The 142,722-nt window shown below is 45.6% G+C and overlaps 3 protein-coding genes across 14 annotated transcripts in view; all 3 read left to right on the forward strand.

The window, feature by feature from the left end:
• Positions 1 to 2,088: 2,088 nt before the first annotated feature.
• Positions 2,089 to 15,590, forward strand: ETV3 (ETS variant transcription factor 3). 2 transcript variants are annotated; one of them, XM_046681714.1, is made up of 5 exons: positions 2,089 to 2,275; positions 4,191 to 4,246; positions 4,838 to 5,075; positions 6,312 to 6,427; positions 11,787 to 15,590. In XM_046681714.1, the coding sequence occupies exons 2-5, from the start codon at positions 4,201 to 4,203 to the stop codon at positions 12,920 to 12,922; spliced, it is 1,536 nt and encodes a 511-aa protein (XP_046537670.1). In that variant the 5' UTR covers positions 2,089 to 2,275; positions 4,191 to 4,200; the 3' UTR covers positions 12,923 to 15,590. The 2 variants fall into 2 exon arrangements, with proteins under 2 accessions (XP_046537670.1, XP_046537669.1); XM_046681713.1 differs by having other exon boundaries at positions 2,090 to 2,275; positions 4,188 to 4,246.
• A 14,283-nt stretch (positions 15,591 to 29,873) lies between these two features.
• ETV3L (ETS variant transcription factor 3 like) lies at positions 29,874 to 42,688 on the forward strand. Of its 3 annotated transcripts, none has more exons than XM_046680646.1 (7): positions 29,874 to 29,959; positions 36,162 to 36,279; positions 36,428 to 36,665; positions 36,922 to 37,111; positions 37,511 to 37,631; positions 39,381 to 39,524; positions 40,819 to 42,688. In XM_046680646.1, exons 2-7 carry the CDS (start codon positions 36,219 to 36,221, stop codon positions 41,286 to 41,288), a joined length of 1,224 nt encoding a protein of 407 aa, XP_046536602.1. In that variant the 5' UTR covers positions 29,874 to 29,959; positions 36,162 to 36,218; the 3' UTR covers positions 41,289 to 42,688. The 3 variants fall into 3 exon arrangements, with proteins under 3 accessions (XP_046536602.1, XP_046536603.1, XP_046536604.1); XM_046680647.1 differs by having other exon boundaries at positions 39,417 to 39,524; XM_046680648.1 differs by lacking the exon at positions 39,381 to 39,524.
• A 35,215-nt stretch (positions 42,689 to 77,903) lies between these two features.
• The window catches only part of ARHGEF11 (Rho guanine nucleotide exchange factor 11), a 99,550-nt gene continuing 34,731 nt past the window's right edge, over positions 77,904 to 142,722 (forward strand). For 5 of the 9 annotated variants that reach the window (XM_046681911.1, XM_046681918.1, XM_046681914.1 and 2 more), the window contains exons 1-10: positions 77,904 to 79,389; positions 129,210 to 129,242; positions 130,444 to 130,458; positions 130,789 to 130,877; positions 131,782 to 131,880; positions 134,718 to 134,767; positions 135,601 to 135,658; positions 136,278 to 136,456; positions 137,296 to 137,367; positions 142,409 to 142,528. In XM_046681911.1, the coding sequence (XP_046537867.1) occupies positions 79,358 to 79,389; positions 129,210 to 129,242; positions 130,444 to 130,458; positions 130,789 to 130,877; positions 131,782 to 131,880; positions 134,718 to 134,767; positions 135,601 to 135,658; positions 136,278 to 136,456; positions 137,296 to 137,367; positions 142,409 to 142,528 (747 nt within the window). In that variant the 5' untranslated portion in view covers positions 77,904 to 79,357. The remainder of the gene's footprint in view (positions 79,390 to 129,209; positions 129,243 to 130,443; positions 130,459 to 130,788; positions 130,878 to 131,781; positions 131,881 to 134,717; positions 134,768 to 135,600; positions 135,659 to 136,277; positions 136,457 to 137,295; positions 137,368 to 142,408; positions 142,529 to 142,722) is intronic. The other 4 variants (XM_046681919.1, XM_046681920.1, XM_046681913.1 and 1 more) reach the window with 3 other exon arrangements.

A 142,722-nucleotide genomic window follows, 5' to 3' on the forward strand; every position in this document is an offset into this window, starting at 1 on the left:
ATTTATCCGGACCCACTAATTGCTAGGGAATTTCCAGTTTGCTTATCAAACCTGAATTCACCTGTTGAGTTTCAGGCCAGTGAACAGATTCTTAGTGTAAAAACTCAATTGAGCTCTGCCGGCATAAAAACATTACTCAAAATATCAATTCAGATTCCAGCCAGGTAGAGAGACCTGTTTCTCTCTGTTAATTGTGTTTACTCAAGTCATCCTTTGTGACCCTAATTAGTCAGAGAAGCAGCAGCAGAGAACCACTAAGAGACTGGGGTGAACAAGAATATGGAGAGTCCCTATACTCTGGTTTCTGGCCCTCTGTACAACACAGGGTCCATGGAGGTGAAGTGCTGCCTCTGACCACAGTTTGAGCGATGAGCTAAAGGTTAGCAATTTCAGACTTTCAGAGGAAGCTGCTCATTCCTCATCACCCTAGTTTCCGAGTTGACACAATTACTAAGATTTGCATGAGTGGTATGAGAATTTGATTTTTATGATAGTGACTTTTATGACTATTTTTGCCAACATTTGTTCATCTGCCATGTTTACAATGTGTCATTCTGTTCTAACCACTCTACATATGTTAACACACTTAATACAACCACATGAATAGATACTATAGGGTATGTTCCTACAGATGAGAAACTGACAGAGAATAACTTAACGAGGTCACACGGCTAGTAAATGAATGCACCAGGACCTGACTACAATTTACATCATTTAGCTAAATCCCAATATTTTAGAGTGTTTAACCAAACACCTTATATTTACATATAAGACTGTTCTAGGTACTATGCAGAAGATACAAAGGATACTTAACCGTTCCTACAAGCAAAGAGTTCACGGTATAATTGCAGATATTGGTAGCCTTCTCTATGGCACAAAAGTTTTGGTCATTTTATTCACCTACATAGTATGATTTTCTATCTAGAAAAGACCTCACATCACCAATGCTATTACCCTTTCTTCTTTAAACAGGAAAGGCAACTTTAGGCCCAGAGGGGACCAATTTACTAGTTAATTTATCGACAGCTAGAGAATGGCTAGTAGCAGACCCAAAACTTTTCTAACTACTAGTGACATTTCCATGTTTTTTGTGGCATTCAGGATGTAAAACTGTTATCAGAACAATGGTAAAAAACGAATTTTACTCCTTTACACCAAATTGTTCTTCAGTTTTCCTTCAATTGTATCTCTCTTCTTCACTTCTGTCTAAACACTTCTAAACACTCGCATTGTTTATTCTAATTTATCTTCCGTTTACTGATCCCTACTCCTCCCTTTGTTCTGTCTCTCGAGTGAAACTAGGCGTGGACACCACTCAGACAGACCGGGCTGGGGATGGAGATAAAGTTGAACTGCTTGAGACCCTTTACCATAAACGACTCCTAAAGATCAAAAACAATACGTGAAACTGCTTGAGCAGGAACAAAAGGTAGAAGAAAACAAAAGGAAAACCTATTTGAATGATTTCGGGAGAAGTCCTGCGAGCTGCTTCGATCCGGACAAATTAAAACTAAACGCAGAGGCATGGGGATCAGCGGGAACGGGTCAAACTCCCTTACACGGAATAAAAGCCCAAGCCATGCGCTCCGGAGAAAGCTTGGCGCTTCTTTTCTAAGCACACGAAAGGGCCCTTTCTTGGAGGGTAGAGAACTCCCTCTGGAGCCTGCGGGTCCTCTCTTCCCATCGAGAGAGCTCGGCTCTCTGGGAGGTCGCAGGGCCATTTGCTGGAGAAACGGGGGCCTCCTCTCGGCGGTCCGGAGGCGGCTTTATCCCGGGGCCTGGCCCCACCCTGCGGGGTCTGCGAGGTCCCCTCCCGCAACAGTTGGGGCTCCCGGGGCCGCGCCCAGCCAGCACCGGGCTGGGGTGGACGTGCGCGACGATGGGACACCCCCTCGCGCCGCGTCACTTTCGGCTTCCAGCCGACCCCCGTGCCGCGGCCGCACCGCCCACCGCGAGCGTGCGTAACGTGTCCCCGCAGCGTGACGCACGCGCCGCGCCAGGGCGGATGCGCGGGATGCGCGGCGGGAGGAGCGCGCGCCGGGGGCGGGGTGCGGGCGGAAGTCGGCGTCTGCGGAAAGGAGAAAGGAAAGGGAGACGCGGCTGGGTGCGGCGCGGCCGGGAGCGGCGGGAGGGCGCCGCCTCCTCCCCCGCCCTCGCGGCTGAGGATGGAAGTGACGAAAGCAGCCGAGGAGGTCACTTCCTGCTGGGGTGGATGAGGAGGAGCCGGAGACGCCGCGGAGGAGACCGGACCGAAGACGGACCGTGCCGGGGAGAGGTGAGTCCCGGCTTCGCCGCCGGGCCGACCCCACGGGCCTCGGCGGGCACGTCGTCCCTGGGGTCCGGGCAGTTCAGCCGGCCGCGTCCCAACCCGGCCGGGCCTCAGCCAGCGCGGGGGGCGGGGAGGGAGGGGACCCCCATGTCTGAGGGGCGACGGGAATCAGGCAGCGTTCGTGCGGTGGCTGCGCGGAGCCCCGAAGCCGTGGGACGAGGGAGGCCCGGCCGGGTGGCAAGTGGGAAGGAGGGTCCGGGGTCTGCGGAGGCCGGGACCGGGAGCTGCAGCCGGGGATCCTCAGCGCGAGACTCTGCGTGCCTCATTCTGGGGGGAATGGTCGCGATCCAAGGGAGGGCGAGGGGTCTGGGGGCGGGGGTTGCAGAGCTGAGATGAGTGGCTCTACTTGGACAGTGTCCTCGGAGTGAATTTGTGAAGGGCTTGCAGAGGCGTCTCGGGGCTCCCGAGAGGGGGCCGTTTCTGGGGGAAATCATTGAGCTGGGGTGTCAGGAGAGAGCTTCCTGGTCAAGTCATTGGTGCAGCGGGCTTTGGAGCCCAGCATCGTCGTGGTTGAAGGGCATTCCTGTGGCAGGATAAAGGCCCCGCGATCCGACCGAGCAATCTAGGAGTTAGAGTCCAGGGCAGCTTCCTGGAGCGGTGGGGAAACTAGTGTCTTTCCTCCCTCATTGTCACGGAGTTGGGAGCCGCCGGGAAAGGAAGCTCCTGCCTCAGCTCGGAGGCCTTGTTATTGTGTATCTTGTGTATGTGACTGTGTATCTGCGTGTGTGTTTGTTTTCTCCTTCCTTTGGGGTATTTATCTCATTCTCATTCCCTGGTAGTTTTATAAATTGAAACTTGCTGATCTTAATGTGTATGGTGAGAAAAAAATCTAAAGGATCTGGAGGCATCCCAGGTTAGATGAAATTTCCAAGATTAGGAATTTGTCCCCACCCCACCCTGAGGCCGCTGAGGAACCCACATTCCCTCCAGACCACTGCTAATGTGGGTGCTGAGGACTCTGGGGAGCAGTGAGGGGAGATCTGCCCTCTCGGGCCACGTCTTTCTGGCAGTTTCCCCCTTCCCTCCTTTTTGCTGAAGGATTGACCGATACCAAGCTGCTTGCTGCTAGGAACAGGAAATTTATTGAGGAACTGTAAATCTGGATGGAATGAATTCAAATCACAGCAAGACTCCCTCCACATATTGAACAGAAGTTTCTCAGAGATACCTGTTTTTCTTTTTCCCCTGTTAAAGGGAGAAAATGTGAAAATTTTTCTCAAAAAAATTTGGGGAATGTGTTTGTGTTTCTTCTATAGAGTAACTGTACATATGGTGTGTTTACTTCCTGTATCCCAGGGTGTTTTTCAAAGAGGAGGGAGTAGTTTCTGACTCGGACAAGTTTTCCTTCTCCCATCTCACATAATTCGGTAAAATAAATCAAAATCAGATGTTCTTTTCTTGAGTGGCAATCAGATGGATTTGGATTTTTTTTTTCCACTCTCCTTTAATCTGGTACATCTGGGTGAACTCAGGCGTGTGTATCTTGGCATCTGGGTCTGTCTAGTAATAGAAGACAAACTGTTTGACTTGTTTGGGCTGCCTTTTTGGACCCGTTTCACTGCACCCTTCTTTACATTTGAAGGGCTGGTCAGGAGAAAGAAAGCAAATATTAAAGACAGTGTTTACACTTTGTGGTTTAAAGTCAGGTGAGAGATAATTATGGCCTTTGAAGCTGATGACCTGAGGACCATCATTTGATGACTTGGGGATTAGCAGTTTGGAGGTGACATGTTAGAAAGAGGGTTACATAAGGAGGGAAAGACAAGGAAAAGGAAGTTTGGGAAAAGGCTGTGCCAGAAAGTCTTGGGAAGGTAATAAATAGCACCTTAAAGTAATTGTTGTGGCTTGTATCTCTCAGCAGGAGGGTGAAAATGAAAGCGGGCTGTAGCATCGTGGAAAAGCCAGAAGGAGGTGGAGGTGAGCAGAAGTTAATTATCTCTGATGGACTTCAGTGGTTCCTTTTCTGTCCACTTGGGCCCTGTTCACAAATGGCAGACCATGGCTGACAGCCTCTTGACTGGGTGGATACTGCCAGGACGGTTGTAGGCTTGTTTCCTCTGGATGTATATTAACGTGTCAGGTCACCACACCTTTATCCCAAGCTTTAGAGTCTCTTTCCTGTTAGAGAGACAATTCCATCCTTGGGGCTAAGGGGTTTTCACTTGTATTTTCCTAGAACATTAGTTTATCTTTCCAGTTTGTTCCCTTGGACCTTTCGTGCCCTCATAGAAAGTAGGCGTGAGATTTAGCAATGTATGAAAGGGCGAGAGATTAGGACACTTGGGTGCTGCCACCCAACTCTGTGAGCTTTAATAATTGCCGCAAGGAAAGGTAACTTCTCTGTGCTTTCCTCACCTTGATGGGGTTAGCCCAGCTCAGTGAAAGGGTGTTTATGGCATGTTTGCACAGCACTCTAGAGATTCTGAGCGATGGAATGTGAAGTCGAGGATACCGGTATGTATGTACCTAGCTCCTGACTACCTTGATCTTGCCCTTTTCACGTCAAAGGGTATCAGTTTCCTGATTGGGCCTATAAAACAGAGTCGTCCCCCGGCTCCCGGCAGATCCAGCTGTGGCACTTCATCCTGGAGCTGCTGCAGAAGGAAGAGTTCCGCCATGTCATCGCCTGGCAGCAGGGAGAGTACGGGGAATTTGTCATCAAGGATCCAGATGAGGTGGCCCGCCTCTGGGGCCGCAGGAAATGCAAACCACAGATGAATTATGACAAGCTGAGCCGGGCCCTCAGGTAAGGGAAAGGATTCCCAAATCCATGGTGTTAACAGATTGGAAGGAGTCTGAGCAGTTTGGTGAATGTTAGCTAAAAAGGTATCAGGTGATAAGAGACTACACTAAGTGAATAATGTGTGGCTTTAAGTGGGAGTAGAAGAGCTGTTGAATCTGAGTAGCACAGGCACAGGAGGAGAAAAGGCGTATCTTTGGTTGTATGTAGGAGGGAATTCCAGCGTGGTTAGCACTGGATCCTGCCAGCCGATTCTGCTCTGTAGTGGGCGAGAGTTATGGTGAAACGTAGATTGGAGCTCATTTATAATCTCAAAGATTAGTTTAGACCTAGCTGTTGGAAATATATTAGAATTTCTCTTCTTTAGGCTCTCCTGGAAGAAACTAGAAAAAGAATGAAGCAAGCACACAGGAGGGCTCACTGAATGGTTGACCTAGCTGTCTCAGGAGCCATTTCTGTGAGCACAGTTATCAGTCCATAGATTGCTCCAACGTGTCTAAAGATTGATCACTATAAGTTTTCCCAGCTTCTCTTTTCCCCTTGTCAGTCTTTACATTTCATAACCCGTCAGCCCTCAAGGGGCCAGAAGGCAGCTTATAACCTGGGCTGCTGAACAGCTGCAAGGCTAAAGCTTCCAGGTATGTTGAAGTTCCCCGGCCTTGCTTCATTCTTAGTGACTGTGAATGTAAAATCTGTGTGGCAGCTTTGCTGCAGCCTCTCACATCCCTTTGAAAGTGAAGCTGACTGCTGTTTTCCAGGTCAGTATAGCATTGTTTGACCTGCCGCCATAAAACAGTTCTACATTCCTCTGTCTCTGCCTTGAGCTTAGGCCTCCAGACTAACCACATCAGGGCTCCCAAGAAACTTGCCTGCCCCCACCTGGGCATGGCAGAAAAGAGAAACTAGGCAGTGACATGTAGTGGAACAGGAAGGAAATGGACTGTAGAATTGAAACTGGAGAGAGAGAGAGAAGAAAGGTTGGGGCTAGGATAGGTGTTCAGAATCTTCAAGTGAGATTGTCTTTGTAAAGGTCTAGCCAAGGTCTAGAACTTAGTTGCAAATTGAATGGGAAAAGTGAGCTGTTAGGTCTCCCAGCCCTAACCTGAGGGCAAGGCTGCAAAAGAATGATAGTGATGTTTGCAAGGAATACTTAGAGCAAGAATTGTTGTCTTAGTGCCATTAAGTGTATCAAAAACTGTCAGTAGCTAGAAGGTAAATTGACATGCAGTCCTCTTTTTACAGATACTATTACAACAAGAGGATCCTTCATAAAACAAAAGGGAAAAGGTTTACTTATAAATTTAACTTCAACAAACTGGTGATGCCCAACTACCCGTTCATCAACATTCGGTCAAGTGGTAAGATGCAAACTTTCTTGGTAGGGAATGAATTTTGAGTTGAGAAAGAATTTTAAAAACCCAAGTTTACGACCTGGCTTGTTTAAGGGGTATTTAGAAACACTAAAGTCATGAGATGCCTCGGAGTACCTCCCTGTTCTTCTCAGTTTCCCATACGTCTCACTCACGGAGTGACAGGCTCTGCAGCCTCAAGATAGGTTTGTTTGGTTTGTTTATTTGCTTCCCTTTTCTGCATATTGTTTGTAACCTCCTAGGTATTGTAACACTATCCTCTTTAGGATTGACGCTCCGTAGGTTTTTGTTGATCTTTAAGTTCACGACTCAGAGTTTTAACACCCTGCCTGGTGGCTCTCTCATAGACGAGAACCTGTTTCTACAAACACTTCCGATTTTCTATGAAACTACCAAGCTCTCCCTTATCAAGTGAATATCATCAAAACCACAGCATCCTTGATCACAGAAGGGGAGGTTCAGATGTTTGCAGTGAAAAGCAGTGTCTTTGATCTGCGCCAACAGCTCCTCAGAGAACAAGACTCTGGGGTTACTTGACCTTCTCTTCTCTTAAGTGCAGCAAGGCTTCCCCTCTAGGCTCTCCGGGTTGCCAGCTTTTCTATCACAGCTCCTCTCAGAGGTTTTAGGTCTGCCTCTCAATGCAAAAGACAAGTCTCTTATAAGGGTTTTTGGTTTTGTGGGTTTTTTTAAGGTGCAGATCGTAACTCCTGCCCAAGAAAATAGATTGTATTTAACTAGTTTCTGACTAGCCATCAATACTGTATCTTTGTGGCATTGTATGTTAAAGCGAAGAAACCTGAAAAATTAGAGCAGGGGTGTGGCTGAGAATGTAATGCTGAGATCCATTGCAGATAGGTAATTACTACACACGACAAGTTAGGGCAGTTTTAGTTTGATGCTGCTATCATTACAGTTTCATCTCTCCTGTAGCCACTCCCTCTTGTCCCTCGGGCATGCATTTAAAAAAAAGAACTGGTATTGGAATGCATCTCTCTAATTACAACCTGTTTTCTTTCCTTGTGCCTGAGGGAGAGGCGTTAGGAAATCAAACCTGTTCTAGCCACTGGAATCTCATTTCCTCTTATTTTTCACTCTTGACCCCTCCCTGTATACATGAAGGAACTGGTACTCCAGATATGCCAGCAATTTTGAAGAATGTGTTGATGTTCCATACCTTCCCCTCAAAAAAGATTTCATTGATCTTGTTCTTCTGTCTTTGACCCATTTTTGTCTGTTGAGAACCCAACAGTCCAGCCACTCAGACAACCTGGAATGGGGCTTCCATCAGCCCTTGGGACTAATACACTTTTCCAGGGCAAGGAAGTCTGGTCCCTCACTCTGAAGATTCTGGTCTAGAGACATAACAGTAGTGGCCTAGTACAACCTATTCTACCTAAAGGCATTTGAACCAACATTGATCCTTAGCTAAGCTCAGAATCCTAACCAAAAGTCACAGAGCAAGCAAAACACTGTGCATTTCTTTTAGGCATCCTGTTTGGTTGCTTACATCCTGGATGGACAACTCCAAACAACTGGAGTCGTTAGTTCATAGAGAACTTTTACCAAGAGAGACTAAGTTGTTTCAGGTTAACTTTTATGATGACAAAGGAAATCTGGTGTTTACTGAACATCTACTTAATGGAGGTACTTTTGCTTAGTGTTTTTGTGAATTATCTCATTCAACTCTCCCAGCCCTGTGAACTATATGTCTCAGTATCCACATTTTACAAATGATAAAATTAAGGATGAGAGAAAAGTCAAAGATTGATCAGGGTGGGTTGAATAACAGTTATCTGTTGACCAGTTTCTCAGAAAACAATTCCTAAGAGATTGAGCTATTGTACATTGCTCGCCTGGATTGGGATTCATTCATTTGTTCAACAGATAATGTGTTAAGCCCTAAAGACAAAAAGAAAAGATGAGGCAGTTCTTCCCCTCCAGGAACTCACAATTTAACAGGAGAGAGAAGATATATGACATTTAATACAATGTGGAATGTGATAACACTAAGAAGTGGAGCTATGTGGATTTAGATCCTGGAGGCCAGAGAGAGCATGTGTAGATAGATGGTGGGTTGATACACTTGGGCTGTTTTGATCTGCGTGTTTTTAAACTTAGAGACAATACATGCTGATTGTAACACATCCAAATAACGCAGAAGTTTATGAAGCGAAAAGTGGATGTTCCCTTCCCTTCGCCACGGTCCTGCTCACTGTCAGCAGTTCAGGGTAGAGTACTTAACATCTGAATAGTGTTGAGAATACTTCTACCTGCAGTATCTCATTTGTATCATTAAAAGCATCTTATAAAATACATTATTAAATATATTTTTTAATATTTACTTGTACTCGCATAAGAAACATTGGAAAGATACAGGAGATACTAGTAAAAGTGGTTATCTGCCACGGGGTGGGGCAGGACAGACCAGTTCAGGGATGGTTTTGAGAGCGCTCACACTATCCCTCCCCGCCCCCCCCCTGGTTTTTTCTATTTATCTTTCTTTTGGAAAGCTTTAAACCAACAGAAAAATTGGAAAAAATAGAACAGTGAACGCCCATATATCCTCTGTCTAGATTATACTAATCATTAACATTGTTGCCACATTTGCTTTCTTTCTATTTATATATACTTTTTAAATCTTTTGAGATTAAGTTGCAGGCATCGTGACACTTCACCCCCGTGTACTTCAGCACGTATCTCCCACGTACAAGGACATTCATCCATAACCACAATAACATCACCACACCCAGGAAGCTTAACGTTGCTCGAATACTATGATCTAATATATGGTTCATATTCAAATGATAGATGTCTTTTCAAGTTTTGATTTTTGAACCATGATATCTAATAAAAAATTATTTTCACAAATGCCTTCCATTTGCTGTCTACCAGTACCATTCCAAGAATTTTTCAAATATTAACTGTTTTAGTTTTCATAACATGAGGAGTAGTCCCGTTATTACCCATTTTACAGGTGAGGAAGCTGAGGCACAGGGAGGTAAATTATCCAAAGTCACACAACTAGTAAGTGGTAGGGCCGGGGTTTGAACCTAAGCAAAGACCTTATTATTTCCATTTTACCAGACAGAGTCAAAGATTAGATGGTTACTTAAACTAGACTACAAGGTGGAAGGTGCCAGAACTGAGATTCAAACCCAGATTCTCCAACCTTAATAAGATGTCATGGTCACTCCATGAAGGTGATCTTCTTCTGAAGCAGTATTATTCAAGCTTTTTTAAGCAGCAAACTTATTTTTTCAAACAAAAATCTTAGACTTGCTGTCTCAACATGTAACATATAAAAGTAGGGCTGCTGCAGTTAATCAGAGGTGAGGGGTCCAGATGCTCCCTCCAACATTGCTCCTAGGTTCTGCTTGCTTCGCTCCCTCCAGATGCATTTGGAAAATAATATGTATTCTCTTTCCTTTTGCAGAATTACAGTGTACCTTAGCCTGTGTAAAGACTGAGAAATCCTTCAATTTAAAAAAATAAATTGTTTAGGAGTCAGGACCTCCTCTTCCCACATTGTGTTTATCTTATTCAGTCCTTTGGAACACACAGAAGTGTTTTGGGTTTTGTTTTTCTTTTGCACATATGTGCTCTTAATACAAAGTCAAAATCCAAAAAAATCAAACAGAGTGGGATTTTACCCTTTGTAGTAGGCTAAAAGAAGAGATACTTCTGGCCTGGGACTCTCTTGACTTTACTCCAGTTATATGCAGGGTCATCCATCTGTTTTCCCTAATTGTGATATTAAATCAGCGGCTTTAGAAAAAAAGTCCTGCAGGACAGTTCTCTGTGGAACATCAGTTTGGGAAATGTTGCTCTGACAGTGTTCCTCAGTCACACGTGCCTAGAAAGCTACAGTCTTGTACATACCGGCCAACGCCGGAGTCATATCTAAGAACAACTCTGTTATACCAAGAATAGAAGAAAGCAACTGATTGGGAGCAATTCCTAACCACACCATGTCTTGTGCACCTCTTTTGTTTCTTCTCCTAGATCACCATACTTTCACTTATTTGGGTTTTTCTTATTTTTTCTTCTCCCTTTTTTCTTTCTTACTTATCTCTGCCTCAGAGTACAAAGAGCCCTTCTGACATCATCAATGATAGAAGCCATTGCTACCTTCCAGGAACCCAAAGGGTCCCTGAGGCCTCAGATGGCATACCTTTCTTAGGCCCTGTTTATCAGAAAGACCCTCTTGGGAAGTTGAGAACTTAGGAGCCTTTGACATTGGCATGTTCAGTATGGTGTTAGTTTCTGCTTAGAGCTTCAAATTTTAGCAGGCAACCTTGGGAGAGGGAGTGGTAGGTCCTGGATTTTCTCCCAGCCTTGAAAAGCATTGAAAGCAGGATGGGAATGGAGATCATCATGTAAAATTTGTTAGAGAAATATAGATTTGGAGAAATTAAAGAACATTTGAATCTCTGTAAAGTAGTGATGGTATATATATCAGAGATTATAAAAAAATACATCATAAGGGGCTGACCCAGTGGCCTAGTGGTTAAGTTAGCATGCTTCACTTCGGTGGCCCATGGTTCACATGTTCAGACCCCAGGCATGGACCTTTACACCACTCATCAGGCCGTGCTGTGGCAGTGTCCCACATACAAATTAGAGGAAGATTGGCAACCGATGTTAGCTCAGGGCCAATCTTCCTCACCAAAACAAACAAACAAAATCATAAAAACTTAGCTTAATGAACATATGACCTTTTTTTTTTTATCGGTTTTTGTTCTTAAAATATGGTCTTGTTCATGTCCATATTTGCGAGGTGCAGAGTCTTTGGGCTTTTAATGCATTGTTTTACATACGTGTCATTTCCAGTTTTGTTTGGTTTTTGCTGTGGTTAGTTTGCTTTCTTTATAGATATGGCCAAAATTATGGAAATACGAAAAGACTAGTTGCAAGCCTGAGAATTAAAACAGGTGATATATTCACAGTATTCAGAGTTGCAAAAGAAAAGGCTCTTGTACCCATTCATTCATTCATTCATTCATCTAAGTTGCTGAGCACCTACTAATTGTTGAACCCTGAACTGCTGGAAGTCTAGTTGTGACCAACAGGAGTTTATGTTTGAGAATACAGATAAATAAGTAAATGATGTTTCAGATAGTACCAAGTGCTGTGAAGACAGAGTAAGAAGCTAGAGAAAGATGGCAACTGAATGGAGTAGAGGAAGCTGAGCAGCAGCCCGAGGAAGACAGGGAGCTGAGGAATTCAGTCCAGCTCGTGGTGTTTCCTGTGGCTCCTAAACATCTTGTACTTATTTAGCATAAGCAAACGTGCTCATCACGACTGGCCAGACCTCTAAAGTGGCCTTTTGTCTTTTCCACCATCACAGGTGTGGTTCCCCAGAGCGCGCCACCAGTGCCAACAGCTTCTTCCCGGTTCCATTTCCCACCTCTGGACACCCATTCTCCAACTAGTGATGTGCAGCCAGGGCGGTTCTCTGCTAGCTCGCTAACCACTTCTGGCCAGGAGTCGAGTAATGGCCCTGATAGAAAGGTGGAGCTTTCGGAGCTGGAGGATGGCTCAGCCGCTGACTGGCGCCGGGGCGTGGATCTCATGTCCTCCCGGAATGCTGTTGTTGGAGGGGGGATTGGCCATCAGAAACGCAAGCCTGACATAATGCTTCCTCTGTTCACTAGGCCAGGGATGTATCCTGACCCGCACAGTCCCTTCGCTGTCTCTCCAATCCCTAGCCGTGGAGGTGTCCTTAATGTTCCCATTTCACCAGCCCTCTCCCTGACGCCCACCATCTTCTCCTATAGCCCGTCACCAGGCCTGAGCCCCTTCACCAGCAGCAGTTGCTTTTCCTTCAACCCTGAGGAAATGAAACACTACCTGCATTCTCAAGCGTGTTCTGTGTTCAACTACCATCTGAGTCCCCGGACATTTCCCCGTTACCCAGGGCTCATGGTTCCGCCACTGCAGTGCCAAATGCATCCTGAGGAGTCAACCCAGTTTTCTATCAAGCTGCAGCCCCCGCCAGTTGGGCGGAAGAACCGGGAGAGGGTAGAGAGCAGCGAGGAGTCGGCACCTGTCACTGCTCCCACCATGGCTCCTGTCCCCCCAAGAATTAAGGTGGAGCCAGCCTCTGAAAAGGATCCTGAGAGTCTCAGGCAGTCGGCACGAGAGAAGCAGCAACGCCCTCAAGAAGAGGGCACTGTGCCAAGCAGGACCATAGAAGAGGAAAAAAGCCCCATCTTTGCCCGCCCAGCTGCACGGTCCTCTTGGCCCTCTGTACCCAGCACCCCAAGTGAAGAATCCCTCGAGATGACTGAAGACAGTGAGGACAGGCCTGGCAAAGAGCCCAGTGCCCCTGAGAAGAAAGAAGATGCCCTGATGCCCCCCAAGCTTCGGTTGAAGCGGCGCTGGAATGATGACCCTGAAGCCCGAGAGCTGAGTAAGAATGGCAAGTTCCTCTGGAATGGGTCAGGACCCCGGGGCTTGGCAACGGCAGCTGCTGATGCTTAGAACTGGAAGTGGATTGGGAGCTGTTTATACTATAATCAAATACATGTATTTATGTAGCAAGATTTCAGGGTCGGGGGGAGGGGGGAGGGAATTAGACTGGTTTGATCATTCTAGGGGCATAGACTTGTATTTTTATGTTTTGGGGATGGGATGGGGTATCTTCTGTTGTAAATTAGGTGGGATGTGAACACACTTTTTTTTCCTGGTGAGTAGGACATGGGAAGGGTATTGAACTGAAAGGAGAAAGAGCCTGTGTTTCCTGTTGAGGCTCACACTTTCTGACAAACCCCTAAAGGGCCAACCTGCCGTTGGTCCCGTGATAGTTCAGGTTCCAGACTTCTTTCCTTTCTATTGTATTTATATATGGAAAGCCATTGATGAATTTATTTTGCTCTCAGAGATAACATAAAAGGGAAAAAGGCGTGGTTGGGAGGTTGAGCAATGAGAGACCATTTCTATTAAGTATTTTGCCTGAAAAGTTTCTAATTATTTCAGGGGAGGAATAAGATAATCTTGGTCTTACTGGGGCAGAGGGATGTTCAGATGTTGCTCTTTTTCTTTTTTCCTTTGTTGTTGTTGTTTGGCATTGTTTCTTTTCCTTTTTGAAAAAATGTTTTCAGGAAACGTGAAACATACTGCCAGTTAGAGTGGGGCTGGGAAGGCCCAGGCCCGGAGCCTCCACTGCGTGGTTGAGACAGGAAGCCCTGCTGTGAATTTCTTGGACTTTTCACCTACTTCACCTATTAAGAAGCCATGAGGAGTTGTAACCTCCTGCTCAGGGAAGAAAGAAGAGGGCAGGAGGAAGTAACCCAATGCCTTTAAAAACAAAAACACGAAAATGATCTTCATTTTTTTCTTTTCCATCATGGGTTTGGGGAACCAAACCAAAGTGTGACTGTGGGCAAGTTCCCTGAGAGGCATGACAACGTTGAAGATGTCTTTCCGTTGTGTCTGGTTCTCTTATCATTTTCTTAAGTCAAGCCTTAACAATGAACGTACATAGTGATACGGGTCTGTCAACATAAACCTGTAAAAGGACATGGACGACTTTTCAGATAATCTGGGAATGTCAAAATATGGTTAAATTTCAAGTTGGTCTTTAGTTGTCTCCTCTTGTTATTGGGATGGGTAGCAAAAAGGATTATGGGAATTGATGAGAGCAGATGATGCCTGGAAACACAGAAGGTAGCTGGGGGTACTGGTGGATGTTGCTGAGACTGAGGAAGAGGTGGGCAGGAGACGAGGGCTGGATGCCCAAGGCCTGGTGTGAGTGAAGGGGCTGCTGTCCCTCCTGTTGTCGTGTTGCCCTTCTTGCCATGCCCATCTCCCTAGATTGTTCTCATTCTCATGATCAAGTGACTATCCCACACGAGACCCCAGTTTACAGATGGTGAGGAATTGTTTCTTTGTGGGAAATTCCCTTCCGTCACTTTCAGAGGAACAGGAAAGTATTGATCTTACATGAAGCAAAAGGGGCCTGGACGCGGGGCAGAGAGGAAGAATCCACAGCCAACTGTCTGTGTTGTGCGCACAGGTCACTACCTAGTGTACAGAAATACCCAACTGTGGCTCACACCCACCGGGCAGCAGAGAGAACTCCACCTCTGATAGGGGCAAGAAGTGGGCACAGGGATGCTGCCTAGGAATTGGAGGAATTCCTAACTCCACCTTAGCCTAAGCGAGCTCTTTGTACTAAGAAGCATTTGAGGGTTGACTTTTAATGGTGGGGTGGGAATTCTTTTTTAACTGGAGTCCGTGCATGAGGGGCCCGGGAAAGGTTAGAGCAGGTGAGTGACTTAGTAGGTGGCTTGGTATGACTGGAGTCCGTCCTGCTGTTTTTGGCAAACGTCCTCCTCCTTGTTTGATTCATATTCCATGAGTGATTTGTCTTCCCCTGGGAAAGGGATTGGGAGAGTGGTCCCTGACGACTCAAGCTTTGGTCAGGCTGCCTTTGGTTGGTTGTGTTTTCATCAGTTTCTTTCTCTGCACCTCGACTTACCTCGACTCAGAAAGCAAGCCCGGGCAGGTGGAGGAGGGATCTCTGCTTGGCATTGCCCGATCTAACCAGGGAAGCTGGCGGGCCGCCCTCTCTGTCCATGGGAGGGGAGGGCCGGCAGGTGTCAGTATGAACTCAGGAATAGAAACACGAGGCCTTTAAAATAAGAGGGAGAGAAATCCATGATGCATACCTGTAACCCCTAGAACCCAAGTGCCAGAATTAATTCCTAGATGCTGCTTCTGTTTGAACAAAAAGTCACTGCTTTTACACTTGAAATAACACACTCAAGAAAATGTTCAACTCCATGAAAAATTTTTTGGCTTTAAGAAATTGTTTGGTGTTTAACTGTTTCCTTTGATTGCCATTCCACCAGTAAATTGTTGGTTGATTTGCACTGCACACTGGGGTTGGGGGTGGGGGAGGGTCCTTAAACAGAGCGAACTTGGGCTTGCTCAGGAAGTGGGCTGGGAACGTGGAGGTCATTGCCATTTCCTGGGGTAATGGGTGGGAGGTAGTTTTTCTCCCCCCAGTCCACTCCTGGCAGTGCCTGCCACCAACCTGGCACAAAGCCAGGCCCTTCTCAGAGCATCTCATCACTGTCCAACAGCAGGTGGAAAAGGGGGACAAAACCAGACGTATTTTCTCTCCCCCATTTTTTCCAAATTTTGGTGTGCCAAATGTTTAAACTTTGCAAATGTAAATCTTGAAATTTCATGAATTAATCAAGAACTTATTTGTGCAGTTTGCTTTTTTGACCGTAGCAAAGAAAGTAGTAGAGATCTCTTAAGGGCATCCAGCCTTGCGGAGCTCTTTTTCTTTAAGAACGGATAGGAATGAAATAAGATTCACCAAGTCCCTTCACCCCTAGTTTTCAGGCTGCACTGCGTTAAACCCAACTCTCTAACAAATATAGGCAATTATTGCACCCTAGTCCTCCATGGGCCAAGAAACTTCCAGAAGCATTAAAAAACAAAAGTTGAAGTATATCACTTCTCACCAAGCGGGTAGAGTCAGTTAGCTGTTTGTCCCTTGTTTTTTATTTATTCCATAATTATGTTCGTGCTTTTTGTTTTGTAAACAGTAATGGAACACATTTTGATTTTGTTTAAAAGACAAAGAACTTTAATCGAATCTTTCAAGAACTGTTCATTTTTGATTTCTTTTTGGGGGGGAAAAAGTTGCCAGTTAATTTGTTTTGAAATATTCAGGCATTCTTCAAGTTACAAAATTGTGATGCAGGGATTTGTGAGTGAGACATTCACGTGTGAAAGATGACTTCACTTGTTAGCCGCTTAAGCAGAATAAAGTGTGTATATGTACATAAAATGTAAGTAATCTTAACTCCATTGTGCAGTGCCTTTTAGATGTTCCGCTTTCTATAAAGTCTTCAAATTTTTGCATATATATTATATATATATGATGTAATGTTATAGAAATATATGTATAATATACATATTTTTTCCAGGGGTATCTGATAGCTCTGTATTTTGTTATGGAAGTTGAAAGAAAAAAGTATTTTACCTCAGAAATTAAATAAAAAAAATACTTTTAAGTAAGTCTACAGAGTGTTGGTTTTATTGTTGATACACTGAGCGAGGATGGTCATGCCAGAGAATTTGCAGAGTCCGTGCTGGCTCACCCCGCCCCGCTTTTTGTTCCTCTTGCACAGGTACCAACAAGTGAGGAGGTGAGTCTCTTAATGGTTTTGGAGAGTGTCAGTTTCCTTGACTCAATGGCTGTGGCTAGGTGAGGACAACTGAAGCCAGGGACGCAAGTTAGAGGGGAAATTTCTTCCTCAGGATTATTCTGAGGATTCATTAAGAGTACATGGCAAAGCCAGACATAATAGGCCACACTTTGTGTGATTCTGTGTGTATGAAGTGTCCAGTTTAGGCAAATCCATAAAGACAGAACATCGATTAGTGGTTGCCCTGGAGAGTGACTGCTAATGAGTTGCATTTTTTTGGGGGAGTGATAAAAATGTCCTGGAATTAGGTAGTGGTGATAGTTGTACAACAATTTGAATATGATAACCACTGAATTACAATCACTCTAAAAGGATGAAAGGTATGTAAATCATATCTCCACAAAGGTGGTTTTGGTGGTGGTGGTGGTTTTTTAAGTACATGGCAAACCAGTATTAGGGAAACAGTGTTACCCATTGGAGGACAAGAATCCAGAGGGACCAGAGGGAAATCTTGGCATGTGGAGCATCATCACATAACACCCCCGAGGAAAAATGGTGACAGACTAAGTAATTTCATTTTGCCCTTGAGAGAGAGGCAAAGCGATCTTCTCAAGGTCCCAGCATCTGTAGAGTCACAGCCAGGTGTTAATTGACTTGTGTTGAGAGTCCGGTGCGTTCTGGAAGGCTGGAGTTGCTGAGGAGTGAGGCTGGAGAGGCAGACGAGGGTGGATTGTGGAGGGTCTCGGGGGGATGCCTAGGAGTTTATGTTTTCATTCTGCTAGCATTGGCCATCCCCAATGTTTTACAAGCGTTTGGACTAGGCCGATGAGGAACCTGGAGGCCATGGCGCTGAGAAGCTGTAAGCACCCTGTCAAATTACTCTCTCTGCTCAAGAAGACTATTAACTCTATTGTTGAGGTGGGAGAAAGTGAAGTGACAACCTGACTGGTTGACTCCCTGAAGCAGCCCCAGTCAAGCTGGGAGTGGGCTTGGCTGCAGAGCCGCCTGCTGGGAGAGCCTCCCGTTTCTCTCCCTCATGCTGCTGGAAGCAGAGCGAGGCTTGTCTCAGGGAGGAAACTGGATATGGTTTTAAGATCAGGATCCCAGGCATCTGGTTCTACCAGCCTGTGTGGACCATTCAGTGCATGGGATTGGGTGGTGGTGATTCAAATTCTGAGCAAAGAAGTGTGAGTGATGGAGAACAGGGAGAAAGAAGTGAGGGAAGAGGTGAAGCCTGGGGGATGAGAACACGGGTGGGGCGGGGGAGGGGGGTTGGTGATGAGGCGAAAGGGTCAGTCTCAGAGGCCCTCCAGGTGAATGAGTAGGGGCCCTGCTTACCCTTCCAGCCTCATCTTTAACCACACACGCATTCCACACGCCCTCCCACCCTACGCAAAGCCACCATAACAGCCAGTGCATAGAGAGCAGTTACTGTGTGCCAGGTGTGTTTAAGGGCTTCCTTGTTAACTTGTTCGATCTGCAATGACAACACCTTGAGAAAGATGCCCATTTTATTGAGGTGAACGCTGAGTCGCAGAGATGTTAACTGATACGACCAGGGTGCAAGGCCCAGAAGCTGTGCTCTTAGCCACTCTGCAGTGAGGCCTCTGGGCCCGGCTGAACTGCGGTCTGTCTCACTGCCTGCAACACCCTCCTTTCCTCCGCTGCTCCTGGCCATTTACATCACATCCTTCAGAGTTGAGATGTCATCACCTCGGGGGGCCGTTCCAGGCCACCTTCTGTGTTCTGCAGCCCACGTTTACCTCTGCACAGCCGCCCTTACACACTTGTCAATGCTCTGCTGGGTCGGCTTCTCGCAGGATGGCCAAGAAGCCAAGGGCTGACACCGGGTTTGGTTCATCTTCCTCCAGTGCCCAGCACATTGCCTGGAGCCTAAGGATGCTTGATAAATGTTTGCTGGGTAAACGAATAACAAGAAATACAGGAAGGAGGTTTGATTGTTGGCACGAAGGATGCAGGTTTGGAGGATGAGGACAGGCAAAGGGATGAGGGGAGGGTGGCAGCCCTGTGTTCACAGTGTCTGTGGTCAAACTTGCAGGCCCCAGAGCAGGGCCGCCTGCAGCAGTTGCTGAGCCATGTGGCCCCCTGTTCTGGCCCCAGCCTCTCTCGCTGTCCAGGACACCGCCCCTGCAATGACCCCTCCATCTCCTCTATCTCCAGGCTCTCCTTCCCTTCCTTCCTTCCAACCTGCCTCCCCTCAGGGTACACACTGGATGTATTTGCTTGGTCCTTATTCACTCACCGAATGTGGGTGAGAGAAAAATGAACCAAGACCCCTCCCTCTAACTGTGCTCCCTGGCCTCACAGTTTCCAAGACACCTCAAGTTCTAAACAGCCCCAGCCGGGCTTTTCCCTTCCTGCTCCTCTCCTAGGATTCAGACTATTCCTTCCGGCTTCACTCACCTGCCCCTGGTCCTGCAAAAAAAAAAAAAACTCGAAAAAGCAGCTAAAAACCCACAAGAAGGCCTGCTGTCTCAGACATCCTCCCACTCCCACTGCCCCCGCTCTTGTCGTGGCTTCTTCCCTCCTCTGGCAGGAGCTGGGTGTGTTGACTCCCTGAGGAAGGGAGATAAACTGGCACTGGCTCTAATCCCATTGTCCCACCCCTGCCATTTTACTGGCTATGAGACTCGAGGTCGATTATGGAACCTCTCTCCGCCTCAATTTCTGTTTTCTAGGACACATACAGCACTTAGCACTCAGAATCATTTTTTTAATGAAGTGACCAAGTTGTCTGTGTGAGGTCCCACTCGCCCATCACGGCCCCTGGACTCTGGGGGGCTCTGTGCCTTCCCGTCACTCTTTCATTGGCCCCTCTCAAGAGAAGTAGACCCCTGATCCCTGGTTTACAGATGAGACACGTGAGTCCTGCAGTGGGTGACTTGTCCTAGTGATTTAGAAACCAGTCTCCAGACTCTGAATCCCATGCTTTCCCATTCACTGCCTCGGCTCTCCTAGGCGAGGGTGAAGACCCTTCTTCCTCTCAGCCTCTAAGAATCAGACACGCAGAATCCGGGGTGGTGCTGGGGACCCCAGTCTTAGGGTTTCTTCAGGTTTCAGGCCTTGTGTCCCAATCGAGTGCAGGAGAGGGAGCCAGCACCTGCAGCAGGCCCAGGGGAGGGGGCACTGAGCTCTGGTCAAACAGGCTCCAGGGGCCGGGCTGCGGGGACTGACCAAGGAGGGATAAAGATCAAAGAGCAAACCCTTCCCAGAAGGCAGATGAGCCAACACTGACTCACAGGGCCCAGGCTGGGGGACGGGAGAGCCCCACAGTTCCTGACCCCTGACTCCGAGATCTCGGGATCTGGTCTAGGCAGACAATGGGGAGTGTACAGCACAAACAATTTGCCAAGACTGGGAAGCGATGGTCTACAGCCAAGAGACAGCAGGCCTCTGCCCGCATCACTGCCCCTCACCTTAGTCTTCAGGTGCGGGTTCCAACCCAACCTCAGCCCAAAGACTGGTCTAGTATAGCCAGAGCCTTACAACCACGGTCCAACAAGAGAACAAAGGACCAACGAGGAGGGCAGTGTCTGGCCTCTCCCCTGGAGCCCTGCACAGACCTCACCAGGTAGGGGAGGGAAAGACGGAGGAGGATGGGAGGCTGCCCCTCTCCAGGAGGCAGAGGTCAGCCTTAAAATCAGAATCCTGGCTGTAGGGGCAGGAGGCGTTGTTCCAGTATGTCAGGAAGACCTTCTTTTGTTTTTTTCCCCAGATTCCTCAGAGAGTAACTTAAACGCAAGAAGGTGGGGAACCAGGCATAATCTGGTGTTTTGAGACGTGTCTTCTTTGTATGACTTTTGTCCTCCTGGCAACTAATTGGAAGGAAAAGGGAAGGGAAACTGAGGTATGTGGTATCGGTCTCTCTTCAGAATATCACAGGTACAGGAAGTTGGTTTTTATTCTCCCACTCCTGGCCCAGCTGGAAAAAATCTTTATCTGCATGTGTTGAAATTTTGATCTTCTGTTAACCACCTCCTCCTTCCCCCACGTTGAAAATAACAACTAGCGTTTATACATTCTTGTCACTTAACTTGTGTTAACTTACTAAATCCACAGGTTGACTCACAAAATTGCCTTCCGAGGAAGGTACTGTGATTATCCCCATTTTGCAGATGAAGGAAACAAAGGTCAACAAAGTTAAGTGCCCAAGGTCAACACAGCTAGCGAGTAACCAAACAAGGACTCATCCAGAGTTTCTGACTCCAAAGTCCATGTTTTTTTCAAACACCTCCCTGCCTGTCAGTGATGACACAGAGAAGCTGGAAGGAAAGGGGCGGAGGACTGAGTTGCTTTAAATGGCTCCTGATTGCTCTAAAGGAACTTTGTGGAATCATTGCCGTGTGAGCTCCCCTGGAACGACCTCCAGGCCAGAGAGGGAGAAACACACATACATTCAGTCAGTCAGTGACTTGTGAAACAAACATGGCGGCCATGTGCTGGGAGACACAGCAGGTCCCTGCTCTCTAGGGATTCACAGTTTAGTGGGGGAAACAAGTCAGCATCATGAACTGATATACAAGGCAGACTGTGACAAGGTGACAATGGTCATTCATTTATTCAACTATCATTTCCTGAGTGCCTCCTGGATGCCAGGCTCTGTCCTGGGATTTCAAAGTCAAATAAAGACACTCCTTACCTGCCAGGAGCTTCCAGGCCAGCAGCGAGGAAGATGGGTAATTAGGAGGCTCCTGCTCAAGTGCTCTTCCCACAATGCACAGCCTTTCTCTTCATCCCCTAGTAAGCTGTAACTTTCCTAGTCGCCAGAGAATTTTGAATACTGACTTTGACAGCCAGGGACTCAGGTGTTCCCCCAATACTGGAGGAGTTCTCACTCTCCCCCCATCCCACTTCTGAAAAAAACCAGAGCCCCAAGACCCCCTTCTAAATACAGGCAGTCCTCAGATGGACTGGTGCCCTTCACTGGCAGCACCCACAGGGCCCCCTTTGGAACGACAGGAACCAGGGTCCTCCTCCCGGCTCCCTACCCCCAGAGCCCAGCTCAGCCAGCACCCAGAGTATGAGGAGTGCTCCATAAATGGAGTAGTTAGCTTGTGTTGCCTATAGCAGTGAAACAAGCCACAGCTCCCTCCCCAGTCAGGTCTGGCCTAGGAGGGAAGGCTTGGTCCCTGAAAACTTAGTTCTTGTCCTTAGAGAGCTCCTATCCGATGTGGGTACGGGGAGAGGCGGGCCACCTCCCTATGCTTGCACCAAGGACACAGATGTAGGCAGCTGGCTATCCAACTGGCTTGGGCTGTACCCCCCCGTGAAGGGGAAAGGAGGTGTGTGGAGGAAGATGGAGAAAGAGAGGGAGGCATCACCCTAGAAGGGCTGTTGAGAGTGGGATCAGTTTGGGAAAGGAAGAGAAGGAATGGGTGAGGGGAGATGAGGTGGAGGGTCCTGGGTGGAGGTGGCAGCCTGAGCACAGGTTGAGGACTGGGAGGGGCAGGCGGTGATACCATGGGGGACCAGAGCGCAGAGGCTGAGGTGGAAGGTAGACAGAGATAAATTCCCAAGGAGGTGGGGTGGGTGGGGACTGAAGCAAGTATGGGGGGGGTCTGCCGCAGGAGGGCAGAGGAGCGGGGCTGAGCGCAGGGATCGCCGCCCCCTCCCTAGCCTCTTGCCCATGGTATTGATCTGCTAGATTACTCAATTTCACCCGTATTGATCAGGTAATTGCTTTATCTCGGGTCTCATTTGAGCTCTGTATTCTCCTGGCTTCCCCTTCTCTCTCCCGCTTGTTTTTTCCCATCAGCCTGACACAGGGCTCCTTAACACAGAATATACAGATATAGAAAAGTTTGGTTAGCCTGCCCTAGGTCAGTGTTTGGGGTGTGGGACAGGGGTGGAGGGAGGGAGGAGAGAACAGCCTCCCCTCCAAGCCTCTGAGTTCTCTTTCAAGAAATCCTTCATGGCTCCAAAGAGTGGAAATGTCTGCCCATCCCAGGTTCTGAGGTCCAGAAAAGAGCTGGGGGCGATAGAATCCATGGGCCCCAGCCTCATCTGCCTCTTCTCACCACCGCACCCATCCTGCTCCCCCGACTTCATGACCTGGAACCCTCTAACTCCTCAACCAGGCTATGGACATCCCTTCACTGAGTCCTCAGGGTCTTGTCTCAGTCCCTCTTGCTGCCCTTTCAGGGCCTCTTAACCTATGTGTAAGGCCAGTTCCTCTGCTGTCCACTCTATGTGTGTTCTTCCTGCCTACCTGCCTCCCACTCTCACACCCTCCCCTTCCTTGCCCCTGGCCCAACTGTCCCCCACCCCCACCCTCCCACCCTGCCACACACACACACACACACACACAAACACACACACACACATGGTTCAGGCAGCCCATCCAGCCTCCAGCTGGAGGAAGGGGAGCTGGGGAAGGAGACTCAGCCCCTCCCCAGGGAGTCACACACTGAGGGAGGAGGTGCTGTTCCCCCGGGGAGCCCTAATCTGAGAAGCAACAGCTCCTGGTTTCCTGAAACCCCCATCTGAGGGAAGACCCATCTGAGGACCAGACAAGAAGACCTACCCGAAAGACAGAAAGACAAGGCCCAAAGGGGAGTGAATACTGAAGACCTGGACCAGGCTCAGCTCTCTTGCCATCCTCCAGAGCACACCCAGGACCAGCTCAGGGATGAGCAGCGCAGAGGGGCGGTGGATACTGAAATTGTAATTTGCAAACAGTACCGCCCTCAGCCCAGGTCTGTGGGGTCAACAGGACATGACCACCTGCAGCATGCTCCCCTTCTAGCCCATGCTCTGGGTTCCTGGCGCCCTGGAAGTCCCTGCCCAAATGACCAGAGCGGCACCATGGCGTTCGTGGGCCTCCACCCTGGGCGCACTTTGCTGAGCAGGCTGCAGGGAGACTCTGTCATCTGGATATGCTGTTGCACAGACACCTGCAAATGTCAGGAGCAGCCGGAGTGCGAAGGTTCTGAGCATTGGAGCTCTATTTTCAAAACCTGTAGTGAGAACTTGGTTGGTAAAACAGATAAAAGCCTTGTATGACCTCCAAAGGTAGTTTGAATCTTCGTGGTTTTTGGCATCACCCCGTCAAACAGCTCGAAGGTGCCAAAGGGCCAATGTCAATTTGAAAAGCATGCATCGAGACTAAAGAGTAGGGGACAGCTTTAGGCAGAGACCAGAGGCCCCTCAGCTGGAGCCTGGTCCTATCTAACCTTCAGAGACTCTGCAGGAATGAGATTTACTGGACGGTGCTCCCCTATGAGGCCCAGTTCACGAGACCCCCCCCTAGAGAAGACAGGGGTGAGAAGGAGGGGAAGGATGGGGCGGGGAGAAGGAACAGCCAGCGAACTGAAGGGGCCCCTTTCTCATCCACGCCCTGAGAGGAGGACAGCTGACATGCTCAGGAGGAGGGGCAAAGCTATGGATTCGGTCAAAAAGTTTCCTGTGAGACCACTATGTGCCAGGCACTAAGGCAAGGATTCCACAGTGAACACAGTGGGTAAGGCTCAGACCCTCCCTCGGAGCTTAGACACTCCAGGACATCATAAACCAGCTCTCCCTCCCGCAGCCTCCTGACCCCACACCCCACTGTGCCCATCACCCAGGGCCAGCCAGGCCTGCTCTGTTCCCTTTGAGGAAGGGAGCCCACCGGGCAGAGAGAGGGAAAGACTCAAAGCAGGGCATCCACACAGACTCTGCACTTCCGGGGTCCCACCTCTGAGTCACACACACTCATCCCCACCCAGCAAGGAATCAGAGAGAGCCGTGGGGGGTGTGCAGGAGGGTGGGAACCCCCACAAGGTCCATCTGGGTACCTCCTACCTGCCACCAGTAGGCAAGCACCATCACTCTCTGCCAGCATCCCCCACAAAGCCCAACACAACTCTTCACCAGAGTTTTCCAGAACAGAGGACAACCCATCCTTTTTCCCTTCTAACAGAGTTTCCAGAGTCCCACCTCTGTGCCCTGGGGAAATTCCTCTTTTAGTCTAACCATCATTCCTCCTACGGCTGCCACAGCCTTCTTTTTTTGTTCCTCTTCCATTCAAATGCCTCCACTCTCCCCACCCGACCTTTCTCTCATCCTTCTTTCCCTGGTACCTGCACTGCCCTTTATTTGGCCTGCTTATGTCCAGGCCTTGAAGAAAGGTGACCAACGGTCCCAGTTTGTCTGGGACTGTCCCAGTTTTAGTACTGAAAGGTCCATGTCTCGGGATACTTCTCAGTCCCAGGGATAGTGGGGCACCCTACCCAGAGGTTAGGATACTGCCTGAGGCCCAGCTCAAGGAGCCAGATGGGAGCAGGGTTTGGGTAGAAATAGTAAAAGGCCAGCAGCATTTTCCCATATGTGTACAGGGAGAAAAGACAGCACAACCACACACACACACTCACACACACATATACACGGAGACACCCATAAACAGTCTCCAAAACAAAGCACAGCCCATACACCCAGAAGCCGACACCCACAGAAACACAGACACACACTCAGATTCACGCACAGAAAAACCCAGGCTCACACACCCACGTCCCCAGAGACAGGTGTGTGTGAACACAGACAGGCACACACAGTACACCAACAACACATGCTGGAAACACAAAAATGGACACAAACCCCTATGCACAACAGCACACGGTCATAGAGACAGACATTCCCAGAGAGACGTGAATCCTCAGAGACACACAGACGCACACCTACTAACAGAGACAGACAGACACACATTCAGACACCCACACGGAGGCACGAATGAGAGACCCAGGAGCACAAAGACGCCTTCACCTGCGCCCACGGGTGAGCTGATCAACAAATTCCAGAGCTTTCCCCTTTCTGCCTTAGAAATACCCACAGGGTTCGGGATGTGGGCCCAGGCTGAGGGGCTCAGTGGACACTGGGCCTGAGCCTTACAGATCCAGAAAGCGTGCAGCCCACCCCCACCCTGCTGAAGACTCCTCCGAGGCTTGGGGGGCCCCTACCCCTGTCCTGGTGCAGGGCTGGGGACAGTTCTGGGCACAGCCTCTCTGGAGAGAGGGTCAGGCGTGGGAAGCCCTCGCTCCCTCTCTTGGGGTCGGCCGGCGGGGGTGGAGAAGTGTGAGTGAAATGGGTTTATTACTGGGAGTCTGTTGCCTCGATTGGTATCGATCCCCGCATGTCACCTTCCATTGCCGCTAATGGGACATGAAGAGTCTCCAGCGACACCACAGCCACCGGCTGCACACACAGCTCCCCTCCCCCAGCGCTGCATTCCAGGGCTGCCTCAGCCTCTCCTCCTGCAGCACCTCCTCCCCATCCCCAACCTCTCCTCTTCCCTCTGCCTCCTCAGCTCCTCGCCTCCTCTTCCTCTCCTTCTCCCTCTTGTCTCCTTGATCTGATTTCCTCCTCCTTCCAAAAGCCTATCTGACACTCTTTTCCTTTTCCCCTTCCTGGCCACCTGGGGACCTTATTCCTCTCTTCAGGGGTGTCCCTTTTCTCTCCACCCCCTTCCCCTCTTCTCCCACCCTCTGAGACCAGTCTCAGTTGCTGCCACTCCCCTGTCCCTCTGAGGGGTGCACCTTGGGGGGTAGCCCATCTTGGGAAGCCGATGGGAGATTTGACTGAGTGAGCCAGTGGGAATGACCCCTCCTTCTCCAACAGCTGGCATGGAGTTCTTATCAAGGGATATCCTCCTCCTGTCGCAAGTGGACTGGCCAGACAGACCCTCCTGGACCGGCCAAGTGGCCTCCTTCACCCCACTGGCCGCCATGAGCCCAGGCCAGAACCCCGGCAGAAGAGCGAGGGGGAGAGTGAGGAAGAGGAGCCCTTTTCTTCTTCTGCCTATTCCTCAGGGAAGAGATGGCACCGCCTCCCCATCTCCACCCTGCCTGGCAGCCCCTGCATCCTGTGCGGCCCCTGGAGAAGCCCTCCCCAGAGTCTCATCCCTTCCCCGTGTCTTCGGCCCATTTTAACATCAGATGGTGAACGGCACAGGTGAGGGCTGAGAGGACCCAATCCGAGTAGTGAAGTCTGGATGCGAAGTCTGCAGGACAGAGTCAATAGGCTCAGAATTTAGCCTGTTGTGCTGGTTACTCAAGTATGAAAAAAAGTCACTAACTAGAACCAGACAATTCTACTTGAGGCTCAAATAGAGCATCCTTTAGTATACTGCGGTGAGTCTGTGCCATTCAGCTCCGGGACCTGGGAGGGGAACTGAGGAAGAGGATTCGTCCCAGCCCCTCCCTGGCCTCCCCCAGTCCTGAGAGACTCCTCGCCAAGGGGACTTGGGAGACATCCAAGCCGGCTCCAGCCCCAAAGTGGAAAGGACCACCTGCCGGGGATGGGGTCTCCACCCCACCTCCCTTGACCCTCGTTATTGCATCACTGTGTCAGGGGAGTTTGAGGGACGGGATCAGGCCAGGTACAGTTAATGAAAATGAAGTTGGGGTTTCAAAGGCAGTTTGAAATGTGCTGAGGCTGTTGAGAACCAGGGTAGCTGGATTAGCTGGAGTGTGGGGAGCTGGTTGGGGGGTACCTTTTGGTTCATTCACTTGGCAATCATTGGCGGAGCAGCCCCCACAGCCTGGCACTGTGCCAGACACTGGAAGGCACACCGAGATGCTCACAAGAGCAAAGGAAAGGGCTGGATTTGGTCAGGGGACCCTCCCCCACCCAACCCCTCACCCCCACTCCCCGGCAAGGGCACTAGGCCATCTGCCTATGTCATGGGGAAGAAACAGCAGGCCCAGTGTGCCACCCCAGAAGCCAATGTCTGTGCCAAGCGCCTGCCTTCCTAACCCCACACCCAGCCTCCTCGAAAAGTGCAAATCAGCCAGAGAGGGCAGGGCGGGGGTGGGGGGGCTGCTTTGATCAGATTTACGGGAATATGAGAGGAAGTGGGTAGGGACAGTGTGTGGAGCAGCAGAAGAGAAAGGGTGAAAACCCTAATTGTCTCAGAAGCAGCTGTTCTAGTTCTCGCAAGGACTCAAAGTTGGTGACATGAGGGACTTTCCTGGGAGCTGGGATGGTGGCAGGAAGTGGGAAAGCAGAAGAGCCATGTGCCTCCTTCTCTGGAGGCCTTTCCAATGTTGCCCTGCTGGGAGAGCTGTGAAGGCAGGAGGTGGTCAGAAGGACCCCGTGGAGTCCAGGCCCGCGGTCCAGGTCCCAGTTCTCCCACTTCAGATTCTGCTCCCCCCACTCTTTAAACAGGGCCTTCATGGAGAGGAGGGGAGCAGTTCTTCCTCCCCAGACTCCTCTTTGGCCTTGGCATCTTCTTGTTCCTAGCTCTCATGGGCCTGAATCCTTAAGGGAAAGAGATGGGACGGGGTGAAGGTGAGCAAGGGGCAGGACTAGCTCTCCAGGGGAGGAAACACCAACGACACCTAAGAGAAATACCCCGGGGTACCCCGTCTCGGCGCTGACCTCAGTCCTCCTCCTGCAGCTCTCTGTGCTCTATGCAGATCCATTTTGCCGAGTCCTTGCTAATATTCTTCCCTTCTCCCTGCATCCGACCCTCTGGTGCAGTATTCTGGACCACCCCTCCCTCTGTGGCCCCTTCCCTCTTTGCCCTCGGTGGGCTCAGAGCCCTGTCCTCCTGCCTCCCCCCAGTAAGGACCCTCTCTTCATGGCCCCCAGTTCCTGTCTCTTCCATCAATCAGCCTCTCTCTCTCACCTTTCCATCATGTTAGCTTCGGTTGATTTAACCAGAAAACAACCCCCAGAATTTAATTCCATGGCCCTCCATTCCCATCTCCATCAGCTCAGGGCTGGGAGGGGCTGTGTAATGAGGGGGGTGGGGAGACAGAGGGAAACTCGGCCTCCCAGAGTCAGGGAGGGGGAAAAAAAAGAAAATCATATTGATTCCCCAATGACAGCCATCAATCTTTTCCTCCCTGCTAGGGAACGGGGAGATTGGACACAGGCCTGACTGGCTCCGGGGTCACTTGGTCCCCAGGACTTTAAAGACAGAGGCTCTGGTCTTTGACATCCACCCTCCTCCAGTTTCCCCGGGAAGTCACCTAAATCCTCCACCTCCCTCCCCAGTGCATTCTGGAATCCTACCCCTTATCTTGTTCCTACCATCTCCTTCACAGGGTATCTGCTGCCCTTGTAGTTACTTTCTCCTGTCTGGTTTTTGCCTTGGTGGAAGTTCTTCTCACTGTCTAACTTTAAGCCATATTAATAAAGAAAAGGAAAAATCATTTTCTAGAACTCTCAGAGGAAAGAGACATGATAAGTGCTTAAAAATCCTTATAGAAAAGGTGATTGAGTTAACTGTTAGTATCATCTTAACACCTGAGACTAAGAGGAAAAGTTATGTATTGTGAAGATTTGGCATCTGTTATGTGAGCAGAGGTGGGGCCTGGGACTCAGAGGGAAAAACAGGGCGTGAGGTGGTATTAAGATTTAGAGGTTGTGAGGGAGGATTCTTCTCCAGGTCTGGACTCTATCTCCATAGAAAGTTCCATGAGAGGAGGGCTGACTTATAGTGGGAAGGGTAGACAGCTGGAAGGACTTCCGAGAAGTTCACTGTCCCTTTTCCTAGAACTGAAGAAGCGGCAGCCCTCTCACAGTCTCTCAGACGTTTTAGGAGCCGTCTGCCCCAGAGGTGGGCTCTGGATGCAAAGGACCCGGTGAGAGACACTCCCTCCCACCCCACCCCGCACAGAGGTGGAGGGGGCACAGGGCTGTGGTGCCACTGGTCCCCGAAGGGTTAATGCTATTGTCTGAAAACCACATCGGCTCCCCTGGGAGCTTGGAGATCCCGCTCTCATTTTAAGTAACCCTAACTCAGCGTGTGATGAGCGAGGGGTCGCTGGGCGAGGAGTGCACCAGAAGGAGCCGCTGGACAGAGCCCGGACCGGCTGCTGCACCTGCACAGAGGGGAGCACCAAGGTAAGGGACTCTGGAGGCAGGTCTGCAGCTCAGGCTGGCCGGAGGGATGACCCTTCTCCGCCCCCACCCCAACCCCAGCTGTGGAGCCGGTTGTGGGGTAATTGGGAGGGGAGAAGTAAGGTGACACAGGCACTGGGTGGAGATGAGAGCCCGAGGGCCACACTGAAGCCACCTGAGAGGCAGCAGGGCTCTTCCATTCAGGTGTGGGACAGCCACAGAGCCAGGTGTTGGGCAGTCAGGGCAAAGAGAGGTGGGGACCTCATAAAGACATCAGGGCCAGCATGACAGCAGGCTCTTCTCCCTAGATGCGGCACGGCTGGGGTCAGATGTCGGCTCGTTGGGGCAGAGAGGACTCCTGGGATCAATGGGGTTGAGTGGGGCTCTGGGGGCTGAACGGATGCAGGGCTCAGCCATCCCCATGCCCTGTTGTCTGTACACCTAGGGAGTCCTGTGTCCCAGCGAGCTCACTGCTGCCATCGCTGTGGCCAAGGTTGAAGGGCAGTAGGTGAGGACTGACACTGAGGGTGTGGGCATCACAGCACGGGGATGGGAAGGAACAGGGGATGGGCAGGGGGGTCTCAGGAGGGGAGAGGTAGGATGGGATGAATTGAACTGAAACCTCTGATGGGGTAAGGGGATTCTGCTCCGTCCCTTCCTCAGACTCCCAGCAGCCTTCCCAAAGAACTAGGTCCAAGAAGCCTGAAGTCTGAGAGCTTGGGTGCCCCTTACCAGGAGAGCCCCGGGCTGTTGGGGGCGGATGCAGGCTATGCCAGGCTGCAGAGGCACAGAGAGGTGATGCTCCTCTCCCCAGCCCCTTCCCAATGGACAAGAGGAGAGGGCTAAGGAAGAGAGTGGGGCCACTGCCACTCCACCTCCAAGCCCCCTCCTAGTCCCACTCAAGGGCAAGGGGGTCGGGTGGGGAGAGGGATCAGGGCAGGTGGAAGGAGTCTCGGGCTGGGCTTCGGGCTCAGTGGAAGTTGAAGTCAGGGTTCATGTTAAGAGTGGTGTTGAAGGCAAGGGTTGAGGTTGAGGCTGGAAGTAGACACGGGATTGAGGGTTGGGGATTGAGTCAGAAGGCGTCAGAGGCCCCCAGCTGGTGAGAGCGCCCCAGAGGCTTGCTTCCCGCTGCATTCCTGGCCCCTGTTACTCAGGCCCGCTCTGGCTGCCAGCTCACCCCGGCTCACCCCAGCTCAGCATTTGGCCGAGAGCTTTCACTTCCTCTGGCTGGCCTGGCTCCTCAGCCACCTCAGCGCCTGCTCTTCTCGAGGGGATTTCTAGTCCCTGGGTGGGGGGACCAAGGGAAGGAGTGGGGGTGTCCAGGCAGGGGGATCCCCTGGGGCACAGCTGATGGGAATGAGATAAAAGGAAACAACGTTGAGGTTGCCACTGGGGGAGGGGCAAGGGGTGAGGAGAGAGGGCTTTGGGAAGGAAGGAGGGGCGTGAGGAGGTGGGCTGTGAAGGCCAGGGCCGGGAAGCTGGGGGCCTGGGTTCAGTTTCCAGCTCTGAAGCACGGGTGAGAGACTGGAAAGGGAGAAAGGCAGAAAGAGAGGCAAGAAAACAGAAAGTGAAATGAGACAGTGATAGAGACAGTGCGACAGAAGGCAGGCTGGGTGAGAAGTGGTGAGGCAGGGACAACACTCCAGAGGAGGGACAGGGGCATGAGGGAGGCAAGACAGAGAGAGACCAAGACGTAAAGATGGGAATGGAGAGAACGAGACACCCTGAGACAGAAAAGGACGGAGAACAGAGAGAAAGAAAGTAAACGGTGGTGGGGAAGTAAGACAAGAGAAGGCTGGCGGATGGGAAATGGAAAGAAGGAAGGAGAATTAGACTGCCAGGGAAGAGGAGAGACACTGTCTCGAAGGAGGAAATGAGCTGAAGACTAAAAGGTCAAACAAAGTGAAACAGGGACCTGAAGGAGACAGAGAAAGGGGCGGGTGCAGCCTGGAAGCGCTCTCCTGACACCTCGTGTCAGGTTCCCCTAACCCCTGGGTCCCTGAGGAGGGATGTGACTTTCCCCATGACTTTCGACTGCCCTTCGTGACAGATTGGGGGTGGGGCATGGGGAGGGTGTCTGGGTTTGGATTTCTACTCCACAGAGTTACACAAACCCTTTAAATCCCACGGCCCCCAAGGACCACAGAGACAAGAGTCGGAGGCACATCTGCAGGGGGTGGGGGTGGGAGGAAGGGTGGGCAGAGATCTGAGACCCAACAGGCTGAGAGCACTGAGCAGTGGAAGCAGGTGAGAGGGAGCCTGGAGAGGGGCTCAGGGCTGGGGAGGAGGAAGGTGGGGTATGAGAGAAGTCAGGCAGTGCTGCTGGACCCTGCTGGGGGAGCTGCAGGCGGGGAGCAGCCTCTGGTTGTTGTCCAGGGGTGGGCCGACAGAAGGGCTGAGGCTGCAGGAGGCAGATGGAGCACAGCTGACCGGATTCTCTACCTGGAGCATCAAGGAGGGATCCTCTCTGCCGTAGGCACAGGCTCTCTGGTTTGGCAGCTGTGGCAGGAGGGACAAGATGCCCTGGGGTCTGGGGTCTCAGTGTCTGTGTCTCGGTGTCTCACTGAAGAAAGGACCCACGCCCTGACCCTCCCCCAGTTCCCCAAGGGAAAAAGGTGGTTGGCTTTGCCCTTCCCAAGCCCCCCGCCTGTCTTGCTCTCCTACCTAAGCAGCTTTAGCTAATAGCATTAAGGGAGGTCTCAGGACTAACCGCTCTCCACTTGGGGCTGAGATCAAGGGGAGAGACCAGAGGCTTCTAATCAGATTGGGGATTTGGCAAGGGGGCTGCACAGTTTGCTCAGTGCTACAAGCGTAAAGTATCCCCCTGGAGACTGTCATCCCCGTGTTTCCACCATCGCCCCTCTGGGCTTTCTCCCCAGGGCCCTTCCTGGACCTCACCTGTGTCCACAACGCCGGATTTCCGAATTCCGTATGGCTATTTCTCTGTCTCACTCTCTCTGATCCACTCTCTAGCTGTCTCTTCTGGCCACCTTTGTATTTATAAACAATCCCGTCTTCCCACTGAATCAATCAGTCATTGAGAAGACTGGATTGTGTCCAAGCAGTCAGATTATGCCATCAATCCACTTCAGCCGCTCAGAAGGCCCAACAACAAAGTGACTTTTGATGCAAGGTTCCCCTTTGCAGAGATGCAGCACTGGTCTTAAACTCTCCGACTGTTTTTTTTTTTTTCTGGATTCCTGCCTTTCTCATTCTCTCTGTGCTCCTCTCAGCCTATATCTGACTGTCTGTCCTCTGGCTTCCTGGGGCCTCCGCGGATCATTTTTCTAGCAAAGAGCCTGCATCATAGGTTTAGACCGGAGTGCCACCTTCAGGGCCCACGGCCTGCGCCAGCCTGGCCTCTGCACCAAGGTTTCATCTGCAACTCTTCGGCCCTGATTGACTGATTACAGCTCAGAGCCTGGAGTCAAACAGACCTGTTCCCATCCGGCTCCACCACTTGCCCAGGGATCTTATGCAAGTCTCTTAACCTTTTGAGCCTCAATTTCCTTGGCTTGCAAAACGGAGAGAATAATCCCACCTCGAAGGGTTGTTGTGAAGACTCAATGAAGTAATAGATTAAAAAAAAAAAGTGAAGCCCAATGCTGGATACATGATAGGGACCTGATTCACATTCACCAACCTCGTACAAAGGTAAATCTGCTTTGGACGTATTTCCATTGGCTCCAAGCCCTGGTTTTATGGCTGACTCTCTATTGTGATCATCGTTATCTATATTGTTTTTGTTAAATAGCGACCTAAAACCTGTATGTGTTGTAATGAGCACTTATGTTGGCCAAGGGGATTAATCACATTATTAGTAATCAGAACGATGGTGATGATGATGATGATAATTGCTCATGCTATAACCCTTCAAGGAACACAAAGCACTGAAGCACAGCCACTCTGATCATTCAAGATTCGGTTATGATCCTTTTTGATTTATGGTTCTCACTACTCGTTCTCTTAGGCCATTGCACTCCCCGGAGGGAGCCGGGGCCTGGGGGCCGGCGGGGGGCGGGGCAGGGGAGGTGGTACAGAGTGGGGCCACCTCCTCCAGCCTCGGGAGCATCACCACCAGAGTGTGGGTTAAAATGAAACCCAAGGAATTAAGGTTAACAGCAAGAGCAATTCTCGGACGTGCAGGTAGAGCTAAAACCTGCTCCTCTCTGAGCGTTCCCCACATCAGCGCGGGGCTCCAGCAGAAGAGGAAGGACTTGCGGGGAGATGTCTGGCAGGACTTACCAGCAGTGAGGGTTTCCACATCCAGAACTGGCAAGCCCTTCAGAGACCTGAGGATCTGGGAGGGCCTCTCACAAACACGGGAGAGGCCAGGGAGCGGGCCACGGCTTTCAGGGAACCCAGAAGTCTTGACTCATTTTGGCTTTGTATTTTGAGGTTTTTTTCTTTTGGGGGCAGGAGAGAGGGTGTTGGTAGCCTACCTAGGTGGCTAAATATTATAAATCTTGAAGTGAGGTCTTGATTTCCACTCTTTCGCTTTAGAGCTGTACGATCTTAGAGAAGTTACTCAACCCCTCTGAGCCTCATCTCCTCTGATACTTCATGTGAGGTTCAGGGTATGTCAGTTCCTCAGCACAGTGCAGGGCGCACTGAGCATCTGCTCCGTGGTGGGTCTATCATTCTCTTCTTGCCAGATCCTGAGTCTACTCCAAGGTCTCAAACACTCCAGACTGGGAAACATCATCAGATCCAGCAGGCACAAGAGCCAGCTATAGGAATTCTATCAGCTTCCCTGGGAACCTGTCACTCCCTACCCCCATTTTCCCACCAATTTTCCTAAGGTCAGGTAGGAGAGATCCCAGCCTGAGGTCAGACAAAGGGGGAACCTCCCAATGAACAGGGCAGGAAAGGCAGGTAGGAGAGGAGTGGGGGCATCTGCTTCAGGAGAAGAAAGGAAGGAGAGAAGAGGATTCTAGAATGTCAGCTGTCAGGGTAGACACAGGGATGGTTGGGAAAACCTGGTGATCCAGACACAGAGCAGGCATGGACCTACTCACCACCTGTGTACCTGAATTCCCAGAGATGCTCTCTGGTCAGGCCAGACTGGGTACCGCCAGAAGCACCTGTCCCCGACAGGCTGTGGGTTCCTCAGTTGACCCCCCTGGAGCCCCCGTTCCCCTGCAAAAGGAGAACAAGAGACCCAATGTCCTCTCGGGGTGGAGGTGGGGAGGGCAGGGAGGGTCTCACATCCTGTGGTGTCTGGGATTCTTTGACTGTCTAACACCCAGAGCTTTTTTGCTGGATCCCTACTCAAAGTACGGTCCACGGACCAGCAGCGGTGGCATCACCTAGAGGCTGCTAGACATACAGAACCTCAGGTTCCACCAAGTCCCACTGAACCAAAATCTGCATTTTAAAGAGATCCTCAGGCAATTCTTACACACATTAGAGTATGAGAGGCACCGCTACAGATGATGTTTTGCGTCTTAAGGCAACATAGTCTGTGAGAAGGTGCTATGGATTAGGAGTGGGGGGTATGGCGGCTGAACGCCATGTGTTAAGTCGATTTCCCTCTCTGCGCCTCATCTGGAAAGCGAGGAGGCTACTCCAGACAAACCCTCACGGGCCCTCCAGACCTGACAGCCTAATAAGTTCTAGCTGCCTCATGCCAACCACATCAGATGGAAACCCAGAGTCCTGGTTGTGTAAGCCGGCCCCCTGTTTACGTGTGGTCCTGGACACCCAGGTAACTCCCCTGTGCCCGGCCCACCCCCCGGGAGTTGGCCCGCATCCTGCAGTCCAGTCCCTCTCCCATCCCTCTTCAGTCCTCTTGCCTACTGTTTCATCTTCCACTGGTGACAAGGGAAGCCAGCCTTTTGCATCAACCTCAGTTGCATCCCCAAGGCTGTGGGACTTAGTTCTCTCCTTGCTCTGCCTGCAGCAGGCAAGTTTACCTCACTGGGGCTCACTCCCCAGCTTTCTGCCCATCTCGCCACCCCTCCCCAAAGCCAAATTAGGAACCAGCAAGATTCCATCTTCCTTGCCCATGATTCGTTAAATCTCCAAATGTTTGCAGAGCACCTGTGAGGACAAGGCCCTGTAAGGAAGGGATCTGGGAAGGCAGCAGTGAAGCCAGCCTGGGTTCCTGACCCTGTGGGGCTGACACTGAGCAGAAGACAGATATTAAGCATGTAACGACACCTTCGATACATTCTTTACCATTCATTGATTCCGTCCACAGTCATTTCTTGAACACCCATGATGTACCAGGCACTCTGCTAGGCACTTGGGACTCATCATCGGTGAAAAAATACACAAAATTCCTGCTCTTCTCAGTTGTAAGATTGCTCTAAGTGCTATAGAGGTATGGGTTTGTGCATCTGCCACTCCTCCCCATGAAGGTTTAGAAAGCGCCAACGATTAATTACATTTTCTCTTGTCTTCTCTTGGGAAAAACTCCAATCCTGTTAAGCTCTGAGAAGAGATCTCATTCTCTGTCTAAATCCCCCAGCAGGGGCAGGATGTGGGACCCTTTGCATTCCTCCCCATCTATTTAAGTGGCTCAGCCCAGAGCCCAGAGTCAGGTCAGCCCCTGGCCAGTGGGGAGCTCCCCTCCCAGGAGGCTGGGCCCTGCCTGGGCGTGGGGGAGATTCCTGCCTCGGACCCCACTCCCCTGCCTCAGTCTTCCTCTTCTCTCCTGGTCTCTTCCCTCCCTCTCCCCTGCCTTCTTCTTTCCCCTTCCTCCTAAGCGGTGACCATCCTCCCCGCAAGGCGCAGACACGGCCATCGCTCCCCCAGAGTGGACCATGCACTGCAGCTGTTTGGCCGAGGGCGTCCCAGCCATCGCTGGCAACTCCTGGATCTCAGGTGAGCCTCTGCCAGGTCTCCCACCCAGGCTTCAGCAGTGGCCTCCGCGGCAGCGGAGGGGAGGGGGGGGCGGGAGGTTGGGAGGGGGGTGCTCAGGAGCGCGGCACTGCGCACTTGGCACTCACACTTCCCTCTCTGCCCGCCCCAGGCTTGGCTTTCCCTGACTGGGCCTACAAAGCTGAGTCATCCCCGGGCTCCCGGCAGATCCAGCTGTGGCACTTCATCCTGGAGCTGCTGCAGAAGGAAGAGTTCCGCCATGTCATCGCCTGGCAGCAGGGAGAGTATGGGGAATTTGTTATCAAGGATCCAGACGAGGTGGCCCGCCTCTGGGGCCGCAGAAAATGCAAGCCACAGATGAATTATGACAAGCTGAGCCGGGCCCTCAGGTGAGAGGAGGCAGCTAACATGGTCAGAGAGGGCAGAGGTCAAAGAAAAGGGCTGTGGTTTCTGACACTCCGGTCTGATGTCCAATTCCTACCACTTCAAGGCTTGGGAAATGATGAGCGTGTAACATGCCACCGAGTCATTCTCCAGAACAGGGTGGGTCAGCCTTGCTGGCCTGGGGAAGGGGCATGGCTGGGTCTCTGATGGCTTTCCCTGTCCACTGGGCCAACTCTCTATTCTCAACCTCGGAATCTCCAGGTATTACTACAATAAGAGGATCCTGCACAAGACCAAAGGCAAAAGGTTCACTTACAAGTTCAACTTCAGCAAGCTCATCGTAGTCAACTATCCTCTGTGGGAGGTGTGGGCTCCGCCATCCCCCCACTTGCTGCTGGGGACCCCTGCCCTGTTTCGGCCAGCCCTGGTGCCCATGGGCGTGCAGAGTGAGGTAGGCATGAAGGCAGCCCCTGTCCCCAGGGCTCCACTAAGCCCTGCCCCTCTGCCCAGGAGGCCCCCGGCCCTCCTCCCTGCCTTGGGGCCTGTCAGCCTCCACTGTTCTCCTCTCCCTGCATCCTAGTCACTGAGTGCCCCCCACCCCCTGGCACTAAAGCACCCACACGTTTAACAGACCACGTGGGACAGCACTGGCCGTGAGAGAGGGTGATTCCTGTGCTGGGCATCCCTCCTTTAGTGGTGGGTCACAGGGCAGGGGCTGGGGGTCTCAGGGGAGGGGCGATGGCATTTCATTGTTTTAGCAAGTGGTTGTTAAAACAGCATGTACTGGGAAATATATGCCAAGGAGAGCCCGTTCGCCCCACACACACACCTCCTTCTCCTCACTCCCCAGCTCTTGCACAGCATGCTCTTCACCCATCGGGCCATGGTGGAGCAGCTGGCTGGACAGCGGACCCCTGGAGGGCTACCAGAGGCGTCTGGGGACAAGAAGGGGAGCAGCAGCCTTGTCCACCGTGAGTACTTGGGACCGGGGAGGGCCCAGAGAATCTTAAGCTGAGCACACGCGTAGGGAGCCACAAGACAAGAGATAATGCAAGTCATTCATTCATTTAACACACATTTATTAAGCACCAGCTATTTACTAGGTGTGGAGGTTCAGAGATGAAAGATGGCCCTCAGGATGCTGAGAGAATAGTGGGGGGCAGAGATGCGAGGATGGCCGGTGACGGGCGCTGAGATGCAGGGAGGCACCAGGTGCTCTGGGAAAGCAGAGGAGTTGGAGCTTCCCGGAGGAGGCTGCACCTGAGCAGGTGAAGCAGGTGGAGAGAGGCGCCTGGGCAGAGGGAACAGCGTTTGTAAAGCAAAAGGCTGTGGGCGAGTGTAGCAAATCTGAAGATCTGGTGCTTGCCGTGGTCAGAGAGGCAGTTATGGGATGGGAGTGGGGACAAGGTGGGGGTGAGAGATGAGGCTGGCAGGGCAAACAGGCGCCCAGTCAGGGAGGGCTGTGGAAGCCATGAGGAGGGGGCTGGACTTTACCGTGGGCAGGAGGGCCCCAGGAGGGAGAGGCACGCTCCAATGTCCATTTTATAAAGATGGCCTGGGTGGTATGCAGAGGTTGTGTTGGAGGAGGCGTAGGACTGCGTTGGGAGGCTTTAGAAGATAATCCAGGTGGCAGATGATGGGGCCAGAACCAGGGCAAGGACCATGGGGTGGATGAGGCCCAACGGAAGAGGGGTTGGGGAGACACAGTTCAGTCACTCACTCATTCCTTCTTCCAACAGATAGTTAATGACCTCCTGTTTAATGTGCCAGGCACCATCCTAGGGCTGGGGACGCCCACGTGAGCAAGACTGCCTTTATGGAGCTTATAGGCAAGAGGGGGTCTGTAGACATTCAGTTAATAATGAGATATGCAATTGTAACTGTGCTAACTGCGACAGAGTTCAGCATGCAGACAGCACCCAGGAAGGATCCCTTAACAAAGTGACATTTAAGCTAAGACCTAAAATAGGTATCAGCTTAGCTCAGAGGGAGAGAGGAGAGCAAGGAAAGCAGAGAGAACAGCATGTACAAAGGTCCTGGGACAGGAAACAGGAACTGGGAAAAGGCCAGTGTGGCAGTACATGGTGATTGAGAGGGAGAAGGTGGAAACGTAGGCAGAAGCCAGCTCTTCCTGGGCTGTGAGCTGTGAAGTGACAACATCAGAGTTTCTGTGAAAAAGATCACAGAGACACTACACCAACACAAGGCTCTTATGCAGAGGCCCAAGACCTACTCTCCCCTCCAGGCAATTCCAGAGAATAAGGACCCTCCGTTTTAGCCCCACCCCCAGTGTAGTTGGGGGCCCAGCGGTCCCACCTCCCAGAGAACACAAGGTGCCTGGCACTGGGCCCCGTGAGTGCAGCCGAGGCTGTGGGTGTGGGGCGGCCCAGGGCCAGCTGGGACTCGCACAGCCACCAGTCGGGCAGCCTGGGTCCAAACAGCACCTGAACAGCCATCCCTGTTCTTCCACCCCACCCACCCCTTCCCAGCTCTGGGAATGCCTTGGGCACATAGCTTCTCTCTTTGGGAAACCACGAGGGAAAAAAAGTGTCCCTGGCGAGCTCCAACTTGGAGTGGGCTATTTTGCACCTCCCTGCCCTCTTGGGTACACACACATGCCCTGCCTGTGCTTGGGCCCTGAGGCACAGCATGCTAAGCAGGTTTAGGTCACCAGAAGGCTAGTAGCAGCCACATGCCCCACTTCTGGATTGGGATTCCAGAAGGCGGTGCCAGGCCCTCACTCCACCTTCATTCAGAGCATTGGTGTCAAGAAAAGAAGCTGCTTCGGAGCAGAAGAGTGGTCAGGACTATCGAACCAGAGGCTGCGAGCTGCAGGGCTGGTGCTGAGAAGGGGTGGGAGAGAGGTAGGAGGATTCTAGAACTATCTCCTCATGTCTACTCAGCTGTGTGTCTCCAAGAGGAGACACTGCCCCGACCTCAGGAGCTCCCCCACCCCTCCCGGGACACAACCTTCCTGGCACAGCAATCTCCACCTCATCTGAGGACCCAAGGAAAGGGACAGTGACCCAGGAAAGGGTACCTCCCAGCAGGAGTCTCACGCTCTTCCTGATGGAGCATCATTCTTACTATTTTCCCCTTCATAGAGCTGACTTCAGAAATACTGTTTCTATCAAATAAATCGGATGTATTAAAGTAAAAACCCATTTGTTTTTCCAGTTTTTATTAATTACAGGCCCGCCGATGTGATCATGTTGGGTTGACAGCTGCTCTTTTAGTTGAATGATGTGGCCTTGCTAAGAAAAATGCGGAGCTGGAATCAGGCTTTTAGAAATACAGAACGTGGTGTGAAGTGCTGTGTGATCACCCCCAGAGACCCCAGGCTGGGAGCCCCTATTGTAGGATCCTGGCAGGGTGGGTGGAGGAAAGAGGGCAGATTTGGAAAACATGGAAGGAGGGAAGGCTTCTCGAAGGAGGAGGGCTATTGGCCAGAACCAGCTGAAGGACAAAGCAGGGGCTCACCCCACGTGCATGGGGCCTCAGGGCTCTGCAGCCTCCTTCTTACAGAAGATGTCGCTTGATCTTAGCTCTGTGAGGGGATTTTATGGATGAAGAAGCTGAGGTCTGCGAATTTAAGTGACAAACCCAGAGCCACACAACCAGTTCTTTGCCCAGCTAGAGCTAGAGCCCTTTGCTGCAGGCACAGAGAGCGAAGAAGCCATGGTTGGGTTAGGGCAAAAAATATCTTCATTCACTCATTCACTCCGCCCATTTTTACTGAGCTCTTACAATGTGCCAAGCTGAGCTGGATCCAGGGGAGAATAAAACAGACACAGCTTCAGGCCCCACAGAGTTGGGAACACAGAGAGTAAGCAGTCACACAAATGACTACCTGATTCTAACTGAGGGAATGGCCCTGCAGGAGAGGTACAGGAGCCATGACGGGGCAGCCCGGGCTCCCACCTAGGCTGGACGTGGGCAGGTAGTGTTGGTTCTCGGGAGGTTCCCCCCCCCCCCCCCCCCCCCGCCCCGGGAAATGATATTTACATGACAAAAAAGGGAAGTGCACAGGGCAGGTGGCAACGGGAAAAAGCAGTGGAAAAATGGGCGGAGAAAGGGGGCGTGTCCGAGCTGTGGCACTCGCCTAACTCTCCCTCTCTTTCTCTCCCTCTCTCTGTCTCTCCCTCTCTCTCCCTCTAGGCCTTGGCCCTGCCCCAGCCCCCTGCCGGCTGAGCCCTTGCTGCCATTTGGGGAGCCTCCGAGACGAGCTGCCCAGTTACGCCTCCTTCCCCCCTCCCGCCCCATCCCTTCTCCCCTCCGACTGGCCACGCCTCCCAGGGCCCTTCCTGCCCCGTCTCCCCGCAGAGCAGCAGTTCCCAGGGTCCTCCAAGCCAGAACCTCTGCTCCCAGGACCCGCGTGCCCCTCAGCGGCCCGCCACTTTCCGGGGATTCCCCTGTTGACCGAGCTGGGACAGGAGGCTGGTGAGGGGCTCCGGCTCTTGTCCCTGAGGCCGGAGGTAAAGTCCGATCCCACGATGGGGTCAAAGGGGCACCTGGATCCCAGGGAGGGCTTCTCCTCGGAGATGCACGGACCCAAAACTGGGGAGGAAAGCCCTGTGTCCCCCAATCTGGAGAACTTCAAAGCAGTGTGGCCCTTGGATCCTCCTTAACTGGGGAGGAAGATGTCAGGTGGGGGGCTCCCCCCAAACTCTCTCCCTCCTCTTGTCTACCTCCTTTCTGGCTTTGCACCTTCCCTGGCTGGAGACAGGTTTAAACTGCAGGAGGATCTGAAGGGCTGGTGTTGGACCCAAGGGGATTGGAGGCCATTGCAGGGAAGGAGCATAAATGGGGATGAGTAAAACTGAGATGGATGCCCCGTCCCCTCCCACCAAATTGCTAATCAGATTAAGGAGACAATCTTAATCTAGACTTTTTTTGAGAGAATAAGGTTTCCATCATGTGAAGGCCCGCAGACCGGCCTACTGAGGGGTGTTAAGAGTCTAGGAGGGGGCAGGTCAGGAGTTGTTTGTTCCTGAGTCTCAGGGCAAGTCCTTTCTTCTCTGGGGCCCATGTCCCTTATCCAAGTTAAGCTCTCAGTCCCTCTGCTGCCCCTCCATGCTCTTCTCTCCCATCCTGATTTCTGTGACCCTGGGAGCTCCATCCCGAGCAGGCGCTCCCTTCTGCCTCCATTTCCCCCAGACGCAAGCAGGTGGGGGAGGAAGGGCGTGGCCTCCTCAGCTCTGGAGTACTCCACTGCAGACCAGGAATAAAATGCCCTTGGCAAACTGCCCTCTTGACTGACCACCCCCTGCGGCATTCCTGCTGCCCTCTGATGTGGTGTGAAGCTAGACAACCACCCAAGATTCCCGACGGGGAAGGGGCAAGGGGGGCTTGGGAGGAGGGCCTGAGGCCTGGACAGAAGAGGAAATCAAGCCGCCAGCATCCTCCCTCCTGCTGCCATCGTCTCCCAGAGAGAAAGGCTGAAAGAAGCTGTGGCCCATGAAGCCACCTGGGCCATTGGGAATCCAGCTTCAAGGAAAGAACTTAGGAACAGAGCAGGGGTCTTTACAGATGGCCCTCAGACCCCTGCCATGGACTGCTGAGCAGAGCTCTAAGGGGCTGGGGTGAAAGAAGGCCTTGACAGAGATCCCTCCTCCTCTGAAGCATCGTGGCTGGGGGTGGGAGGATGAGAGACAGACAGAGAGAGAGACCAAGGAAATGCTAACAGAGAAGAATGTTCCAGGAGCCAAGGCGATTGAACCATGTTGCTCTCCTATCTCTTGGCGGTCAATTACAGGCTTAGGATTTGTCTCCACCTCCTTTCTATGAGGGGGAGCAGGAACTAAGGAGGCACAGAGGGTCCCTTTGTCCCTGTCCCTCATCCAAGGAGTAGGTGTGCGTCCATCTCCCGGGGCTTCCCCTGCATTTTGCTTTCTGCTGCCCCTCAGTCATCTTTGTGGCTGATGCATCATTCCCACAAATGGAATAGGGAAGGAGAAACCCAGAGCAGGGCAGGGTTAGACCCTCACCCACAGAAAGGGTGAGATGAGCAAGGAGCCCAGCCCCTGGATTTCCAAGCTGGATGTAGGCCAGGAGAAAGGATCTATGAGTTCTTCATCTCAGTCTCCTTCCCTCACCCCGGATGCCAAAAAAAGGGGACCTCAGAGTCTCTCTCCCAGGAGATCCCAGGGGCTACAGAGAAAACTGCTTCTCACCTGCTCCCAAAGCTGCAGGCCCATCCCCAGCCCTGTGGGAAGGACAAACCCCCAGGCCGGGGCTTTCCCGTCACCCTGCCCAGTTTGCGACAACAAAGACCTAGTGTTGTCTGCTCCAGCACAAAGAGCTAGATCCCACTGTGCTGGGGCCTGGGGCCCTGTTCAGAGAGACCAACCCCAGGGACAGGGGCCCATACTGGGGACCACCCATGCACCCCCAGCCCGACCCCTCCTCCTCGTCAGTTGCTCCTGGTTGCCTGCCCCCGGCATTTCAGGCAGGGAACAGTGCTATGCGGTGACTATTCTAAAATTTCCCTTGGGAGTGGGTGAAGCCAGGAGACTGGAAGCTCAGCTCCGGAGGACATAAACTTCCGGGAGGTGCGCTCTGCTTTAGACAACAGAACCGAGTAGAGCAGTTTCTCAACTTGGGCACTATTGACATTTTGGGCTGTAGAAATTTTGTTGTCAGGAGCTGTCCTGTGCACTTCAGGACGTTTAGTACATCGCTGGCCTCTAGATACCAGTAACATCCTCCCCCACCAGACATTGTCCCTGGTTGGGAATCACTTAAAGTGGAGAATGGCTTCAGCAAGTCCAGATGTTCTGGCAAAGATGGGACTCAGGCTCCAGCAGCATGAACTGTCGGTTTTCCACATTGCAAGAGTGCCCTCTGGTGGCCAGAGTCCATACCAGCGATCAGAAGAGCTCAGAGCCCTGACTAGGCTCCAGGGGCAGAACCCATAGTGGGCTTGGTTTGAGGCATCTTGGAGTCTTCTGAGGGGAGGAAGGGGGTTGCAGGATAAAAAGATTTTAGGAGAGGGGGCAGCCCGTGGCCGAGTGATTAAGTTCGCGCGCTCCGCTTCCGCAGCCCCGGAGTTTTGCCGGTTGGGATCCTTGGTGCAGACGTGGCACCGCTCATCAGGCCATGCTGAGGCGGTGCCCCACATAGCTCAACCAGAAAGACGTACAACTGGAATATACAGCTATGTGCTGGGGGGCTTTGGGGAGAAGAAGAAGAAGAAGGAAAAAAGACTGGCAACAGATGTTAGCTCAGGTGCCAATCTTTAAAAAAAAAACATTTTAAGAGAACGCTCCCATTTCAAACCCCCTTTGCAAATCATGGAGTGTTCAGCAGAGGATCAACAGGTCTCAGGTGACACCAGACTGCAGGATGTCAGTTCCTCTGCTACAATCAGGTGCAGCCATCAACTCTAGACGGCACACCCTTTGGCCACCTGTGGCTGTCACCCTCACTTGGGAGGAGCATGGAGTGGACACTCAGCCATCTTCTAGGAGCAGTGGGACCCACAACAAAACACAGCGAAGTCAGCTCACCAGCCACCCCTGCCCCTGGGCCCTCGGCTCTCTCACACAAGGTGGGGCAGACGCACTCACGGGTTGAAGCAGAGTTTTAGGGGTCAGACCCCTAGGCTTCGTGAGTTGTAGACTGGTAGGAGCTGGGAGGGACCTTTGAGATCATCCAGTTCAACCCCCTAATTTTACAGGCCAACAGAGAGAGAGGGACTTGTTCAAAACCATACATGTAGAAAACCCAAATTTAGAATATAAATTTGCTAATTATCAGTTAATGTTCTTTCCATCTCACCATAATCATTTGGATTGAGAGTTTAAGAGGCCCTTAAAATTCCTTAGAAATAAGAGTATATTATATGTTGAGAAGGAATACATATTTCTCTGTGGTTTTTAATATGACCATATAGCAAATATTTTTCTTTTTGTCTGCAATTTGGCACTTGATTACGTATTGTCTGGTGCTGTCCCTTAATTGTCTGATGTACATTAAAAATTTGTCCCCATACTGCTTCGGCAGCCCAGGGTTAGCCAGTTCGGATCCCGGGTGTGGACATGGCACCACTTGGCAAGCCATGCTGTGGCAGGCGTCCCACATATAAAGTAGAGGAAGATGGAGACAGATGTTAGCTCAGGACCAGTCTTCCTCAAAAAAAAAAAAAAAAAAAAAAGAGGAGGATCGGTAGCAGATGTTAGCTCAGGGCTAATCTTCCTAAAAAAAAAATGTGTCCCCATAAAGCCAGTATTCTCAGGGTGCCAGCATACACTTATTAAATGGAAGAGGTTTTGTCCTTAAAACACTTGATTAGCATGTGGAAGAGCCTTGGAGACTTAAAAACAAAAACCAAAGCAAAGTATTTGCTGCCCTGAATTGTTGATGGCAGTGAGGGTAATCTCTACCCGCTCCCATTTTGTCTCTACTGAGGACCCTGACAAGAGGGGAGAAAAAAATTCAAGTACCATATATGTTATGCACACAATATATGCATTTATATGTACACACACACATATATATATTTCAACCAACATTTCTTAAATACCTACCATGTGCCAAACACGGTGCCACCGGGTACTGAGGTGCAGGGTACCTGTCCCTTTTTTTTTTTTTTTTTTTTGTGAGGAAGATTGGCCCTGAGCTAACATCTGTTGCCAATCTTCCTCTTTTTGCTTGAGGAAGATGGTCACTGAGCTAACATCTGTGCCAATCTTCCTCTGTTTTATGTGGGATGCCTCCACAGTGTGGCTTGACGAGCAGTGCTAGGTCTGTGCCTGGGATCTGAACCTGCAAACACTGGGCTGTCGAGTGGAGCGCACAAACTTAACCACTACATCACTGGGCTGGCCGCAGGGTACCTGTCCTTAAGAAGCTGCAGTATCACAGACAGTGTGTTGGAAGTCAGTGCATTGCATAGAAAGTAGGCAAGTTTGCATGCGAGATGGGGGCGGGGTGGCGGGGTGGGGCCTTGGCAGTCACACAGGGGACTGAGGACAGAGCCCTTGAGAGGGAAGATGGCTTCATAAATGTTCAACGCCTAATTTAAATATAAATTTTGTTTAGTATTCAAGCTCCTTTAAAATACCTAGAAGTAAATCTTAAGAAGTCATGTCATCCCCAAACACAGAAAGCCAGGCCATTTATGTGCCAGTTGCTTATAAAGTTATCCAAACACATATACAATTCTGTGCTCACTGTTTTCATCGCCTATACTCCCTAAACACTTCACCGTGCATTTATAGCTGGCGTTGATCATCTTAACCACAGCAGAACCCTCTGTCGTATTGGTACGGCTCATATTTAACCATCACCTGTCGGTGGTCTTTTAGGTTGTTTCTTGTTATTTGCTGTGTAAATAAAATGTTTCAAAACCTTTGTACATTGTTAAAATTCTTTTCTCTTCTTAAATTAATTCCTTGAGATAAATTTTCAGGGGTGAAATAACTGGGTCAAAAATTATGACATTTTAATGGCTTTAGATACATATTGCCCAACTGTCCTCCGAAAGGGTTAGATTTTAAAAAGCCACATTTACGCTCCACTTACTATGAGCCAGCCTCGTCGTCAGTGCTCATCCCATTCCCACAGCGGCTTGAGGAACTAGGCGCTATCATCATCCCATTTTCCAGATGAGGAGATTGAGGTGTGGGGAGGGAAAACAACCTGCTTGGGGCCATATTCCCTCCAAGCGCTGGAGCCCCACCCGGTTCAGATAAGCAACTGGCTTCATCATTTGTGCCTTGCGCGCGCCTGCGATGCCACCTGCAAAGGCGGTGTCCTCCTGGAGCCTCAGCAGCTGCCACCTTTCCCCACCTTCTCCCACTTTCATGAACAAGAGTAACTGTTACATCAGCACTGTCTTCTTCGGGACGTCTTTAGCAAACGGTCAGGAAAACTGAACAGTTTTTTGGTTTGTTTTTAAGATTGGCACCTGAGCTAACATCCGTTGCCAATCTTTCTTTTTCCCTTCTTGCCCCCCAACCCCAGTACATAGTTGTATGTTTTAGTTGTAGGTCCTTCTAGTTCTGCTATGTGGGACGCCGCCTCAGCATGGCCTGATGAACGGTTCTAGGTCTGTGCCCAGGATCCGAACCAGCAAAATCCTGGGCCTTGGAAGTGGAGCACGAGAACTTAACCAGTAGGCCACAGGGCCTGCCCCCCAAACTGAGCATTTTTATGCTCATTTATTACTTATCATTTGGACTTTCCTGCTGTAAAATTGAGAACTAGGACTACCTCACTCATAAAAGATATTTTAAATTCATATTATGGCCAGCTAAGGATGGAGGGAGGAAATAGGGATAGGCGAAGAAGGAGGAAGGAAAAAGAGAGCTTTTCAGAAAGTTCTGAGGAAACAGGGGAAGAAAAGGCTCTAGGCACCAGGCCAGGCATTACTTACCTCGTTTAGTGTTAAAAAGGTAAATTATTTTTATAAGGACCCCCCCCCCCCAGTCACTTGGGTTGAGAGCTGTTATTTCCATTTGAAATGTTAATACTATAGCTAGTTAATACTGTCTGTAATTTTTTCAATGCTTTGTCCTTAGCCTTTCAGAGGATCAGACCAGTCAGGGCAAGTCACCAGGGGAAAACCGAGCGAGCACAGCAGCAATTACCTGGAGGGTTCAACCAGAGGAAAGCAAGCAATGAGTGAGACTTGGTGTTTGGGCCAGAGGTTTTGCCTCTAAATGGAATGAGACCCAAACAGCACAGTTACCAGGGCCTATTGCCAGGAACTGAGAAATGAAGCCAGAGATAACATCAGTCCAACCCATCTATTTTCCAGTTGAGGGTTCAAAGCTCCCTGAGAATAAATTGTCCCAGGTCGCTAGGAACAGCGAAACCTATGTATCAATCCCATTCACTTTGTCTGCCCCCATCTTGCTGTGGACTGATGGAGAAAATCCCACAACTGCAGGCTTTGGTACTACAACAAAGCCACCCCTCCAGCCTCATCAGGGCCCTCACGAGTCTTCTGCTAGTCCTGGGTCAGCTCTTAGCATCTATTCTAAACCTTCTCTCTTACCTAAATCCCACTCTCTTCCTCTCGGCCGTCTACTGACTTTTCACTGGGGCTTCCCTCCTCTGCTCTGGCCCTTTCTTCCAGTCCCAGGAATGGACTATCTCCCCACTGATGTAACCCCGCCCACCTGTACCAAACAAGGAAGGCCAGGCAGGTGTCAACTCTTGTGCCAAGTCCAGTTGATTGACTGGGACCGCAACTAGGAAGCTCACAGTTGGGAAGGATCCCAAGGTTGTCGGAAGCTTAGGAAGGGGAGCGGTCCACGTTGTTTCCATGACTTCCATATTGCTAAATCCAATGACCGCGTGCCGGTCCTTATCTTATCCAACCTCTCCTCTGCATGCGACATTACTGACAACCCTTTTGCTCCATTAGTTGCTAAGATCCATCCCGTCCCAGCTCTCCCATTCTTAAGACCGTTCCTTTTCAAACTCCTTTCCGGGCTGCCCTCTGCATGCTCACCTCCGGTGTTCTCCGGAATACTGGCCACAGCTCTGCTTATCCTGCACATGCTTCCTAGATGGTTTCAGCTTTGTCTTCTCTCCTTGCCTTAACCACCGCCTGAACATGTCTGTTCCCACGTCTGACGGCCAGCCCTGACCTCTGACTCGAGCTTCAGGCTCATTAGTCCAACTGCCCACTGAGCATCTCTGCCTGGATGTCCCGTAGGCATCTCCAGCAGGGCATGTCCCAAATGGAATTCTTTATCTCAACATTCAGTGCTGCCCCTCACTCTTCTTTTCTTTCAGTTCTTTCTTTAGTTAATGACATCACAATTTATCCAATTACACCCAAGTAGAAACTAGGGTGTCAGGCCATGCTTTCTTCTCCTACACCCCATCAGTCACCAAACCCTACCAGTTTCACCTCCTAAACATTTCTCGAATCTATCCTTTTCTGGGCAACTCTACACTGACCTAGTTTGGTCCTCACCAGCCTCTTAGAGAATCTAACCTTGTCCTTTTCCAATCCATATTCCATACTGCCAGGATGCTCTGCTTAAAAGGTCAATCTCATCACATGACAAAACTCTTCAGTGGCTCCACTGAAAGGAAAAAAAGCTCTCTGGACCCCCCGGTGGTGGTAATTTATTTGTACTATAACATCAGTTAAATATAGACATAAAACTAGGTATAAATATATATTTACGGCACAGAAAACTATCAAAGCAATGGCAATTTACCAATTAAGTAGAAACAAAACTATAAAGCCAATACATTTTTAAATAATAACATTAATTTGTTGCAACAGATGATGTTTGCTGAAACTCGTTACTGCACACAATGCAGTGGGAGAGCTCATCCCTCCAGCGCAGGGCCTCTGGAGTCTGGCAGGCGAGTGATGACTCGCTTCTCCCGCCACTTTTCTCTATTAGAACTTCTGCTCACCCTTTGTTCCCTCAGCCCGCTGCGAGGACATTTGGCCTCCTCCAGGCAGAAATGCATCATTTACATACGAAGTCCTCCTCTGTTCACTGCTCATTAGCGAAAACAATTAAAGCAGCACGACTTGGTGCCAAGTCATCCCAAACACAAAGGCAAATGCAGGCAGTGGAATCATTTGCAGTATAGATTATAAAGTGCCACCCAGATGATCCAAAACAGAATTATCTCATTTGGTTTTAGATTATTAAAAGTAAGGCACAAGGAGCTGACCGGGTGGCGTAGTGGTTAAGTTCACACGCTCAGCTTCGCTGGCCCGGGGTTCACAGGTTCGGATCCCGGGTACAGACTTACACACCACCCATCAAGCCATGCTGTGGTCATGTCCCACATACAAAAATAGAGGAAGCTTGGCACAGATGTTAGCTCAGTGACAATCTTCCTCAAGCAAAAAAAAAAAAAAAAAGAGGAAGACTGGCAGTAGATGTTTGCTTAGGACCAATCTTCCTCACCAAAAAAAAAGTAAGACACAAAAGTTAACCTTCCCACAGAAATTTCATGGACTTTGGGTTGAGACCTAAAGAACCAAGTCCAAGTTCCTTATAGCATGGGATCCAGGAGCTCACCACTGAACCCACACAAATACTCAGAGACAATTTGGCAGCCCTTCCCACTACCCTCTCGGCATCCTGGTGGCATCACTGCTTGTGCCTCTGGGCTTTGGGTGTGTGCTCATTCCAGTGGTTAAATGGCCCTGTCTTGCCCTCTTCTTAAGCTAACTCCTCCTCACCCTTTAGGATTTTGCTCAGAAGCTCATCTTGACCCCCTAGGCAGAGTCAAACAGGACCCCAATATCTCTACGGTGCTGGCACCCAGGCAGGGCCTGGCTAAGAGAGTACAGAACAACGGCTGCTGAACGGAAATCCAGCCTCCGTGTTGTAGTGGAGGGAGACTCTCACTGTGGCTGGGCTGCAGAACTTGCTTTGATGATCACTGGTGACCTTGGGCATGCCATTTCATTACCTTGAGCCTCAGCTGCCCCATCTATGAAACAGGGACAATATAGATAAACTGGCACAGGTGCAAAGTTACAAGGAAATTCGGTGCGGCATGGTTTCAAAAGCAAACTATTGGAAGCAGTCCAAATGTCCACCTGCAGTGTGCTGGTTAAACAAATTATGGTACGTCCATACAATGGAACATTGTGCACGGGCAAAAAGCAAGAGGGAGCACTCTGTGTACCGATGTGGAAATAGCTGTGAGGTTTGTTTTAAGAGAAAAAAGTAGGGACAAAGTAGTGTGCATGGGATGTTACCATTTGTCTAAAAAGGTGGGAATATATATTCGTATTTACTTGATTTTGCATTAAAATGTCTGGAAAGTTAAACAAGAACTTATAACATAGGTTATCTACTGAGGAGAAGGAACTGAGTGGACAGAGGACAGATGTGAAAGCAGATTTTTCACTGCACACATTTTATACTAATGATTTTTAAACCAGAACATTGTATTGCTTATATAAAAATAAAATAAATTTAAAAATAAATGATAATATTACCTGCCATAACTACATCACAGGGTTAAGTAGGAAGATCAAATGAAAACTGGAAAAGCACGTGCTGTTGTTGTCAAGCGTAAAGCAATAGTGGCATTTTTATGGTGAATTACTCCTAATAATTATAATGACAAATACATCATGTATCTTCCCTTCTCCAGCCCCAGATCCCTCCAACACATGGCCACTAGGAGAGGATCAAGCTTTACTTTCATTTTACACAAGAAAGGAAATGACGACTGGACTAACACATGACCTCACACCTGTTTATGATATGCAGGGCTCCACATCTGAACCCTTCCCCAAAAAGCCTTGTATCAGCATCCTCTTCAGAAGAGCCTGCCTCCTTCCTACCCTCCCTTTCCTCGTCCCAGTCCCACCCCATCCCTTCTCATAGGCTCTCACACAATCAGGGGCTCTTCCACAGATGGTCTCAAACATCTCCCATCAATTCCATACATCATTTTCTCACTAGCCTATTACACCCAGGTCTCATGACCTTCCCTCCCTCTGATGTTCTCACAGAAAACTCAAGGCTGCAGAACCGAAATAGCAGCCTTACAGCAGGCTCCACACACAGATACTGGATGCTGACTCCTAAGACTCTGAGACCGGTGCAGCTTATCAGGATGAGTCACTTCTGATGGCCTTCTTGCTTCTTGTCTCTCTTCCCCTTTGTCAAACGTTTCAAAGAAACCAGAACTGGAAGGGAAGAATGCCAAGATTTTCTTTTGGAGAGCAGCCAGGTACCATGCAAATAATACCCCAAGGATGCCCACAGCAAGGGTGTCCAATGATAAGAAATTCTGCACTGAGCCCTACTCATTTGAAGGTATGGCAGAAAACACCCTAATGAAATGATTAAACACGTGGACAAATATTTACTGAGTGCCTTCATTCAACAAATATTTACTGAGGGACTACTAAGTGCCAGGCACTGGGCTAGACAATGGCATACTGGTAAACCAGCTCTCCAAAAACAAGAATTTAAAAAGCCCTAATTTAAAGCATTTTCCAATTACCATGGTGTCAAACTCCCGCCATAGTCAATATCAAGTTATATGACATCACTGAGTGTAGAATTGGGAAGAGATATGCGCAACTGATTCTCATGAGCCAGTACAAGCTGGCTCCAGCACACCATTGGACAATCGACAAAATACACATAGATCCTACATTCAGGAGATGATAGTATAATAATAACCAACACTTCTTGAGTGCTTACTCTATGCCAGATAATATTCTAAGAATTTTATACAGTGATGCATCCCTCAATGACGAGGATACATTCTGAGAAATGCATCATTAGGAGATTTTGCTGTTGTATGAACATCATAGAATGTACCTACATACACCTAGATGGTGTAGCCTACTACACACCTAGGCCACCTGGTACTAATCTTGTGGGACCACCATTGTGTATGTGGGTCATTATTGACCAAAATGTCATTGTGTGGTGCATGGCTGTAGTTATAAATCACTAAACTATCGCTAAAAACTCTATAACATGTTATCATCTGATAACAAGAAACTAAGCACATGATCTCAAAGTGTCGCACGTGCTGTGAAGCAAACAGGGTACTGTAATAGATAAACTATGGGGCAGGGTTGGGAAAGACAATGGTACACTGGTAAATGCTTAGCAACTAGTTCTGGGTGGGGATGGGGAGCACAGATTTGCAGTGTTTGCCAATTTTCATAGTGTAAATACTTCCACCATGGCTGATTTCAAGCTACCAATGGGACTTCAGTTGATTTGCAAAATTCCTGAAAATTTAACAAATGACTCTCATGAGCCAATATGAGCCAGTATGAGCCAGCTCAAACATATCACTTGGACAGGGGAGGAAGAGGAAGGCAGACCAAATTTAGAAGGAATGATCACAGGTCTCTCAGCGAGATGGCATTTAAGCAGAGAAGTGAAAGACGAGAAGGAAGTAACCTTGTACAGAATCAGAGGAGACCCAGGAAGAGAGGCATGAAACGAGGTTGGAGAGAAAGGCTAGAGCCAGATCATACAGAGTCTCCCAGACTGTGGGCAAGAGTTTGAAATTTATTCTAATGCACCAGGGAGATCTAGATTTAAATCTCGGTTCCTCACTTACTATGTGTGTGATTATGGGAAAGTTCTTTAACTTCTCTAAGCCTCAGTTTCCTTGTCTGTGAAATGGGTATGATTTCCGAAACCATCTTCTCACAATATTACCATAACGATTTCACGAGATGTGTGTATAGTGCTTTCAATACCTGCCCAATAAGTGAAACTATTGTTATTATTGATCCAATATGTAGTGCCCATTCATACGAGAAGAGAAGTGTTAGGTGAAGAGACCTCTGAGATCCCTAGAAAATGTGCTCCTTATGAAGTTGCTCTAGGGTTTCAAATTGAAAGGCCTATCGGGTCAGGCAGATAATACACAATAGAGCATGGTAGAGATTCTGGAAAACAGAACATGCCACGTTCCAAAGTGAGCAGTCATTGCAAAGTCCAACAGATTAGAGTCATTTGTAATATATGCCCCATGTAGACGAGTCTTCCAATTGTTTAGAAAAGCTGGACATACATATTTTTATGTGAAATGTGCCCATTTATTTATTTATTTAAAGATTGGCACCTGAGCTAACATCTGTTGCCAATCTCTTTTGTCTTCTTCTTCTCCCCAAAGCCCCCCTGGATGTAGTTGTATATCCCAGCTGCAGGTCCTTCTGGTTCTTCTATGTGGGACACTGCCTCAGCATGGCTCAATGAGCGGTGCTAGGTCGAGTGCTCAGGATCTGGACCGGTGAAACCTGGGGCGGCTGAAGCTGAGCACGTGAACTTAACCACTTGGCCATGGGGCTGGCCCCTGTCCACTTAAAACATGGGGAGATTTCACTTAAAAATTCCAGTTTAATTCCAATTTAAAACAGCCAAACCAAAGAAGCCTGAAGACCACTCCATGTGTTACACCTGCTCTAGACCTGTGACTGGGCACTCTCCTGGCCCGAGAGGAATTAGACTAGCCAAGGGGTACCTGTGGTTGGCTTGTATTGGGCACATGCAAGTGAAGGGAGGCTGTAAGAGTGACTTTGAGGCTGAAAAGTGCAACTTACCTTCCACGGCAGTGGCCAAGACAAAGACATTCTTCCCTACGGCCTACAATTTCCAGATGATCAGAAATTCAGAAATTACTTCCCCATAGATCTGAGTGTAAGTCTACCATTTTGGGGTTTTCTTCTTCCCCTTTTGTCTTCTTTCGGATTTTTAAAAATTGTTTCATTTTTTTGCCCTCTGCTAGTTTGGAAATTATACACAGTTTCTAGTCTCACAATAATTAACCCAAAAATTACAACCTGCATCCTTACCTTGTCCAATGTTATTGTCTAATGTTAAATACATTTACTACCCACTCCCAGACAACATAAGAACCCAAGATATCTTGACCACACTGCCACCACCCCTGCCAAACCTCATTCATGCAGCTGGCTGGAAAGAGGACCCTTAGGGCAACCCTGGAAGCAATAGGCAGAGGCTTTGCCTGCCCAGGTACCTGAATGAACAAGCAGAGTAGGACTGTAAGCTGCTCTGTCCACTCATCCACTGGTTAAGCCACTGAAATTTTGGGATTTGTTTGTTACAAAAGCTAGAATTATCCTCATGCAAATATTCTCAGTGGTGGGCAAATATTTTCATTTATCACATGGAAGACATCATTCCACTGTTTTTCTGGTTTTCACTGTTGATGTTGAGAAGTCAGCTGTCAATATAAATGTTGCCCCATTAAAAGTAATATCTGCTTTTTTCTCTAAACATCTAAAAAAATTTTCTCTGTAATTATTTCAACATGTGTCTCTAAAAATAAGGAATAACTATAATTTTAATATAACCATAATATCATCATATAAAAATATTGACATTAATTCCTCATATTACCTTATATCAGTAATTCCTAATATCTAGCATTTAAATTTCTAATTGCCTCACAAATGTCATATGCTTTTTAAAGTTCTGGCAATTTGTTTGTTTGAATCAGTATCCGTAACTTCTTTAATATCTTTCATCAGAGTTCTGTAGTTTTCCTCATGGATTTTGTATGTATTTTATTAGATTTATACCTAAGTATTTCAATTTAGGAAGTGCTAATATAAATGGTAATGTGTTTTTTATTTCAATTTCACTTGTTCATTGCTGGTATAAAGGAAAGCAATTGACTTTTGTATGTTAACTTTATATCCTGCAACTTTGCTATAATCCCTTATTAGTTATAGGAATTTTTTTGTTGATTCTTTCCGATTTTCTATGTAGACAAGCACGTCATCTGCAAATAAAGCCAGTTTTATTTCCTCCTTCCCAATCTGTATAGGTTTTATTTCCTTTTCTTATTTTATTGCATTAGCTAAGATTTCCAGTATAATGTTGGAAAGGAGTGGTAAGAGAGGACATCCTTGTCTTGTTCCTGATTTTAGTGGAAAAGCTTTGAGTTTCTCACCATAAGGATATTAGCTGTTGGTTTTTGTAGATTTTTTTTAACATTTCTATTCTTTTTGTTGGTGAGGAAGATTGTCTCTGAGCTAACATCTGTGCCAATCTTCCTTTATTTTATATGTGGGCTGCCAACACAGCATGGCTTGATGAGCAGCCTGTAGGTCCATGCCCAGGATCCAAGCCTGGAAACCCCAGGCAGCTGAAGCAGAGCACTCAAACTTAACCAGTATACCACTGGCCTGGCCCTAGATGTTTTTAAGCAAGCTGAGGAAGTTCTCCTCTATTCCTAGTTTGCTAAGAGTTTTTATCATGAATGGGTGTTGAATTTTGTAAAATGCTTTTTCAGCATCTATTAACATGATCATATGATTTTTCTTCTTTAGCCTTTTGATGTGATGGATTACATTAATTGATTTTCTAATGTCGAACCAGACTGGCATACCTGATATAAATCCCATTTGACTATGGTGTATGCAATCCTTTTTATACCTTGTTGGATTTGATTTGCTAATATTTTGTTGAGGATTTTTGCATCTATATTTATGAAAGACATTGGTCTGTAGTTTTCTCATGATGTGTCTGTCTGATTTTGGTATTAGGGTAATGTTGGCCTCATAGAATGAGTTAGAAAGTATTCTCTCTCCTTCTATCTTCTGGAAGAGATTGAAGAGGATTGGTGTAATTTCTTCCTTAGATGTTTGGTAGACTTCACCAGTGAACCAATCTGTGCCTGGTGCTTTCTGTATTGGAAGGTTATTAATTATTGGTTCAATTTTTTAAAAAGATACAGGCCTATTCAGATTGTCTATTTCTTCTTGTGTGAGTTTTGGCAGACTGTGCCTTTCATGGAATGTGTCCATTTCATCTAGGTTATCAAATTTGTGGGCATAGAGCTGTTCATAATATTCTTTTATTATGCTTTTGATGTCCATGAGTTCTGTAGTGATGTTCCCTCTTTCGTTTCTAATATTAGTAATTTGTATCATCTTGCTTTTTTTCTTAGTTAGCCTGGCAAGAGTCTTATCAATTTTATTGATCATTTCAGAGAACTAGATTTTGATTTTGTTGATTCTCTCTATTGATTTTCTATTTTCAATTTGATTGATTTCTGCTATAATTTTTATTATTTCTTTTCTTCTCACTTTGGATTTAATTTGCTCTTCTTTTTCTAGTTTCCTAAGGTGGAAGCTTAGATTACTGACTTTAGATCATTCTTCTTTTCTAATAAATGTATTCAATGCTATGAGTTTCTCTTTAAGCACTGCTTTTGCTGCATCCCACAAATTTTGATAAATTGTATTTTTATTTATCTCAGGATATTTTTAAATTTATCTTGAGATTTTTTTTCTTTGACCTTTGTGTTATTCAGAAGTATGTTGTTAAATTTCCAAGTATTTCAGGATTTTCCAGCTATGTTTCTGTTATTGATTTTTAGTTTAATTCCATTGAAGTCTGAGAGCAGACATTGTATGATTTCTATTCTTTTAAACTTGTTAAGGTGTGTTTTATGGCCCAGAATGTGGTCCATCTTGCTGAATGTTCAATGTGAGCTTGAGAAGAATGTGCAATCTGCTGTGGGTGGATGAACTAGTCTATAGGTGTCAGTTTACCTCCAGTTGATTGATGGTGCTATTGAGTTCAACTATGTCCATTCTGATTTTCTGCCTGCTGGATCTATCTATTTCTGACAGAGAGGTACTAAAGTCTTCAACTTTAATAGTGGATTCATCTGTTTCTCTTTGCATTTCTATCAGTTTTTGCCTTACATATTTTGATGCTCTGTTGTTAGATGTATACACAAAGGATTGTTATGGCTTCTTAAAATATTGACCTTTTATCATTATGTAATGCCCCTCTTTCTCCGTGATAACTTTCTTTGCTCTGAAGTCTGCTTTGTCTGAAGTTAGTGTAGTGACTCCTATTTTCTTTTGATTAGTATTAGCATGGTATATCTTTTCCCATTCATTAATTTTTTAGTAAAAAAATAATTTATTGTCTACAAAGGAGATACATACAGCAGGGAAGTAGGTGAGTTTTTTTTTTCATTTACTGTTAACTTACATGTGTCTTTATATTTCAGGTAGCTTTCTTGTAGACAACATATAGTTGGGTCTTGTTTTTTGATCCATTCTGGCAATCTCTGTCTTTTAATTGGTGCATTTAGGCCATTGACATTTAAAGTGATTATTGATATAGTTGGATTAATATCTACCATATTTATTCCTGTTTTTTATTTGTTGCCTTTTTTTTGTTCCTATTTTTATCTTCTACACTTTTTCTGCCTTTCATGGTTTTAATTAAGCATTTTATATAGTTCCATTTTCTCTCCTCTCTTAACATATCAGTTGTGCTTCTGTTTTACTTTTTTTAGTGGTTGCCCTAGAGTTTGCAACATACATTTACAACCAATCCAAGTCCACTTCAAAATAACACTTTAATAACACTTCATGGATAGTGCAACTACTTTATAATAACAAGATATTCCTAACTGTTCTCTCCCATCCCTGTATCATTGCTATCACCCATTTCACTTATATATAAGCATATATATATATGTATATGTCTGTGTATATATACATATATACATGCATACATAATCAAATACATTGTATAATATACAATATAAAATATTATTATTGTGAACAAAATGTTATCTGTTAGATGAATTAAGAACAAGAAAAATAAAAGCTTTTATTTTACCTTCGTTTATTCATTCTCCAGTGCTCTGCGTTTCTTTATGTAAATCAAGATTTCTGACCTATATCATTTTCCTTCTCTCTGAAAAACATCTTTTAACATTTCTTGTATGGCAGGTCTACTGGCAAAAAAATCTCCTCAATTTTTGTTTGTCTGAGAAAGTCTTTATTTCTCCTGCATTTCTGAAGGATGTTGCACAGGATACAGAATTCTAGGTTTTAAAATATTTAAAAGGTTAAAAATATTTAAAATTATAAAAATACCTTTTAAATATTTTACTCCATTCTCTTCTTGCCGGCAATGTTTCTGAGGAGAAGTTGGATGTCATTCTTTTTTTAAATTTTTTTTAATGATTTTATTTTTTTCCTTTTTCTCCTGAAAGCCCCCCGGTACGTAGTTGTATATTTTTAGTTGTGGATCCTTCTAGTTGTGACATATGGGACACTGCCTCAGCATGGCTTGATGAGCGGTGCCATGTCCATGCCAGGATCTGAACTGGCAAAACCCTGGGCCGCTGCACTGGAGCACGCGAACTTAACCACTTGGCCACAGGGCCAGCCCCTGGATATCATCCTTATCTTTGCTCCTCTATGGGAAAAGTGTTCTCCACCCCCGACCCCAGCGTCTTTCAAGATTTTTTCTCTCTCTTTGATTTTCTGAAGTTTGAATATGATATGCCTAGGTGTAGCCTTTTGCGGCATCTTTCCTGTTTGGTGTTCTCTGAGCTTCCTGGATCTGTGATTTAGTGTCCAACATTAATTTGGAGAAATTCTCGGTCATTATTACTTCAAATATTGCTTCTGTTTTTTTCTTCTCCTTCTAATATTCCCATTACATGTTTGTTACATCTTTTGTATTTTTCCCACAGTTCTCAGACATTCTGTTCTGTTTTTTTCAGTCTTTTTTTCTCCTTGCTTTTCTATTATATCCTCAAGCTCAGAGATTCTTTCCCCAGCTGCATGCAGTCTACTAATGGGCCCATCAAACACATCCTTCATTTCTGTTACAGTGTTTCAGATTTCTAGCATTTCCTTTTGATTCTTTCTTAGAATCTCCATCTTTCTGCTATGTTATCCATCTGTTCTCGTATGTTGTCTCCTTTTTCCAGCAAAGCCCTTAGTATATTAATCATAGTGTTTTTTTAAATTCCTGGTCTGATAATCTGAAACTTTTTGCCATATCTGACTCTCATTCTGATGCTTATTCAGTCTCTTCAGACTGTGTTTTTGCCTTCTCGTATACCTTTCAATTTTTTGTTGAAAGGTAGTCATGATGTACTGGGTAAAGTGAACTGAAGAAAATAAGCCTTTGGTAACACAGTGGTGAGGTGTGGTGAGAAGGGAGTTCTTCTTTAGATCTACGATCGGGTCTCAGTCTTTTATTGAGCCCGTGTCCCTGGACTGTGAACTTCACTGGTGTTTCTCAGGTTTTCCCTCCCCTAAACTCACAAAAATGGGCACCACTCCACCCGTGACTGGATCCCCTGGAGTTTTTATCTCTCAGATTTGTCCACCCTGAGACTCCAGCCATTTGTCAATTACAGGTCAGGTTTTCCTACCCCAGCACTGGTTCCCCTGGAAGTTTCTGCTCGTGGGTTTCTGTTCTGGTAAGAGGCGGTTCTCTGTATCCACCCATCTGTCTCTCCAATTTTGGGGATGGTAGGCAACAGTTTGCCCTGTGACCTTATTTCTTTAGTGGATCTAAGAATTGTTGATTTTGCATTTTGTTCAGATTCTACTTTTTGTTAGGATGAAGAGTGGTGACTTCTAAGTTCCTTACACGCCAGACTGGAAACCAGAAATAGCCTATCTTTTTTATTTTCATAAAACAAGAGTGAGAACGGATATGGTGGGCAACACCCGAGACAAGTGAGGAGGTTTACAATAGTTGCTATAGAGAAGGGGGGAGGAGTTGATACCTCTCAGAAGTATAGAGGATCAGGGGAATTCATGGCAAGAGACCATGAATTTGTACTGGCATTAAATTCTGTGGTTGAGTGACTCTTCAGCAGTCCTCAGTAGCATAGATGTGGGGTCAGAAAAGGAGGACAGATGTATTGCTCTTTGGCTGAAGTTTGCAAGACAGCAATGGATTTGGGAGTATTGATAAGTGAGTTATTGAAGTGATAGATCACAGATCTAGGCTGAAAGACCGGAGAAGTTGGAGGAGTGGTAAGGCAGGAAGTTGTAGCCAGGGATATGGGACTTAAAGTGAAGAATCAGGCATAAGGGTAAGCGGATGATGTAGGGTAAAAGTAAAAGGAACCAGACATAAGAAAGTCAAAGAACAAAAGGCTTGAACATGGGACAGTCATTGATTTTGACCCTGAAGTGTCCAAGATGATAGCACCATCTGCAAGATATAGGAAGACTGTGAGCCAGATGCCAGAATCTTAGATGTGACCAAGTCCTTGTATGTCAATTCCCTATATAGCAAATAGGAGTAGATGGTCATGTAGCTAGGTGGTAAGAGTCTCAAAGAAGATGGAAGAGTTGTGATCATCTCTCTGGGCTTCCATTTTCTCTTTTGGAAAAAAAAGGAGGGGTTAAATTGGGTCATCTCTGAGCAATCTTATAGCTGTAAAGGTCTATGAGCCCCTGTCTAGAAGATGACAGCCAAGAGGTTGCTCCCGATCTCCCTGTGTGGTACTCCCTATGTTTGCTGCCCACACTCTGCTAGGATTCCCACATATCAGTGCTCACTTTTCTGCATTCCTCAGTCATGCCCCAGTGTTTCCTTGAGTCATGGGTTCAGCTCTACCCCCTAAACTCCATGGACTCGACCTAGGTAATGCTTGCTGTCTATGCTAACCCAGCCTACCTAGCTTGCTCTGTCTACTTAGCAGATAAGAGGCTCTCTTTATTAATTGTCCATCTTTGTACCCACAGCCGCACTATTCCTCATTCATTCAGCTCTGCTGATACCTGGTTCTTGGCCACTTCCTTCCTGTTGCCACCACCACCATGAAGACTTGTAGCTAATACCCATAAGGAAAACTCTCTGCTGCCAAGAGCCTCTCCCTCTCCCACCTATGAATCCCAGGACTGCTTCTAGATTGATTAGAGGTGCCCCTTTCATCCAAATGCCCATTTGCCTCTAGCTCACCCCATTTAATTTCTACTCCTTCATCTTCATTCATTTTAGAATTGAACTTTTGCTCACCTCACACATTCATTCTAGGACTCCCAATTCCATCCTCACCCTTCAGCCTATGTCACAACACTCCCCTCCCGCCTCTCACTTCCATCCTTAATGCTAACCCGCTTTAGAAGAGGAGAGGTCTTTCCCCGTCTTGGGGTCATTATGATCTTGGTGGAGAATCTCTCCAGTCTGACTGCTGCGTGCTCGCCAGCCATGAGGATTAGTGAGGCATCAAAACAGGCTGGCAGCCATGCCGGGCTCTCCCTGCAGCTGCCACACTTCTCAGAAATCATCAAGCAAAAAGCTGCCAGCAAAAAGCTGTAGGCTGCAGCAGCTCCTTGTGACTTCCCTCTCAAAATGCAGGTGGGAAAGGTCATTCTGTGTACAAGTCCTTGTGCAGGACTCCCCAAAAGCCTCCGATGAAACTCACTCAAGTATAGAAAGAAGTGGTCATCAGAATATCCGGGCCTTTAACCCATCCCACTTTACATGTTGCTGCTAGAATTAAATACTGTATTTACCCTTTTCTTTTCTTTTCTTTTCTTTTTTGAGGAAAATTAGCCCTGAGCTAACTACTGCCAGTCCTCCTCTTTTTGCTGAGGAAGCCTGGCCCTGAGCTAACATTCGTGCCCATCTTCCTCTACTTTATACATGGGACGCCTACCCCAGCATGGCTTGCCAAGCGCTACCATGTCCGCACCCGGGATCCAAACCAGCGAACCCCGGGCCACCGAGATGCAGAGCGTGCGAACTTAACCGCTGTGCCACCGGGCCAGCCAGTGTAATTACCCTTTTCCTTCTCCACTAGATAATCTTGTTGGCTCCCTGCTGTTCTATCTTAAAATTAAAATAGTTTAAAAAATGTTAGATGTTTTTATTATTAAATTAATACAGGTTATTGCAGAAAACTCAGAAAAAAACAAAGAAGTATAAAGAAGAAGATATAAATCACCTGTGTGATATTGTGATTCATGATAACAAATATATATTTTGTCTTCGTCCCCATTTCTGACACTGAGCTCCTAAACCCTTGGAATTTCCTAAGCGATGAGAGCAATAAAGGTGTCTTTTACTTTATTAATGAGGTGACTTTGGGACAGCACCTAAGGATGGGGACTGGTTGCTAGAGGAGCCAACCACGTGATTAGAGGGATGGAACTTTCAGTGTCACCCCCCTCTCCTTCTCTCCCCTCCTCCAGGGGGAGGACAGTGACTGCAGATTGAGTTCAATCACCAATGGCCAATGATGTAAGCAATCATGCCTATGTAATGAAGCCTCCATAAAAACCCAAAAGGACTGGGTTTGGAGAGCTTCCAGGTTGGTGAACATATGGAGATTTGGGGAGCAGAGCACGCTCAAAGCATGGAAGCTCCGTGCTCCTTCTCACATACCTTGCTTACGCATCTCTTCCATCTGGCTGTTATCTAATAAGTAAACTGTTTTCCTGAGTTCTGTGAGCCATGCTTACAAATTAATCAAACCCTAGGAGCGGGTTGTGGGAACCTCCGATTTATAGCTAGTTGGTCAGAAGCACAGGTAACAACCTGGACTTGCAACTGGCATCTGCAGTGGAGGGCAGTTTTGTGGGACCTGTGGAATCTAATGTTATCTCTCAGCAGATAGTGTCGGAACTGAGTTGAATTGTAGGACACTCACCTGGTGTCAGAGAATTGCTTGGTGTGGGAAACACGCCCCACCATCGAAACTGGGTGAAAGATAACTTGTCATTCCATCACCCAGAAATATTAACATTTTGGAGTGTCACCTAACAGTCTTGTGCAAGTGTGTGCATGCACGCATATGCATGTATACGTGTACATAGAAATATTTTTGTATTTCTTTTTTTGTTTTGTTTTACAAAACTGGGATACTTAATAATATTCAAGAATATAGTTGGGCTGTAGTTCAATTAATTGTTTCCCATTGTTAAGCATTTTTCCAGTTGTTCATTCATATAAACAATGCTGCTGCAACAAATATCCTTGAGTAATTACTGGATTAAAAGATACGTGTAATACAATGGATTACTATTCAGCCATAAAAATGGGAAATCCTGCCATTTGCAACAACATGGATGAAACTTGAGGGCATTAGGCTAAGTGAAATAAGTCTGAGAGAGAAAGACAAATACTATATGATTTCATTTATATATAGCATCTAAAAACATTGAACTCATAGAAACAGAGAGTAGAATGGTGGTTATCAGGGGCTAAGGGGTGGGGGAAATGGGGAGATGTTGGTCAAAGTATATAAACTTTCAGTTATAAGATGAATAATTTCCCGAGATGTAATGTAAAGCATGGTGACTACAGTTAAAAATAGCGTATTGTATACTTGAAAGTTGCTATGCGAGTAGAGCTTTCATATCCTCACCAGAATAATACTAACAAAATGTAATTATGTGAGGCAAAGGATATGTTAGCTAGCCTTATTGTGGTAAACATTTTGCCATATATATGTGTGTCAAATCATCAAATTGTACACCTTGAACTTACACAGTGTTATTGGTAAACTATATCTCAATAAAGCTGGAGGAAAGTTATGTCCAGTTTAAGGCTCTTTATTCATACTGCCAAATTATCCCCCCAAAAGTAAAAATCAATTTTTACTTCATTCACTCAATGAGAGCTTCTATTTCATGGGACCCTTCTTGCCCACAATAGATAATCTCCTTTTTCTAATGCTTTGCCAGTTTGATATTTACAGGTAAACAGCGTCTTATTTTAATTTGTACCCCTTATTAGAGAGGAGGTACATTTTTTCATATGTTTCTTGGCTCATCCTATCTCAACTAAACTCACTCTCCCAGTCTTACGGCCTTATTCCACTGCACTCATCCCCCTTACCAACCTCATTTCTCACGACTTCCCACCAATCTATAATCCAGGCAAGCTCAGCTGATTGCACACAGCTTGCACTCTTCATACATATGAATAGCTAATATTTAATAATCACCTGCTACATGTTATAAAAGCACAAGTGCTTTATAAGTATTAACTTATTTAATCCTCACAACAACCCTATAAGGAAGGTTCTATTATTATACTCATTTAAAAATGTGGATGCAAGTATAGATAAATTAATTAACTTTCCCAAGGTCACACAGCTTGAGTCTTGCATCCTGAAGGAACCAAAATTCAAACCCAGAGAGTTGGCTCAAGATCCCACAACAGGCTGAAAAGCCTCCCTTCTGAAATGGTAACAGGACAAACCTTCCTTTAAAATGCAATTCCACCAATGGGGACATTTTTCATATTTTAAGTACATAGTTGGGGTTTAAATTTGAAAATAAATCGCAAATCAGAATTTCCACTTCTGGCCAAGATGGGGTAACAGGGACTGAATTCAACAGTTTTAACTGAAACCACTGAAAAACAGAAAAAATACATGAAACAACAGTTCTCAAGACATTGGAGACCAGGCAACGCAGGACAGCCATTCCTAGGAGATGGGAAGCAAATGAGGTGAGTCCACAGTTGCTCTGGCTTACTTTCTGGACAAAGTTTCCAGGTCAAGGCATAGGGAAGGGGGAACCCACATGGAGTCCAGTGGTTTCCCAGAGTTGAGGAGACAAAGCTGGGAGTCGTGGAGAGCAAAGTGGCTAGACTCCATGCACCAGAGTATTGGGAAGAAGAAAGCTGCCCAGAGAGAGGACCCTAGGGATCTGCACTGGCCCCTCTCAAGTATTCAGCTGAGTTTAGATCAGTGCATTTATGTGAGGAAGCTATCCTAGATTGAAGAAAGAACCACCTGAGAGGATTCGAAAGAAGAATCCTGACACTCACACAGGGCCAGAAATGGTGCCTGTTCCCACAAGCCACAGTGAAAGAGCTCGTAATTCACAAGATGTCAGCTAGTGCACACAGACGATCTAGCCTCAGTAACGTGTGTGTGTGTGTGTGTGTGTGTGTGTGTGTGTATGTTGGGGGGTTCAACTTTAGACTAAAGATTGTTCTGGTTCCACCTAACAAAGTTTAAATGCAAGACATGAAAGGGTCAAACTTTTTCCAAAAAACTTAACTGTGTTCTATGGCAAAATTCAAGAATATATGTAGGAATAGAAAAATATCTAGCACCCAACAAAGTAAACCTCACAATGTCTGTTATCCAACTAAAAATTTGCCAGGCATGCAAAGAAGCAGGATATTATGGTCCATAATGAGGAGAAATATCAATCGACTGAAAATGACCCAAAAATCTCACATATAACAAAATTAGTACACAAGAAGAGTTATTATAACTGCATTCTACACGTTCAAGAAGCTAGAAGAAAGACTGGGCATATTAAGTTTAGATATACTAGAGATTTTTAAAAGAACCTAATTGAACTTTTTGGAATGAAAACTACAATGTTTGAGATGAAAAATACACTTAATACTATTAACAGAAAACTAAACATAGAAGAAGGAAAGATTAATGGATTTGTAGAATAGCAATAGAAACTATCCAAACTGAAATGTGAAGAGAAAAATGACTGAAAAAAGAGAGTATTGGTGAGCTGTGAGACTCCTTAAGCGGCTTAACATCGATGAAGTGGTCTCCAAAGGAGAAGAAGGAGATGGGGAACAGAAAACAACATCTGCAGAAATAATTAACCAAGAAATTTCCAAATTTCACAGAAACAACAACTCTCAGAGCCAAGGAGCTCAATGAACCTCAAGCACAAGAAACTAGAAAAAAAATTACCCCGAGCACATCACCTGCACAAGCAGAGCTGCACAGCAAGAAAAGTTAAAGGAAGTGTTTCAGGCAGAAAGAACGACAGCAGATGAAAATTTCAATCTACACAAAGGAATGAAGAGCATCAGAAATACTTACCATGTAGGTAAACACAAAGACTTCTGTTTTTATTATTTGAATGTCTTTAAAAGACAATGGACTGTTTAAAGCAAAAATAATAACAATGTATTACAGGATTGACAACATACGTAGAAGTGAAATGTATGCATGTTAACAATAGCACAAAGGCTGGGACTTTATCACGTGATATTACTTGAAATTCGTCAGTGATAAAAATAAAGATGTCTACTGTAGCCGCACAACAGAAAGTTATAGCCAATAAGCCAATAAAAGAGATAAAAAGAAATCTTAAAAATACACCTGTACATCTTCAGGAACTAGGAAAAAAGGAGCAAACTAAACCCAAGCTAGCAAAAGGAAAGAAAAAAAAAGATTAGAGTGAAGAGAAATAAAATAGAGAATTTAAAAAAATAGACTAAGTCAATGAAACTGTCTTGATCAATGTGGTCCGCTATAAAAATTACCATACACTACGGGCTGGCCCGGTGATGCAGTGGTTAAGTTCGCACATTCCGCTTCGATAGCCCAGGGTTCTCGGGTTCAGATCCCGGGTGCAGACATGGCACTGCTTGGAGAGCCATGCTGTGGTAGGCGTCCCACGTATAAAGTAGAGGAAGATGGGCACGGATGTTAGCTCAGAGCCAGTCTTCCTCAGCAAAAAGAGGAGGATTGGCAGCAGATGTTAGCTCAGGGCTAATCTTCCTCAAAAAAAAAAAAGATAACATTATAGTACCTCATTGCAGCACAGTGATGATTAAATGAGATAATGTAAAGCTGTCAACCAAGTGCCTAGTACATTGTAAGTGCTCTATAAAGATGAACTAACTATTAAAAAAACAAGAATTTTTTTTTAAATTACCATAGACTAGACAGCTTAATAAAAATTATTTCTCACAGTTCTGAAGGCTAGAAGTCCGAGATCAGGGTGCCAGCATGGTCGGGTTCTGGTGAGGGCCCTCTTCCAGGTTGCAGATGGCCTTGTATCCTCACACGGTGGAAAGAGAGAGCCGGCTACCTCTCTGGCCTTATCTTATAAGAGCACTAACCCCATTCATGAGGGCTCTACTCTCACGACCTAATTACCTCTCAAAGGCCCGACCTCCAAATACCATCACATTGGGATTACATTTCAACATATGAATTTGGGAAGACACAAGATTCAGTCCATAATAGAAACCAAAAGTTGGGTCTTTGAAAAGATCAACAAAATCGACCAACCTTCAGCTAGATAGACTAAGAAAAAAAGAGAGAAGACTCAAATAACTAAAGTCAGAAAGTGGGGACATTACCACCAATTTTACAAAAATAAAAAGGATTATAGGAGAATACTATGAACAATTGTACGCCAACAAATTGGACAACCTAGATGAAATGTACAAATTCCTAGAAACACACAAACTACCAAAACTGACTCAAAAAGCAATAGAAAATCTGAATAGACTTGTAACTAGTATGGAGATGGAATCAGTGATCAAAAACTTCCTGCTATGGACTGAAGAGTGCCCCTTCCCCATTCATTGCAGCTCTAACCCCAGTGTGATGGTGTTTGGAGATGGAGCCTTTGGGAGGTAATTAGGTTTGGATGAGGTCATGTGGTGGGGCTCCCATGGGGTTAGTCCCCTTATAAGAAGAGATGCCAGAGAGCTCTCTCTTACTGTCTCTCTACCATATAAGGCCTCAGTGAGAAGGCAGCCACCTGCAAGCCAGGAAGAGAGCTGTCACCAGAACACAACTATGCTGGCATCCCGATCTTGGACTTCCTGCCTCCAGAACAGAGAAATAAATTTCTGTTGTTTAAGCAACTCAGTCTATGGTATTTTGTTATAGCAGCTTGAGCTGACTAATACATTTCCCAACAAAGAAAATCCCAGGACCAGACGGTTTCAGTGGTGAATTCTAAAAAAACTTAAAGAGGAATTAATACCAATCCTTCTCAAATTCTTCATAAAAATTGAAGAGGAAGGAATACTTCCAACTCGTTCTACAAAGCCAGTATTACCCTAATACCAAAGCCAGATAAGGAAATCACAAGAAATTACAGGCCAATAAATCTTACGAATATAGATCCAAAAATCCTCAACAAAATACCAGCAAATTAAATTCAGCAGCATATTAAAAGGATTACACACCATGACCAAGTGGGACTTATCTCCAGAGTGAAAGGATGGTTCAACATATGAAACTCAATCAATGTAATATACCACATTAATAGAATTAAGGAAAACCACATGATCATCTCAATTGACACAGAAAAAGCATTTGACAAAGTCTCACACATTTCATGATAAAAAATACTCAATACACTAGGAATAGAAGAGAATTTTCTTAACACGATAAAAGCCATATATGAAAAACCCACAGCTAACATCATACTCAACAGTGAAAGACTGGAAAGCTTTCCTCTAAGATCTGGAGTAAGAAAAGGATGTGCATCTTCACCACTTCTATTCAACATAGTTCTGGAAGTTCTAGCCAGAGGAATTACACAAGAAAAAGAAACAAAATGCATCCAAAATGGAAAGGAAGAAGTAAAATTATCTTTATTAGCAGAGGACATGACCTTATATGTGGAAAACCCTAAAGAATCCACGCAGAAAAAAACTGTTAGAGCTAATAAACAAATTCAGAGAAGTTGTTGAATATAAAGTCAACACACCAAAATCAATTGCATTTCTATACAGTAGCAATGAACAAACTGAAAAGGAAATTAAGAAAACTGTTCCATTTACAATAGCACCAGAAAGAATAAAATACTTAGGAGTAAATTTAACTAATGAGGTGAGAGACTTATACACGGAAAACTACAAAACACTCCCGAGAAAAATTAAAGAAAACCCAGACAAATAGAAAGACATCCCATATTCATGGGTTGGAAGACTTAATATTGTTAAGATGGCAATATATCAAAAGCAATCTACAAATACAATGCAATCACTATCAAAATCCTAAAGACTTTTTTTGCAGAAATAGAAAAACTTATCCTAAAATTGACGTGGAATTTTAAGAGACTTTGGATAGCCAAAACAATCTTGAAAAAGAAGAGCAAAGTTGGAGGGCTCATACTTCTTCATTTTACTTCAAGGCAACAGTAATCAAAACAGTGTGGTACTGGCATTAGGATAGACATACAGATCAATGGAATAGAATAGAGAGCCCAGAAATAAACCCTCATATATATATATGGTCAAGTGATTTCTGACAAGGTTGCCAAGACCACTCAAAGGGAAAAGGACAATCTTTCTAATAAATGGTACTGGGAAAACTGGATATCCACATGCAAAAGAATGAAGCTGAACCTTTACCTTACAACATCATCAAAAATTAATTCTAAATGGATCAAAGAACTAAATGTAAGATCTGAAACTGAAAAACTCTTAGAAGAATACATGGGAGAAAATCTTCATGACATTGGATTTGGCAATAATTTCTTAAGTATGACACTAAAAGTGCAGGCAACAAAAGAAAAAATAGATAAATTGGACTTAAAAACACTTTTGTGCATCAAAGGACACTATCATAAAAGTGAAAAGACAACACACAGAATGTGAGAAATTATTTGCAAATTATATATCTCACAAGAGACTTGCATCCACAATAAATAAAGAACTTCTACAACTCAACAACAAAAAACCCAAACCACCCAGTTCAAAAATGGGCAAAGGACTTGCATAAACATTTATCCAAAGAGGATATACAAATGGCCAGTGAGCATATGAAAAAATGTTCAACACCATTAGTCATTAGGGAAATGCAAATCAAAATCACAATGAGTTACCACTTCATACCCACTAGAATGGATTCTACCAAAACAATGGAAAACAACAAGTGTTAGCAAAGATATGGAGAAATTGGAACTCTTGTGCACTGATGGTGGGACTGTAAAATGGTGCAGCCATTATGGAAAACAGTTTGGCAATTTCTCAAAAAGTTAAACATAGGTCTACCATCTGATTCTTCTCCTAGGTACATACCCAAAAGAATCGAAAACAGGGACTCAAACATACTTATACATCAATGTCAATAGCAGCATTATTCATAGCAGCCAAAATGTGGAAACAATCTAAGTGTTCACCAGATAAAAGAACAAACAATGGAATATTATTCAACCATTAAAAGGAATAAAATTCTAATACATGCTATAATGTGGATGAAACTTGAAAATATTACACTAAATCAAATAAGCTAGCTAGATAACAATAAGCTAGATACCAAAAGACAAATATTGTATGATTCCACTTATATAAGGTGTCCAGATTAGACAAATTCATAGAGGCAGAAAATAAGTTAGAGGTACCAGGAACTGGGGGGAGGGGGAAATGAGGAGATATTGCTTAATGAGTACAGGTTTTCTGTTTGGGATGACAAAAAAAGTTCTGGAAATAGTGTCGCTGGTCACACAACATTGTGATTGTACTTAATGTCACTGAATTGCACATTTAAAAATGGTTAAAATTGTAAATGTTATATTAAGTATATTTTATCACAATAAAAAATACTCAGTTAGTCCCAAAGAAGGCAGAAAGGAGGAAAAGGGGAAGAAAGAATAGATGGGACAAAGAGAAAGAAAATAGCAAAATAGAATAATTAAATCCAGATCATATCAATCATCACATTAATTGTAAACAAGCTAAACAACCAAATTAAAAGGCAGAGATTGTCAGAGTGTGGGGGAGCAGGATACTGCTATATGCTGCCTACTAGAAACCCACTTTAAATATAAAGACACAAATTAGTTAAAAGTAAAAGGGTGGGAAAAGATATCCATGCTAATCCTAACTTAAAGAAAACTGGAGTGTCTATATTAACACCAGATAAAGTATAAATCAGAGCAAAGAATATTGTTAGGCCTAAGGAAGGCCATTTCATGATGACATAGGGGTCACTTCTTCAAGAGGACAAAATAATCCTAACCATCGAGGCATCTAATAACAGAGATCAAAAAATACATGAATCAGAAACAGATAGAACTGAAAGGAGGAATAGACAAAGCTATAATTATAGTTAGAGAGTTCAACATCTCTCTCTCTCTCAATAATTAACAGAAGAAGTAAGGAGAAAAATCAGTGAGGCTGTAGGAGGCTTAAATAACACTATTAGCCAAACTGACCTAAATGACATTTATAGAGCAGTCCACTCAACAGCAAAAGAGTTCATGGGATACTTACCGAGATAGACCATATTCAGTGCCATAAAACAAGTCTCAATAAACTTAAAAAGATTCAAGTCATACAAAGTATGTTCTCTAACCACAATGTAATCAACTTAGAAATTAATAACAGAAAGATATCTGAAAAATCCCCAAATATTTGGAAACGAAATAACTCATGGGTTTGAATGGAATGAAAATGAAAACATAACATATCCAATTTGTGGGATGTCAGTAAAATAGTACTTAGAGAGACATTTATAATGTGAAAATGCCTATAATCAAAAAAGAAGAAAGGTCTCAAATCAATGACCTCAATTTCAACCTTAAGAAACTAGAAAAAGAAGAGCAAATAAAATTCAAAGTAAACAGAAGAAAGGAAACAATAAAGTTCAGAGCAGAAATAAATGAAACAGAAAAATAATAGAGGGAAAAAAATCAATGAAACCAAAAAGCTAGTTATTTGAGAAGATTAATAAAATTTATACACCTGTGGTCAGACTGGCTGAGGGAAAAATTACAAATATTAGGAATGAGATAGTAGACAACACTACAGATTTCATACATATTAAAAAGATAGTAAAAGAATTTTATAAACAACTTCATGTGCATATATTCAACAACTTAGATGAAATGGACAAATTCTCTGTAAGACTGAATCTATCAAAGCTCACTCACACACACACAAAAAGATAATCCAGATAGCCTTATACCTATTAAAAAGATTGAATTTGTAGTTAAAAGTTTTCCCAAAGAGAAAATTCCAGGTCCAAATGGCTTCACTGGAGTATTCTATCAAACATTTAAAGAAGAAATAATGCCAATTCAATTTCTTCCAGAAAATTGAAGAGGAGGGAATTCTTCCCAACTCATTCCATGGAGTCAGCATTACTCAAAATGAGACAAAGACATTACAAGAAAATAAATAATATTTTTTATGAACATAGATGGAATAACTTTTTTTTTTTTTAAGATTGGCACCTGAGCTAACAACTGTTGCCAATCTTTTTTTTTTTTTTTTTCTGCTGCTTTTTCTTCCCAAGTGCCCCAAGTACATAGCTGTATATTTTAGTTGTGGGTCCTTCTAGTTGTGCCATGTGGGACACGACCTCAGCGTGGCCTGATGAGCAGTGCCATGTCCACACCCAGGACCCAAACCGGCGAAACCCTGGGCTGCTGAAGCGGAGCGTGCTAACTTTACCACTCGGCCACGGGGCTGGCCCCAGATGGAATAATTCTTAACAAAATTTTAGCAAATCAAATCAAACAAGATATAAAATCATAACCAGGTGGAGTCTATCCCAGAAATTCAAGGCTGGTTCAACGTTGAAAATTCACCATATCAACAGACTAGAGGAGAAAAACCATGTGATTATCTCAATCAATGCAGAAAAAGAATTTGATAGAATTCAACACCTATTCTTGATAAAAACTCTCAGCACACCAGGAATAGAAGGGAACTTCCTTCTAATAGAAGAGCATCTATGAAAAACCTACAGATAACATCATATTTAATGGTTAAAAAAAAAAAAACCCAATGCTTTCCTTCTAGGATCAGAAACAAGACAGGGATGCCTGCTCTTACTAGTTCTATCAGCATTGCACTGGAGGTTCTAGCTAGTGCAATAAAACAAGAAAAAGAAATAAAAGGGATGCATGTTGGAAAGGAAAGAGTAAAATTGTCCTTCTTCTCAGACAACATGATAATCTACATAGAAAATCTGATGGAACCTGCAGAAAATCTACTAGAACTAATAAGCAAGATTGCAGGACACTGGATCAACATACAAAACCCATACTTCTATGTACTAGCAGTAAGCAAGCAAAAATTGAAATTTTAAAAATGCCATTCAGCAATAAATTAATATACTCAACCACATAGATGAATCCGAAAATAATTATACTAGTAAAAGAAGTCATACAAAAAAGAACATGTAACTCTATTATTTCATTTATATAAAATTCTAGAAAATGCAAACTAATCTGTAGGGAAAAAAAGCAGATCAGTGATTGCACAGGGACTAGAGGGGGCAAAGGGGTCCTGCTGGAAGTGGTGGGAGGGAAGAATTAGAAAGGAACGAAAGTAAGCTTTGAGATAATAAATATGTTCATTATCTTGATTATGGTGATTATTTTATGGTGTATAAGTGGCAAAACTTATCAAGTTGTACATTTTAAATATGTGTAATTTATTGCATGTCAATACATTTTTTTGACTTTTAAAGAAAATTTTTCAGTTTTAAAACGGGCTTCAAGTTCCCTTGCCATCTCGTCTTTTTTGCATCTCACATTTGATCCTGGGAACTTTTTTAATGAGAGGAAAAAAATAACACACATACACACCCAACTCCTGAAAATATTAGCCTTCAATCTAAACAAGGTTGCCAAGACCATTCAAAGGGAAAAGGACAATCTTTCCAATAAATAGTACTGGGAAAACTTTACCTTACAACATCATCAAAAATTAATTCTAAAACTGGTTTTCTTTCACACCTTTTCCTTTACGATTTATCTTGGCACCTTCCCTGTTATTCGGTTTGTCTCAGTTCCTAGTGGTGTTGATGGGAAAGAGTTGGTTTCTAAGGTAACCACACACAGGAAGGTACCAAGCTTGGGAGGCTGGAGTGCACACCTAGGAGGAGACCCCGCAGACAATGCGAAGCTCGTCTCAGTGGGAGCTAAGGTGAGAGCCCTTTCTCCATTAAATGCGTTTAGATCCTCAGAAGTGACGAAGGGGCAGATTTCTGGGGGCGATATCTCAAGGGACACTGAGAAGGGAGACAAAGAACTGAGAGCACTAAGGTAAATTCGCTGGTCACTGCACCGCGGGAAAAATAACTGTCTGGAAGGCTGGGGAGTTAAACCGCTGACCTCTGCTTCCAGCTCCACCCTCCCAGGGTTCTCCTCAATAAGCCCGGCACCTCTTCTATCTTTACAAGAAGGTTCTGTCTGTGCATTGTTCTTTGGTGTTATCTATCTTCCCCAGTGCCTGGCATAGTGCCTGTAACATAGGGCAGTACAGTTGACAGTTAAGCACAGACTCTGGGGCCAGACTGCCTGGGTTCCCAGGTCTGTGACCCTCAGCAAGTTATTTTACCTCTCTGGGTCTGTTTCCCACCTGAAAATGGGGATAATAATAACTATCTCCAAAGGTTGCTGAGAAGCTCTAATGGTTAATACTTGCAGTTTGTTTAGAACAGTATTTACATAGTAGGCAGTGTATATGTTTTGGGTATTATTATTACTTCATACTAAAATTTTATTGGGAATTCAACAGGTTGAATGAACAGAAGAATATTCTGAGCGACAATGAAATGATGTCTGTAACAGAGATTTAATATTGGTTATTCTGGCTACCCAGAAGCATTCTAGAGAAATCTAAACCAGCTAAAAAATAAACCATAAAATTTTCTCATCCTTAGGACTAAACAATACCTTAATTAAGCAAGCCTTGCCACATCACCTTTCCAATTGATAAAGGTTGAAGAGGGATAAAAGATCTCCAATAAACAGTGGCACTATGCCTCCAGTGGTGATTTTCTTTTGCTAGGTCTGTCCCCTAATAGCACCTCAGAAGGAGAATGACTGAAACTCAGCGTCCATCCCTCTAGAAGATACACCTGGTTTGGGCTGGGGATGTCTGTGCATGAATGACAAGTTGCTTCTCTAGAACTTAGACTGTGAGCCACCCAAGGTTCTCCGTTACACGTCTCCCTGAGCTCTTCAATTAAATACTAGGTTTCTAGGATCCCTCTCAGGAAATAAAAGCTGACCATACCTGTTTTTCCCTTTGCTTCTCACACTTAACAATGAGGAGCTATGAATTCTAGCTTCAATTTATCAATTAATGGGATTTCATACAAATCACCTAAAACCTCTCTGTGCCATAGCTTCCTCAAGTATAAATGAACTTAATAACTAATGAACATAACAACTAATGCCCTCCCCATCCCACAGGATGGTGGACAGCGGAAAGGATTCATTTATTAATAGAGTTCTGTAGGAAAAAGTTAAAAGGATTATCTCGATTCAAGATATCACTTCTTAACATTTACCCTGATTTTCCTGCCCAGCACTGTACAGTTTACAGAGCCTGTGCCTGACCTTATTTAACCCTTACAAGCTGCAAACAGCAGGTCGCAAAGCCAGAAAGGGATATAGCACAAAACACACTCAGTTCTTTGGACTCCTAGTCTAGTGCTCTTTCTATTAACAGCTGTTTCGAGACTCCTACAACCTAGTCTGTCTTGAGTGCAATCTAATCTATCTTTTCTTTCCTAAACTGAGACTTGCAGTTCAATTAAATGGCCAGCTAACTTCAGGGAACTCTCTCCTGCTAAAACTACCCCCATCCCCATAGTCTTCAAAGTGCAGCATACAAAGAGATATACCGGTGTGCAAGAGGAAAATATTTAAGAATACATTCACAATACTATTTAACTATAGCAAAAATAATTATTTAAGCTTTAATACTAATCCTTAATGTATGGACTGACCTAGCACTCTCACTGGGTCATCTGTCACATGCAGTATGTGAGATGTTTCCAGGAACCAGCAGTAATGCCGCACACAGCTCAGACATTCATTTTCTTCATAATGTATGCCGTCCACTGGGCAACAATAAGCCTGTTAATTGCTCCAAACCTTACAATTCTTAGTAAAGATGGGAGAATGACGATGAAAATCTTTGTTCTGCAGAGATTCATTGGTTACCTTCTGGGAAAGGCCTAAAAAAGAGGTAATAAATAGAGGAGATACACATTTTTATTTTACCATGATCTATGATGAGAAACGGCTGGCAAGAGTATACTATCCAGCACTTACTTTTAAAAACAAAAACAAACAACAACAACAAAAATCCACTTAATCTGTCTCTTCAAGATGAAGATGACAGCCTATTAATAAGTATATATACTACCTAGCACTTATTTTTAAAAAACAAAAATCCACTTAATCTGTCCCTTCAAGGTGAAGATGACAGTCTATTAATGAGTGAGAAAGTCACTGTCTTTCTAAAGAAACTCATGATTAGGGAGAAAGCATTTTGAAAATCCATGACTGGAGATGTTTCCAATGTTGTGATTTTTGTTTTATTACCAAAAACAACATCTTTTACATACAAAACTTGTGTCTGCATGCTTGAAAAACTAAGAAACAGAGTTTTAAAATATGTTTTAAAAATCTAAATAAAGCTTCTTAGTGGGTTTGAACCCATTTGTTGAAAACATAAATGCAACACCTTCCAATCATTCAATAAGGGCTGATTGACTTAAGATGCAAATTTACTAGTTGAATTTCAATGAAAAGCCTTTGCACTGCGGTGAATGGAACCAGAAAATGAGTATCGTAATTTAATAAACTCAATGGAGGATGCCCTTCTTCTGCTTGAATCTACCTTTTTGATAAGCGTCTTTTCCAGTTATGAGAGTCATTAACTTTCACTAAAAAGTAGGATTTTAAAAACGTACTTCATCTTCATTTCAATCTTTTACTATTTCTACTCAGGCATGTTGTATAAGGTATGTAATAAAATACATGTAAATAATTGTTTCTAAAATATTCTACATATTAAGAAAGCATGATAAGAAAAATGTCTGGTGACCACTGGTCTATCACCTCAGAGGAAGTGTCCACATTTGGGACCATCATTTTCGCAGGTCGTAGAAACTATTTTGCAGGGAATGAACAACAGTGACAGTAGCAATGTGGACTGAGGTGCTTCAGAAGCCCGGCAGACCAACTGTCTTTGGTTCTGGCCTAGGGGTTGGCGGAGACGGGGGCGAAGGCAGCAGGTCTGTCTGTCTTTTATGTGCCATCTTTTACGTGGTATAATTTAGAGGAAGCTCCTGGGTCATTCTAAGTCCTCAACTGATGCTTATTAATTTCTTTTTCCTCTTGCTATTTGCACACCCACCACTTCTAACACTGCTGGGGTCACTGGGCTCCCTCTGTACTGCTTATGGATGGATGTGCGTGGGTAAATATACATATATGTATATTCCCTCCAACAACAATCAAGGTGCTGCTGTGGGAGAGAATATACGCAGACACACTACTGCCTGCAGGGTATTTCACAATAGCATTGACCTAGGCGAGAAGACAAAGTTCGCTCCCCAGTCCCGATGAAAAAGTTTCCTCTTCATCTTAATTATTTTTAACCATAACGCTTGGGACCTTCTGACTAATGTCATGTTACTTGGAAAGATTTAGAAACTGTGATTCTATGAGAGGGGGTTATGAAAATAGACTTGTCCTTGAAAGGCTTTTCCATCGAGTTCAAAAACACTTTATCAGGCCTGGTATTAAGATGCCCAAACCAACCTCAGGGGAAGAGTAGGGTCTCTTGCCCCAGTGTCAGTGGGTGTTAGAAGTGGGGAGGGCCGCAGAAGCGGGACGAAACAGTTAAAAGAGCTCCTGACACCCAGGAAGGAGGCCGCGACAAATTTTTGAAAAATAAGATGAGAAAAGAGGCGGAGAGAGGGTGAGCAGCCGCCCTGGGAGAGCAGGGGTGATGCTGGTGAACGCGGACGCAGACCTCCACACGTGGGGAGGAGGCCGGGGGCGCCGGGCACCGTAGCAGGGTGGGAAGGGGGCAAGAAACAAAGGTCGGGTCTTGGGCACAGGGCAGTTAAGACGGGGAAAAGCAGCCACGGGAAGGCGGCGGGGGTGGTGACGGCGGCGGGGGTGGCGCGGAGTCGGGGCCGGGGTCGCCGGCGGGCCGGGCCGGGAAAAGCCGGGGATCCGGCTGAGCCCGGGACCAGCTAGGCCGCGCCGAGGGCCCCGGCCGGCGACTGTGGGGCCTCGGAGAGGACCGGCCGAGGAGCGGCGGCGAGGGGTCGCAGCGGGACACGGCGCGCGGGGAGGCGTGCGGAAGCCGGCGGGGGCCGCGACCGCAGGAGCCGAGCCGAGGCAGGGAGCGGCGGCCGCGGCAAGCGGGGAAAGGCCGGCGGGCAGCGGCGCGGAGGAGGAGCCTGCGGCCCCGCCCCCGCCGGAGCGAGGGAAGGAGAAAGGCTCGCAGGGAGGGAGGGAGAGAGGGAGGGCGGGCGGCGCGGGGAGGGGGCGGCCGGCCGGGCCTGCGCCCGAGCGAGCGGCGAGCCGAGGGGGAAGGGGCCCGGAAGGAGGCGAGCGCGGCCGCGACGCCAGGAGCCGGACGCCCGCCCGAGCCGCCGCCACCGCCGCCGCCTTCCCTGCGTGCGCCCGCGCCCGGAGTCCCGCGGCCGCGGAGGCCGGAGCGCGGCGCTCGGCGTGGGGCGAGCGGGCGAGCGGGGCCGGGAGCCGGAGGCCGCCGGCGGTGGTGCGCGAGGCGCGGGGGCTCCTGCCGGCGAGAGGAGGCAAGGGGCGGAAAGGGAGGAAAAAGAGGCCGAGGGGAGCCCGGCGATCGGATCCTCCAGGAGGCTGGCGTGGAGGCAGATCCCCCCGCGAACTCAGACCCACAATAATAACCCGAACTGTTAATAATAAGGAAGCAGTTTTGCTGGCCGGGCGAGAGAGAGAGAAGGGGGAACGGGAGGAAGCGAAATCTCCGTTTCATGGAGGCTGAGGCAGGAGAAAATTTCGGAGCCTGGATGTGGAGGAGCAAAACAGAACTAACTCAGGAAATTGTCTCCCAGAAAAGGGCCGACCCTAGGCTGGCTCTGAGAATCAGGCTGGTGTAGGTGGAGAAACCTGCAAGTTTAAAGGAAAAAGAGAAGGAGAGGATATTTTCAGAGATTTTCTCTCGTTTGTGGTTATTGCTATCGTTTGAAAGGTAAAAAGCACTGCATTTCAGGTGGTCTGATTTTTTTTTTTTTTTGGTGCGATTGGCTCATTTAAGAATTTCAAAATCTTTAATGTAAAAGCTTTTTTTTTTAAGGAGATCCATAATTTTGGTTCCCAGGGCTGCACTGGACTTGGAAGGAGTGCTGTTGTGTACATACTATTGTATGGTTTTATTTATTTTTTTTTACTGTGCAAATCAGCTGGAAGATTTTTTCCAAGTGCCAATTCGGATTTATTCGTCTTTTTTTTTTTTCCTTCCCTCAAACATATCTGTTGTTGTCGTTTTAAGCATTGGAGACCAGAGAATTTTTCCCCCCTTTGGAGCTCTCTTGCCAACAGAAGGACAGCTGGGAAAACTGGATTAAAAGGATGGTTTTTATCTATATTTTGCAGTTAAGACTGATATTTTGAAGGCGCATTCTTTCTGTGATTCATTTTTTAGCCCATAGCGCTAACCTTGAAGACATTTGTGGTTGGTTTTTGGTTTCTAAGAAGGTCATAGTTTTTCCTCTCTTTTTTTCGTTTTTTTTTTAAGAGGGGGGAGGGGAAAGGGGGGCCAAGAAAGGAGACCATGTTAACTGGTAGAAGTAGGATGGAGCTTCAGTTACCAGGGTCCTGAGAGCCGAGGAAAAAGGATTCAGTCTTCAAGTTGGGAGGCCCTCCTCTCACCTTTCTTAAAAATTGCAAGCGATTCAATCCTGATCAAGACATCAGAACCACAAGATTCTGGAACCGTGGACACACCGAGAAACCATGAGTGTAAGGTTACCCCAGAGTATAGACAGGTAGGTTTGCTAACAATGTGGTTTTTCAACCCTTACTTAAGGAAAGACTGGGAGGGAGGGTGTCGCATTTTGAGAAAAGGTTGCAAAAGAAGGGTCTGGGTGGGCTGTGGGAATTGGTGGGGTAGGAGCGTTGGTCTCTGGGGACTGTCTGGGCATGTGTGTTTATGTTTCCTCTGTGTGTGTCCATGTTCAAAACATCTCTCCAGATTCAGTGTTTTTTTTAAATATAAGCAATAGACGGTGAAGCCAGGAGTGGGGAAAGAGGGGGAAATGCTTCCAGCTGCCTTTGACTTTTGCCAGGCTGGAGGCTGAATTTGAGTCCCTAACTTGCCAGCCTAGGGGGTGGGAGGCCGGCGCAGGCCTGGTCACGTGAGCCCCAAGGGTGGTTTGGGACTGGCTTTAGGTGTTGGAGCTGCAGGGGGAAGGGCCCTGGCAGGGGCAGGGGCCTCCACTGGGCTGATTGCTGTGGAATGGTGGGGCTTGGTGATGGGGTGGATCCCATTTCTAGAATGAGGAGGATGTTCTTGGCCTGAATGATGGGACACAAACACCCTTTGCACCCATACAGGTCTGGATTTTTACCAGTGGCTGATAATGGCCTCAAGATGCGTAGGTCACATTAGAATTTCTTCCTCTCCAAGCTTAAATTGAGACCTGCCAACTGGCTGATGCTCTAGGTTTAATCTTCCGAGCTGTTTTTCATAAGCTTGACTCTGCAAAATAGGCCTTCCCTCTGCCTGGAGCCGGAAGGAGTTGTTTTGTGCTCCTCGGCCTGATGGGCAGAGGCTTTGGCCCTTAGAGTCTGAGCACAGGATGCCCCTCCCCCTCAAGAGTCCGCCCAGCCTCCCCATCACTGGTAACACTCCAGTTTACAAGTTTGTAAGGTGTCTGCCTGCTGCCTCCCTCCCCTCCCCCTCCTCAACCCTTTTGCCTTGAGAATTTTGAGGGACAGTCGTTCCGTGGGTGCTGCACACATCGGAACTGGATGGATGGGTGGTTGGAAGACTGAACAAGCAAATGGAAGGACTGGGCCTGGAAAAAATATTATTGGAGAGAGAGGGAAGAATATTTGCAAGGGAGCAATTGCTTTCTTCAGGTCCAGTTAACCTTTGATTGTCCGTGCTAATAATAATTTCTTTTTGGCTGTGGAATGTGGCCTAAAATGCATATAATCTCTCTCCCCCAAACGCTAATCTCTGTATTGCCTCAGAGTCCTGTGTGGATTAGTTCAGCAGTACCCAGGCGGGGACCTGACTTGGCAGTGGAGAGAAGGCAGACAGCCACAGAAGACAGAAAGTATATGTGGCTGCTTCAAACCTCCATCCGTTCCCCTTTTTGTTGGCTTCTCTGTAGTTTGACTTCTGTAAAGGGAGACCCAAGGCATGTCAAGGCAAGGAGTTGAAATGGTTACATGGCTGCCCTTCTTTTCGTCGTCTTGGAGTTTGGGAATTAATGCCCTTGCCTTTTTGAGATTTGAATGGTGATTTCTCTGGATTCAGGGATGTGAGAACATGGAAACACAGGTGTCGGGGGGCGCAAGAAGGAGGCAGTGGGGGTTCCTGGGCTGCTGTGAGGTGCTGCTGTGGGAGTTTGTCTATCCTCACAGTCTTCTCGGGATTTGTATAGCATGGTTCGTTTCCCTAAGTGCTGTCATAGGAGCATATCTCCTTTGAGTCTCACGATATATCTGTGAGGCATTCAAATCAGAGGTTATTTTTCCCATTTTGACGAAGTGGTAATTGAGGCTCGAGAGGATACCTGGCTTGCCCAGCGCCATCTTGCCAGATTAGTGGCAGAATCTGGACTCAAACGCAGGTCTTCTGATTCTGGATCTGTGGCTCTTTTCATTGCCCCACCCTAAGTAGGTTTGTATACTGGTCCTGTGGAACGTGGGGGACACTGTTTCTCTCTGGTAGTAGGGTAAGATGCTCTTCAGCATTGCCTTGCACTTTTCTTGTTAACAGTTTTGGGGCTTGCACCTCTAAATTCTATAGTTAAAGCACAGTTTTTTTCCCGTGGGATAACGCAACTTTGTAGGGTAAGAGCGTTCCTCAGCTCCACCCCTACCCCTATTCTCTTCCCCTTTAGAGGGTTGGTTTTGGGGCTCGGGTCCCCTTCAAGTTGTCTCCAGTTGCAGTGGATCTGACCCCTTTAGCTGTAGGTTCATTCTGTTGGACCTTCTGATATCTCAGGTTCAAGACGCTATGGATTTTAAATGATTCACAATCTTACCTCATATTGGAGGGACTGAGTGGAAGGAAGTGCTCCAGTTTATGGAGTCAAGGATTCTCTTTTAGTTTATCCATTTGCTGTGTAGAGAGCCAAGTGTGAGGTGCTTTAAGAGTGTTTTAGAAAATTCAGGTATGCAGTTCTTGCTCAGAAGGAGCAGACACTCTAACTGGGGAACTAGGAAAGGTATATGACTCCTGAAGACCACAGGAAAGCACTGCCAGACTCTGAGCTCCATAAAGGCGGGGATTGTGGTTTGCTCAGGTATATCCTGCATGCCGAGCTTAGTGTCTTGCATGGGGTAAGTGCTGCATAAGTATTTGACAAATGAGTGACGTGTCAGCAAGCATAAATTCTTCCATTTCAGATTATTTCAACATTCATGTGTTCATTTCCAATGTAGTCAAAGTCAGGTCAATTAGAGAGGGCTTCCTAGGTCATAAATATTTTCTAGGAGATAAGCGAAGTGATGGAGGACCATGTCTGTGGAGAGAGATTGTGGCTCAAAGTAAAGAAGGCTTTGGAATATTTATTCGGCAGAGTCTTTACCCCCCTCTTGGCCAGTGACTCCTGAGTTCTAAGAAACATGAAGTATTTGTGACTAATATTTTATCTTTTAGTGTTAACCATCTGTTACTGAAAGATGGGCTGAAGTGTAGCTGTTGTTGTCCCTTTCAGTTTTTGTCCATGGACAACTTACTGCCTGTTAATATATCTTCTGCCCAAGAGTTTCTAAAAATGTGTTTGATATCGCAAGCAGAGAATTATTTTTACAGGAATGGTAATGAGTTTTGCTAAGCCGTCTATATCCATTTGCCTGGTTCTCCGTGACAGATGTGTTTGAGATGGCCAGATGGGTTAGGAGTTTGCATCCGTAAAACAGCTTTTCTCTGTGCAGAGTGAGTTAGCTCATGTGAGGACCAAAACAGAGAAGTACAAGATTTAAGCCAAAAGTTCTTGGTTTGAGCCCTGGCATTCCCCTTAACTCTGTGACCTTGGGCAAGTCACATGCCTCCTCTGGTTTCCTCATATATAAAGCAATAGCTCATTTCTATGACATGCTTTCCAGTTCACAAATTTTTTCACATGGCCTGTCTTTTGAGGATTATAACGTTTATTGTATCTCTCTAATGGGGCTGTTGAAAGGGGCAAATCAAATAATATATTTCAAATTGCTTTCTAAACTGTAAACCTCTATGTACGTTTTAGATGGTAAGCCCATGGATTTGATTTAGCTTCATGCAGTACTTTCTGAACTAGCCCAAAACAAATTAAGAGGGCCTGAATGATCTTTCCATTGTTTTGAAGAATTTAACCACAGTGAACAGGCATTTTTGTTGCCGAAGTGTGTGAGGTTAGAAAGAAGGGCTGCTTTTCCAACGGTCAGGGTTGGGTGGTGATCCTGGAAGAATATGAGAAGAGGAAGGTTATTGACTCTCCTTCCCAGGAATCTTGATGAATGGGAGAGGCTTCAGCTATCTTGGCTCTCTTAGATGGGGATAGAAAGGATTTCTTTTGTAATCTCTGGCCGTTCCTTGTTTTAGAAGTCTATGACTTTCCTAATTAAATCATACTTTGGAAGTTACGTTTAAAGCTTAACTTAAGCGCATGACTTTCAGCATAAATCCAGACCTAGCAACTGTTCTTTATCAGGGGTCTGAGATTGAATGTAACTTTTCCGTAGTCTGGACCCTTTTCTGCTAGAAGAGGCAAAATTTTGCCTGAGATGTGTGGAGGAAGAGGCAGGGGAGGGAGGGGAATGGTAGGTAGGCCTGTCCTAGCCAAGAGCCTCCAGGCTAAGGGGAAGGTTTGTAGAGAGAAGATCCTGGTAGCTGGGGCTGAGACTGGTCTTATCTGAGAAGGGGTAGTGGGTGGTTCCTGGGAGTCTTTCCACCTCAGTTTCCGGTCCTTGTTGAGCCCTGGGACTAAGAAATTCCCAGATATTCAGCTGAGTTTCTACCTAGTTTAGAAGGTTGACCTCCCAGAACAGTGATGGATCCAAGCTACAAATAGTAAGTCACCTGAAATGCTGAGTCTTCTCCAAAATGTACCCTCGTCCTATCTGGAAGGTGAGGTGAGAGATGGCAGTGGATTTGCAGACGAAACATTTGGCAATTAATCACCGTGGAACAGGCTCAGCTTGACTTTAGATACTCAAAAACATGTCCTGTGATTAACACATTTATTTAGCTTTTTTTAATAGTCAAAGTAGTATGAGACAGAGTTCCTGTCCCGTTTAGGAGACTAGACAACAAAATATGAAAAATGACAATATGAGTTCATCAGAAATAAAAAAGATTCTGTGATGGGCACATAGCTAATCCCCAAATTAATATAAAGACAAAGGAGTTCTGGAAGCTCATAACCTCCATGGAGTAGAGTTTGGAAACTTTGGGATAGTGTCCCTTACTGTTTTAAAGGTCTGGGATTCTGATGTATGTGAAAGCGCTTTCTTAACTGTCAAGTTCTCTAAAACAGAAGAGGAATCATTTTAGTCCATGTTGACTGAATCTGCTTCACATCTTCATAGTGGCAGTGCCTTTAAAAATCCATTTTATTGGTCATTTTTAAAACTTAATTCCAAGGTTTATTGTGTGGCTTGGAGACCCTTTTCCCCCACGGACTGTGTGTTCTTCCTTCTTTTGTCAGTCCCTGTATTGGGAGAAGACCTCCTGGTAGCATCCAAGGTCACTCCTTTGTGCCATGGACTAAAAAAGGAGAAGTAAAGAACTTGCAGGTTCTGGTCTCAAAAGAAAAAAGTAATCACTACTTTATTAAAAATCATGTTCCATCCCCCGTGAAAGGAGGTTTGGAGTTCTGAGGGAGGAACAGCGGCGTCTGAGTTAACAGATGGGTGAATTAAGCTAGCCAGCCTCTAAGGTTTGATTCCTTCTAGCTTTTATGTCCTTTGAACTTGTGAAAACATAATGCCTTGTGGCCTTCCTTTCAGTGAGCCAGAACTTTTTTCCAGGAATCTTTATCTGGGCTTCCTGAAAGCCAGTGAAAACGAAAGTTTGAAAAGGCCAGGGAACAGAGCGTCTGGTGGAACGGGAGAGGAAAGTGGAAGCACAGTGATATGGAAGTGTCGGGAGGGACTGGGGACTCTGTGGCCCCTAAGAGAACTGGAGTGGGATTTGGAAGGCGTTTTAAGATCTGGAAGAACACAGATTAGTACACAGATTTGTGGCACTAGAACAATTGGACGGATCTGAGGGAAAAATCACAGAATTCTTAAGTCTTAAGGGATTGAGTTACCTGGCCTTCCCTCTTGCCTCCAGCTAGGGAGTCTCTTGAGCAAGTGAAGATGGGTGAGAGTCTCTCGTTTCCAGTGATCCTGGTGGAAGGTGGTTCCGTGAGTTCAACAGTTATAAGTTCTTTTGGATACCAAACTTTCCTTTGCTACAATTTAAGTCTGTTTTATTGTTTTTTTAATTGTGATTTCAGTATGGACCCTAAAGTCACTAGTGTCCCTCTGGCATCTTTATTGATTTTCTTCTTCAAGATTTTCCTCCTCCTTGTAAAGAACAGCAAGCCAAGAGAGGAATGTGTGAGAAAAGGGGCTTCGAAAAGTTAAGAGTGAAGTGATTTCAGAGTCTTGATTTCCAGCACTTTCTCCTCCAGTATTTGAAGCTACTGTGGAATGGTCTGATGGATCTATAGTCGCTAGTCATGGCCTGGCCTCAAACCACAGGGAGCCCAATCAATCTAGCAACCTTCCAAGTGACAACCTATGACTGGTGGCACTAGCAATCTGCTAGTTAGACAACAAATATTTACCAAATAGCTCCATGCTCAGCTCAGTTCTTGGTCTTCTAGTAGATAATATGCAAAAATGTGGAACTTACAGTCTCGTTGGGAAATGTTATTAATGAAACAACACAAAACAATTAAAAGATTGTACCTAATTGCTGAATCTTGATGTATACCAAAAACATACATTTAGAGAAGAGTAGAAAGTTGAGGCTAATGAGAATAGCCAGGGGAGGGATAGTTAGAAATGATTTAGGTGGAATAGAGGAGGCCATTTCAGACAAGGGGAACAACATAAGCAAAGGTTCTGGGGTGGAACCCAAGTCTCTGGTCTCTGGTAAGATTGTTGGTTTTGTAGAACAGAGTGAAATTAGGTTGCCAAGGTGGGTAGGGTGGGGGGATAAAGGTATTCAGATTTGATGTGTAGGGAGAAGGGAGCCAGTGAGGGTCATGTGTTATATGGCGATTAAAATAGTGTTTAAAGAGAGAATTCTGATATTAATATGTAGATGGGAAGAGAGCTTGGCGGCAGGAGGGCCAGCAAGGACTTCTTGCGGCAATCTTGGCAAAAGATAACCTGGGAACAAAGAAGAGGGGCAGGATTTGAAAGACATTTTGGAAGGAAAATTAGCAAGGTATGTTAAGGCTGAATTAAATATGATTCCCAAGTTTCTGAGACTGGTTGACTAAGAGGGGGGTGGTGCTATTGTTAAAGATGATAGGGCCATCATTAAAAGTCATTCTGTCTCCTGTTGGTACCCAGCAATTCACTGAATACAGCTCATTGAATGGTACTTACCTTGCTAAGGCCCTTAGGTTAGGCCATTTTTACCAAATGGTTTGAGAGTTCTTCAGTGCAGTCTTTTAAAGGGAGGGAGAAAAGGGGAGTGAGTTCTGGGAGATCCCTTAGGAAATTGGGTCACGATTTGAGGAGATTAGCATATATTTGATGGATCCTGACTAATTAATCATACCCCACCCCCACATAGCAGATCGAACTCCAGGGCTAAAGGGATATCTATGCAGAAACCATCCTAGTAGCATAATTATAGAGAGTATGGGACTTTAAGTGAGAAGATCTTCGTGTGAGCCCCAGCTCAGCCACTAACCAGCTACGTAATCAGGATGATTTGTGCAGAAGCATTTTGTGAATTCTATAGTGCCAGGCATATGGTGAGTGTTGTTAAGGCATTTGGTTTGGCAAGGACCCCAGAATGGCCAGAGCTCTCCTCAGCTGCCACTAGAAGACCTGTGCTTGCGTGCTCAGGCCTATGCTGGTTTTAAACTGAAGACTGACACGCATGGCCCTGGGAACATATGGAACAGCACAGGACAGTAGTTAAAAATCAGGTGCGTAGGATCTCACCCTAAGGCAGATCCTCCTTTGCTGGAAACCCGCAGTGTCTTTCCTTTCCAGCCCGAACTCCCCAGCGTGCGGTTTGTGACTTCTTCCTTCAGCTCAGCCCACATCTCACTAATCCCAAGTCCTATAACCGCACCCTGCCACCCTGCTTCGGATAGACTAGCCTGTTTCCTGGGCCCACATCACTCTTTCCACATCTTTATCTAAGTGTTCTTTTCTGCCCCCAACTCCAGTGGTCTTATTTCCTTCAAGGAGACCTTTTCTGGTTAATACCATCAAACTACACATTTATATTCAACACTAGTTTTGCACGTACATATAGCAGCTTGATTCTCTTTTATTCGTTGTATAAAATGGTTAATGTAAAAGTTCTAGCAGAATGCCCAGCACATGGTAGACTATTATAAATAAATGTTGGTACTGTTCCATTCTTTGCATGTTTTATGTTGGTTATTGTGTCTTATCCTGTTAGGGTTCAAAAGCGATGTCTCTTCATTTTTCTGGATTGTCTTCTAGTGCCCAGTTTAGTTCTCTTTATACAAGGTGTACTCCTGCCTGCTGTTTCCTCACTTGAACTGTAGTCCATTCTTGACATTTCCAGTTCCCTCCGTGCCTAGCCAAGGCATTTCAAGAAAGCAACTCTAAACATGGCTGTCAGGGACGGAGACCAAGAATTCCCCTTGTTCTAATTGGGTGCTAGGTCTTGGGTGCCTGCTATTTCTTCTAGGGACAGAGCAGCCTTGTTGGGATGGCTGCCTTCAGCTTCGCAGAGCTCGGGGGATTTCCCCATTGGCGGCCTGGTTTCCGGGCTGCCTTTCCCTGCAGGGGTCTGATGGGCATAGGGCCCACCCTGCTATTGTCCTGCCTGCCCCGGCTGGCCCCATTCATTTCCCAGACCACAGCCCTCAGAAGCTTCCCTCCAAGAGACTGCTGCTGCAGAGAAAGGCCACTGTTGTTCTGGGGGGAGGTGGCTGGAGAGAGTGTAGTAAATAGCCTTGTGAATGGGACCTTGTATGAGGCTAGAACCACAGACCCTTTCTCCTCAGAGCCCTAGGGTTGGGGGCACAAAACCACTGAAGTTTCAGTGTCTTCACAGGAGCAGAGTCTGAAGTTTAGGAATATTCATGCTATCCTCAAATAAGAAGGCTGATTGGCCAGTGCCCCTCAGGGCACTGGGGTTCAACAGACAAGGAGAATAAGTTGCATACCCTGCCCTCAGGGAGCTTGTGGTTTGTGAGGAAGAATGAAGTAAGCAGGGGCTGTATGATCGCATCCTGAGCTGTCTTTTGTGTTACCAGTTGAAGCACATTGGAGGGACGCTAAAGAAGGTTTCCTGGAGGAAGGAAGGGACCTTTAAATTAAGGCCTAAAAATAAGAGCCAGGTTTGCGAGAGAGAAAGTCCAGGCAGAGGGAACAGCATGTATAGAAAACTGAAGGCAAGAAAGGGCATGGTGTGGTGCTTTGATCAATAGCGAGACTATAGAACAATTAATTAAATGAAATTGGAGAGTAGGTAGGAGCCAGGGCCTGAGGACGATGTAATCTTCCATGTTAAGGGTTTTGGACTTTGTCCTGAGGGGAGTGAAGGACAATTGCAAGACTTAAAGTAGGGAGTGATGTGATCAGATATGCTTTTAGAAAATCAAGATCACTCTGGCTGCAGTGTGGATATTTAGATGGAAAGAATGAAAGAGTAGAGAGAGGAAAGACGAATTAGGAAACTATTTCGGTAATATTGGCAGGAGGTGGGGTGGCCTCTACTGAGGAAGTGACGTTGGAGATGGTGAAGAATGAAGGATTAGAGATTTGGTTATGTGGGAGAGGGGAGGCTTGAACAAGAGTATGGGGCAAGGGTGACACCCTTATTCTTGACTTGGGGCTACTGGGTGGTACATCCATGAAAAAGGGAACTGTAGAGAAAGAGCATGATTGAAGGAGGGGATAAGTCAGCTCGCCTTTTGGACAGGTTGATTTTGCAGTGCCTCTGGAAGATCCAAGGCCAGATGTTCAGCTGGCATCTGTATATATAGGTCTGGAGGTCAGGAGGCTATTGTGGGATAGAGAATCACATTTGTGGGTCATCAACATCTAGACAGAGTGGTGGAAGCATGAGACTGTCCAGGGACAGGGTGTAGAGTGAGAAGAAGGCCTTGGACAGAACCTTGGGGACACTATCTTCGAAGGTGAGGCAGAGGAAGAGGATCCCACAGAAGAGACAGGTAGGGATTGACAGGGAAGCGGGGAGGAGCCCAGAAATGAAGGGAGGGATGGTCAGCAGTGTCACATGCTCCCAAGAGGTGAAGGACAGAAAGGATAGAGCAGTGTCTGGATTTAGGAAGTAGGAGGATTTCATGGCCTCTGGACACTGCGGGGGTTGGGGAGGGGTCTGCAGTGGGCTGAAGAGAGAAGAGGTGAGGAAGTGGTGACAGTCTAGTTAATTCTTTTATGGAGTTTGGTCAGAAAGAAGAGAAGAATAACTCCTGGTCCCTGTCAGTAGGACTTTGAGTTTATTTTTTCAAGGTAGGACTAGGTTGCTTTAGGTTCTTATAATCTTTAACATACATCAGAATCAGCTGGAGAGCTTATTAAAGTGCAAATTGCCGGCCCCAACCCCAAAATTTCTGACTCAGTAAGTTTGGATTGAGGTTGGGGCCTGAGAATTTGCATTTTTAACAACTTTCTAGGTGATGCTGACTTTAGTGGTCCATACATGGAGAGCCACTGCCTTACGACATCTGTCCTCTTAATTAGCTCTTCCCATGTTTGTTTGTTTGTTTGTTTTTTGAGGAAAATTAGCCCTGAGCTAACTGCTGCCCATCCTCCTCTTTTTGCTGAGGAAGACAGGCCCTGAGCTAACATCCGTGCCCATCTTCCTCTACTTTGTATGTGGGACGCCTACCACAGTATGGCTTGCCAAGTGCTGCCGTGTCCGCACCCAGGATCCAAACCGGTGAACCCTGAGCCGCCCAAGCGGAACATGCCCACTTAACCACTGCGCCACCAGGCTGGCCCCTTCTTATGTTTTTATAACGGAACTTTTGTTGTTAACTATCTTTCCCAAAGCTTTTGTGTCAGTACTTCCACTCTCTGTTGTGAGTTTCTTCAGCACATTTTGAACACCTTGGGGACCAGGGCTGGTCACTGAAACATTGACACGTAACGTAGTGCCTGCCACCCAGTAGACGTTCCATAAATATTGGTTAAATACAGTGAATTGAACCAGGTAAGCTGACTCAAGAAGCAGAATTTCTGGCCCCTCATCTATGAAACCTTGTTTAGCCCTTTTCTGTCTGCCTGTGGCATCGGTGCAAATAAATCCTGTCTACTAGAGATCTTTAGGGATGGTGCGTTTAGAGGAGTTTTTGTAATTTCAAAGTATAAACTAAAGCCAAAAAAAAAAGATCAGAAAGTGATCTTACAGAAATATCAAATCTTACAGTAAATGCCAAATCAAATATACGTAATTTCAGTAATTCAGTTTTGGATTAAGTGAGCAACTTAACATGCTCCTCCAAACGAATCCCAGATTCTGAATTTTCCAGTGGGAAGGATCCTCGGCGTGTCCCTGATTCCTCTTAGAATGTCGGCAGAGCTCTTAAAACGCGGCTCCTGCACTCAGAGTGCTTCCGTGTCTGGAACATACTTCCACAGAGTGGTGGTTCGACCCTGCGGCGGCCCACACCACACCGGTAGCTTCTCTGCTCCAGGGGTGGGAAGAGGGATCCCATGCTGTTCTGAGGTTGCTGTTCTAGGGCCTCTGTCACTTCCCTTGAAGCTGGGTTCAGGGACCGTACATCTTGGGGTTTCCAAGAGCCCTTTGACCTTGAGTCTCTCCCTCTTCTCCTGCTTTTCTTTTTTTTCCTCTTAAATCAGTGGGTCGCTTCTCATAATTTCTGGAAAACCCCCTAGTTCTCCAGACCAGTGGCCCTAGGATCCTGAGGTGTAGGTGTGGGTCAGTGGATAATGGTAGGCCTGGCAGTTCCTGTGCCAGAGGGTTTCCTAAACCCCACTTCAGACCTTAGGATCGGTTGATTAAGCAAGCAGAAACCCGGGAGAAGTCCTGGTTCTCTTAGCTGGACTTAGCCTAGGGCTGTAGCTCTCCTTCTGCCTTAGCTCAGCCTTTCACTCGTCCTGAACTCGAGGCCTGGCAGGTCCAGAAAGGACTGGGCAGGCGTAGGGGAGAGACCACTCCCTTGTTAAGATCCTACTCCCCATTGTTGGTCTGGGGTATGGGAATTTTTTACTCATTTAACGTATTTATTAAATGTATATTAAATGTTCGGCAGTGTTCTAGGCACTGGGGATACACTAGGAACTTATATTCTGTTGGAAGAGGACAGACAACGAGGAAGTATATAACATTATTATTATTTATGATCCAAAGTATAAAATGAATTTAGTAAAACCTTGGGTTCATAACTACTGTGGGAGAGGAAGGAGGGGAGATGTGTGACAGGATTAAAGGAAGATTAGGGTCAAGAGAAGAAGTCAGTTTTTGAAGTAGGGGAGGATGTGGTTGATGGGGAGAGAAGGATGGAAGTTTTAGGACCAAGATGAGAGTGCAGAAATGTTGGTGCTCCTTTGTATGCTACAGGACAACTTGTAGTTTGTGAAGTGTTGTTTGTCCATTATCTCATTGAGGTAGTCCAGTCAAGTATTTGCGTTCCCATATTATAGTTGGGGCAACGAGGTCAGGGGCGTTTTAGTGACTTACTTATAAAGTCTGTAAACTAGTAAGTAGTGGAGTTGGGATCAAAAAAAAAGAAAAAATCTGTACCTACTGAGCCCTCGCCTAGTGCTGTTTCCATTTTCCTCACCCCTGGCAAGACTTAGTGGTGAAAATGTGTGTCTCGTGAGGGAGCCAGACATCAGGTTTGCTTGACAGGAATGAAAGATGCCCTCCAGGAAAAGAGATGGTAAAGCAGGATCAAGTCTTCCCAATAGGATCTCCTTGTCTGTGGGCCCTTTAGGACCCGAGGTTTGCATTCACTATCCAAGAAGATACCTCCCCTCTCTCTTTTTGCGTCCTGGCTGATTAATGATGGGGGAAAAGTGGCACTCTGGGGCCAGGTAAGTTCAGTGAGGTTGGAAAGAATAAAATCTGAGAAGTGACTCAGCACTCTTCCGCTCATCACTGTGGCACCTTTGAGCTAGTTGGGGGCCTTATCTCTGTGTACACTATGGTACCTGGGACTGTGTGTGGATGGATGCTCAGTAAAGTTTTACTAAATGAATGGATACAATTTTTCAAATAACAGCTTTATTGAGGTATAATTCACATACCATAAAATTCACCACCTTATGGTGTACCATTCAGTGGTTTTTAGTATATTCACAGAGTTCTGCAGCTGTCCTCACTAATTCCAAAAAATTTCCATCACCTCAGAAAGAAACCTCATCCCATCAGCAGTCACTGCCTGTTGCCCTCTGCCCCCAGCCCCAGGCAACCATTAATCTACTTTCTGTCTCTATGGATTTGCCTGTTCTGGACATTTCCTATAAATGGGATCATACAATATGTGGCCTTTTGTGCTTGGCTTCTTTCACTTAGCATGATATTTTCGAGGTTCATCCATGTGGTAGCATGTGTCAGTACTTCATTCCTTTTTATGGTTGAAGTATAGTCTATTGTGTGGATATACCACCACCTGTTTATCCATTCATCAGTTGGTGGGCATTTGGGTTGTTTCCGCTTCTTGGCTATTAACAAATAACTCTGCTATGAACATTTGTGTACAAGTTTTTGTGTGAACATATGTTTTCATTTCTCTTGGCTGTCTACCTAGGAGGGGAATTGATGGGTCGTAGCATAGCTCTGTGTTTAGCATTTTGAGGAACTGCCAAACTGTTTTCCAAAGCGGCTGCACCGTTGTACCTTCCCACCAGCAAGCTATGAGAGTCCAATTTCTCCATGTCTTCCCCAACACTTGTTATTGTCTGTCTTTTTGATTATAGCCATCCTATTGGGTGTAAAGTGGTAGCTCATTGTGATTTTGATTTGCATTTCCTTAATGACTAATGATGTTAAGCATCTTTTCATGTGCTTATTGGCCATTTGCGTCTCTTCTTTAGGGAAATGTCCATGCAAATCCTTTGCCCATTTTTTGTTTGGATTATTTGTCTTTTTATTGTTGACGAATGGATACAGTTTTAAGTTGCTTAAACTCACTAGGCCTCAGTTTCGTCAGTCATAAAGTGGGAAAGTTAGATTTGATCTCTGAGATCCATCCAACTCTAATATTATTTTGTCTGTGGAACCTTGGTCGCTCCTTTAAGGCTCTACTCACCACCATATTGCCGTACGGCCTCGTTGTCAGAATATGACTTTTGTGTCCAATAGACCTCGATTTCCTGTTACTCAACCCCTCTAAGCCTCAGGTTCTCCCTTTGGAAAATGCGAAAAATAGTATTTCTTTCATAGGGTTCTTGCGAAGATTAAATAAAATAATACATGTAAAGTGCTGAGCAAAATACCTGACATAGTTAAGAGTTCAATAGATGTTAGGTATTATTATTATCTCATTATTAGCTCACATCTTGTAGTCTCCAGTTGGATGAGCCAGGTGCCCATCCGCTAAGTCTGACTTAACCTGCCCTGATTATTGAGGCTTTGCACAGACCACTGCTGTTCAAGTTATCTGTTGCTGCATAACAAACGACCCCAAACGGTGGCTTAACATAATACTAATCATTTATTTTGCTCTCAATTCTGAGGGTTGATTGGGTTGAGCTAAGCATTTGTTCTCAATTGAGATCTCTCATGCAGCTGCAGGTATATAGGGGCTGAGCAGGCCTGGGCTGGGCTTCAGAGCCTTCTTCACTGTGGCCCCTGTGTTGGGAAGACTCAAACAGCTGAAACAGCGGGAGCTCCTTGGGCCTCTCTCTCTCTCTCTCATCTCTCTCATCTCTACATTGTCTTTCCACGTGGAGGCCTCAGGGTAGCCGGACTTCTTATGAGGTGACTGAAGGGTCCTAGAGCAGCCATCCCAAGACATTTGCAAAAGCTGCATCACCCTTTGTGAGCTAGCCTCAGAGGTCGCCTGGTGTCACTTCCGCCTTACTCTTACTGGTTGAGGGAGTCACAGAGGCCTGCCCAAGATCAGGGACGGGATGTAGACTCCCCCTCTTGATGGGAAGTGTCAAGGCTCTGGAAGAGCAGGAGGGATGGGAGATACTGCTGCCCCATTACTTCTGGAAAATTCAGTTTGCCACAATTACTTAACTCCTTTCTTGTTAATTTTTGTCCCTCCTCTCCTTCAAATACATGTTCAGATCTTACTTACTAGTTAAGTCGTACCTGAGTAACTCTCCTTGATTCAAGTTTCTTCTTTTTCCTGTGTCTCTCACCTTGTAGGTCCCTACTGATTTTTGTATGACATCTGCTTATCTTTTCTTGTGGCTCTGTCATCTGTAAATACTCCCATAGTACGTACAGCTGGGCTCTGTACTCTTTAAGTGCCCTAAAAAACTTTACTAAAATTTCCAGTCGGGGTTTTTCCAATAACTTTTATCATCTAATGTTCAAATGTTTTCTCTTGGTTAAAAGTTCTTGCAATTTTTCAGACTTACTAACCGCTAACCCTACTCCATCTGGCACTTTAGGGAAACCTAAGTCCTCCACCCTTTTGTCCACTCACGTGATATTTCATGCAGCCGTAAAAGCATATGGAAGGGCGGCTGGGGGAGATCCATGATAACAACTAGCGTTTGTCCAGCACTTTACTGTTTTTTGGAAAGTGCTTTAACAACCATTCTGATTAACATACTATTACAGTTATTTTCCTCCTTTACAGATGAGAAAACCAAGGCTCTCGGGCGTTGAGACTTGAAATCCTGTTCATAGTGAACTTAGGTCTCTGGCTCTAAATCCTGGCCTTCGTCTCCTGGCCTGAGGAAGGCATCTGGTTTGTCCCGTAGTTAGTGCTCTCAATCACCCAGAGCTCCAAGGAGCCCACTTACTGGTCTTGGAGATTGCCTTCCACCTCCTGTCTTTGTTGAAGGAGGTGAACTTGGATGAAATCTCCTTCTGCCATCCCAGCCCTCCCTGCTCTAGAGCAGTCTTCTTGGGCATCTGGGACTGGGTTTTGTTTTCCTCCCAGGGTCTTGCCTCTGCCGCTTTGATCATTTACACTAGAGATGGAGTTGCTTGGGAGCCCCGTGAGCTCGGTTACTTTGGAAAAGTGTGCTCCCAGTAGGGGAGAGCGTGTGTGTGTGTGCGCGCGTGCGTGTGCTGGGAGGAGGGTCTGAGAAATAGTGCTTAATAAGATAGGAAGCACAGAATGAGCAAAAGGGTGGAGAGAGAGCTCTCCAAAAGTGTCCACTTTGAAGTTCTCTCTCCTTCGATCGGGGAGAGTACAGGCAGGTGCAAAACTGATGCTCTTGCATTTGACCCCATCAGTGATCTGCCACTGCCTCCAAATTGATACTTATGTCAGCAGGGGCGCCTCACCCAGAGTCTGCTCCATTTCATTTCCTGTCTGGTTAACAAACACTTGGTGAGTTTTATTAGGGTGCTCTTGCAAGAACCAGGATACAAACCAGGCAGAGGATAAGAATCCACTTGGTAGAATAGTCCTCGCAATCCCAAGCATTTATACAGGGCTTTTACTCTTCAAAGCATTTTCCATCTATTGTTGTACTTTATCCTCACCATATTCTTGTGAGGAAGAGCCGGCGGGTTGATGACAGAGGCATCTCTCTTCAGTTGACTTAGTTTCCTTTTCCTCCTCTCCCTTTTTGGACCTGGGTTCCCCTGGGACACACTGTTTTGCCAGCTCTGTCCAGCTTTCTGAGACAACTTAGCTCCTCTGTCTTTCTTCCCGTGAATGGGGTGCCTCCTCCCTGGTGGTAATTAAGAGAGTAGCCCGCTCATCTATGTGGCTGCCCTGTCTGACATCATCAGTCTCGTGGAGAGCCTTTTATATGACAGCTACAAGATTAGAAAATAAATTGGCTAGGGCAGAAGGATTACCACCTCAGAGGCTAGGAACTCGCAGCTTCAGGAAGGCATGGAGGGAGGGGTGGTGAGGAGGGAAGGGTGACATAACTAGCTGGCAGCATGACTCCTGCTGGAATCTGAGATTCTTTTTCCCTCTCTCTCAGACCTAATACAAACCCTAATACAGACCCCATCTCATTTTAGCTACCATCGTCTCCATCAGCAGCTACTCCTGCCCTGTACTGTGTGCTCATCTCTCTTCTAGATTCCTTGGGGAAGATAATGGAAACAGGTGGTCCCTGACTTAAGGGAACTTAAAGCTTTGTTGGGAAGTCACCTGCAAAAGACCTAAGAGCCCTATAGCAGCATAAAGTAATGGCACTGCAGCCACGCCTGGAGAGCTTGCTCTCAGCTTGGTAGAGATAAGGAATCTCCTCTTTCTCATTTTACCTTCAAGTCTTATTTGGCAATTAATTGGCTTCAACAAGAAATGTTTATTGATCCCAAGTTGATGTGCCAGCACTGCACTAGAGGTTGTGGGGATTTATTTAGTATTTATAAGCATATGCTTAAGCTGAGATACGTATTCAAAAAATATGAAAAGAATAGTCACTGAAGATGCCAGAGAAGTGACATATCTGACACACCTTTTAAAAGATTTCCTCTGATATTAAGAATAGACCAGGGGCCAGCCCCATGGCCAAGTGGTTAAGTTCACGTGCTCTACTTTGGCGGCCCAGGGTTTCTCCGGTTCGGCCATGCTGAGGCGACGTCCCACATGCCACAACTGGAAGAACCCACAACTAAAATATACAACTATGTACTGGGGGGATTTGGGGAGAAAAAGCAGAAAAAAATAAATAAATAAAGTAAAGTTAGTTGTTAAAACAAAAAAGAACAAAGGTGAGAAATCTATTTAAAAAATGTAGGTTAAAAAAAAAAAAAGAATAGACCAAGGGTTCAGGAGAAAAGCAGGAAGAGATATTAAGCTATTGCAGTAATCTAGGCAAGAGGTGATGGACATAGTTAATTACTGAGTTAAAAATCTGTGTTGTTTTTAGTGTAGCACAGATACAAACTTCTTAAACTTGGGAATAGGATGGGTTTCTGTGGGGTTTTGTTCCCTTTCTCCATACATTTTATCTTTAATATACCTTTATTGGTCACAGATGAAAAGGGAATTATTATAAATGTACTCTAAAGTCAAGAGTAAATACATCAAAATGCAAAATAACATAGTAGGCCGGGCACCTCCCATACCTGCAGACGAGGTTTTTGAGGTTTAGTGAATTGGCTGATTTAATTGCCACTTCATCTAACCTCCGTGACATCACAATCCACAGCCGTGTATTTGTGTCATAATAATCCCTTGTGTTTGTGCGTTACTTTGCAGTTTTATAGTTTGAGTGTTTTCACATGCATTTTTTTAATAACGGCTTTATTGAGATATAATTCACATGCCATAAAATTCACCCTTGAGATGTGCAACCATCACCACTATCTAATTCCAGACATTTTCATCACCCCAAAAAGAAACCTCGTACCCATTAGCAGTTACTTCTGTTCCCCGCTCTCCACAGCCTCAGGCAACCATTGATCTACTTCTTGTTTCTATGGATTTGCCTATTCTGGACATAATCATATAAATGGAATCATACAGTATTTATCCTTTTGTGTCTGGCTTATTTCACTTACCATAATATTTTCAAGTTTCATTTATGTTATAGCGTGTGTCAGAATTTTATTCCTTTTTATGGCTGGATAATATTCCATTGTGTGTATATACCACCTTTTGTTTATTCATCTGCTGATGGACACTTGGGTTGATTCCACATTTTGGCAACTTACGAATAATGCTGCTGTTAATATTGGTGTATAACTATATGTTTGAGTCCCTGTTTGCAATTCTTATGGGTAGGTACCTAGTAGGAGAATTGCTGGATTATATGATAGTTCTGCAGTTAGCATTTTTTGAAGAACTGCCAAACTCTTTTCCAGAGTGGCTGCACCATTGTACGTTCTTACCAGCAATCCATGAGGCTTTCTGTTTCTCCAGATCTTCTCCAACACTTGTTATTTATCTTTTTTGTTATAGCCAACCTAGTGGGTATAAAGTTATATCTCATTGTTGTGATTTGCATTTCCTTAATGACTAATGATGTTGAGCATCTTTTCATGTGCTTATTAGTTATTGTGTGTCTTCTTTAGAGAAATGTCTTGTGTTAACCCATCCTTGCATTCCTGAGATAAATATCTCACTTGGTCATGGTATTTAATCCTTTTTACATGTTGCTGGATTCAATTTGCTAGTATTTTGATGAACATTTGTGTGCATAGAGTCTTATTTAATTTTTACAATAACCCTATGAGATTAGGGTCCTCATGAAGAAACAGGTATAAATTAAACAACTTGCCTGTGACTACATAGTATCAAAATGGAATAGAAATACAAGATGGTTGAATTTAGTCTAATGTTCTTTCCACTGCTTCACTTTGCCCCCTTTTTTTTTTAGCATGGATAACCGACAGTTGATTTCATTTATTTGGGCTATTTTCCCTTTTTGAAACCTCATCATTATTGCTTAGATTGAAAACTCCCAGAGGGTGGACTCTCTAATGCTCTCATCGCATAGCCACACAATTAGGACTTAATATCAGGTACATTTTAGATGATAATGAAATTTATATCCTTGATGGTTATGAATTTGATTCCAAGTGTGTCCTTGTCATTGTCTCTTTTTGGAGTCAGGAGCCTTACGGAGCAAGGACATATGTGTGATTCCTCTGTCTTTCTTCATGCTCAGCATTTGCTGTGCCCAAATAAATGCTTCATTAAGGCGTTAGGATTGGAAGGATGCATCTCTCTAGTCCCCACCTGAAAGCATTTAAGGACAGTGCATTCTACTGGCCAAGTGTTCATCTGGCCTGAAACCCGAGTATCCTTCTCTTGAACAGCTCTCTTCTACTCGAACTGTGTACCCCATCACACCTGTCTCTCTCCCTCCTTCCTACGTAACGACTGGTTCATCAGAGACTAATTGCTGAGAATTTACTGACAGAATCTCAGCATTAGATCTTTTGCTTTTTCCACCTTTCTTGATGTGTGCATAGGCAGGCTATAACACATTTCACATTGATGTACAAGCATTTAGAGACCCAGAAGAGCTCTTTGGGGCAGCTCTGGAGAGTGAGTGGGGCACACCTGGGCAGACCTTTACCTCTGAGTAGATAACATTGGCAGATATGTATAAATGCTTTTGAATTCTTATTGTCTGCATGTAATTCGATTGCTTTATCCATTCGAGCATTGTCGTTTATCCTTGCCATCTGTGAACTCCTTAGCTCCTGCTCTAGTATAAAATAGGAAAAAAAAAATGACAGTTCATTTTAACGTTAGTCAAAGCCTGACATCCCTAAAAAATATATCTTCTGCGAAACAAAACCACGGACTTAACTACAAAGGCAAATGAAAATGCTTTTTGGATTATCTGTTTTTGCTGATTATTTGTGCTGCCTCTCTGTTAATGCAGGTGGTTGGGACTTACCCGTGCATTAATTTATTAAATAATCATCTATGTGTACGAACAGAATGCAAGAGTGTATGTACATATTGTGATTTTCCGCTGTTTTAAAGCCAAGGGCCATTGCCTCATTGTGTGATCTAGCAGCACCATGACCTGGATAATAAACAGAATGTCTTAAGACAGACTTGTATTACCAGTAAAAAGAATCTGTCTGCATCTTTATAATTGAGAAGGGCAATGTTTAGTTTCTGGTGTGAGCCCAGAATTCTTTTTTAATAGCTTTATTAAGGTGTTTTTAATCCATAATCAGTGCACACAAAGTATGTAATTTGATGCATTTGACATATATGTACATCTGTGGCACTATCACCACAATCAGAATGAGGAACATACCCATCACCCCAAAAATTTCCTCCTGCCCCTTTGTGATGCCCCTCTCTCTCTTCTCATCTCCCCCATCCCCAGGCAACTCTCCTTGGGGATTTCCTCGCTGTCACTATAGATTAGTTCACATCTTCTATCATTCTGTAGAAATGGAATCAGATACTCTGCCCTCTTTTCTTATCTGACCTCTTTCACTCAACACGGTTATTTGAGGTTAACCCATGTTGTTTTATGTATCAGTAGTGTATTCTTTTTTATTGATGAGTAGTATTCCATTTTATGGATAATTTGTGTATCCATTCCCCTGTTGATGGGCATATGGGCTACTACAAATAAAGCTGCTATGAACATTCATGTACAAGACTTTGTGCAACACATGTTTTCATTTTTCTTGTGTAAACCCTAGGAGAGAAATGCCTGGGTCATATGGTAGGTATATGTTTAACGCCATAAGAAATTGCCAAGTTGTTTTCCAAAGTGGTTTTCCAATTTTACATTCTCACCAGCGGTGTGAGAAAATTCCAGTTGCTCTGCCTCCTGGTCAGCACTTGGTGTGGTCAGTCCTTTTAATTTTACCCGTGTTAGTGTGTGTGTAGTGGTATCTTATTGTGGTTTTAATTTGCATATCCCTGATGACTAATGATGCTGAGCATTTTATGTGCCTCTTTGCCGTGTGTGTGTCCTCTTTGATGGAGTGTTTGTTCGGGTCTTTTGTCCATTTTTTAATTCGGCATAATAGCTTAGTATTAACTTCGTTTTTGAATTGTAAGGATTCTTTGTATATTCTAGATACAATTTCTTTGTCAAATATGTTTTTGCAACTATTTTCTCCAGTCTGTGACTTGCTTTTTCATTTTTGTAACAATGTCTTTTAAAACTTGTTGTAAATTTGAGTACAGTAAAATACAGTGTCTTTTGAAGAGCAAAAGTTCTTAATTTTGGTGACATCCAATATTAATTTTTTTTTTCTTTTATAGTTTGTACTCTTTGTGTTTAATAAATGAATCTTTGCCAAATTCAAAGTCAGTAAAATTTTCTCCTATGTTTTCTCCTAGAAGTTGTATGGTTCCAGCTCTTACATTTAGACCTGTGATTTATTTTTAGTTACTTTTTGTATAGCGTGTGAGATAAGAGTTGAGGTGATTTATTTATTTTGGCATATGGATGTCCAGTTGTTCTTGCACCATTTGTTGAAAAGAGTGTTATTTCCTCATTGAATTACATTGACACCTTTGCCGAAAATCAATTGATCATGTATGTGCGGTCTGGACTCTACTTTGTCCCAATGATCTATGTCAGTAACACACTGGTTTGGTTATTGTAACTTTATAATAAGTCTTGAAATCAGATAATACAAGTTTTCCAATATTGTTCTTTTGCTTTCAGAAGTGTTTTGGTTATTCTAGGTCGTTTTCATTTCCATATAGATGTTTAAATCAATTTGTCAGTTTCTCCAAAAACGCCTTCTGGGATTATGATTCAGATTATGTTGAATCCATAGGTCAGTTTGGAGGAATTGACATGTTAACAATATTCACTCTTCCAATCTATGAACATGGTATTCCTCCATTTATTTAGGTCTTTAATTTTGGTAACGTTTTGTAGTTTCTAGCGTACAGGTCTTATACATCTTTTGTCAGATTTATCTCTAAATATTTCTCTTTTTTTTTTTTTTGAGGAGGAGGATTAGCCCTGAGCTAACATCTGCCTCCAATCCTCCTCTTTTTGCTGAGGAAGATTGGCCCTGAGCTAACATCCATGCCCATCTTCCTCTGCTTTATATGTGGGACGCCTACCACAGCATGGTGTGTCAAGCGGTGCCATGTCCTCACCCGGGATCTGAACCCGTGAACCCCAGGCCGCCGAAGCAGAATGTGCAAAACTTAACTACTCCACCACCAGGCTGACCCCTAAATATTTCATATTTTTGATGCTGTTTTAAATGCTAGTTTTTAAATATCATTGTGTAGAAATACAATTGGTTTTTGTATATTGACCTTGTATTCTGCAACTTTGCTAAATCCACTTACTAGTTCTCATAGGGTTTTTTTGTTAATTCTCCAAGATTTTAGAATCTGCTTGTCTGATTCTAAATCATGTTGTTTTCAAATAATGGCAGTTTTACCTCTTAATTTCCAATCTGTGTATTTTTGAGTTTTGAAGAAAATCAGGATTTTAGAGCTTTTTGCTAGACCTGTGGAGCAGATGTTGGATTTTCCCTCACTAGAAAATCTTTAAAAATAAAAGGAAAAAAGATGATTAATTCCTTCTATCATTGCTTTCTCCATTCAGCGAACATTTAGTATTGACTGTGTGTCGGACACTGTCTAGTGACTAGTAGAAAAGGCAGACATATAAACAAGTAATTATAATTTTAAAAAGTAAGTACAGTACATGCCAGAGGAGTTCTGGTACAGAGTGCACTGGGAACTTAGAGGCAGGACTGTTCAGAATCGGGGGAGAGAAGGAAACGTCTCTGCAGGCCCTGCTGCCCCGGACGGGTGTGACTGACAAAGGAATACTCAGAGGTTACCGATAGCAAAATGTTTAAACTGCACTGTGCTGAGAAGTCGTACGTCCTCCCCAGCCTGATTGTCCGTATGTACTTTCTTACTACTGAGCGTCTGAAAGGGACACATCTTTATCTGTAGTTCTTTTTCTTCTTCCTATTTCCTTTCTTTCTTTAAATCTTACTTGATATGGCAGCAGCCTTTGCTTCTAGCCTTAAATCTCCCTGACCTAAGGCCCGGAGCCCTGGGAGCAGGCAGATTTGACATCCTGTTACTCTTACTACTAAATCATGCTGCTGCTCTCTGAGAACCCGGGAGCTGGGTACTCTTGCCCCCATTTCTGCAGTGTTTGGTTTGGTTTTTTAAAAAGCACTTTAGCATATATCCTCTGATTTTTTTATTCTCATAGCAGCCCTTGAAGTCTTTACATTTCTCCTGCTGTATACTTTATTTTGGGGGGGAAGCATGCTTTTGACATTGTAGCCCCAGCATTATTTCCCAGAATCTGGCTAGTGGGAGGTGCCGAAGAGACATTAATTAATGCGTGTAAATTGGTATAATTTCTCTTTAGCCTAGTTGTCATGCTTTGGGTTCCTCTAAATAATATAGGATCGTTCCTGTTTTACAGATACGGGAATTTCTCTGAGCCACCAGAGAGTAAATGATAGTGCTTTTTTGGTAGGGTATTTTGTTGGTTTGTAAAATGATATAATGTAGGAAACACTAGTCTAGATCAGCACGCTTCATTTTAGAGGTGAGGAATCTTTCCACTCCAGTGCTTCGTCTCCCTTCAGTGGTGGGAAGAACTGACCTGCACGTCCCTGTGCTACGTGTTAAGGCCCTCTGTGATCTTGACCACTAACAGATGCGCCCCCGCGTCACTGAGCGCCTAGAGTGCATATGGCAGTGGGCCTTCAGGCCGCAAGAATCGATAAGACGGTCCCTGCCTCAGGAGCTCCCAGACTATCCAGTAGATAACTGCATGCACGATGAATGCAGTGATGGGGATGTGCACCGTGAGTCAGCGGCACAGCGTCAAGATAACTGACCCGGCCGGGGTGGGGAGGGGTTCTAAGCACTTTGCACATCCTCATCCTCATAACAGCCCTGCAAGTTAGGTACTATTAGTGTCCCCATTTTACGCTGAGGATAATGAGATGTAAAGAGGTAAGGTCACACAGCTGATAAGTAGTGGAACTAGGATTCAAATCCGGGGTGGGGGGCTGCTCTGGAGTCTGTGCTCTTAACCACTGTGCCCTGTGGTCTCTTCTAAGTCCTGAAGTAGAGGGAGGATGTGAGAAATACAAACATTTCTACCAAATTGACAGGATTTATTGTTCAACTGGCTATGCTCTATGTGATTAGAAGGAAGAGTCAAGATTGATTGCCAGAGTATGTGTCTTGGGTGAGAGAGAGAATACAGGAGGAGGAAGGAGGGGATGCACAGAGATGAGGTTTTCAGTGCATTGAGTCTGGGTATCTTCAGGTCTAGGTGTCCCCCAGAAAGTTACATATAGGAGCCGGAAACTTGAGAGAGACTAAGGGCCGAAAACAAGATGTGGGAGTCATCAGTGCTGTAGGAGTTGGTTAAAAGCACCAGCACAGACACTGTCCCCACGAAGGGAGAGTATGGTGAGAGTAGCAGGCCCGAAAGAGGGAGCGGTCAACACTGTCAGATACAGAGAGAGACGCCCAGTTAGATGAGATCTGGAAAAGAAAATCCCTCAAACTTTTCAGTTAAGGGACTATTACCAGTTAAGGGTCAAAAATCTTACTGAAGCCAATGAAAAACCACTATACTTTGAACTCTTAATCCTTCCAGCAAACTCTTTGTTTACAGTAGCCCTCCCAGCTCCTCTTCCCCTCTATGAAAGAGTTTCTCTTCCCCTTGCTGCTTGGGACTTGCACTTGGCTTGCCATTGTTGCAGACCTCAAGTTGCAATTCTTTGCTGATCCCGAATAAACCTATTTTTGCTGGAGGAAAAAAAAATCTTACTGAAAACCATTTCATCAGAGTTCTGGAAGCAGGAGCCAGATTGCAGTGGGTTGAAGAGTAAGTGGGAGGTGAAAAAGGGAAGACAGTGAGTGTGGACTACTCTTTCCAGAAGTCTGGATGAGAAAAGGAGCAAAGAGATTGATTGGTAATAGCTGGAGGAGCTTGCTGGGTCAAGGAAACATTTCTTCCTCGGGTTAAGAGAGATTTGTGTGAATTTACAGGCTGAGGGGGTAGAGTCAGTAGAATTGGAGGGATCGTGAAGGTTTAAGAGAGGAGGGGTTCCTGAGAAAGCAGAGGGGAATGGGGTCACAGGGGGCACTGAAGGCCTGACGAAGGCTGGAGACCTTGAATCTGCGCCAGATTGCACAGCAGCGTGGCTTTTCCCAGCTGAATTACTGGAAATAGCACAGCCGGCAGACGGGAGCTTTGCTGCAGAGCTGGGTTTTTGGACAGATTAGATGGGAGTTACACACAGGAATCAGGACGGCTGCTTTAGGTGATCAGCTACAGACTCCAGACTAGAAGGGAGAGAAGCCAAGATGGGGGCTGAGGCCTGGAAGGAAAATAGAAGAGTCGGGTGAGGTCGCTTACAGGTGAAAGAGCAGATGTGGCAGAACTGAATACGTGAGTGAGGGAAATTAGAGTTTATGTCTTTGAAGGTGAAAGTATCCTGAGCAATGTCAGGATCCAAAGTGTAGTTCTGGGGGTGAGTAGTGAGGTGAAAATCATGGCAATTAAGGGAGAAAAAGCAAATACATTCAAAGAATTCAAAGTATGTTGTAAAAGAGAGACCCGTAAACAGAGGTTTGCTGTAAGAAATGCAAGATGCTGTAATAGAGGGAGGGTGGGTGTGAGCAGCTGTCCCACGGAGGAGGCAGGGGAATGTTTCACCAAGGTATTAATACTGTGTTTGATCTGAAGCTTGAGGAATGAGCAGGAGTTTGCCAAGCATACAAGGGGCGGGCATGGCAAAGCGTGGCTGTGCTGCTTAAAGCAGGATAGGGAAACCCAAAATGACTATGCCTTTGAAATAAACCCACCCACTGGAGAAGGCTCTTGGTGTGTGTGGGGTGGGGTGGGAGGTGCAATGAGGTGGGAACAGCCTCAAGTACAGGTGATGGAAGGGAAATAGAATTCAGCTCTGGAAATAAACCAGGTTTCTATAGGGTGGAGCACCTGTGGCTAACGGTCCGGCAGGTAGTCAGTTGTAGGTGTTCAGGACTAGACAGCAGAGCATGCGATGAGGAGTCCATGTGAATATTAGCCTGTAAACTCCATGTACCCCCCTCCCACATCAGTGCCCCGTCAGCCTCCAAGAACAGCACCCTTATCTAAAGACCTGCAATGACTTTGCAGCAGACAAGGAAGGAGAATCTGACTTGGGTCTTATTTTGCTTTTTTCCATGAAACCCAGCAGTGCTTCTTCATACACATTAGGCACTCAAGTAATTTTGTTGAATGAATGGCTCAGAAATGATGATGACAGTGATGATGATGATAGTAACTAAACTTACGTAACATTTACTATACACCAAGCACTGTTTTACATAGTGTTTAACAACAATGCTGTGAAGTAAGTTCTCTTTTTATCCAGATTCAACATAGATGATTTGGCAAAAATATTGAACTAATGCCTAGACAGAGAAATGACTTACTTTGGATATATGAGGGAGAGAGATCCGTCTGGAGTAGAGTATGAGGAAAGGAGTCATGTGAGCGTCCTAGGAAGGACCTTTTCTAGTCAGTGAAACCAGAAAAGTGTGGGCGTGGAGGGCTGGTTGTTTTTTGTTCATTATGTTTGTTTTTTACAACTTTATTGAGGTGTATTTCATATCCCATAAAATTCACCCATTTAAAGTATACAGTTAAGTGGTTTTTCGTATATTCACAGAGCTGTGAGACCGTCACTACTATCTAATTTTAGAATTTTTCAGTACCCCAAAAAGCCACCCCATACTCATTAGCGGTCATTCCTCTTTCCCTGCCCCCACCCCTGCACCCCTGCCCCGGGAAGCCACTTACCTTCTTTCTGTCTCTTTGAATTTGCCTCTTCTGAACCTTTTACACAAATGGAATCATAATACAGGTCTTTGTGACTGGCTTCTTTCACTTAGCATAATGTTTTCAAGGTTCGTGTTGTGGCATGTATCCGTACTTCATTCCTTTTTCTTACTGCTGGTCAATATGTCATTGTGTGGATAAACCACCTTTGTCTGTCTGTTCATCAGCTGATAGACATTTCAGTTGTTTCCTCTTTTTGGTTTTTATGAATACTGCTATGAACATTCTCATACAACTTTTTGAATAAATATATGTTTTCAGTTCTCTTGGGTATATGCCTAGGAGTGAGATTTCCTGGGTCATATAGTATTTCTGTGTTTAACATTTTGAAGAAGTGCCACACGGTTTTCCAAAGTGGCAGCACTGTTTTACATTCTCACCAGCAATATATAAGGGTTCTGATTTTTCTACATCCTCACCAAGACTTGTTCTTTACCACTATTTTGGTTCTAGCCATCCTAGTGGGTGTGAGGTGCTATCTCGCTGTGGTTTTGGTTTGCATTTCCCTAATGACTAATGATATTGAACATTTTTCGTGTGCTTATTGGTCATTTGTGTGTCTTCTTTAGAGAACTGTTTATTCTTTTGCCCGTTTTTTAAACTGGGTTTTTTTTTAATTGCTGATTTGTAAGAGTTTTTTATGTATTCTGGTTACAAGTCCTTTATCAGATATATGATTTGCAAATATTTTCTCCCATTGTGTGGGTTACCTTTTCACTTTGATCTTGTCCTTTGAAGCATAAAACTTTTTGATTTCGATGACATCCAATGTACTATTTTTTCTTTTGTCACTTATGCTTTCAGTGTTTTAGCTAAGAAACCATTGTCTGACACAGGGTCACAAAGATTTGCTCCTGTGTCTTCTTCTAAGAGTTTTATAGTTTTAACTCTTACATTTAGATCAATGACTGATTTTGTGTTAATTTTTGTGTGCAGTGTGAGGCAGGGGTCCAACTTCATTCTTTTTTTGCATGTGGATTTCCAGTTGTCCCAGCACCATTTATTGAAAAGTCTTTTCTTTCTCCATTGAATTGTCCTGGAACCTTGTCAAAAATCAATCAACCATAAATGTGAAGATTCTCTATTTTATTGACCTGTATGTCTATCCTTATGCCAGTCCCATACAAACTTGATTACTGTAGCTTTGTAGTAGGTTTTGAAATTGGGAATTCTGAGTCTTCCAACTTTGTTATTCTTTTTTCAAGATTGTTTTAGCTGTTTATTTTCATACAAATTTTAGGATCAGGTTGTCAATTTTTGCAAAATGAAAAAGAAAGCAAACCCAACTTGGATTTTGATAGAGATTACATTGACTCTATAGATCAATTTGTAGAGTATTGCCATTTTAACAATCTTAAATCTTCCAACTCATGAACATGGATGTCTTTCCACTTAATTTTTTTCAATGGTGTTTTGTAGTTTTCACTGTATAACAAGTCTTACACTTCTTTTGTTAAGTTTATTCCTAGGTATTTTATTCTTCTGTTGCAATTAAAATGGGATTATTTTCTTTCTTCATTTTTGTATTGTTCATTGCTAGTGTATAGAAATACAATTTTTTGTATGTCTGTCTTGTATCCTGCAACCATTTATTAGTTCTAGTAGTTTTTGTGGATTCCTTAGGATTTTCTGTATGCAGGATCATGTCATCTGTGAAGAGAGGTGGTTTGACTTCTTGCTTTTCAATCTGGATGCCTTTTATTTCTTTTTCTTGCCTAATTGCTCTGGTTAGAACCCCTAGTTCAATGTTGAAAAGAACTGGCGAGAGCAGACATTCTTGTCTTGTTCTTGATCTTAGGGGGAAGCCTGTCAGTCTTTCCACGTTGAGTGTGATGTTAGCTGTTGGTTTGTATTTGTTTGTTTTTGAGGGAAGAATGAGATTGAATTTGATTGGTGCTCCAAGCAGCAAGTTCATGTTGAAAGAAGACAAGAGAGGTTCAGAATGAAATTCAGCTAATGAATACTGAGCTGGGGCGTGAGGTGACAGTGCTTTCATAATGGAATGAAATGGCCCAGAGCTAAGATTACAGGTCCTGGACTACTTAGTGTGTTTCAAACTTTGTAGCCAGATAGACTGGCTTCACCCCGTGCAGAAGTTTTCCACCAGCTAGCTTAGACTAGCTAATGTGTTTACATTGATAAGGAGTCTCCTTGTGTTTAGGTAAATTATGGTTCAGACTGGGGTTTAGAAGGTAGGAGAACTAAAAGAAGAATGTTTATCCCTCTGGACACCCTTTAAGAGCTTATCACAATACCACTGACCTCAGGATCACTCTCCTTGAAGAGCCCATTTTCTGATAACTGTTTGTTACTCTGTACTTTCTGTATACAGTTGGCTCTTTGTGGATTTGTGCTTAACTTCTCTTATTTGTACATTGTACAAACTTAAGAGTGTTTGCCTATGTCTCCTGACTCCACAAGACTGTAAGTTTTCCAAGGACACGAATCTTGCCTGCAGCTTGATATATGCCCCAAATGTCTAAATCACTTCTGTAGACCAGTAAGTAGTTATTACCTATTATTAAAGATAAATGTGATCATAAATACAAATATTTCTGAGCCATCAGGAAGCATATTAAGTATAAATACATTTTGTACTTAATAAGCAGACCCTTGGTAGAGATGAAGGAGGTCACCTGAAAGTCATGATTTTAAGGTTTAATACAGACACACTTGGGTTTTTAAAGATGTGCAAGAGTGTTAGTTCTAAACTGCTCCTAGAATTTATTTAAGTTCTTTGTTATCTCCAGGCAATCTGACTTTTCGCTTCCTGTGGCCTTGATCTTTCCTCACTCCTACCCTGGAGTGCAGCCTTGTGACTCAACAATAGCTGGGAGGAAAAGCTTTGAAAGCAAAGCCCTGCCTTGCCCTTTGTTCCTCTCCCCACCTTGTGAAGGAATGAAGCAGAGCTTAGGAGAGTAGCTCCCTTTGCTTCTCTCCCAGAGGTGAAGCCGTTGGCTCCAAGCATAGAGTGAGAAGCCCGGAGAAGCTGAATAAAGGGTGAGATAAAGATACTGAACCTGTTTTTTCAAGCTTCTCTCAGTTGTTCTTTCCAGAGTGGCCAACACCCCTACATTGATATGCAGACAGGTTCCAAGGCCTTGGTATAATAGAAAGCTCACTGCTGGGTTCTAGTTCTCACCCTGCCACTAGGGGACCCTGAAACCTTCACTCAAAGGCCGTCTTATTCAGCTTGGGCTGTCATAACAAATACCATAGACTGGGTGGCTTAAACACAGAACTTTATTCTCTTATAGTTCTGGAGGCAGGATGTCCAAGATCGGGGTGGCAGCATGGTCACATTCAGGTGAATGCCCTCTGCCTGGCTTGCAGACAGCCTCCTCACTGTATCCTCACGTGGCCTTTCCTCCGTGTATGCGCGCATGGAGAGAGAGCAAGCCACCTCTCTGGTGTCTCTGCTTATAAGGGCACTAATGCTATCATGAGGGCCCCAGGCTCATGACCTCATTCAATCCTCTTTACCTCCCAGAGGCCCATGTCCAAATACCATTACACTGGGGGTTAGAGCTTCAACACAATGATTTGGGGGCAAACACAGGCATTCAATCCATAACAAAGGCTCTGATCCTCAGTTTTCTCATCTGTGAAATGAGGACGTTGAGAGTCTCTCTCGCTCTTAACATTTACGATTCCGTGAGAAGTGCATTTGCATTATTTTCTATTTTTCTATTTTGAGTTATATGAAAGCCCCGCCCCCCACATTCTCTCAGGCAACTGAGAATTGAATAGGTTTATATTTAAATAGAGTTAGGTTTATTCTTTCATTTAGTATTTTTTGAGCACCTCCTGTGTGCCAGGAATAGTTGTGAGCATTGAGGCTATAGCAGTGAACAAACAGACACAAATCCTTGCCTTCCTGGAGCTTACATTCTAGACGAATTATGTAAGAAATAAAATTACAGTGGCTTAGGGGCCGGCTCGGTGGCCCAACGGTTAAGTTCGCATGTTCTGCTTCTCGGCGGCCCGGGGTTCGCTGCTTCAGATCCTGGGTGCAGACATGGCACCGCTTGGCAAAAGCCATGCTGTGGTAGGCGTCCCACGTATAAAGTAGAGGAAGATGGGCACGAATGTCAACTCAGGGCCAGTCTTCCTCAGCAAAAAGAGGAGGATTGGCAGTAGTTAGCTCAGGGCTAATCTTCCTCAAAAAAAAAAAAAATTACAGTGGGTTAGGTAATAATTGCTAAGGAGATAAAATATCAGAAACGTGGGGTTGCCATTTTTAGATAAAGTGGTCAAAGACCACCTTAGGTGTATTTGAGTCAGTAGGGGAGAGAGTGTGTGTTTAATTCGGCATGGCCAGATTGGGAGTTGAGAGCCTGCTCGGGAAAGCTCCTTAATCCAGAAATCCTACAGCAAGCCTGGTTCTTGTTTGCTGACTACCCACTTCTCTCTCCACTATCCCTTCTCCTCACCACCCCGTCATCCTGTTTTGTGCCAGACACTCTGCACTAATTAATGATTTCACAGCCCTTTTATAAATCTCAACCCAAGACTGTAATAAGTTCCATTTAACACCCCTGCTGCCAGAGTCTGGGAGGATCTGGCTGGCTTAGAATCTCTACCAACTCCTGAGATAGTTTGATGTTTAAATAGTTCTACAGCTCCCTTCTTTCCCATTTCAGTGCTGCTTCTCTTTTGCCCTAGTTTTCCCTCTCGTTTCTCCGCGTCTTTCCATGTAGCCCTCCATCCCAAATCTTTTATTCTGTCATTCTCTGGCTTTGCTCTCTTTGTTCCTTTGTAACTTCCCTGCTTCCTCCCCTTCTGTACTTTGTTCGCCTCACGTCAGTGTTCATTCCGTCTCTAACTCTTCCCTTCTCCCCTGTGTATCCCCTCCAACCTCTCCTTCCCCCTTGCCCCGTGATGTTTGTGGAGAACAGGGTGAACACAGGTGAGGAGCTCTCTCCATTCCCCACAGAGTAAGTCATGTCTTGGTGTCTATCCTGTCTCCCCCTCGCTGTGCTGCCTGAGCACGCAGAGCCCTTTAAGGGAGAGATTCTGACACAAGTCAGTTAGAATTTAGAGGGCTGCTAATCTCGGCCAGTCCAGCCCTGCAGGAGCCCCATCCTCACTAAGCCTGTGGCACAGGGCTCATGCTACGGATTTTGCGTTGCCTCATTTGGATCCTTTGTCCTCTGGCTCAGGCCTTTGGCACATTTATAGTTAGTGGGTTATGGGGATGGTATCACACATCACTCAAATCCAGATCCAGAGAAGGGGGCGCCAGCAGGTGGTGAAACCTTTCATCAATCACTGCCATCTTCTCACTGCCTTTCTGCCCCAACCCCTGTCCAAGTGTCCAGAAAGTCAGAGCCTCCTGACTTCCCCTGGTGCTACCAAGAACCCGAGTGTTGGGTCCCATTCCAGAGGAGTCCTCTTCTTGCTCTCAGAACCCTTTTTTCCTAAGCCCTGGAAAGAGTGACAGAGAAGCTAGATTCTACCGTCTATACCCTGTGATTACAGTGCTTTTGATGGGATCCGTCCTTGCTCCCCACCTCCCTCCCTCAATTCCATTCAATCTTCAAATCAGATTCAACCTCAGGACTGGAAGGAATCTTGGCAGTCGTCTGATGAACCCAGCCCTCTCATCCGTACCCCATGTGGTTGTATGGCTCCATCTTGAATATCTCTAGTTTCTCTTTGGCTATCTGGTCCCTTGGATTTGTGACTTGTGTCAGTGGCTATTTGTTGGTTGGTTTGCCGAACAATTGGACTAAACAGTGCTTTGTGTGTAGAATCCTACACATTGTAGTGGATGCTGTGTGGTGTGTGTACATGGACGTGCCTGTGCAAAAAACACCTGTTTTATCCTGCTGGCCAACAGAGAAGAGAGGATGCAAAGATATTTCAGAAGCGGATGACACATCCTTTCCTCTCAAGGGGTTAACAGCTTGGTTGGGGAAACCGAGATGTGGTAGAATATTGATTTAAGAACACTTAGAAAAAGAGTGTTAAAACAAGTGCCATTAAATACAGAAATCAAGTCTTTGTAGAATGAATTCCTGGCCAGTATTCCTCTTTTTGCTCATGCTGGATATGTCACATGTAACTTGAAATAAATGGCTTGAATGGTTGTTTTCACTGGTTTTGTTGTAAGTAACTAACCAGTAACACAGAGGGAATTTATGAGGGCTGAGGTTATGCCTGCCTAGGAGGAGAGGTTGGTCAGGAGAGGCGAAATCAAGGAAAGCTTCTTGGGATTATTATGTTTTGATGGGTGGAACTGGGTCAGCACCAGTCTGCTTTGGGGCTTTTCTCGGTCTGTTCTGTCAATCACAGTTCTGGAGGCTCTGGACTGGCCTCCAGAAAGTGCCCTGACGGCCTTCAGTTCTGGCACTGAGCCATAGCTGTCCAAAAGTGCTTTAGGACGTTAAAGTCCACTCCCTATTTGAGATGCCACCTCATCCTAATCCTCTGCACTAACATTCACTTCACCTCCTGAGAATCCCTGGCGGTGATTCTAGGGCACTCAGACCCGCTGAAAGCCCTCAGCATTGGGGGTTGGGGGGTGGGGATGGCCCTGAGACTACTGGGAGCAATAAGGGACAGCATTCTGTTTTGTAATGGTATGTCTGGGACAGTCATCGGAGTTAAACTGAGGAAATCCACCACCCAAGCAATAGATAGTAACACCAGAAGGAAGGAGTCAAGCACGAAGTGCCCTTGTGCTAGAGTTGGAAGTAATGGGAACATCAGTCCCATATTTTGGGATAGAAGAGCAGCATATTTAGCAAAGAAGGCAAGGCCTGGCATTCCTTCCTGTTGGCCAGGATTAGGAGGAGCTGTGGGAGGGGTAGGTTTCCTGAGGGCCCTTCCAGGATGTTGATTATAAGAGTTATAACCCTAGATTCCTCTGGCCTGCTGGAAGTCGTCTCTTCCCCATCCTCTCTCCAGCCAAGATTGTTCCCTGTCTGGAGAGATTGATGTTGCTGTTTCCTGTTCCACAAGATCCCTTTCAGTTTCACTTTTGGGGTCTCACCCAGGGAACTCCTTCCTGATGTCTTTGTGAGAAGTAAGGGATGGAATGAGGGGAGGGACCTCAAGAGTGCGTCTCTTTCTGGGCAAGTTATTTTGAGTTCTTGCTGCCATTCAGCATTCAGCGTTAGTTATATCCATGAGATGGCTTCTTCCCTCCCTCCCCCCATCCTTCTTCAGTTTCCTGGAAATGAAGTAGGGGCTGGAAGAGAGAAAGGATGGAAATTCCCATTGCATCTCTCTCCACTGTGCAGTGGCTGAGATGGGGTTTGGGCGAGGGGGATGGGAGAGGTAGAGAGATGGAGTCAGCCCTGGAGGGAGAGGCCAAGAGACTGCTGAGCCGATGGTATGGGCCTAATTACTCCTCTGCCTTGAGCTTGCCTGTAATTGTGGTTTCTGGGAGCCAGCGCGTCCTGGAAATCTGCTGGAACAGCAGAGATTTGGGGTTTCCGCCTGGGATGGAGTTGAATTTTCCACTTGGAACAGCTTGCCCAGCACCCATTTTTGGTTGGGGGGTAGGGTGAATCCCTGACGCTCTAAAGGGGCAATTAGGATATCTTAGGACTACAAGGCCTTCCTTTGGAACTGAATAAGAGGTTGCACACCCTGAAATTCTGGACCTTTTTGTGAAGTTCAGAGAGGCAGCAGATAGCAGGAGCCAGTGAAGAGCTGTATGCTGAAAGTCAGGAGATCGACTCTGTCCCTGCCCTTGGGATGAGGACTTAACATCTCTAGAATTTAGTTTCCCCTTCTATCATTTGATTTGAACATCTGTCTTTTTTACAGGGATCTTCCTAAATAATAGATGAGGACATGCTAGACTAATAGAAAGGAGTAACTCAAGTCCCTTTTTTCCCATGGTGGTGATAATGATAATGATAGCTAATACATGTTTTGAGTAATATTGTGTGCCCTGTGCTAAATGCTTTAATGAACGGCACCCTTTAATCTCATAACAATCCAGTGAAGTAGTTACTGAGCTCTGCTACAGATGAGGAAACCTGAGGGTGAGAGGTGAAATCTCTCGCCTGAGGTCACAGAGCCGGTGTCAGCATCAGGATTACCACACAGGGATCTGATCCCACAGCCTGTGCGTTCGGCCAGCAGACATATGAATGGTAATCACATTATGTTTTACGCTTGTGCCAGGAAACACCCAGAGCCAGACTGGTTCAGTGAGCTCTGGGTCTTGAACTTGGAGTCAGGGAACTTGAGTTCAAGTCCTGACACAAGCCGTCACTAACCCTGGGACCTCAGGCAAGTCCTTTATCTTCTCTGAACTGCAGCCTCCTCATCTATAAAATAGAAATGTTCAGTCATTCTGAGGATCAAATGAGGTACTGCCCAGCACTACACCTGCCACCCAGCAGATGCTTAATAAATGTTAGCAGAATCTCAGTTCATATAAGGAGAAATAAGCAGCCAATCCCTGCCATCTTGAATTTGTGATCTGAGATTTCAGAACACTGGCATAAGTTAAGGATGGCTCTATGGCAAAGTAAAATGGGTGGTGTGGACTCTCTGTAACCAGAGAGCAGAGCATTAGCAGAGAAAGGGCTCCAAAGTTGAATGGCTTGGGTTCACTACCAGCTCCATCTCACTCGCTGGACGTATGACATTGAACCAGTTACTCAGCCTTTGTATAGCCCAGTTTCCTCATCTGTAAAATGGCAACATTTGTAGTACCAGCACATGGGGTTGTTGAGAAGATTCAATAAAATAAAATACGAATGGCTAATATTTATTGAGTTCTTACTGAGCCCTGGCCTGAGCATTTTATTTTTACACGTTTTAAATAATTCAGTCCTAACAGCAATCCCATGAGATGGATGTTACTATTATGCTCATTTTAAGGATGAGGAAGCTGAGGCACAGAGAGGTTAAGTCACTCGTCTGAAGTCACATAGCTAATAAATGGCAAGGCCAGCATTTACATCTGGGAGAGGGGCTCAGGAGCCTACACTCTTAATCAAACTGTCTTGTCTTAGTAAGTGCTAAAAAACATGCCAGCTCTTATCATTGTCATCATCATTGGAATCCCACCCATCAATCAGTCACAAGTATTTACTAAGAGTATATGCTTAGCACTCTGCTAGTTATTGTGGGCTCTGTCAACAAAGAATGTGACAGGATTTCTGCTCTTAAGTTTATTTTCTATTTGAAAGGAGACATGATCAATATGAATGAAATGATTTGAAAATAATCAAATGCTAAGTGATGCAATGGGGACTCAAGATATAGCATAAATTAGTTTATTAACTAAGCTGGTCATTGGAGAAGTTGCTCTGGTTAAGGGTGCTTCCTAGAGAAGGTGGTACGTGAATTTAGCCGTAGAAAACTGGGCCAAAGGGCACGGGTCAGCTATTTGGCACTGGAGTGTGGAAGGAGTTAGAATTTCAAGGTTGTCATTCATCATTCAGCAAATTTTTATTGAGTCTATACTATGTGCCTCGCCCAGGGGGGAATAAGCTTGGTTGCTGTTGTTTCTCTCCTGGTCAATCCAGGTTTGTTTCCTGAAGATTATATTTGCAGACTGTCAACTTCCAAGTTGAAATACTGTCATTGCCCTGCTCAAAGTGTTCCCTTGTTGACATCATAAAACCTCATTATAATGTGATTTGTTCCTAGGTTGAATGAGTGTTTTCTAGGTCCCTGGAAAGGGACTGCAGGGACCATCTGGTTCATCCCTTCCTCTCCCCATCACGCCCGTCCACACACCCACACACGCGCCACTACACTCTCAGCTTGTTAGGAAACTAAGGCCTAACTAAAATAATAATCCAGAGCTTCCAACCCCAGGACACTTCCTTTTAAACTACCCTATGCTGCCTGACGGTAAACTGAGTCAAACAAAATGCTCTGAAATGTAACTGCATAGGACAAATACTTATTATTTCTGTTCACCTACAGAGGGGGCTATAATCCCGTCTCCCAGCGCCAGTGCTTTTTATCTTCTTGGCATCCGTTTCGCTGTTCAGCCCCCTCGATACGAAAGATTTAATTCAGTAGGAAGGGGTATAAGAGACAGCAGCACTTGCTGGAAGTGGTGGGAGCCACTGCTCTAAAACCCCTGTCTTCCCACAAAATGCCCTGGTGTCTCCGCCAGTGGAGAAGGCATCAGCTAGTTGCCTCTCTTGATGTGTGTGACCTAGATCTGCAGACTCGAGAAGTGCCCAGATAGGCAGGGCCGATGGGGCGTTCTTTTGGCTTGTGGCCTGCCCACTCTGCCTCCTGTTGGGCAGGTATGTGTCTGAGTTCGTTGTTTGGAGTTGTTTTAACAGCGTGGCTTCTCCAGCAGTCCCAGTCCTACGAGTCAACATGAGGGGATGGAGTGAGAGTCAGAGAGGTCCTCAGGGGCTCATTCAGTGATGAGACTGCGATGAGAGCTACACGGATCTGGGTGCTAGGGAAGTTGACTCAGATTTTCTCTAGCTGGCCTTCTGTCCGCATCCTAACCATGTCTGTAAAGTATCCTTTGGCTCAGGTTATTGTTGGGGGTCCCAGGTCAGGTGGCTGGGGAAGCAGGTGCTGAAGCAAAACAAAATAGAAGACAGGAGTCCCTCCTTCTGAACAGGTATTTTATTAGACAAAACACAGTCTAAGTTCCCTTTTAAAGTAGTACAGAGGCAAAGATATGTGCTTATAGCACAAGTAGAATGCTTCAGGGCTAGAAGGATGCAAAGAATAGGAGCAGTCCTCATTCAAGAGTTAACTGAGGAAAGCTTCCGGAAGGAGGGGAGTTTCTGGGGCAGTCTTTAGAAGGATGGAGCAGGAATTTGTAGGGAGCCTGTTGCAGGCTGCTGAAGAACCTCCCCCACCACCCTTCTTTCTTCTCTCTGCTTCCAGCGGGGCTTCCTGAAGTCACCAGCTAAGAATGTGGAGGGTAGGGGCACTCAGCCTGCGATGCTCTGGGTCCCCTCCCCCATGACAGCTGGTGGCTCAGATGCCGGGACTGGATTGCATCTTCCTGCAGTTACCTCAGCAAAGAAGAGCAGCCGTTCTGCTGTCAACTCAGTTACCTCTGAGAGTCACTCATCCTAGGGTTTCACCATTTCACCTCAGCAGTTTTCAAATCGGAGACTGACTTTCCTCTGCCACCCAGTACTTTGCTATCAACTCAGAGAAAGGAAACTAATTAAAAATCCACCTTAACAAAGTAAATCAGAAAGGTGAATCTTCCGAGCCAAACGACAAATTTTTTTAAAGCAAATGAAGACTTCTTGGATGTGGCTGCTATTTTGGGTTGTTTGTTTTATGGTTTGTCCTTTATTGTGCCAATAATCAAAAATTGACTCAAATAACAATTCTGTTTATAGAAAGTATAAAGCAAGGTATGCCTTGCTTTGTTTAAGAAACCCCAGTCTTTTAAAGTTTGTACGTAAAGTATTATCATCACCTTCAGGAGGATTTACTTTAGGACACGTCTACTTATCTTTCCAGGAAAACTCCAGGTAAAACAAGATACACCTGTAGGGGGATTTTGGGTTTGCAAATGATTTAGTTATCACAGTGCCCTGTGAGAGGTACAAGGCTTGGTCTTCCCATTTTATCAGTGTGAAAGCTGACACTTAGAGGTGTTATGTGGCTTGTCCGCTGGCACACAGTGGGCATGATGTAGGCAAGGAAGAAACCTCGTTCCACAGATCAAGGCCTTTTCCATCCCACCCTCCCAAGTCTGGGGCCCTGTGACAGGTGCTCATTCTTTCTTGTGAATTCTCGGCTTTGCTCCTCCTGATGACTTTGCTTTTGTTAAAACCAGGAAACTGGAATAAAAATATTCTCAGCTGTCTTCTGGGCATCACCAATGAAGACTCGAGAGTGCTTCTAGGTCATTGTCAGTGAGGGTATCTACTGTTTTTTTTCCCAGTTGAATGAATTGAGTTCCGTCTGAGCCCTCTCTGGGTGCAAAGACCTGATATGCTGAAGAAAATTGTGAGGGACAAAGAATCATGTAATGTTAGAACAAGAAAGGGCGTGAGATCATCATGGGTCCAGCCCCTTCATTGTGGGGGTGATGAAGCCAAGGTGCTGAGACAGGAAGATTGGACTTCAGTGTCAGGCAGGCTCGACTTTATGTCCTGGCTCTGCCATTTAATAGTTGTGTGTCCTTGGGCAGCTTATTTAACTTCTCTGAGTCTCATTTTCCTCATCTGTTAAGGAAAATAACACTGTCTACCTCCCCAGGTTGTTGTGAGGATTAAATGAATGCCTGTAACATATTAGATGCTTATTCTATATAATTTTCTTCTCCTTTTTCAAGGGTATACAAAAGGATAGGGGCAGAGTAGGTCTAGAACCCAGATGTCTAGACTGTCAGTCCTGCCTTCTCGGCCCCTTGGCCTGCTCCTCCCTGTTGCTGTGGCAACCTCAGTGATTTCCCTTCCTGTGTGCCACACACACGCACACACACGCATGCACAGGCCAGCTGGATCTTCCTGAAATGCAGTTACACAGCTAGTGAATGGCAGCATTAGTACCAATATCCATCCAGGTCTCCTGGTCTCCTCTTGCTGTCCTGAGACACTTTGTTTCCATCAGAGGCAGCAGTTTGATGGAGGATGCTTAGACGAAAGCACATGAACACGGACTAAACCTAAGAGTCAGCAACTTCAGATGGGAGCTATGAGACAGTTCCATCTATAATAGACAACTGAGAATTCGCTTATTTTGTGTTGTGAGGCAGGACATGTTTGCTTTGGCAGTGGCTTACTGATTGCGTTTGACTTAGGGTCTTATAACAAGAATAGCATCCATCTTTTAAGCATTGCTGTGTGCCAGGCCTTGTGCTAGATACTTTACTTACATTACACCAGTTCTTACAACAGCCCTGTGGGATAGGCAGCTAGTATTCCAGTTTTATAGATGAGAAAACTGGGGTTAACAGAAAGTAAATCCTTCTCCCTAAGTTACGCAAATGGTCAGAGACAGAGCCAGGATGCAAACCCATGCCATCTAACTCCACACTCTCCCACGCTGCTCCTAGTATCAGGAATATGTGAGAAGTTAGATAAGTCAGATGTGAGTCTATACCTGTGCTGCTAGAGCTTGTGAGGCTGGTGGGCTGTTGGGTTCTGAGTGAAGAGAAGTTGCACAGTCAGCATCGAGTCCAGTTGTTCTCTGCTAAGCGCTGAAGATGGCTGCCCCTCTGAGCAGGGCTCACTTTGTCCTCGCTGGGAGTACAGAGATGAACTTGTCATGCCTCTTCCCTTCAGGAGCTCACAGTCCGATGAACAAGGGAGAAAGGTTGGCACCATGCGGGAAGTGCTTTGGTAGAAATACGTCCCAGGTGCTGTGGGAGACAGAGAAGTTATTGGAAGGGTGACTCTGGACAGGCTTCCAATTTCCTTTGACTGATCTGAAGGGCTGGAGGCTCTGCCGTGGGAGAGAAGGCGGAGTGTGGCGCAGCTGTGGCCAAAGGAGGCAGACCAGCACTGTGCCATAGAAAGAGAATGCAAGCCACAGGTGTGATCGAAGAGCTTCTAGTAATGGCATAAAAAAATAGTAAAGAGAAACAGTGAAATCAACTTTAATGATATATTTCATTTAACTTAATATATTTAAAATACTGTTATTTCAACATGTAATCAACATAAAAAGTTACTGATACTTTACATTCCCTTTTTTTGGTTCTGAGTCTTTAAAATCTTGTGTGTATTTTATACTGACAGTGTCTCAATTTAAACTAGCCACGTTTCAGGTGCCCTGTAGCCCCGTGGGACTTGCAGCTCCCCTGGTAGACAGAGCAGAGCTGGCAGGTGCCGGTGTCCTCCTCTAGCAACCCACTCCAGCAGCCCCTCCCTCTCACCTGCCCTTTCTGGTCAACCCTGGCAGCAGTGCTCTTGGTCAGCTGCGTGTCATCCCTGCCCTCCCTGGTCTCTGGGCCTGCAGCCTTTCCTCCTCCAGTCCACTCGAGTCACTACAGTCAGACCTGTCTTTTTAAAGGCTAAACCTGATGCTGTTACTCCTTCTAGAAAGCCTTCAAGAGCTCCCCTCTGTAAAGAGGAATATCCATAATCTGCCCCAGCCTTTTCCTTCTGTCATCATACCTCCTCACATTGACATGTTGTTTGAGTGTTTCCACAGCCTTTTGACATAGCTTATCTCATTTAATCCTCACAGCAGCTCTGTGACGTAGATAGAGCAGGGCAGGTGAATTATCCACATTCTTAGGTGGAGAAACTGAGACTCAGAGTTTGAGAGAGTTTCCTAAGATCCCCCAGGTAGTAAGGGGCAGAACAGGATGGGAACCCAGGTCTTGGCAGTTTTATCTCATTTATTCCTCGTTTCTGGCCCTTCTCTCTTTTTCCTCTGTGTTGCACTGACAACCTCACCAGAGTTGCAGTGTCCTCTGGCTCCTTCTGTGCCTCTAACTATGCCATGTTCTCCCCCTAGAATGTCCTTCCCAGCAAAGCCTCCCATCGGAATTCTGCCCTTCCACCCAGGTTCTGGTTAAATAAAGTGTACTCCTCTCTGATTTCCTCTTTAGCCATCCCCTTCCCAAATCCACTTTGTAGTTACCGACACACTTTAACATGCGTTTTCTTGTTTAGTGGGTTCTTCGCCGCCTTGGGTACAGAAGTGTTATAGGAATCTGGAAGATTGAAGCTTGACCAGGAGCTTGACCAGTTCTTACAGCCAGGTTGATGTCACTCCCTGCTGGAAGTCCCTGGAGAGGCTAACACCCTCCTCCTTCATTTAGTCTTTGTTAAAACTATGAGGTTGTGAATTTAATCCTAACTTACATGCGTTGTGGAGGTCACTCAACACTCTTTCTCTTGATGCTAAGTGTGTACTTTTGATATTTTGATAACTGCAAAGTTCTTTTGCATATGTTATCTGATTTCGTCTTTCAACATATATTTGTTGAATGTCTGCTGTATACTATGTTCTGGAGCTGCTTTGTGCTCCAGAGAACAGGAAACAATGAAACTTATCATTAAACAGGGAAAGTAGACGTTAAACTATCAAAAAAGCACCAGATAATTAGTTACTGTTGAGTTAGGCACTGCAGAGGAAAATCTCAGGGGAGAGCCAGCTTAATGGGTGTCAGAGAAGGCTTCACTGAGGAAGAGGCGTTTACACTGAACCATGAAGAATGAGCGTGAGCTGGCCTGGCCACGGTGGGAGAGGTCACCCCTGGGGCTAGAATAAGTGAGGACGGACGGGGAGCGAGGAGATGAGGCTTGAGAGTAAGTAAGCATGAGGCCCTCACTGAGCACTTCCTAGGCCCTGGTAAGGATTTGGAACTTTATACAAAGGCAGTGATTAACCACTAAAGGGTGATGTATGTTCTAATTTATCCTTTTAAAAGATCACTCTGACTGTGTGTAGAGAATGGATGGATTCTGGAGGAGTGAAGCCCAGACTAAATGTGAGGAGCCCCGCTGTTCTAGGAGAGAGGCGATCGTGTCTCACGCCGGCCTGTGATGGGCTGGGGCCGAAGATGGCAGACTCCAGAATATCAGTAGGACTTGGCGGTTGATTGGATGTGAGTGGGCATCAAAGATAACTCTCAGATTTCCAGTCTGAGCGAGTGCACGGCACTGCTTCCTGAGGAGTAAACATTTGCTCAGGAGCAGGACTCACCTTGGCTGGGGAGAGTGATTTCCGTTTGAACATTTTAGCTTTGAGGTTTTGGGGAAGGTGACTTGGTCCTCCCAATCACCTTTTGAGGAAAGTGGTATTACCCACATTTGTTGTTGTTGTTTTTTAAAGATTTTATTTTTCCTTTTTCTCCTCAAAGCCCCCTGGTACACAGTTGCATATTTTTAGTGGTGGGTCCTTCTAGTTGTGGCATGTGGACACCACCTCAGCATGGCCTAACAAGTGGTGCCATGTCCGCGCCCAGGATCTGAACCGGCGAAACCCTGGGCTGCTGAAGTAGAGCGCGTGAACTTAACCTCTCAGCCACGAGCCAGCCCGCCACCCACATTTGTTATTGAGAAACTGAGGCCTGGAGAGGTCAGGTGATTTGCCTAAGATTCCACAGTGAGGAGGAGGCTGAGCCTGAGCTCAAGCTCATATTTTACTCCTGAAGCTATCTTTCCAAACCATGCCACATGGGCTGTATGCTAAGTATTAGATGTTGAACCAAACTGGCCAACGCTCTCAACATACCATTGCTCTGCCTCCCTCCTCCACACACGCCTGTGTGCCAAGTTGTCGGCTCTGATAGTCAGACAAGGCCTAAAATCTCTTGTTCCCTAAGAGACCTTCATGGAAATAGAAAGGAGAGCTTCCATGGCCCTGCCCTACCCAGAATTAGAACACGCCAGGAGTCATCCCCACTTTTCCACTGATGGTTCACTCACTCATTCTCGTCCTGTTCCCCTCACCTGTGACACATGTTGAGCATAGGTCACCCCAAATTGGACCTGGAAAAGACATCAGAAAACACGATAAATCCATTTGTACAGGACTTTACACTTTCAAAGAACTTAACAAATATTACCTCTTTGATCCTCACGTCAGCTCTGAAAGAAAGAAAGAACATGTATATTCCTTCAGCAAACAGTTTTTGGAACGGGCATCTGCTACACACCAGGCACCGTACTGGAAATTGGCTGGTGATACAAGGATGAAAAGGGTGCCGTCCTTGTTCTCAGGGGGTTTAAGTTCTGACAGGGAAAACTGATGATAGACTCAGAAGTTAAGGGACTTGTTTTGAGAGTTCCTCAAAGTTATGGTCCTCTGAATAAGGAATAACTTGGGCTGTGCTTGTTAAAATAAAAATAGATTCTAGGGGCCAGCCCAGTGGCACAGCGGTTAAGTGCGCACGGTCTGCTTTGGTGGCCCAGGGTTTCCCAGTTCGGATCCCGAGTGTGGACCTATGCACCACTTGTCAAGCTATGCTGTGGCAGGCGTCCCACATATAAAGTAGATGGGTACCAATGTTCCTCAGGGCCAGTTTTCCTCAGCAAAAAAGAGGAGGATTGGTAGCAGATGTTAGCTCAGGGCTAATCTTCCTCAAAAAACTAAATAAACAAAAATAAAAATAGATTCCACACTACAGGCCTGCTGAGTTGGATCCCCAGGGTTGGAGCCTCACTTGATTCATATGCTGCTCTACGGCTGGTGTATGATCCGATTGAGATGTGAGCCTTTTCTGGCTACGTTGCCAGAGACTTTTCACTCCATTTGTCTGGCCCCTACTTTTGCAGATGAGAGAACCAACACAGGTAGACGTCGTCGAGTGGGTGGTGGCGCGAGGGCCCACAGTGAATTAGAGACGACTGGGATTAGCACCTGAATCTCCCTGATTTCCAAACCCAACTCTTTTCTGCAGCACCATCTGAAGTGTTAACTTTGCACTCTGGTTCTAATCGAAACTGCTGCTTTTTTCCCTAAATGTCTTCAATTACGTAAACTCTTAGGGAGCATTTGTGTCACATTCTGTCGGCAGGGGTTGTCTGCAAACAGCCCTCTTTCCTTTCCTGTAGAGACATGCAGGCCTAAGAGGCCGGGTTGGCCAGCCTCAGACCTTAGGGAAAATTCTACCCAGAGGCAGAATCCTTGGAAAGTTAGGGTGCTAGAGAGGCTGCTTCAAGCTCCACCCTGGTAGATAAGAGAAGCTAGACCAGTAAGGCAAGGTCAGGGTTCGGTGAGTGTGGACTTTATCTAGAGCTAAGATCCTGGCAGGGTAGCTCTTTCCTGGTTTACTGCTGCTCCTGGCTTTGGGGAGGCGCCCCGGAACATTACTCTGCCACAGACTCGAGACCTAGGCTGGCCTATGCAGGGTGTGCTTTTTTATCTCTGTCTATCGTATGTGTTATATGTCTTTATATACATATATAACATGTATTATATATGACGTATACACATATGAGATACAGTTATATGTCATGTGTGTCCGCATGTGGGATGCATATATTATATATGTGTATATATGTTGTGTGCGAGGGTGTGTGTGCGTATGTATGCATGTAAAAAAGAAAATAGGAGAGAAGGTCCAATAAAGACCACTTAGATCTACGAATGGCCACAGGTCAGTCGCTTTTTGGTCGGAAGCACAGACCTTGAAGTCACACCGACTTTATGCACGTCTTAACCCCACTTACTTCACCTCTCTGTTCGCTCCTCTGAGCCTGGAGTGCACTACCCAGCTCACCAGGCTCTTGTGATGATGAAATGAGATAATGCATGTCAGATGCTTGGCACGGTGCCTGGTGGGCAGTAAGAACTTAATATTGTCACAGAACAGGGATATTCTAGGCCCTTTCCTCATTTACACACTGTGGTGGGGTGGGGTTCAGGATGAAGAGACCAGGAACCTCCCACTGAGGGGGCTGATACCACCCACTGCAGCAGATTGTCACCATGCGAGACTATGAGCCCAATGGTGCCAGAACTTCTTCCTTTTCAAGAGAGACCAGAAACCTATAATTTTTAATGTGAAATTGCCTGATTTTCAAATTTTAACAACTAATTTTATAAAAACAGTTACAGTCACTCACACACACACCATAGGCCAACAGAAGGGCTGTGTGGGCTGGTTACCAGTTTTCGACTTTGCTGTCCGGAAGGTCAGCAGACATTTACTTGGTTTATTGCGCACCCTCTGGGTGAGGACGAAGAGGGTGTCTTCGACATGTGTTTGCAGAGTGCCCGTTCTGTGCCTGGTGCTGCTCAAGAGCACGCAGGGACGTACTGGCTGTAACCTCTGCCTCAGCGGAGAGGCAGGGCCGACACCACAGATGATGGGGAGCAGTGTAGGAGGGAGGAACATTTGTGTCAGAATGTGGGCCGCATTGTAAAGAAAAGGATGAGGAAATGGAAGATTTCTATGAACTGATGGAGTTACTTTGAGGATATATTAAATGGAAAAAGCAAAGTGTAGAAGTTGTAGGATACTACCTGTTGTGTAAGCAAGAAAGGAAAATAATATTTCTAGGTATTTACGCAGTATTACAAGAAGAAACACACAAAGGAAACCAAAAATGAATGAAAATGGTTACCTGGGGAAGAGTGGGGTGAAGAGATAAGGACACTCCTGAATACGCTTTTAAAATTTCATTTTGAATTTTCAACCATGTAAATGTTTAACAAATTCAAAAAATAAAATTAAGTAAATCTGAAAAAAGCAAACCCTAAAATTAAGTATAAATATAAAAAGAACCCTAAATATATTTCAAATTGATACCATAAGAGGAATTAATCCTAAGTAACTTTCATCCACAGTCCTGACTGTGTACCTTTAGTGGGATGTAGTCTAAGGACGAAAAGAATTGCAAAGAAACCCTGAAGTTTGCTTAGTAAGTTTGCTGTTGCCAGTGTTACGGTGCAGTAACCCCAGAAGCTATCTTGTGTGTATTCTAGAGTAAAGCAAATGAGTCAATATATTCTATTGTTTGGGAACAGAGTTCTCACCACAGGGAAAGGAAGATAAAATATGGAATTGGGGACGATGAGGAAGAACTCTTGAGTGTTGGAGTCACACTGGAGATTTCAATGTGAACTCACAGTTTCTTAATGAGTATTTCCTAGCTCTGTCCATTGAAAGGGCCTAGAAGCAGTGACATCTCAGTAGCAGTGAGCACCTAGCACCCAGATCTTGTTTCTGAATACATTTCCTAATAAAAGGAACCAGGGCTCCTTAGAGGAATGTTTGATTCCAGGGCTGGCCACAGGGAAAGTGCAAGGTGAGCCTGGAGGGTCTTTTTGTGCCAGAAGGCAAAGATGCGCTCAAAGACAGATGGTGACACTTTAAAAGGATACAGGAGCTGGCTTGTAGAAGCTCTCACCAGCCAAATTGGGACAACTTTAACATTTAAAAAAATGTGATGGTAATAATGGACTATAATGCATTGCATTGGGGAGGAAAATCCATGAGTTCATTGCAGTCCAGAAAAGGGAAAAGAAGGCCATCTTTACAAAAGACTGTCTGCTAATAGGTGAAGGAATGGTAGAATTAGCAAATTGCTATTTTGCAGTCACCAGTGCAGTAACTGGTTCAGGCAAGGATCATCAATGGATAGTAAAACTGTTGGATGAGAGGTTGTTGGAAAACAAGATATTCATATGGTCTCAAAATATCACCCCACAGGTTTCCCATTATTCAAACGGGAAAATATGCCTTTCCCACTGAGGAATCTCAGGAGTACCACCTACCTAAGTCATCAAACCTGGCATGACCCAAAGTGGCCAAGCTACAACATCACTTACATAATATTCTTTTAAACTGTTTAATCTGAATGTAATCATGAGGAGACAAACAAATCCACTGCAGGCAATTCAATAAGACAACTGGCCAGAACTCTTCAACATGTCGGTGTTGGGAGAGACTGAGAAAAGGGAGGTAGGGGGTCGGGAGAGCATTCTAGAGTAAATGAATCTAAAAGAGACATGAGTAAGTGCAATTTGAGATCTGTGATTCAGTCCTGGATTAAGGCAGTTGGGGAAGAGCTATATAGAAGATTAGTAAAACAACTGGGGAACTTTGCATATGAACTATATATATATATTATATATATATATATATATAAAATAATATAGATAATATTATTGTATCAAAGTTAAACTCACTGGGTGTGCTGATGGCATTGTGGTTATGTAGGAGAATTCCAAGCGTCTTAGGGGGATATGCTGAAGTATTTAGGGGTAAAGTGTCATGATGTCTGTGATTTCAAACAGGAAAAAATGTATAATCATAGAAAGATACAGCAAATGTGACAAATATTAATTGGTGAATCTACATGGAGGGTACACAGGTATTCATCATGCTGCTCCTCAACTGTGGTGTCGGTTTGAAATTTCTCAAAATAAAATGTCAGGGTAAAAAAAAGTGAGCTGCGATAGCCAGGGACAGCCTCGTGGAGTCAATGCTGTTAGACCAGAGCCTTGAAAAAGGAGTAAGAGAGGAGAAGGGATGGAGGCCACCATAAGACGGGGGTGAGAATGAGCACAGCATCTTTGAGGATCCAATAGAGGTTGGAAAAAGTAGACGAGTAATGAGTGAACTTGAAAAGGTATTTGGATCCACTTGATGAAAGGCCTTTAATACCAGGCGATTGCACGCACATCTGATCATCTAGATAGTAAGGAGAGAATTCACAGGTTCTTGATCAGGGGAACTCAAAGAAAATAGTGTTTGGGGAAAGTTAGTCTGTTGTAGTGGACGGCTGGATAAACTGGAGAGTGAAAACAAGAGGCCTTTTTCAGTCATCCAGGCTTGAGGCGGTGGACGTGTGGCTTAAAGTGGCTATCAGTGATGATATCAAGAAAGGAGCAACTCTGGAAAAACATAAAAGGACCCTCCAGTCTCCATAACTGACTGGATGTCTATGGGCTAATTGAGAAGTTGGATCAGAAAATCCGTCTCACTTGGGCCATTTAGAGAGCCACAAATCTGGGGGGAAATTCTCCACTGTCCTGGGCCCTCTCCACACCCAGCAAGTTTAGGCTGATTGGAATCTGATCTCTGCTGCCAGATTTTGACAGGAATGTCATCAGAAAGAGGGCGACCCCACCAATAAGTCTTGGGTTTTTTTGACAGCCTCTATTTCAAGCCAAACTACTCCTCTCCCTCTTCCCTTGTCTCACAAATTTTAACCCTCCACAGTCTCCCTCCCAGATCTCTGCTCAGACTCAAAGCCCAGCTGACTCAATAGCCCAGCGTTGTTTCCATCCACCAGATCTGCTGCTTTAGGCATTTCTTCCTCCTCCAATTCAACAGTAGTCTTTCCTGCTCATGTTTCAATCCCCTCGTCCCCCACTGTACCTGCCCTGCCCTGTGATTTCTTTTAGAGGAACTTTTTGATGGCTGCTGAAATGATCCTTGTCCATGCCCCTCACAGTCCTCTACAGCCAGGTACAGGGACCTTGGCCTCACGTGCCTTCAGTTACGTGGAACAGCTCACAACCCAGCTCAAGTGCAAGCCAAACCAGGTTAAGAGTTAACCAGGTTCAAAAACCAAGTTAACTTGCCAGACCATTTTTTCTAGGCTTTAATATGGGCCTAGGAAGCCAGTTTCCTACAGGGTCAAGCAGAACGAGGCAAGGAGGCGGCCCGAGCTGCCCCAAGATAAAATGGGCTTTCTCATGAGAAGCAATGAGGAGGAGGCGGAGGAGTTCAATCCATCGTGGGTAACCCACTGGGGAGGTGTTGTTGACCCGACCGAAGACAGCAGATGAGCAGCTGGAATAAAAGACCTTTAAAGGTCCATTCTGAGAATCCTTCTCTGATAGGGGGTGGGGGCGGAGCTGTTGCCACTCAGTGTTTGTACTAAAGTTCTGTATGTTGACCTCATCCGTTACCTGCGAGTGCGTGTTTCATTCATTTTTGTATCCCCTGGTGGCATAGTGTCTACAGCAGCACTTCTCCAATAGAACTTCCTGCAGTGATGGAAACCTTTTATTCTGCCCTACCCAGTACGGTAGCCACTAGCCATATGTAGCTATCAAGCCCTTGAAATGTGGCCAGTACAACTGAGAAACTGAATTTTACATTTTGTTTAAAATTTAAATAGCTATATGTGGCTAGTAGTTATTGTATTAGATAGCAGAGGTCTGGATTCTGGAACTTTATTTTTTTCAGTTTTATTGAGATATAACTGACATACAGCCCTGGATAAGTTTAAGGTATACAGCATAATGACTTGACATACGTGCACTGGAAAATGATTACCACAGTAAGTTTAGTTGTCATCCACAGATTCTAGAATATTTGTTAAATGCTGAGCTGAGATTAGGGGCTGGGAGCTGTGGAAGATAGTGGAGGGGCGCTGACCAGCATCAGGCAGTACCCTGTTCGCTGCCGTGGCCGAGGCTGAGCTTGAAGACAGGACCGCCTTCCTCCCTAGTACAGTGGGGAAGCTCTAAAAGGGTTTAAGCAGGAAAATAACACTGGTAAATTTGCGTTTTAGTAAGATCGCTGCACTGTGTTGTGGCCAGTTTCCACCCGTGGGTCCTTCTTAGCTTGATTGCAGTTTTTCTTTTGAACCAGCCATGTCCAGTGTCTTGTCTGGTTTATGTCTCGTTTTGTTTTTCTTTCTCTTTCTTCCTCCTTTCCTGCGTCGCTCTCTCCTGGGCCCCACGCTTTCTTCTTCCTTGATGTCCTTCTCTCTCTGATCCAAAGATCAGCCAGTAAAAAGCAGTCTCACCTGTCCAGGTAAGAGGGGTGCCAGGGTGAGGGGGAAAGGAGACCCCCTCTTTTAAGTTTGTTATTTGTTTGTATTGTATTATATGTATTATTTGAAGAGATAGCACCTTCACATGATTCACAATTTAACGGGTACCAATGAGAATATAATGAAAAGTTTCCAGCTCCATCCCTGTGCCCGAGGCACCCAGTTCCTTCCTCAGAGGAAGGTGTACGTATCTTTTGTCCCCTTCCAGAGGTATTTTATGCCTATGTAAACAAAGATATAAACATATCTAAACAAATAAATTTCTCCTTTCCTTACCCACTTTTTTCCTGTCCACATAATTCTGCCTCTTGCTTTTTTCCCTCAACAACATGTTTTAGAGACCATTCTTTATGCTATATAGAGAGCCTCCTCATTCTTATACATGGCTGAATCCTGTGTCATTATATTGATATTCTGCGATCTATGTAATCAGTCACCCATTGTGAACATTTAGATTATTTACAATGTTTTGCCACTGCACACAGTGCTTCCATGAATAACCTTCTACATAGTCGTTTGCCACAGACATGAATAGGAGACCCCCCCCCCTCGGAGGGGCAACAACTATTGATTAGGAACCAGCCACTAGTACATTTTTCTAGAAAGGAGAGGCATAACAATGATTTGAGCTTCTCCTGCTCCTGCAGGGGTCTTATTAAAGAGAAGACTAAGTGATAAATCTGGTTTGGTCATCTGTGGTCCCTAAAGGTTTTAGGGTCTTAATAGTTTCTAAGCAAGGTGCCTCAGGCTGGCTATAGGAATGAGGCTGAACATGGGGTTGGAAACTGCCACCAAACAGACCAGATTCCTGTTCTCCCTTGGTACCCACAAGATAAATGGAATTTTCAGAGGCTTGGACCATTGCTGTACCCCTCCTTTCTAGAAAAGTGTACAAGTTGCCAGTTACCTAACTGGTTAGTACCAAATGCCCAGTGGCCCTTCTGGAAATGCTGTTTTGGAGAGGGACAAAGAGATGAAGCTAAAGTGGGGGAGACATATCTGCTATAGCCACCGCAGTCCTCTGCTGTGTTCATGCAGACCTGTGTGTTTCTGACCCACCGTGTCCTTGCCCTCCAGTCTCCCCTTCCTTTGCAAATCATCGCCTGAAACTAACTAGCTATTTGTTTTTTCCTGTCTTTTTCTTGCATTCATTTTCTCTGCTGCTCCGTTCTGTTCCATCAGCCCCATTGCAGCCTGGTAAGACCCAACAAGCATGTATATTTGTGCACATCCTGTTCTTGCTATTGTCTCTTTGTCTCCTGACTCCAGGAAGGGCTATTTCCCTTTACGCCTTGCTGGGTATTAAAGAGATCATGCTTGCCCTGCCAGCCTAGGATTCCAGAGAGGTGGTGTTGCGAGTGGTGTAGACATGGCTAATCTCCCACCAGATTAAGCGGGTTACAGGATGACAGAGTTGGTCTCTCCTTACCCAAGACTCAGGGCCCATTTTGACAGAGCTTGCTTCCACTGGAAGGCTGGCCCTTCCCTGCCCAGCTCATCGATGTGCTTTTCTTACTCCTTCTCCAGGTTAAATAGCCTGTCTTTGGGAGATTCGGCACCTGAACGCAAGTCCCCTTCCCACCACCGCCAATCCTCTGACACCTCTGAGACCACAGGTAACCTCTTCTTGGCACATTAACACACGGACAAAGGGTGTACACCCTTACAGACAGATCTGTATACCCCAGATGTAAAACAACTTAGCCTTTGTCCTGAGCTCATTGTGTGTGCTAGGCATTGTGTTACGTGTTTTACATAAATTGCCTCATTTAGTCCTCATATAGTCCTTATATTTCAGTGCACTGAAACCAGTTGTGTTCTAACTCTAGAACTCAGGCTTTACCTATTACAGGAAGCAGTCAGGCCTGTCCGCACACATGCGTGATGTCTGGTGCACACCCGCAGGGAGGGGGCAGTTGGGTGTTACAGCCTCTCTTTCTTTTTTTCTGCCTTCTGTGCATGGATGTGCATGTGAAGAAAAGGGTTCTCTCTTGTCACTTAACCTTCCCTGGATTTAGCAAGGGACCAGCTGTGAGTCACCCACATGAGTTTCCAGCTCTGCAGAGTCAACAGGCCTTGCTGTCCCACCTGCTGTAGTCATTGGACATGATTTGACGGAAGACTTCCAGTCTCTCTAGGGCTCAGTCCTGGGGCTGCTGCTCTGTGAAGTTAGTCTTCAGCCTGGACACGGCCGCGCCCCTTCTTTGGCCAGTAACACCCAGACACACCTGAAGAGCTGGACGTGCACAGAGACACACGTCTCAGCATCTCAGAGGAGGGTAGTTTCTTGTGTGGAATACAGAGTAGTTCCAGGTTTTTGTGGTCACCAAGGGAGGCATGTCTTTGTGATAGCATGTGGACAGCTAGGTCTGGGAAATCTGTTAGTCTACAAAGGCTTTCCGGACGAAGAAACACACTGGGCCTTTCCCGGGTTGCTCTTGGCTTGTATGCACTATGCTGCTGGTGGCAGTGCCTGCCTAACCCCCTTCTTTCTCCTTCTCACCTCTGACCTCTCACCAGGTCTTGTTCAACGCTGTGTCATCATCCAAAAGGACCAGCATGGCTTCGGCTTCACAGTCAGTGGGGATCGCATTGTTCTGGTGCAGTCTGTGCGGCCTGGTGAGTGTGGCAGCCCTCCTGCCTGCAGTGGGCAGTTCTCACAAGGCAACCGTGGATGTGACAGCACTGCGTGACTCAAAGAACATGCTCGTGCTTTCTCAGGAGGCCTGAATGAATACTCTAGAACTCGTTCTCCATGAGCGTCTGGGAAAGTCTCCACAAGGCTAGGCCACTAGGCAGAATTTCTAGGGATCCCACTTCATGCTTGCTTCCCTATTGGGAAGTGTAAAAAGAGCAGAAGAGCCCTCGGGTCATCAGGCAAATGCCTGCCTGCCCTGCAGAGGAGCCCCTCACACTAGGTCAGAAGATGCCGTGGAGGAATCGAAGACCTGTGTTCTTCATACTTACCTTCACATCACGTTGCTCGGTGCACAGACAGTCACTGTTCTGAGTGGGTTGCAGTTAAGACGGGCACACTGGTCCAAGACAATTAACTTTAAGTAATAAATTACCGAGAGATAAATGATGTGTGTTGGACAGAATTTGTATTTGGGTAGTTCGAGGCATAGTTGTTTCCCTTCTCTTCAGTTTGGGAAACTTTCTTAGAAGAAGTAGGATTTCAGGAATAGGTTGAAAGATGGAAAAGAAAAACACGTTGACAGGATAGGAATTTGGTGGGAAGAGGGTAAAGAGTGGGAGGTTATCGTAAGCAAATCAATCAAGTAACCAATTATGTATAAAAGATCTTCGAATATTTCAAAGCGCTGTCATGTGCCAGCTGGTAGATCGTGGTTGGTGAGCAGCCCAGGCTGAGGAAGACAATCAGGAAGGAGCTGGAGGGGCGAGAGGATAAAGCAGGTATCCCTGGCAGGAGTGAATCCAGTGTGATGAGTGGGCTTGGGCGTGGTGACACGGGGGAGCACCACCAGGCTTGGCTTGAAGAAGACGACAAGGAACGGGCTGGGGAGCAGGCTCACGTCTCACACTAAAGTACAGTGCAAAATGGGAAGGAAAATAGACTTGAAGTAATTTTGGAGAAAGATCTGGGATTTGTTTACAGGAAAGGTGGAAAGAGAAGGTCAAACTTATGACCAAAATGAGGTCTATGGATCTTGTAAGGATATGAATAATTATAGCTTCTTATGTTTGGGAGGTAGCTTTTATCAGAGAGGAGTTTGTTTTGCATATCCTCAGGTAGGGCTCTGAAAAGATACTTTCATTCTTTGCTTCCTTTATGCTCTCAGGGTTCCTGGACGTGATGACAGAGCTAGTGGGGCTGGCAGTAACTTGTACTTTGCTCCTGTGTCTGTTTGATGCAGAAAGTATGGGGCTCCCCTCTGGGGACGTGTGAGTTCAGCACTCTTTCAGTTTTTCCTCCTCTTAGGCCTGAGCAGAGTCAAACCCAGAGAGGAAAGAACAAAAGGATAGCTTGCAGTAAAATAAGAGTTTTGGAAAATGTGTGTATGTATGTATATTTTGGGGAGAAGAGAGGAAGAGCCTTCATTTGGATTGGCATTGAAATTGCAAGAGTGACAAAGTAGCTGTTATTGTCTTTTCCAGATACTAATTTCTCTAGTTCACTGTTTCTCAAAGTGTAGTCTGTGCTCAGCCTGCACCTGAATCAGCGAGGCCCTAGGATGATTGAAATCCACGTTCCTGGGCCCAACCCCAGAAGTACTGAATCACTTTCTGGCAAGGGGGCCAAGGAATATGCTTTTTAACAAATTCTCCTGGTAATTTTCCTGCTTACTAAAGTCTAAGTTCTGCTCCAATCCCCTTACTCTGAAGAGTGTAATTTTTTTTTAATCACTAAGTTATCAGAAGTGACCTCATGAGTTTCATACATTCAGGCAAGATTGCTCTTTTCTCTCCGCCTTTAGTTTCTAGATGGCAGTATAAGAGAGAGTTTCAAGGTGTTTGCAAGTACTCTTCCATAAATAGCACACTTTACATGAGGGTTGTCTTGCATCCCAATATTGAAAAGCCAAATTGGAGTGTAGTCATCACTGTAATTTCTCTTTTTAGACTAGAAGCATCGAGATGTGCTTTGTGGGAGTTTTGTTTTGATCAGATGAGTACAACTTACAGACTTAATGATCATCTTGGGGCAAATTTACAAAAAGCATGATGTCTATGCTTCTCATTAACTTGTTTCATCTTTAGTATTTCTTATGCTTCCTGGGTATAATTTAAACTAGGACTCTAAGTCGTTTAAAACTGCATGGGGGTCAAAACCACGGCAGTCTCCAGTTGAGAGACAACCTGAAAAAGTTGAGAGCACGTTCAGAGCTCCTCTCAGTCAGTCACATTCAGAAGCCCTTAATCTGGCCCATTTTAAAGGGAGAAACTGTAAATAGTCTAAAACAATTTTTTAGCAGAAAATAAAACAGTTGTCATTATCATCTTTAATGAGCCCCCAGAATATCTTTATGAACCACAATTTCAAAACTCTTGTTTTAATCCTTTTCTCCATCTTCCTCCTCCTAACTATTATTATTTAACAATTATATTTATAGAGTAAACTCATTCTTCCTGCTGGATAATAAGAAATAACCCTTATTTGACCTCAGAACACATGTAAACACATTCAAATGAAGCACATCCACTCTTCCCAGAGCCTGGCGGCCTCTCTCCTGCCTCAGCTTGGCTGTCAGAAGTCTGGCATCTGAGCTAGGTAGAGGAAGGAGCAAGAGATGTGACCTTATATAGTCCACTCTAACTTAAAGGTAGTTGTGTCACTGGAGCAGAATAGGATGTACACCCAGCATTTGAGATACTTAACACAGAGAGGTGAGGAGAAATTGTGGGGGGAGGTGATCTGACAGGGACTTTGGCGTGGACTCAGCGACCTCTGGGAAAGGTTGATGGGCTCTGCTGACCAGGCCTTCTCCTTACAGGAGGTGCAGCCATGAAAGCCGGTGTGAAAGAGGGCGACCGGATCATCAAAGTGAGTGACCTTCCCTCTCCGCCCCCCAGGAGGGTGTGCAGGGTCACTGTGGCCTTGGCCCGTCCTGCACACTTCTGTTTTGATACCAGCTGTCAGCTGGCCACTGAGTTAGGGGGTCATACCATGAGAGTGAGCACAGTAGTATAATGCGACAGAGTGGGGATGCAGATAGCTGGGTTCCATATCCTAGGCCTTTCTTGATGGCTAACCAAGCTTCTGTAACTAGTTTTGTTATCCCTTTTCACAAAAAAAAGATTAAGAAGGAGAGATTAGACTAGTGAAGGATCCAACGCCTTTGGATTCTCAGGTTGATATTTTATCCTCCGTACAGTGCTGACTCGAGGTCCTTTCCAGTTCTTAGCTACTGTAATCTGCCCTGTTCATTCAGTGCTTTCTTCTGCAGTAGAGAGTCCTAGAAGCATTAAGGAAACCCTCGATGAGGTGACTCCTTAGTCCTCTAGTGAGGAGGAAGCACACTAGGTCGGTTGACATGTATACAGGCTGATGGTTAGAAAAGTATATACCAAAAATAAATAAAGTCATTAATTAATGAATAAATTAATGAACAAACACTAAATGAGTGAATGAATGCCCGGTCAAATGAACGGAGCTACAAGTCTTATCCCTGAAAACTTATAAGCCAGCTAGGGAGACAGAACACATGGGAGATGTGTACAGGAACAAATTCATAACATGAATTTGAGTAAACAAGTGACTAGAGGTGGCTAAAGAACATTGGAAAATGGCTTCCTAAAAGAGCGGCATTTTGAACTTGTAGAAGGATCCCCTAGGTTTCTGTCACCGTTCCTCAGTATCGTTTGTCCCCTCAACAGGTGAATGGCACCATGGTGACCAACAGCTCACACCTGGAGGTGGTGAAGCTTATCAAATGTGAGTAGGAGAGAGCTGACAACAAAAGAAAGTAGGGGAGCAGATGGCCTGGGAGGGAGAGGGAAAGAGCAGGTCTGTTGACCCAGGAGACTTCCTTTGTAGATGTGGGAGGCTGCCGAAGTCACGTCTTTAGTCTTCACATGGAATGATCCGCTTAGACTGCCACAGTTCCCTATTGTCATTTCAAGTGGAGACACTGTTAGTCTCTCCTCAGGCATCTTTATTGTCACGCTCATCTTTGTACTCCCGTTTAGACCATATCCTACTAAGACCAGGTCTCCCTCAAACACCGTTCACTCGCTACTTAATTTAGCGAGATAAAGGAGGAAACCGGACTGATCGGGCAGTACCTTGGGAGTGTTTCAAGGTGTCTGTGGGTGGAATTTCGATTGAGGTCCCTGCATGAAGAAAGGGAAGGAGGAAGGGGTATTGTGTTGATGCAGGGTAGGTGGGCAGGAATTAGAGAATGGCAGGGGGGCATTAAAAGTGAGGGGAACCTTATCTCCAGAATTAATGTTTAATGAAAGGAGAAGGATGAACCTCCTCCTTTGTAGCTTGAATGTCTGCCGTGCAGAACAATACTACTTGAGCAAGCCTCTCTCTGTCTGTCTTCCTCCAGCTGGTGCATATGTTGCACTGACCCTCCTAGGCTCTTCACCCGCATCCATTGGTGTCTCTGCGCTCCAGCAGGATCCAGCCCCAGCAGGAGCTCCCCGAGTCACCCCTGTGATTCCACCACCACCACCTCCTCCACCTCTGCCACCTCCACAGCGCATCACAGGACCCAAACCTCTGCAGGTAATGGTCCTCCTGCTCCTCTCCTCACTCTGCTGTCCCTTTGAAGAGGAAAGCAAGTTAAATTGAATGGCACGCTGGTAAGCAGAGACAAGCCAAAAAGATACGTGAAGACCATCAAAAAGTTGAACAGAACGAGGGCTGCATTAAAGGGATTGTTGCATGCCTTAGTGTCCTCCTTCCATATAAATGCATGTGCAGGTTTCTCAGACAGCAACGTGCAGTGTGTTTCCTAAGTGTGTGGAAGATTCTAAAGCCCTTTGAGACTTCTTCTCCCCATGGGGAGAGAGTGCACACCTCCAGCATAGGTCACCAGAGGCATCTGCTGAAGACTGATTCTAATCATTGTGACAAGAGTGTGGAGTAAGTCAAGGAGTAGGGGAGAGGCTTCCTGGAGAATAAGGCTATTTGGAAGAATAAAATGTGGAGCCCAGTCTGTAGGAGGGGAGAGTCAGGAGAGAAAGGATGAAAACAAGTAGGGAGAGAACCCAAGGACCAGGGAAAGCCTGTGTGAGGAGTTAAAAGAGGACAAGGTGCAGATAGGAATAGGGAACAGGATCTTCTGGTTGGAAAGAAGACTGAGCCAGCAAGTCCTGGGAGACTTTAGAGAGCAATTTGATACCAGAGGTGATTACAGTCAAGATTTCTATGAAGTTCAGGAGTAAAATAAAAATAAGATTTTATGTTTACTGAATTCCAGCAAGGTGCTGAGTGTTATACAAAACACACAGCTCAGGCTGCTCTCATAGGCTTCCTTGCCCAAGCATCGGCCGAAAATAGAAGAAAATAAAGCTATGGAGCTGATCCCCAACTCTCACTTCTGTCATGTTTTCCATTCTTAGGATCCCGAATTTCAAAAACATGCCACCCAGATCCTTAGGAACATGCTGAGGCAGGAGGAAAAGGAGCTACAGGTAAGGTCCCTGCTGAGGGTAGACCAGCCATGGCCTCAACGAAATAAGACTTTATCAGAGCATCTTCCCGTGTGTACAACTTCATTTACAGGCCACATCCTAGCACAGTCAAACCTTAAAAAGTAAAACTTCAGGACCACTAAAGAATTGTCATAGGCCAGTGGAATTGTTAAAGCTGAATTTGGCCGATAGAGTGAAGAGGGTCATAGAGCTCGTGGGCAATAGAGTAGAATAGTGAATACACAGACCAAATACAAACAGAGTGATGGAACAGGTAGAATGAAATGAGGGAACATCAGAACTGAGGAAATCAAAGTCCGTTGGAATTGATCTTGGAGGGTTCCAGGGAAGGGAAGGGTAAGACGGAAGGAAGGCGTGGTGGTAGGTGAATGTCGGGCCAGGCTGATAGAGGTGCAAGGCACTGTTGGTACAAGGAGTGAAGAGAGGTTTCCAGACCTAGAGAATGATGTGCATAGAGAACAAGAAGAAGATTAATTTAACTGGAGTGGAATAACCAGATTCCTGTAATAGCTGTGGCTTACAGTGAGCTCCTCACTCCTTCATTTCAATTCAGCAAGTCTCTATAAGTGCCCACTGTATGTAAAGCGTTGTTTCAGTTCCTATGGTAAACAGAGATGAAAAAGATTAGACAATTCTTGCCCTCAACATGTTTAAGATCTAATGGGGGAAATTCATATTACAATAGGAAAGAGAGTGGAAGGAACAAACAGTTTGCAATAAGAGAACAAAGAAGAGAGCAATTAATTAATAATGGGAAATGTAGGGGAAAACTTCACAGGGAGAACAATATTTCAGCTAGGCTTTGAAGAGTGGGACTTCTGTAGGCAAAAGCAGTGGAAGAGGGAATGCTAATGAATGGATAGCAGAGGCCAAAGGCACAGAGATCTGAAAATGCACTCATTATTTAACAAGCATTGAGTTCCTAGGTACTGGGAATTGTGTGCTAGGTACTGTGTGTGTGTTGCAGGGGAGGAGGGGGGCCGCAGTGCTGGGGCAACAAGTGGAATGGTTGCAAAGATGAATGAGAGACGAACCGCTCCTTGAAGCAGTCGGTAATCCAGTAGGATATCAGTGGATGAGTGAAGACATAGTTACAGTACATTATAATAAGTGCTGATACTTATGTATTGACACATGTCATAGAATTACCAAGACAGTGTAGTACCGGTGTAACGATAGACCTATAGATCAGTAGAGTAGAATTCAGAGTCCAGAAATTAACCCGTACATCTGTGGTCACTTGATTTTCAATAAAGATGCCAAGACACTTCAGTGGAGAAAGAATAGTCTTTTCAACAAATGGTGCTGGAACAAGTGGATACCTGCATGCAAAGAATGAATTTGGACCCTTACCTCACATAATAAAATTTAGCTCAAAGTGGATCAGACTTAAATGTAAGACCCAAAACTACTTTTAAAAACTATAAAGCTCTTAGAAGAAAACATAGGTGTAAATCTTCATGACCTTGGATTAGGCAGTGGTTTCTTAGGACACCAAAAGCACAACCAAAAAGAAATAATAAATTGGACTTCATCAAAGTTAAAAACTTTTGTGCATCAAAGGACACTATCAAGAAAGTAAAAAGACAATCCCCAGAATGGGAGAAAATATTTGCAACTCATATATTTGATGATCTAGTACCAGGATATATAAAGAATTCTTAAAACTCAACAATGAAAAGACAACCCGATTTAAAAATTGGCAAAGGATTTGAATAGACAGTCCTCTAAAGAAGGCACACAAATGGCCAATACACCCATGAAAAGATGCTCAATATCATTAGTCATTAGGGAGATGCTAAACAAAACTGCAATGAGATACTACTTCACCCCCACTAGGATGGCTAGGGCCAAAATAGCAGTTGTCAGTGAGAATGTGGAAAAATCGGAGAAATACTTTTATTTTGTCTGTATTCACTATCCTAATTTATTCCCACCGTTGAGGGTGAGAATGTGAAATAGTGCAGCCACTGTGGAAAACAGTTTGGTAGTTCTTCGACATATTAAACATAGAGAAACACAGAGATGTAATCCATCAGTCCCACTCCTGGGTGTACACCCAAGAGAACTGAAAACATGTTCACACAAAAACCTGTACCTGAGTGTTCGTAACAGCATTTTTCATAATAGCCGAAAGGTGGAAGCAACCCAAATGTCCATCAGCTGGTGACTAGGTAAACAAAATGTAGTATAGCCACAATTTAATATTATTCCACCATAAATAGGAGTGAAGGACTGGTACATGATCATGGAAGAACCCTGAAAACATTGTACTAAGTGAAAGAAGCCAGACACACAAAAGGCCACATGTTGTATGATTCCATTTATAAGGAAGTCCAGAATAGGTAAATCCATAGAGACAGTAAATTAGTGGTTGCCAGGGGTGGAAGAAGGGAGAGATTGGGAGGGACCAGTTTTTTGGGGTGGTGGGGGCAGGTAGGTGATGGGAATGTTTTGGAATTAAGTAGTGGGAATGGTTTACAGCTCTGAATATATAAAGACCACTGAACTGTACACTGTAAATGGTGACGTTTATATTACGTGAATTATATGTCAGTAGTAATTTTTAAAATATTTTGGTAAATGCCATGGAAGCCCAAAACAAGGAATGATTAATTATGCAATGATCAGAAAAGGCTTCATGAGGTGACATTTGAGTTGGGTTCAGTCTGTTTCACTCTGGAAAGTGCTTTGGGCCTTGAATGCCATGATAAGTTGGGAGTTTATTCTGAAGAGAGTGGGAATTGATCAGAGGATTTTAGTAGGGAGTGATCATATTTTCAAATCAGCGTTCTCTAGAGAAGTGTGGTGAGTGGACTGACATGAGGAGACCATGCAGGAGGCTGTAGCAATGTGTGAGAAATGACGACAGATTTAACAGGAACAGCAGGAGTAAGAACAGAAAGACGGAGATGGCAATGGGAGACGTCTCAGAGGTCACATCAGCAGAACCTAGCACCTGGAAAGGGAAGGGAAGGGGGAAGAAAGAATAAGGGACAGCCCCAAGTTTAAGTGCCTGGACAGATGGTGATGCCATTGATGGAGTGAGACAGAGGAAAAGAGCAGGGTTTAGGGGAAAGAAATGAAGGTCAGCTTCCGGTTCACTGAGGTTAAGGTGCCCATGGGACATCAAGATAGAAAGACATCCGCTAGGCATGGAGATAGGGCTGCACCTCAGGAGAAAAGGTATCCTCAGCCTAAAGGTGGTGTTGAAATTGGGACTGGAGGATACCACCACGGCACTAGCGCGGGGAGAAGACGAGAGCGCTAAGGAGGGGGTTTGGGACTTCCGTGCTTCTACAGCACGCTGCTTCTACCTGACGTCACAGCTCTTGCTGTTGTATTTTAATTGTTTATTTGTCCTTCTCCCCTTTTGGACAAAGTTCCTTAAAGGCAAGGACCGTGCCTCTTATCTCTACATTTGTGTATTCGTCCTGTGTGCAGGCACAGGCCTGGCGTATGTCAGCTCTCGGCAGATGTTTGCAGAGCGGAGGCTCACCTCGATTGAAGAGAGGAGCAGGATAAAGCTGCAGTTGAGGTGAACGGTGTGAGGAGACCCGAGACAGTGCAGTTAGGAAGTCGCAAGAGGAGAGTGTTTTGAGGAGGAAGGTATTCACCAGAGGTCTGGAGAGTTAAGGACTAAGAAGAGACCATTGGATTTGGCAATTGGGTGATTTTGCTCTTTGAAAGAGTAGCTGTCTGAGATAATGGGGAGGAACTAGGTTGTGCATGTTGAGGAGTGACAGGAAGGCAACGTGTGGGGCTCTGAGTGTGGATGCCTATTTTGTGCCATGTGGCTGTGAAAGGAAGGAGATGAGACTGAGGTAGTGGCTTGAAGAATAATCAGAGTTGATGGAAAGGGCTTTGTTGTAGTGGTTTTTGTTTTAACACAGGAAACTGGAGCGTTTTTGTCAGATGAGGGAAAGGAGCCATTGGAAAGAGGAGACTTTGAAGATATGTGAACAGGGCCTAAGGAGAGCCCGAGGCCGTTGAAGGTGTTAACCTTGTAGAAGATGTAGACATCGTTCCTCTTCTGGGGCAGGGGAGACTGGCGGCAGATGTCTTGAAGTGGAGGAAAGTTGGGAACGTTCTTAGCAGATGATGTCACCAGCTGAGGTTAAGGGAAGGGTCGGGGCTTGACAGGCGTGGGGAAGATGAGACAGGAAGTGTGAGGAGTTTGTGAAAAAGGTGGTCAGGTAGCAGTGAGGCCCCAGTGAACTTAGAGAATCTGTACACCCAACGTCTTTATTTAATTATTTAGCCAGGCAGCTTTATTTAGCACTTCCTTTTGTAGTAAAATAATAACCGCTGTCGTGTATTCAGTCATGTAATTATGCACCAGACATTCTGCTAAGCACTTTACATGCATAATCTCATTCACATCTTTCAGCCGTCCCAGGAGGCAGGTACTGTCATCTCTGTTTTATTGATGAGGACGTATTAAAGCTTGCCCAGGTCTACAGAGCTAGTAAGTGGAGGTGCCAGAATTCAGAGCCAGGCCTCCCTGACTGCAAAGCCCAAGCTCTAAACACGTGTGTGGTGCTCTGCCATGTGCTGCAGGGAGGGCTGGAGCATCAGGTGGCGGGGCTGGGGAGAGGGATGCTGGCCTCCCTCGTCCGCGCTTCTTCCTATCATCTGTGGTTCTCACTATGTGTAAGTTTCCTCTTGGGCACTTTTTTGTGCTGGTTTGGACGGTCACTTAAACGTCTGACACTTGAGTAGTCAGTAGTCAAGAAAGACCTCACCTAGGATGTGTTCCTTCAGCCAGGCCTTGATGTGGTCAGAATAGGACAGGCGTTCGTGTCGTGTCTTCTCTCTCCAGTGGCCTCATGTGTTCTGTTCTCACCATTTATACCTTTTTCTTCTCCTAAATGATGGTGAAATAACGAGCATCTACTAGAAGGGCAGAGATCTCTTCTCTCTCCTCTTTGTTTTGGGATAACTACCTATTCTCCCCATTCTCTACTAACCACCCCTTCTGCCTTTTCCCGTCCTCCCCATCCTCCTCACCCTTCCCCAGCGTATCTGTGAGGTGTATAGCCGGAACCCCGCCAGCCTGCTGGAAGAGCAGATCGAAGGTGCCCGGCGGCGAGTCACTCAGTTACAGCTGAAGATCCAGCAGGAGACTGGTGGCTTAGTGGTGAGTGATGTAGGCACAGCTCCAGGAAGGGCGCCGTGCAGGTGGACCGGGGGTAGAGTCAGGAAGACAGCTAGGACAGAAACCTTCCTGGGTCATACAGGACCTTAGGCCGAGCTAGTAAGTGCTGAGTATTTTACAAAGGAACAAAGGTCAGCAATTCTTTATTTAGCACCGCAGAGGCTGGGCGCTGTCCT

Source organism: Equus quagga, chromosome 13 (assembly GCF_021613505.1).
Source record: "Equus quagga isolate Etosha38 chromosome 13, UCLA_HA_Equagga_1.0, whole genome shotgun sequence".
Classification (NCBI taxonomy): domain Eukaryota; kingdom Metazoa; phylum Chordata; class Mammalia; order Perissodactyla; family Equidae; genus Equus; species Equus quagga.

Excerpts from the sequence above, each read along its gene's own strand:
- ETV3L (XM_046680646.1), top strand. The coding sequence starts at position 36,219 with ATGCACTGCAGCTGTTTGGCCGAGGGCGTCCCAGCCATCGCTGGCAAC. Across the intron at positions 37,112-37,510 it reads CCATGGGCGTGCAGAGTGAG|CTCTTGCACAGCATGCTCTT; the intron begins GTAGGCATGAAG and ends CTCACTCCCCAG. Across the intron at positions 39,525-40,818 it reads TGAGAAGGGGTGGGAGAGAG|GCCTTGGCCCTGCCCCAGCC; the intron begins GTAGGAGGATTC and ends CTCTCCCTCTAG.
- ETV3 (XM_046681714.1), top strand. The coding sequence starts at position 4,201 with ATGAAAGCGGGCTGTAGCATCGTGGAAAAGCCAGAAGGAGGTGGAG. Across the intron at positions 4,247-4,837 it reads AAAGCCAGAAGGAGGTGGAG|GGTATCAGTTTCCTGATTGG; the intron begins GTGAGCAGAAGT and ends TTCACGTCAAAG. Across the intron at positions 6,428-11,786 it reads CATCAACATTCGGTCAAGTG|GTGTGGTTCCCCAGAGCGCG; the intron begins GTAAGATGCAAA and ends CCACCATCACAG.